This window comes from Haliotis cracherodii, unplaced genomic scaffold (genome assembly GCF_022045235.1).
Source record: "Haliotis cracherodii isolate W230 unplaced genomic scaffold, xgHalCrac1.p SCAF_7, whole genome shotgun sequence".
NCBI lineage: Eukaryota > Metazoa > Mollusca > Gastropoda > Lepetellida > Haliotidae > Haliotis > Haliotis cracherodii.
Window position 1 is genome coordinate 59,505,727 of NW_027266330.1, and position 144,179 is coordinate 59,649,905.

At 40.5% G+C, this 144,179-nt stretch overlaps 6 protein-coding genes across 11 annotated transcripts in view; 2 read left to right on the forward strand and 4 right to left on the reverse strand.

The window, feature by feature from the left end:
* Positions 1–5,015: 5,015 nt before the first annotated feature.
* LOC139448066 (glycogenin-1-like) lies at positions 5,016–58,071 on the reverse strand. Of its 4 annotated transcripts, XM_071229567.1 has the most exons (10): positions 58,001–58,071; positions 38,499–38,640; positions 36,395–36,569; positions 34,303–34,465; positions 32,939–33,065; positions 30,591–30,771; positions 29,750–29,761; positions 23,265–23,786; positions 10,804–11,119; positions 5,016–6,332 (listed from the first exon to the last, which is right to left on the reverse strand). In XM_071229567.1, the coding sequence occupies exons 1-10, from the start codon at positions 58,011–58,013 to the stop codon at positions 6,325–6,327; spliced, it is 1,659 nt and encodes a 552-aa protein (XP_071085668.1). In that variant the 5' UTR covers positions 58,014–58,071; the 3' UTR covers positions 5,016–6,324. The 4 variants fall into 4 exon arrangements, with proteins under 4 accessions (XP_071085668.1, XP_071085669.1, XP_071085670.1 ...); XM_071229568.1 differs by lacking the exon at positions 29,750–29,761; XM_071229569.1 differs by lacking the exon at positions 23,265–23,786.
* Positions 6,329–10,798, reverse strand: LOC139447848 (uncharacterized; the record flags this gene model as incomplete). Its single annotated transcript, XM_071229324.1, has 1 exon — positions 6,329–10,798. A coding segment is annotated over one exon (1,623 nt), but the record flags the coding sequence as incomplete, so codon positions are not given.
* Positions 58,072–58,107: 36 nt separating the features above from the next.
* Positions 58,108–62,663, forward strand: LOC139448067 (tropomyosin-like). Of its 3 annotated transcripts, none has more exons than XM_071229572.1 (3): positions 58,108–58,214; positions 59,608–59,864; positions 61,830–62,663. In XM_071229572.1, the coding sequence occupies exons 1-3, from the start codon at positions 58,192–58,194 to the stop codon at positions 62,585–62,587; spliced, it is 1,038 nt and encodes a 345-aa protein (XP_071085673.1). In that variant the 5' UTR covers positions 58,108–58,191; the 3' UTR covers positions 62,588–62,663. The 3 variants fall into 3 exon arrangements, with proteins under 3 accessions (XP_071085673.1, XP_071085675.1, XP_071085674.1); XM_071229574.1 differs by having other exon boundaries at positions 58,125–58,306; XM_071229573.1 differs by lacking the exon at positions 58,108–58,214 and adding an exon at positions 58,358–58,441.
* Positions 62,664–88,237: 25,574 nt separating this feature from the next.
* On the reverse strand, positions 88,238–104,059 carry LOC139448231 (integral membrane protein 2C-like). The gene is made up of 6 exons (XM_071229749.1): positions 103,905–104,059; positions 98,542–98,706; positions 97,024–97,263; positions 95,419–95,529; positions 92,101–92,254; positions 88,238–88,931 (listed from the first exon to the last, which is right to left on the reverse strand). Exons 1-6 carry the CDS (start codon positions 103,983–103,985, stop codon positions 88,825–88,827), a joined length of 858 nt encoding a protein of 285 aa, XP_071085850.1. The 5' UTR covers positions 103,986–104,059; the 3' UTR covers positions 88,238–88,824.
* Positions 104,060–109,424: 5,365 nt separating this feature from the next.
* On the forward strand, positions 109,425–122,552 carry LOC139447598 (deoxyribodipyrimidine photo-lyase-like). The gene is made up of 9 exons (XM_071229004.1): positions 109,425–109,449; positions 109,539–109,684; positions 111,374–111,556; positions 112,892–113,050; positions 115,385–115,583; positions 115,987–116,139; positions 116,495–116,616; positions 119,649–119,808; positions 121,152–122,552. The coding sequence occupies exons 1-9, from the start codon at positions 109,425–109,427 to the stop codon at positions 121,298–121,300; spliced, it is 1,296 nt and encodes a 431-aa protein (XP_071085105.1). The 3' UTR covers positions 121,301–122,552.
* A 7,245-nt stretch (positions 122,553–129,797) lies between these two features.
* The window catches only part of LOC139447239 (ankyrin repeat and MYND domain-containing protein 1-like), a 56,128-nt gene continuing 41,746 nt past the window's right edge, over positions 129,798–144,179 (reverse strand). The window contains exons 16-18 of the mRNA XM_071228499.1: positions 143,995–144,149; positions 143,148–143,281; positions 129,798–131,160 (exon numbers count right to left, since the gene is read on the reverse strand). Coding sequence (XP_071084600.1) covers positions 131,002–131,160; positions 143,148–143,281; positions 143,995–144,149 — 448 coding nt within the window. The 3' untranslated portion in view covers positions 129,798–131,001. The remainder of the gene's footprint in view (positions 131,161–143,147; positions 143,282–143,994; positions 144,150–144,179) is intronic.

Here is a 144,179-nt window from a genome sequence, read left to right on the forward strand (position 1 = left end):
CCAGTTAGCACCCCTTCCGATTGACACAAGACTTTATTTAATATGCACTCGTGTATTATATGCACCCTTAATTATTGGCAATTAAATTCTGGAATCAGCATAAACCACGAAATTTATCTTTCAACTCTTTTTTTTCCACCAAAATAATATTCTAATGAGAGCCCCCTATTTCTAATTTTGAGAGCGCCCTGGGCGCTTATTACGTCGAATACGGTATTACATATCAAGCTGGTCCATTCCCACATTAAAAATGTTGGTTTTTCCATGTCTCATTGTCACCATCTGATATAGAAAGGTCATGAGGTCACTTCCATTTCAGAAAGGTCGTGAGGTCACTGCAAGGTCATGAGGTCACTACAATTTCAGGAAGGTCATGAAGTCACTGCAAGGTCATGAGGTCACTGCAATTTCAGAAAGGTCATGAGGTCGTTGCCATGGCATCCTGCCCCAACCTGTGCATCTGTTCCGGTGATGGCCATGCGGTTTCAAACCAATGCTGTTTTCATGTTTCATGATTCAGGGGTCAGAAGCAGGACAGAATCATATTCAGAGCTAAAAAAAATATACAAGACCGCCTCCAATACTCTGACATTTGAATACAGAATTTGTAACGGAAACAACGTATGCTACGTTTATTCAATGTAAAAATTCCGAGATCGAACTCGGACAAAAACTCTCAACTCTACACACACTTGCAAGAGGTGATTGCACTAAGGTAACAAGCAAGCTGAGAGACAGGCTCCATTTTGGTTGTTCTTTGGCTTTGTATCAAAGATAAATGGATTTCTGTTCCAGTATTATAGCATTTCCTGCAGATCTGTTTACCGATATGGAAACTATTGGAATCGGGTCATGAACAGCCGAATTATCCTGAGTCAGGGCATGCAAATGTCTACAATGCTCAGTCAGGGCGTGGTATATTTATACACAATATTATCACAAGAGTCTTTAATAATACATGCACAAATCTTAAATGGGAAACTGACTTCCTACATGCACACTGTTCTAAGATGATGGTAAGAATCCTTGGAAGGAAACCTCCGGGATTTTTGGATTGAAGTCTTTCTATTTAGTGGCCATTCTGTAGCTTCACAGTCACATTACATCGACCAACTTTCAGCGTATTATCTATTTGTGGCGCGAACAATGTACAATCAGATATAATCAAAAACAAATGGCATCTGAAGTATGTAAAATACATTAGGTAGAAACCATTATATAAGCTAAATATCGATCTACTCTATAACAGATTTATCCATGATCAGGGACGAACTTTCTCTCTCACCAGCCCTAAATCAGGATAACAATCAACAATAATTGTGAAGAACCTTATCTTTTATAAGCATTTTGTTACTACATCTACCTATTAACAGTTCATTAACAGGGAGACAGGAGTGTGCGGTAGTCCTACCATCACATTACACACATAACATAATTAGCAAGATCAAAAAACAATGGAAGACCTACAGAATTATTGAAATGAACGAGCAGTATCTTCTTGAGTCAGAAGGTGTCAAGTCACATATATATGACTCGTTGACTCGTTTCTAGGAGTGAGTGCGTGAGTATGGTTTTACGCCGCTTTTAGCACTATTCCGGGAATATCACGGCAGGGGACACCAGAAATGGGCTTCACACATTGTACCAATGTCGGGAATCAAACGCCCGTCTTCGGCAAACGCTTTAACCACCAGGCTACCCGACCGCCCCCTCATTTCTAGGAAGGGGCTGACACTTTATAATTGAGTGAGTTGGGTCTAAGTCGCTTTCAGCAATATTCCAGCAATTTCGTTGCGGGGCAAATGTTCTTCACACATTCGAACCGGGAAAATATACACTCAGACTACCAAGCTCCATATACATGCTACAGAATTACTAAGCTGAGAAGCTGGAGGGATTTAGCTGAACATCAATAAACTTTGTTAAACTTTGTTAAAACTTCATGATACTTAATTGAACAAGTCCTCTAGAAACGGCTTAGCAGGAGAGGAACCAGTTAAGTATCACGTGACCAGGCATACATTATGTACTAACATTGCCAAATATTGCACAAATAGATTATGATGCTCAGGTAAAGACAGCTATTAATCCATCAGTCCAAGACTAGTGAAAATACAGGCGGACTATTTTTCTAACCAAATGTACCTATCTTACATAATCCAGACTGACCTGTGAAAATCCAGGTTGAGACTAGGTCTTGAGCAACCCATGCTTGTCGTAAGGATCTACTCACTGACTTGGTTGATGCATATCATCGTACCCCAATTGCGTAGATCGATTCGATGCTCATGATATCATTCAGTGGATTGTCTGGTCCAGACTCGATTATTAACAGACCGTTGTCACATAGCTGGAATATTGCTGAGTGCGGCATTAAACAACAAACAAACAAATACATAAACCACTAGTCCGAAATGACGTGCAAAAAGGTTTTTGACAAACGGTATCTACCTGATTGTCTTGTACACACAATATACTATACCACTCCACTACTATACTACTCGACCCGTGAAGAGTCCGGGGTAGAATCGGTCTTCAGCAACCCATACTTGCCGTAAAAGGTGACTATGCTTGTCGTAAAAGACAACTAACGGGATCGGGTGGTCGGGCTCACTGACTTGGTTGATACATGTCATCAATCCCAATTGCGTAGATCGATGCGCATAATGTTAATCACTGGATTGTCTGGTCCAGACTCGATTATTTTACAGACCGCCATCATATAGCTGGAATATTGCTGAGTGCGGCGTTAAACAACAAACAAACAAACAAAACTATACTACTCTCACCTCTGATTATCTTATCACAAGTAGAGGAGTGTACTTAATGTAACACTGGAGAGACCAAGCAGTCACCTGGGTTGACACCACATGACCAACCTGGGCGGACTGAGAAACTGTACCATCAATGGCTGTGCAGCCAGGACGTCATCACCTGGGTGCCGTAGTACAAAGGGATCTTAGCGCTAAGGTGATCCTAACTCCATACTTTAACATAGGCTTACGGTTATCTTAGCGCTAAGGTGATCCTAACTCCATACTTTAACATAGGCTTACGGTTATCTTAGCGCTAAGGTGATCCTAACTCCATACTTTAACATAGGCTTACGGTTATCTTAGCGCTAAGGTGATCCTAACTCCATACTTTAACATAGGCTTACGGTTATCTTAGCGCTAAGGTGATCCTAACTCCATACTTTAACATAGGCTTACGGTTATCTTAGCGCTAAGGTTGTTTTGTACAACTGCACCCAGATTTCATGGTCCAACTGTCATGTCAGTGAGGAAGACACCTTCCTCCAGAACAAGCGCCCCCTACATATACACACAGAGTGAGTGAGTTGGGTTAATGTGGGAGGAAAGCCCGAAGTGATGCAGGTCTCAGACGTCTACCACTTCGGTGAAACCCACGAGCACGGGTATGGTGCTGACAAACCTAGAAACATAATCGGGGCAAACCGGGATTGGATCCTACAATCATAGGTTTCTGGCGTGCCCAAGGGACGCAACTCTGCACAGCGAATCACGGCACCTTAGACGACTAGGCCACACAGAGATATCGCTTGTCATAAGCAGCCTAATTCAGTGACTGGTGTTAAACTCTGCACTCTGTAGTATCACAGCCATAGCATGGTGATTTGCTAATAATCCAGTCCGGACCAGACAATCCAGTGACTCAGAGCATGAGGTACGATGACATGCACAGCCAGACACAGGACAGTCACAGAAACAAAAAAAAACAAACTAACTATAAGTAATACTAAAAAAAATTGCTTCCCTTGGAAATGAACTCAACATCTTCAATTCTGACAGCCCCAGCTGTGATTAACAAAAGAACATTTGACTGCCTGCAGATTCAGTTCTAAATGTGGTTTACACATACATCGCCAATTGTTTTTATTTTGGTTAATCCGTTAAATTGCATCTTTGCACACTGCCCACACGATCACTGATGACAGGCTCCGATGGAAGATTTACTGAAGTGAGATTATAACGTAGCTGAACTGGTTTCTGAGAAAAGGCAGATTTAACTGGTAAGAGGAAACTGTCAAATCAGATTGAGACAAATCCCTGAATAGTGGAATTTAAGTATTTTTAAATCATACAGGTCAAAGTTCCACAAAGAGCTACAATTGTCGCAAGTTTACGCTGAAACACGGGAGATCATCTTAGCAGTACGATTGTCCGAAGTCTGTGTTAAAGTATGGGATTTACGATAATCTTAGCGCTATGATTGTCACAAGTCTACATTGAAGTATGGGAGCTACGATCATCTTAGCGCTAAGATAGTCGCAAGTCTATGTTATAATATGGATGCTATCATCTTGGAACAGGACCTAGGTCAACATGGATGTTCACTGAAGTGTCAACAATTTGAGGTGTACTAGCCTCTGTGTCTAACACAGATCCTGAACCAAGGGGACATAACTCTTCAACCATCACTGTAAATCCGAGGTAAATGTTGCAAAAAGTTCTCCCTCTTGATTTCCATTGATAGTAACAATTCTGACAAAAAATCTTCTGAACTGATTTAAAAGTTTCTGTCAATCAATTTAAAACAACAAATTATGTTAAAAAGTTATGAACAACAGTTTTTGACCCAAGTAGAATTGCGTGGTCTACAAATCAAGGGAGAGAACTGTGTAGCGAATGTGGATAACAAAATGTTCTAGTCTGAAAAAACATTCAACAAGATATACCATGATAAATCTTCTGATGTAAATTCTCACCGACACAGAAAAACAATCAAATTAATAACAGACTTTCTAGTATTTGCGTATCTCAAAACAATAATGGTATTTCAAGTTTTAACAAACAGTACGTGTCCTGAAAGACACCAACGACAGATACCAATGTTAAAAGTTGACCTCAGTCTTCGTATCAACAACATCGTCCTCATTGTCCGACTCTAAGAACACATCCTTGTGCATCAATGCAAACAGTAGCAGCCATTAAGAGGGACTAGGCTTGGCCGATTGTCAGTTTGACTCACACCGCGTTGAATACTAATCCATCTTTCAAAACAAAAAACTGATTCTCATGTCAAGCTTAAATTTAATAAGAATGACAAATCTAAATTCTCCCTGTCAAAAGTTGAGCAGAATATATCTGAAACCCAGAGTTATGACAATTATCAGTCATTCTTATCTCCTTACACATATTAGATGTCACTTTTTTCAAAACTTGGTAACGATATCCAAAGATTGAAAAAAAATAATAAAAATTAAAAACTGTTTTTTAATTCTGCTGACAAGAAATAAGTAAAATTTTCAAAATGAATAAATTATTTAAATTACTATCATCAAAACCGGCTTAAAATTTAATCTAACAACTACTTAACATTTTGAGGAAATATATATATGTAATTGGAATGTTTTTATTTTTAATTTTTGCAACATCCTGACCTTGAGGCCGAGAGCAAAGTCCCTCTTAACCTGACATCAACTGTTCTTCTATTACAGCGGCCTGGAGGAACCGGTACTCTTGTAGCTTTCTTATCACAATATTGTCTGGCATGTGGAAGTAGGGAGCATTTCCTGATGACCACGCATCTTGCGATGCGATGAGGTAGAGCTTTTAGCATGGAGTGAGACAGCAGATGTATTCACGGCAGGGTTAGTTTCCACGTAGTTTACAAAGACATCTATAAGCGTCCATGTAAATACTGGGTTACAGTCAAGCATGCCTAAAAATAACCCCGAAAGGTTTTATTTCAGTTTACTTCCTTGCAAGCACCATTGATTATCTGCCCCTAGTTTAGTCATTTGTTGTACATTTCGGGGCAAAATGGGAATTGAACCTGGGCCTTCTGTGTAACCGGCAAACACCTTAACCACTAGGCTACCCCACCGCCCCTATCAACATGAGAAGATGACGTGACGTAAATTACCATTAAACTTCATTGGATTCCAGAACTGAGCTTGAAACAAAATTTACAAAAAAATGTCATGCTTACACGTTGCCATGGCAACAGAGATTTGGTGATACATTTTTACATAATTTCCTCTTTTGTCATAACCATTTCAACAAGTAAGGGAGATAATCAAGGCTACAACTGATAATGATACACGTTTCATGCAGCGGGGAGGGACGACCACATTCCAATATTGTGTCGTAGAAAGCTACAAGAGTCGGTCATAACTAAAGAAAGACAGACATTACATTAGCAGCAAGCCAACTGAAGATCTCAGATGTTGCCATGGTTACGTAGGCTTCCCAGCATGCTGTTAGGGCCAGCTCATCAAGGTCAAGGTTACTTCTCCAGTGGATTCAAACATCGTGTGGCAGATGAACAAATGAGCAATCGTACGGAGCGTTGTGTCGATCAGTTGCCTGCAAACACATGCATTGGTGATAAAAACTAAAGTTATTGAGTTAATGCTGCAAAATAGCAAGAGAAATTTACAGTGGAGTGTCAATGGTAATTCCTGAAGTGAAATCAAAAATAAGCTGAATGATATACCTCTAATTACATCATGAAAGTAACTTAGACCATTAGACTATAATCCAAAATGTCCTCACCCAGATTGTCCATGCAGCCCATTCGGGAGATATTCTACATTATTTTTTAAAACTAAACACGGATCATAGCGAAACAAAAAACCTTGAAGCTAACAAATAAAAAAAAAAAATTATTAGAAAATTAATGCTGCGGAAATAGTACATTACATAAATTAATTTTGTAATAGTTGTTATCAGTGCAAAATTAATCATATTAATATGATGTAGGACTTATTAATGTGCCAATTAATGTGTATATTGATACTCCACTGAAGAAAGTAGGCAAACTAAATGTTATATGTTTAGTATGACATCGTTCAATAGCCAAAAACATGGATGAAGGATGAAGTGAGGTTCAAAGGTCACTCGATGCAAGGGGAGATAACTCCAAAACTGAATTACACACTGAAAGCTCAAGCTTAGAGAAGATGCTGTTTTATCCATTTTCACTTTTACTAATGTTTCAATAATTTAGTTTCAAAAGCACAAAGCAAGCATAGAATCTTTGTCTTTGATGATTTGTTCAAAGACTAATAGAAATTAGTCTGCCAAATCATGCTACTTCAACTCAACATGTACTGCTCAACATTTGCTAAGGATAAAGTCATCTGTATCAAAGGTCCTTAGCAAATGTTGAGCAGCATATAATGCAGAAACACATACACCTTAAACTTTTTTCAAATTCATATACAGCTATTTCACAGCAGGGAATCTAATTTAAGCAAAAGCAAGAATGTCTCAGACATGCTACCAAGGTCATGGTCATATGAAGAAAAAAGGTCAACATTAACCAAAACAGGTCGATTTACATGAGAAATACTTAACACCCTTCTCTAACCGATTTAGTAACCAATGAACAGGGACCTGACTATCATTCATAAACTAATTTCAAGAGACGTTTGCCACACTCCATGCATTTTCTAAACTATGAGTCAATCATGCATGCTTTCTAACATTTTCAGGCCAAATGTTGAAAAATCACATCTAAATCATGCTGCCCTAACAGTAATGATATCGTAACATCGATTTCAAAACCTGCACTTCCGGTCTCACTAAGCAGTTGTGTATTACATGCGGTGATGATTCTAGGATCATGAGCTACAGAACTACACATGTATTCAAGGTGAGAAAAGGTGAAATTGGACACAAGATAAAAAATTTAAAATGGCATATGTTGCTATGCCTGGGAAAATAACTGATCGTAATATTTCAGATATGCGGAAATAACATTCAACAGATTCCTATAAAATTACTCATCATTCAGCCTTTTTTTCACTCTCAGAAACAAATGAGTCTTTTTTCAAATACTCATTATACGTGAGTGTAAAAAGTCTAAAAATAATCATTAAAAAAATAAAAAATAAATTGTAGAAAAAAGTATGAAACATCAGAGATTGACATGCAACATGGTAAAACACATGTGACCTAAATAACAGCTCCAGAACTGAAACAAACTAAGAACAAGCACCATGACGATGATGAACTGACATGATGGCAATAAATAAAATCTTTCACATATACAACGGAATAAAATAAACAATATGAGCATAGATACTGAGCATAATATAGGAATTACGGCGTCATTGGTCAAGCTGTTGCCCACTTGCATAGTTCACGAGACATATTGGATCAGATATTGGTGGTCATTACAACCAAAGCAACATTGTAGAATGTATGAAAAAAGACAAAATGTCGGACTCATTTCTACTCAATATGAGTAGGGTTAAAACAATAAAATCTGAAATATTGATGCATCTAGGGCCTTGAAAAATTATGCCTCATGACATATTTTTGGAAATATTTCGTAATTTGGAAGTCATGATTTTCGCCGCCATGCTTGTTTGCAGTCAAATACATCGTGACTGCAGTAAGCGCGAGACAGAAATACTCGCAGCTGATTGGCTGGTGTGTAGTCATGCCAGTTACCGGTTTGCAAGGCAACAAAAATCTATAAATAGAAAGTGGAAATTCCAAGTTTCTATTTTAAAGTTACTTCAGTCTCATTTCATTGTAAAAGATTTGTTTTATTTGAAACGATTAGGGGAGAAGCAGTCAGTAATTTAAAAAGAACATATCGTAGATTGTTGCGTCTAATGTGCAGGAATTATGTGTCAAGTAAAACCCTGGATGCATCATAATTCAGCCATCAAAAGTCTGCTAGCCCGAGAAAAAATATACGTTGTAAATGTTTTTGTTTCTTTCAAGGACTACATACAAACTCTGAGGCTAACTGAAGTAATGATCGCAGCGTCATAGGTTTGTGCACGTGGTTGAATATTCTAGACAGTGAAGACAGAAAACAGCTGATACCACAGGACTAGTTACATCACCCGTCAACAGATGCATTCTGGGATGGGTTAGTTGGAACACTTTCACTTGAGAAATCTTCATCCATAATTACAAAATACTAACATACCAAATATAGATATCCATGAGGCAAGCCATGGCAGTAGAAAAACAGCGCGTAATAAGTCATCCTCAAATATTCAGGGCAATATATACACTGCCCGTCAGGGCATATGGGGGAGTGCATTTATTGCCCTGAAGAATGGAGGATATCAATCTGTTTGTCTCACTCTCAAGTATGAAGCAAGAGCCCTACATATATCAAGCACCACAAAGATAGATAGTCTCAAATTATGCAACCAGTCATATCAACATGCCATGGCAAAAACTCATTTCTTTGGGGGAGGGAAATAAGACCCAAATCTAGAAGATGGTTTGGGAGCCGGAGCAGGTGCCCCTGGTTTAGGAGCGGGGGTTGGTGCGGAAGGTTTGGGAGCTGTCGTTGGGGCACCAGGGGAGGGTTTGGGTGTTGTAGCTGCTGATGATGGTGTTGATGAAGATGCAGCCGCAGCACCATATTTTGGTCCTGCTACGGATCCATACTGCTTAGCACCCACAGAAGACGACCATGGTTTTGGTGCATATACTCCACTGGATGCTGAGCCTGCGCCCTTCAGAAATGGGGACGAGGATAACAAGGAACCAGAACCTGGTTTGGCTGGAACCTTTGGCTCTGCTGCAGCTTTTGGTTCAGCAGCAGGCTTTGATTCTGCTGGTTTTGGTTCCGCTGCAGGCTTTGTTTCTGCTGCCGGTTTAGGCTCTGCTGCAGGTTTTGGTTTTTCCCAGGGCCTAGAACCATAAGGCTTAGCAGCTGGAGCTGTTGGCTTTGATTCTGCCGGTTTAGGCTCTGCTGCAGGTTTTGGTTTTTCCCAGGGCCTAGAACCATAAGGCTTAGCAGCTGGAGCTGTTGGCTTTGATTCTGCTGGTGTGGGCTCTGCTGCCGGTTTTGGTTTTTCCCAGGGCCTAGAACCATAAGGCTTAGCAGCTGGAGCTGTTGGCTTTGATTCTACCGGTTTTGGTTTTTCCCAGGGTTTCGAACCAGTTGGAGCTGTTGGGGCAGGCTTAGGAGTGAACTGGGAGCCATATTGCTTCTGCCATGGTTTGGGAGCAAATGCAGCAGCCGGTTTAGGTGCCGGAGCTGACTCAGTTGGCTCAGGTGTGGTTGGGGATTTGGGGGCGACATCTGGCTTAGGCGCAGGTGAAGGAGGGGCTGGTTTTGTAGAGAGAGGTGATGGTCCTGGCTTGGCAGCAGGAACAGGCTTAGGGGATGGTGTTGGCACACTGGGTTTGGGTGAAAGGACAGGGGCAGGCTGAGCCTCTACAACAGGCTCCGGTTGGGGTTCGGGAACCAGTTCTCCCAGGGTTATCTGAGCCTCTACAACAAGTTCTGGTTCTGTAACAGGCTCCGGTTGGGGTTCGGGAACTGGTTCTCCCAGGGTTATCTGAGCCTCTACAACAGGTTCTGGTTCTGTAACAGGCTCCGGTTGGGGTTCGGAAACCGGTACTCCTAGGGTTATCTGAGCCTCTACAACAGGTTCTGGTTCTGTAACAGGCTCCGGTTGGGGTTCGGAAACCGGTACTCCTAGGGTTATCTGAGCCTCTACAACAGGTTCTGGTTCCGTAACAGGCTCCGGTTGGGGTTCGGGAGGAGCATCAGCTGCTGAGGCAGGCTCTTCATCAACACCAGGAGGGGGAGGGGGAGGGGAAGGAAGCTCGGGTTCAGGAGGGGGCGTGTGAAGGGTGGATAAATCTGCATCTTCAGATGCCTCATCAGGGGCTACAAGGGCTACAGGGACAGGGGCTTCATCTACAGGAGGAGAGAGAACTATGCTCGCTACTTGAGCCTCATCCGAACCTGCAGGAGGTTCTGAGGCTGCTTCAAATGAGTCACTAGCAACAACAACATCTTTATCAGAGGCATAATCTGATGGAGTAGCATCGTCAGGGAGCTCTGTACCTGAAGGTGGTGAGATCTTAGCAGTACTCTCGGCAGGCACCGCCGTTCCTTGAGGCGATACTTCAGCTGCGTCACCAGGCTTATCGTCTTGAGGCAAGGGTGGCGTTCCACTTTTGCTGGGGCTAGGTGAGCGCCGATCCCCTATTTCTTCATCAAGTTTTTTCATGATATTGTCAAACTTGTCAATCCCCAAGTAGTCCATCTGACCGCGCTCCCAGGCCAGCTTGCGTTCCCGGTCATCCAGGAACACCGCGGCACCTGTTCCGCCCATGCCACCCTCAAGGTCAAGGCTGGCCAGCTGTCCTACAAGACCTCCCTGGAACACAAAACAGGAGTTACTTAAACAATCAACACTGTTGCAGAGAAAGTTCACTTTCTTGTATTAGAAACAGGTCAGACAGAGGGTTGACCATGGACTTACACTTCTTGATGCCTTCATTGTCAATTTTTGGTACAGATGCTGCTACCTTTATCAAGCAAGCGCTTGCTGAATGAAAGTGCTTGGCAAAGGTGCGAACATACATTATTATTTATTATTACCGAAACACCAGTTTGAAAAGAAGTTAAAATCAAAATTTTCACTGATACTGCAAATCAAAATAGTAAAGCCTGAGCTGTGTGAGTAAGATTTTAACCCATTTTAGACCATATTCAAGCAAAACACACCCAATTTCCTCCACAGTAAATCTAAAACATGTTCTCAAATACTATAGTGAGGGAGTGAGTGAGTATGGCTTTACGCCGCTTTTGGCAATATTCCAGCAATATCACGGCGGGGGACACCAGAAATGGGCTTCACACATTGTACCCATGTCGGGAATCGAACCCGGGTCTTCGGCGTGACGAGCGAACGCTTTAACCACTAGGCTACCCGACTGCCCTCAAGTACAACAGAGTATACAGAAAGCCACTGGGACTGGTACCTCGCGCACTCGGGTTGGGTGGGTACTAAGCATAGTCGCAATGCATAACCCAAGTGAGTGGGTATGATTTTTTGCAACATCAAGGCAGGGGACACCAGAAATGGGAGCCACACATTGTACCCATATGGGAATTGAACCTGGGCCTTCGGGATAACAAGCAAACACATGTACCAGTAGGCTACCCCAGGGCCTTGAAAAAGGGCTAGAAGGTTGAATATAGGCTGTAAAATCTATATATGAATATATGCATTTATATGTCATATAAGAATCAGTGAATGCTCTCCGATGACGGTCAGAGATATATTCTTGCAATGTCATGCCGACCTATAAATAAATTCGTTTTGACAGGGCAAAAGCAGACATTGAAAGCATGAGCACAATTCACGCTAACAGGTTACAATGACACACAATTGGCTGCACCACAGAGCATGACCATCCAATGCTAACAAGTCAGCTCTTACCAGCCCACCAGCTCTTAGTATTAAGCAATTCAGGGATTTATCTTGGAGTCCAAACCAATAGTCCTCAACACTCAACAATTTGAAATAGGGTCTTTCATATACTCATTATAATATTTCTTTCAATTCAACATAATTTTTTAAATTACAATTTGGGAATTTCTATAGACAAAATATCGGCAAACTATGGTGCCTCTAAGCAGATCTTGATAAATCCCTGGACTATTGTGGTGTGTGATCCCCTTCAGTGATCAGTAACGTTGATCAACGCTGTACTCAGCAATATTCCAGCTACAATGGCAGCCTGTTATTTTGTAAATAATCGAGTCTGACCAGACCATCCAGTGATTGATATTATGAATCATGAGCCATGCCACTGGGGTACAGTTTCAGGTTCAGTTTGTTCGTTGTTTAACGCCGCACTCAGCAATATTCCAGCTATATGACTGCGGTCTGTAAATAAGCCAGTCTAGGCCAGACAATCCAGTGATGGATGTGATGAGCATCGATACACTCAAATGGGATACGATGACATGCATCAACCTAGTTAGCGATCCTGACCATCTGATCCCATTAGTCGCCTCTTACAACAAGCACTGGTTGCTGAAGACCATTTCTACCCCTGATCTTCATGTTGAGGTACAAGAGTTATAAGCATTTACCAAGGACATTGAGGAGACCTTGTGAGAAAAGATAGGCTGTTTGAAAAGAAGCAGGTGTATACACAATAGTAAGCAGCACATGAAAATAGACGTAAATGAGGTTGGTGTTTATCATGTTGGGAATAGAACCCAGGGCTCGGTTCCACAAAGCGATCGTAGTTGTAAATCTATGTGAAAGTATGGGCAGTGATAGAAATTGGCACTTGTCCTACAGTCCTCACCAAACTGCCCATTAAGATGTCATAATACTAGTAAAAGTTTGCTATTTTTAGGGGATTTGCTATGTTTTATCATGATAAGGACTAGTGGACTAAAGATGTCAGTTTCTATCTCTGGCGTTACGATTATCTGTGCGCTAAGAAAAGTCTGTGGAACGGAGCCCAGATCCTGACGTGTGTCACGCAAACACCCAACCACTGTGCCATCCTACCTCTCCCTTAGAGTTGGAGATGAAAGTACAGACCTAGAACCAATACAGAAGCTGAGACAGAACGTTAACATATGAAGCATGGATGTTAAACTGCAGATATATAGAAAGACAGCTCAGAATGTACAGTCCACCTGCAGTATACAGTGTCACTGGCAGATAGGTCAGGTGTTGGTCAACTGACTTGTGTGACTATATGTTAAAGTTGGAGTGAGTTTTGTGAGTGAGTGAGTGAGTATAGTTTTACACGCTTTTAGCAATATTCCAGCAATATCATGGCGGGGGGACACCAGAAATGGGCTTCACACATTGTACCCAGGTCGGGAATCAACGCTTGAACCAGGTAGAGCACCTTCATAGAGGCATCAATGCCTGGTGGAAGACAAAACAAAAAAAAACTAGCAAGCAAGGACAACTACAGACAGAAGGTGCCTGAGTGTCTCCCCATCAGGTCCTTGAGAACCTCACATCAGGTGCCTGAGCATCAACCCCTGCCCAGCATCAACCCCTGACAACAGGTGCTTGAGGACCCCTGACAACAGGTGCTTGAGGACCCCTGACAACAGGTGCTTGAGGACACCAGACACTTGCTTGAGGATCCCAGACAGGTGCTTGAGGACCCCAGACAACAGGTGCTTGAGGACCCCAGACAGCAGGTGCTTGAGGACCCAAGACAGCAGGTGCTTGAGGACCCAAGACAGCAGGTGCTGGAGGACCAAAGACTGCAGGTGCTTGAGGACCCCTGACAACAGGTGCTTGAGGACCCCAGACAGCAGGTGCTCGAGGACCCCAGACAGCAGGTGCTCGAGGACCCCAGACAGCAGATACTTGAGGTCCCAGACAGCAGGTGCCTGAGTATAACTACCCTGGTGATCATGACACCTTTCAGATAAAATACACGTGGACTGATGGGTACCCCTTGGCTCGCCCATAGTAACATACAAGCAATTGTTGAAACCCAACGACATGTGTCCTCACAGCTGTCTTGACTTACAACCCCACAGTCACATCTAGGGCAGGATGTGGACAGGTTTGTAATAAGGCCAAGGCCCAGATAATCTGATCAGGCTGCTCACAAGGCAGTGTTTTAAATCTGGCCAGTTTACTGGCACACTGACATAATGACAGTCAATCAACCAGGTGAAAACAGGAAAGCTTGTGATAAATCATTTGTTTCATTTCAATTTCACTTACTAGCCCACTATACAACTTGACAATCATTCATCTCATCCCAAAGTGAAAATTTGTTTTCTTTCACATGTCTGACCCTTTTTCCAGAAGATTCCCATGTGCCCCCAACACCCCCCACACCATGGAGACAAATGTGTTCGGGATGTTGTAACACTGCCCTATTCCAGCAATATGACAGCAGTCTGTAAACAATAGTCTGGACCAGACAATACAGTGATTGATATGATTAGTTTTTGCTTGTTTGTTGTTGAATGCCGCACTCAGCAATATTCCAGCTATATGACGGCGGTCTGTAAATAATCAAGTCTGGACCAGACAATCCAGTGATTGACATCATGAGCATCGATCAACGTAGTTGGGATACGATGACATGCATCAACCAAGTCCACGAACCTGACCACCCGATCCCGTTAGTCGCCTCTTACGACAAGCATGGGTTGCTAAAGAACAATTCTAACCCGGATCTAGACGGGGATGATTGTGAAATGAGTGAGTGTGATTACACACATTTGTTTGTGTTTGTTTATTCCAGCTAAACATACTAAATGAGGTGAGGTGAAATGGGGTTTAACGTCGCGTCCAAGATTATTGCACTTATATAGCGACGTGCATGTCCGTGTGTGTGTTTGTGTGGCTGCTTGTACTAGTCGCCTTTCACGACAAGCATAGTCGCCTTTTACGGCAAGCATGGGTTGCTGAAGACCTATTCTACCCCGGATCTTCACGGGTCCACCTGATCCTGAGAAACCTCTTACGACTAGCGATGGAGTGTTGGGACACGGCTTCCCACTCACTAACCCTACCTTGTGGTCGCCTATGGTGATGGTTCCTTCCGGCAGGATATCTTGATGAATAGCACCTGTTATGTTTCTACTCAAAACAAGTCGTTGCACGTGTGCAATGTTATCTGTGAAAACAGTGTCTGACCTGTATTGTTCCCCAGAATGGTGACCACTCACACTGTCACTGTAGACAATACACCACAAGCACCTGCAGACGTGCAGGATACACACTAGGTGGTTCCCAATACACAACATATAGAAGGGCGTACACAGATATAACTGTGTTAAAGAGGTGGGGTGAAATGGGGCTAAATGCCCACTTACCGTATTCGACGTAATAACTGCTCAGGGTGCTCTCAAAATTAGAAATAGGGGGCTCTTATTGAAATATTATTTTGTGAAAAAAAAGAGTTGAAAGTTCGTAAATTTCGTGGTTTATGTTGACAGCCTGAAATGTTTATATACGACACATATACTTTTCCAGGATTTAATTGCCCATAATTAAGGGTGAATGTAACACACAAGTGCGTATTATACACGAATAAATAAGTCTTGTGTACATTGATCAATCGGAAGGGCTGCTAATTGAGATTGTACACTAGCCAATATATTAGCAACTATCGCCGTGGGCGCTTATTAGACCGGAGTGCTTATTACGTCGAATACGGTACATTATAGTGTCAGCTAGGAATGGGTATTTGAGGTTTAAAGTGTATTACAATATTATTACGTCAAACACGATAACTCCACATTCAACATGATGTGCATGTGTGTATAATGTGTCTGTGTGGCTGCTGGTAGTAGCGAGACTAATGCCAGTTTTATAGTGCTAGCCCACTGAGATACCATGAATACTCCACTGAGATACCATGCCGCAGTTTAACATGAATACCCCACTCAGGCACAGTATACTAACTCCAAGCAGACCGGTCCTTGTTTAGCCGCTTAATGTCGAGCATCAGGCAGGGTAACAACAAATATCATCGTTAATGTCGTTTTGTATGATACGGCCAGGGAACGAACCCCGGACCTCCTGCTCTCCAGGCAAACACTGTATGTTCAAGAGTGATCAGCTGATATCTGCATGAGTGATGGCAAGACCATATTTCAGTTACATCACAATCAAGTCTCGATCTGACAAACCTTTGACTGAACACAAGAGCGTTAATCCATACCATGTGCATACTGTATAACGACATTTTAGTAGGTTCTTACAACATGCATGAGGATATTTAAAATTATTTTTGGTTGTTTTTTAATGCAACACTACAGCTATATGACGGCAGTCTGGATAAGACAATCCATTGATTGACATCATGAGCATCAATCTACTCTAATGGGATATGGTGACATGCATCAACCAGGTCAGCAAGTCTTGTTAGTTGCTTCTCATGTCAAGCATTGGTTGCTGAAGATTTATTCTAACCTAGATCTTCACAGAGTCCATGAACTATGAAGTTATGCAGCCGCCACTAAATACTGACGGTAAACTAATCCGGTTGTGAAACAAAAAACACTTGTTGAATTTTCAAGTCACGTGACATTTCACAGGGACCATTCAAAAAGTACATTTTAAATTATACTAAAAACAGTTATAATTGACTTTTTCTACAATTTTCATATACCAAGGAAAGAGGAGTACCTCTTGCACCTATCACATCTAATCTAAAACAACATCGTCCAGATGTGAATGTTTCTGTTAACAACTGGAAAAAATGAAATTGAAATTTTGAGATGCCCCCCATATGAATGGCTATTCCCATTACCAAATATATCCTAGAGAAATATAAAGGTGAAGGTCACCCAACTGTCCTTGAGAGTAACCCAAGGTCACACAAGTGGTTGTTGCATGCTATGCATTGTATAGGGTCACAATGACCCGGCTCATCAGACAAGGCCGTGCTGTGGCACGACTGCAGAATCAATCAGCTTTAACCTCCCCATACTGTGGACATGTTGTGCTGTTTTCACTCGCAGTGTTACACTAGTGAGCTCTCAACTCTAGTAGTTACACATCTTGAGACAATCACCTCAGTGTCTCTACTGCCAACTGTGTGAGCATCTCTTACAAAATATTGCTGACTTCACAAAATTCTTATTTCAATTTTAAGTTAGGACACATACAATGAAAACTGTTTTCATTGGAATATGATATAGATATTTTTCATTAACAGCACATAAACAATGTATTTAACATCTCGATATAGATGTATATAATATTTTTAAAATGGGACTTAAATGCAAAGCAGAAAATTATTTTTGGAACTTAGAATTGTTGAAAATGATGATCTAAATAATTATGTGAGAATAAATTTTTAAAATCAGAAAAAGCATGACCAGTTTCACACTATATATAAACCACACTTGCCTTCAACCATTTCAAGACAGTTCTCTGATTTCAAGAGTATTTAGGTATTAAGCCAAAAAAGAAATCTAAAACACAAATGAGTTTTATGTCCCCCCCCCCCCCGACTCAAAACAACCCCCCCCCCCCCCCCCCCCATACACACACACACCCCCACACCCACACACACACACCAATATGCAACCCACTCATGGCCTGTGTTAAATACATTTCTCATCCCATCATGGCACAAAAAATCTCCAGACAGAACCATACTTGCTATCACTGTTACAAATCTTAAATATTAAAATTATTGTTGCTCAATGATTGACATTGATGTTTATGGGGAAATGTCACAGAGCAAGCTAGCCAAGGTGAGTCCGCTCTACAGAAGGAGATAGCAGACAGATGCCTTGCTGAAGGAAACCGGCCGCCATGCGAGACCAAGGGAGATAACTCTGCCTTGAATGTCAGTCCAAAGAGGGTTCTTGTGACACGACATCACTGTGTTCACTGAACCCTTTCACACACTCCAAGTTCCTAAATAGGGGATGTTATAAAAACTCATGGTAGATGGTGGATCTAAAATAATCACTCACTGAATATAGCCACGTTTCAAGTCATAGTGGCACTGAGTGCCATGTCCATTCTATTACCTATCAGTGCTAAGTACCCCCAGCCTCCCGTTTGTCCATTGCCATGTCCATTCTATTACCTATCAGTGCTAATTACCCCCGGCCTCCCGTTTGTCCATTGCCATGTCCATTCTATTACCTATCAGTGCTAATTACCCCCGGCCTCCCGTTTGTCCATTGTCATGTCCATTCTATTACCGATCAGTGCTAATTACCCCCGGCCTCCCGTTTGTCCATTGCCATGTCCATTCTATTACCTATCAGTGCTAATTACCCCCGGCCTCCCGTTTGTCCATTGCCATGTCCATTCTATTACCTATCAGTGCTAATTACCCCCGGCCTCCAGTTTGTCCATTGCCATGTCCATTCTATTACCTATCAGTGCTAATTACCCCCGGCCTCCCGTTTGTCCATTGCCATGTCCATTCTATTACCTATCAGTGCTAATTACCCCCGGCCTCCCGTTTGTCCATTGCCATGTCCATTCTATTACCTATCAGAGCTAATTACCCCCGGCCTCCCGTTTGTCCATTGCCATGTCCATTCTATTACCTATCAGAGCTAGCTACCCCCGGCCTCCCGTTTGTCCATTGCCATGTCCATTCTATTACCTATCAGTGCTAATTACCCCATGCCTCCCGTTTGTCCATTGCCATGTCCATTCTATTACCTATCAGAGCTAACTACCCCCGGCATCCCGTTTGTCCATTGCCATGTCCATTCTATTACCTATCAGAGCTAATTACCCCCGGCCTCCCGTTCGTCCATTGCCATGTCCATTCTATTACCTATCAGAGCTAATTACCCCCAGCCTCCCGTTTGTCCATTGCCATGTCCATTCTATTACCTATCAGAGCTAACTACCCCCGGCCTCCCGTTTGTCCATTGCCATGTCCATTCTATTACCTATCAGAGCTAATTACCCCCGGCCTCCCGTTTGTCCATTGTCATGTCCATTCTATTACCTATCAGTGCTAATTACCCCCGGCCTCCCGTTTGTCCATTGCCATGTCCATTCTATTACCTATCAGAGCTAATTACCCCCGGCCTCCCGTTTGTCCATTGTCATGTCCATTCTATTACCTATCAGTGCTAATTACCCCATGCCTCCCGTTTGTCCATTGCCATGTCCATTCTATTACCTATCAGTGCTAATTACCCCATGCCTCCCGTTTGTCCATTGCCATGTCCATTCTATTACCTATCAGAGCTAATTACCCCCGGCCTCACGTTTGTCCATTGCCATGTCCATTCTATTACCTATCAGAGCTAACTACCCCCGGCCTCCCGTTTGTCCATTGCCATGTCCATTCTATTATCGATCAGTGCTAATTACCCCCGGCCTCCCGTTTGTCCATTGCCATGTCCATTCTATTACCTATCAGAGCTAACTACCCCCGGCCTCCCGTTTGTCCATTGCCATGTCCATTCTATTACCTATCAGAGCTAATTACCCCCGGCCTCCCGTTCGTCCATTGCCATGTCCATTCTATTACCTATCAGAGCTAATTACCCCCGGCCTCCCGTTTGTCCATTGCCATGTCCATTCTATTACCTATCAGAGCTAATTACCACCGGCCATCCATTTATCCATTGCCATGTCCATTCTATTACCTATCAGAGCTAATTACCCCCGGCCTCCCGTTTGTCCATTGCCATGTCCATTCTATTACCTATCAGAGCTAATTACCCCCGGCCTCCCGTTTGTCCATTGCCATGTCCATTCTATTACCTATCAGTGCTAATTACCCCCGGCCTCCCGTTTGTCCATTGCCATGTCCATTCTATTACCTATCAGAGCTAACTACCCCCGGCATCCCGTTTGTCCATTGCCATGTCCATTCTATTACCTATCAGTGCTAATTACCCCCGGCCTCCCGTTTGTCCATTGCCATGTCCATTCTATTACCTATCAGTGCTAATTACCCCCGGCCTCCTGTTTGTCCATTGCCATGTCCATTCTCATTCTCCTATCAGAGCTAATCTACTGTCACCGTATTTGACATAATAAGCGCCCAGGGCGCTCTCAAAATTTGAAATATGGGGCTTTGGTGGAAGAAAAAAAAGGGTTGAAAGTTTTTAAATTTTGTGGTTTATGCTGACAGCCTGAAATGTTTATATATATATATATATATATATATATATATATATATATATATACATGACTGCATATTATAGACGAATAAATAAGTCTTGTGTACATTGATCAATCGGAAGGGGTGCTAATTGGGATTGTTCACTAGCAAATATATTAGCAAATATCGCCGTGGGCGCTTATTAGGTCGAATACGATAAGTGTTGGCTTCCATTTGTCCATTCTAATTACCTATCAGCGCCAATTAACTGTTGGCTTCCCTTGTTAAGTTTTCACCTTCGTTATCTACTTTTGTTGTCCTGTTTTGTACATATATATGTTCTCTGCATCCTAGCACCTGATGAAGGAGTAAGCATATACTCCCAAACGTTGTGTTCTATAATAAAGAAGCTTACATCCAAAATTCTCTTCCTTATAGCCCAGTAGTTGATACAGTATTGACCATCACAAGTACTAGCTGTTATGAACTCATTGTAATATAGTCCAACTCAATGTCAGCCTTGTATGATGTACACAGAAGAAAATACAGACTGTATGTGAACTTTGGCGTAGTATGGGGCGCCTATAAACATTACTTACAAACTGGCCTAGAAATTGGTCATACAAGTGGTGCCGAGTGAGTGAGTGAGTGAGTGAGTGAGTGAGTGAGAGTGATTTGGTTGGTTGGTTTTGGTGTTTAACGCCGCACTCGGCAATATTCCAGCTATATGATGGCGGTCTGTAAATAATCAAGTCTGGACCAGACAATCCAGTGATTAAAATCAGATCTAGTGGATAGAGCATCTCCCCATATGGTTGCTGGTTCGATCCCTGGCTTCATCATACCAAAAAATGTTATAAGATGCTACTTGTTATTTCATTAAGAGGATGAAGCAAGGACTGGTCAGTTTGGAGTCAGTCTACGGTATTAGCCCAGCCTAGAACACAGGTACAAGCAAGCAGACGTTCACTTCGCTGTGTCAGTGCAATAATCTTGAAAGTGACATTAAACCAATTTCCCTTCACGTACTCATTTATACAAAGTGTCACTCTCCATGGAGTGAGTGAGTGAGTGAGTGAGTGAGTGAGTGAGTTTGGTTTTACGCCGCTTTGAGCAATATTCAAGCAATATCATGACGGGGACACCAGAAATGGGCTTCACACATTGTACCCAAGTCAGGATTTGAACCCGGGTCTTCGGCGTGACGAGCGAACGCTTTAACCACTAGGCTACCCGACCGCCCCTACTCTCCATGGACAAGTGTTAATACTGGGGCTGGGATGATACACCAACTGTGCGATCTGATACATATCACGATACGTTGCTCACGATACTTACATGTGCTCTTATCTGTTGTGTGTAAGCCATCTGTTTCAAAGACAGAATAGCCAAAAAACTGGCACACTGACAATTTACTGTTGACAGTGTAAAGTGAGCACCGGATAAAATTATTTATGTTTCACTACTAATTTTCACTACTAATTAGTGTTTGGTGTAACGTTTATTAAAGCAAATATCTAAGGTATGAATCGATATGTCTTACTTTGCGACTGTGATCGACACTTGTATCGAGATAAAAAAAACAAACGTGAGTGAGTGTGAGTGAGTTGGGTTTAACGCCGCTTTTAACAGTATTACAGATATATTGCAGCATGTCAGCTTAATGTGGGAGGAAAGCCCGAAATGATGCAGGTCTCAGACGTTTACCACTTCAGTGAAACCCACAAGCACGGGTATGGTGCTGACACACCTAGAAACATAATCGGCGCGAATCGGGATTCGAACCCACAATCATAGGTTTCTGGCGAAAAACCCACAACCCCCCCCCCAAAAAAACAAACAAAAAACCTTGATACACAAATGCACTGATGTATCTTCCCACTACCAGTTAATACATCACTCTGGGTACATGCAACATGCACAGGAACACAGAACACAGCATGGTTATCAACAATAAGTCAGGAAAGTCTCAATATCATTCAATTCAGATCTTAGTTCTCGCTACCGCATAACAAAGATCTGAGGACATCCCATTAAGGGTCACGTCAGAACCACCTTTCATCCAACCAATCAGAGCGTCGCTTACCAGATCATGAAAGTGTTTTCTAATCATGCAACCACGAAATATTTAACACGGGGTATTCTGAACGACAGTTACGGGTTATATTATTATATTCATGCAATCTATAAGCCATTCCAGAATGTTCTTCTTATCGGTTTTAATTTTTTTAATCGATAATATGTCAAAATATGTTTCGAAGCGCAGCCACCAGTTTGAAACTAGTGTTGTAAAGCTGAAGAAAGCTGCCTCCTGATTGGCTAATGTCAATTTCTTGTCAGTCATTTCATTGGTCGGTCAAAATTTGTGAAAGGTCGTTCTGACGTGACCCGTAATGGGATGTCCTCAGATCTTTGTATAGCGGTAGCGAGAACTAAGATCTGATTTAAATGAGATTGGGAAAGTCTTCAATAATGGAAAAAGGGATCTTCAACAGAAAGAATTGATAAACTGAAATTAACCATATTTATCATCCAAATCTGGCCTCCACTAGAGATATTGCTTGGGTCAGACCAACAAAGGAGATATTGCTACAAAAAATTACATGCTTTGTACGCCATTGTGATGTCATCAGTCATCATGATGTCACAGTCAAATGACATAAATAATCTCTCCGCAGTCGAAAACTGAAAAACTTGGAGGAATGATTTTGGATGATAAATAAAATATTCCAAGTGTCTTTAGATATCAAATATGTCAACTCTTGTCAATAAAAGTTTAAAACGTCTCAGCAAGCATTTGAGTTTAAGACTTCCATGGACTTGTTGATATATTTGACATCAAATAACACTCAGGTGAGATTCTCTATATATATTTGTATTTAGCTTTGACACACTGCCAGAATGCCAAGTTATAATGTATGCGATTACAAACAAGCAGTATGTGTAAGCCATTTTCAAACTTACCAACAAAGTGCTATTAATAATATTGCCATTTTCATCCTCACTATCGACTGGGTGGGACCCATGACCTACGTCAGTCTCAAGGTCATCCAGGTCTTTAGCACCATGGCAACCACCAGAGCCCTCTAGTGACTCATCAGATGAACCAGCCTCATCTTTGACAGGGGTGTCGTCAACAGTGAGGGTTGATTCTAATTCGCTAGCAGAATAGAGATCCTTTGGTGGACCGTCGGGGTCAATTTGGGATAAAGGTGCTTCAGTATAATGTGTTTCTATGTTCATGTATAATCTAACTGGCTCGGATGAAATCTCAACAACACAAGGACCAGGGCCGCCATTGCTATCCCATGATCCCTCAGGATGGTGTGTTGCATCGTGGGAAGGAGGGGCATAGAAGACTTGGTCCAGTGTTGGTGGAACGTAAGGAAAGACAACTTGATAGGTGGGTTGTGAATGGGATTCGGAGTCGGGATGAGATGTTTCGTGTTGTTTTGATGACACGTACTCAAACCGTAAAAACGGCGTCTGTAAACAAACAGAGCGAGCTGCAATGCCATTTCATTTCCCTGGAGGAAATAATCACATTACCAAAGGGGAAAAATTGCATATGAAACATGGCTGGCAGTTGTTGTTTTTTCATTTTGGAGTAAATCATTTCATCTCATTTTGAATGTTTGTTTGTTTGTTTTGCACTCAGCAATATTCCAGCTATATGACGGCAGTCTGTAAAATCATCGAGTCTGGACCAGACAATCCAGTGATTGACATCATGAGCATCGATCCACGCAATTGGGATCGATGACATGCATCAACCAAGTCAGCGAGCCTGACCACCCGATCCTGTTAGTCGCCTTTTACAGCAAGCATGGGCTGCTGAAGACTTCTTCTACCCCGGAATCTTCACGGGTCTCATTTTGAATGGGTTGAGGGAAATTATGAAAGAGGTTGGAAACAATTGGGGTCAGTTGTTAAAAAGGAAGAAACTAACCAGAAGCAGGAGACTAAAAATATAGAAAAACAACATCGAACTACAACACTGTTAACCCTTTCAAACATGCCAGGAAGTGGACTCAAACCAGTCAAGAAATGTCAGGCTTTTTAAAATCGAGCATAATTTGTTCTCAATTTCATTCAAATCAGATCTTAGCTATCAGATCTCGCTATCGCTAAACAAAGATCTGAGGAAATCTCATTACGGGTCACATCAGCTTACAAGATTAGGAAAGTGATAGTCAGAACGTGTTTTCTGAACGACAGATATACAATCATGGACATCAATTAGACAATCCCGAATTTCCGTTTGTTAAGTTTTCAATTTTACAATCAATAGTTTTCAAAGCGTAGTCTGGAATGGGAGTTGCAAGGCTGGTTCCCGGATCCTCTGTTTAGTGTCGCTGCTATCCCTTCCCGCAGGAACGAATGGGAGCCAGTCTAAGAACTCGCCAGTTTGAAACTAGTGCCGAAAAGCTTAAGAAAGCTGTTTCTGATTAGCTAAGGTCAACTGCTTGTTTGTCATTTCACTGGTCGGTCAAAGTGACCTATAATGGAATGTCCTCAGAAATTTGTTATAATAGCAGAGCTCCAGATAAGCTGCGTATCTGCGTGAAATACGCATCAGAAATGCAGAAATACGCAGTAAAATATAATCCAAGCGTATCAAATACGCAACGAACATTACAGATACGCTACAAAAATAATATTTGTGCGTATCATCAAAATATTGTTAAGTAACCCTGCGTATTCGATTAGCAAAACTTATTTTGAAATTATAAACGGGCATTCCGTCAACCTTGCCAAACTCCACGATGACAGTCACATCATGATCATTTGCCATCACACTTTCGTGCGGAAGTATCGTGGTATTTCTAAGTCCTATAAAGCTCTCAAACCCACACGACACCAGTTTGCAGGGACTAGATGAGTAGTGTTTTTAAATATTTAACTTAAATACCCACATGTGTAAAAACTAGTGGGTAACAGAAATTTGAATACACAGATAGAATTACTGATACCCAATGATTTTAAAATGCATGGGTAAAATACCCACAACACCAAAAGCTTATCTGGAGCTCTGTAATAGTTTCCTACTATCACATTCCTGATCTTGTAAGCGACACTCTGATTGGTCGGATGAAAGGTCGATCAGATATGATCCGTAATGAGATGTCCTCAAATCTTTGGTTAGCGATAGCAAGAACTGAGATCTGACTTTAATGGGATTAAATTTGTTCCAGGTAGCAACATTGCACCACTGTATATCATGGTATACAAAATAGATATTGTGAGATTTTGATGTTAACATCCCAAACTTAAATTTGGAACAGATCTTGGCAAGGGAAGGGTTAACATACTTCACTATATATATGTTACAACATCGCACAACATCAACATGAATCAACAACTTTTTCACAACTGAAAAAAAAAGACGTCTAATTTTGCAAGTATTACAATTTCTAAACTATTCCACTAATTGTAGGATTTCCGAATGATGAAATGTAATGAATATGGTACGTCTTTCTTTCTTCAGTAAAATTTGCTTTGATTAGTCTGTTAATTCAACTCTTGTACCCTTGTTTAGAAAAAGAAAGGTTTAGAGTTATCTCCCTTCAAACAAGAAAACAAGAACAAGTTTAATGTTTAACCCCTGGGACGAAAAGTCCTAACAAAATAAAAACGTGGGATGAAAGCCTGTCGTAAACAATGGCAATATGAAAACGACCCTTGAAACATAGTCAGGGCAAACCGAGAGTTAAACCTATGATCATAGGCTCCTGACAAGCCAAAGGGACACAACTCTGCTCAGCGAATTGCGGCGCCTGCAACGACATGGTCACCTGTGCTCTCTACACTTGTCTGTAGACATACATTGAATGTTCCCCAGAACATGCCAACCCCCACCCTATCACTGCCATCCTTTCCCTTAAAGCACACACCAGCCATACCACATCACACGATCTAGCACACACCAGCCATACCACATCACACGATCTAGCACACACCAGCCACACCAATCTAGCACACACCAGCCACACCCCATCACACGATCTCTCCCTTCACAAGGGTATCACTGTCTTCAACAGAGTGAATGATTTGTTTGAGATTAACATAAGCATCGATCTATGTAATTGGGGGTCGATTACGTACATCGCCCAAGTCAGCGGCGTGACCATCTGATCCTGTTTGCCGTCTCTAACAACAAGAATAAACTGCTGAAGACCCGTGTCTTCACAAGTCCTGTGTTACATACATGATGGATGATTAATAGGGCTGGGACGACACCAACTGCGCCATCTGATACGTATCATGATACCTTGTTCATGATCTGATACAATGGATAAAATATAAATATTGACTTTTTCACTACTAATTAGTGTTTGGTGTAACAGCCATTAAAGTAAACATTTAGGGTATGAGTCGATATTTTTAACTTAGTGTGCGAAAATATCGTGATCCATCGATGCATCGGTGTATCATCCCACCACTATTGACTAATACACAATGCCAGTATGTACAGTGAATGAGTGAGTGAGTGAGTGAGTAAGTGGATGAGTGAGTGAATGAGAAAGTGAATGAATGAGTGGATGAATGAGTGAATGAGTGGATGAGTGAATGAGTGAATGAATGAGTAAGTGAGTGAATGAATGAGTGGATGAATGAATGAGTGGATGAGTGAATGAGTGAGTGAGTGAGTGAGTGAGTGAGTGAGTGATTAAGTGAGTGAATGAGTGGATGAATGATTGAATGAGTGGATGAGTGAATGAGTGAATGAATGAGTGAGTGAATGAATGAGTGGATGAATGAATGAGTGGATGAGTGAATGAGTGAGTGAGTGAGTGAGTGAGTGAGTGAGTGAATGTTATCTGATGGCATAGTCAGCAATAGTCAATGAGTCTGGACCAGACAAACTAGTGACTGAATATGAAGAACAAGTCTGACTACTTGATTCTCAGTAACCAGTGTTCATAATGAAGGTGTTGCCGGGGTCCCTGAAGTGGTGGAATCTGGGGCCTCCATAACCAAGAACTCCTCACATGTGAGTTAAGACAAGACCCTCTTGACGCTGATTCTTAATTCTGAACACAGCACAAGTGTGGGTTTAATAAACAGTCTCTCAGTGTAGGAATTTCCCATGATGCAGTGGTGTTGTGTAGGAATCTACCCATGATGCAGTGGTGTTGTGTAGAAATCTACCCATGATGCAGTGGTGTTGTGTAAGAATCTACCCATGATGCAGTGGTGTTCTGTAGAAATCTACCCATGATGCAGTGCTGTTGTGTATAAATCTACCCATGATGCAGTGCTGTCGTGTAGAATCTACCCAAGATGCAGTGCTATTCTGTAGAAATCTACCCATGATGCAGTGCTGTTGGGTATAAATCTACCCATGATGCAGTGCTGTTGTGTAGAAATCTACCCACGATGCAGTGCTGTTGTGTATAAATCTACCCATGATGCAGTGCTGTTGTGTAGAAATCTACCCATGATGCAGTGCTGTTGTGTATAAATCTACCCATGATGCAGTGATGTTGTGTAGAAATCTACCCAAGATGCAGTGCTGTTGTGTATAAATCTACCCACGATGCAGTGCTGTTGTGTAGAAATCTACCCATGATGCAGTGCTGTTGTGTATAAATATACCCAAGATGCAGTGATGTTGTGTATAAATCTACCCAAGATGCAGTGGTGTTGTGTAGAAATCTACCCAAGATGCAGCGATGTTGTGTAGAAATCTACCCAAGATGCAGCGATGTTGTGTAGAAATCTACCCAAGATGCAGTGTTGTTGTGTAGAAATCTACCCAAGATGCAGTGCTGTCGTGTAGAAATCTACCCAAGATGCAGTGCTCTGGTGTAGAAATCTACCCAAGATGCAGTGCTCTGGTGTAGAAATCTACCCAAGATGCAGTGCTGTTGTGGAGATATCTACCCAAGATGCAGTGATGTTGTGTAGAAATCTACCCAAGATGCAGTGTTGTTGTGCATAAATCTACCCATGATGCAGTGCTGTTGTGTAGATATCTACCCAAGATGCAGTGATGTTGTGGAGATATCTACCCAAGATGCAGTGATTTGAAGATATCTACCTCAGATGCAGTGTTGTTGTGTAGAAATCTACCCATGATGCAGTGATGTTGTGTAGAAATCTACCCATGATGCAGTGCTGTTGTGCAGATATCTACCCAAGATGCAGTGATGTTGTGGAGATATCTACCCAAGATGCAGTGATTTGAAGATATCTACCTCAGATGCAGTGTTGTTGTGTAGAAATCTACCCATGATGCAGTGCTGTTGTGTAGATATCTACCCAAGATGCAGTGATGTTGTGGAGATATCTACCCAAGATGCAGTGATGTTGTGTAGAAATCTACCCAAGATGCAGTGGTGTTGTGTAGAAATCTACCCAAGATGCAGTGGTGTTGTGGAGATATCTACCCAAGATGCAGTGATTTGAAGATATCTACCCATGATGCAGTGGTGTTGTGTAGAAATCTACCCAAGATGCAGTGTTGTTGTGTAGAAATCTACCCAAGATGCAGTGCTGTCGTGTAGAAATCTACCCAAGATGCAGTGCTGTCGTGTAGAAATCTACCCAAGATGCAGTGCTGTTGTGTAGAAATCTACCCAAGATGCAGTGCTGTTGTGTAGAATCTACCCATGATGCAGTGATGTTGTGTAGAAATCTACCCAAGATGCAGTGCTGTTGTGTAGAAATCTACCCAAGATGCAGTGTTGTTGTGTAGAAATCTACCCACGATGCAGTGCTGTCGTGTAGAAATCTACCCAAGATGCAGTGCTCTGGTGTAGAAATCTACCCAAGATGCAGTGCTGTTGTGTATAAATCTACCCAAGATGCAGTGCTGTTGTGTATAAATCTACCCAAGATGCAGTGTTGTTGTGTAGAAATCTACCCAAGATGCAGTGCTGTCGTGTAGAAATCTACCCAAGATGCAGTGCTGTCGTGTAGAAATCTACCCAAGATGCAGTGGTGTTGTGTAGAAATCTACCTAAGATGCAGTGCTGTCGTGTATAAATCTACCCAGGATGCAGTGCTGTTGTGTATAAATCTACCCATGATGCAGTGCTGTCGTGTAGAATCTACCTGTGATGCAGTGCTATTCTGTAGAAATCTACCCAAGATGCAGTGCTGTTGTGTATAAATATACCCACGATGCAGTGCTGTCGTGTAGAATCTACCTGTGATGCAGTGCTATTCTGTAGAAATCTACCCAAGATGCAGTGCTGTTGTGTATAAATATATCCACGATGCAGTGGTGTTGTGTAGAAATCTACCCACGATGCACTGTTGTGTAGAAGTTATGTGGAAATGTGCAGTGAGACATGTCAATCTAAGACAAAATATGCCCGGCCAGTGTGTTCTGATAGCTAGAAAAGAGTGGATATCTGGTGTTATTGCAGAGCGAACAGAAGAAGATATATATTTCTGAAGCTAGAAGATATATGTCCCTAATACATGAATAGTCAACTTACCGATGAGACACTCTGCAGCATTAACAAAAAAACAATCATGTGATGATCAGATGATATTGATTGAAAAAAGAAAGAAAAAATTACCAAATATTTTCCCTCGACTTTGCATAAGAATGATTTGACGCCGCTTTTAGCAATATTCCAGCAATAGCATGATGGGGGACACCAGAAATAGGCTTCACACATTGTACCCATGTTGGGAATTGAACCAGTGCCATCGGTGTGTTAAGTTAACACTTTAACCACTAGGTTACATCACTGTCCTCTTTGACTTTAAAAGCCACTCCATGCTCAGGCTAGACTTCATATTTTCTCAGCTAACAGACGTGTGTGAAAAGTCTGGGGCTGATTTCACAAAAGGACATTATTGTTCATGATGTCCGAGCATAGGGCCACATCTGTTTGTTGTTTAATGCCACACTCAGCAATATTCCAGCTATGTGACATACGCAAACCTTTACAATGAGCCTACCAGATCACGTTAGTTGCCTCTTACAACATCCATGGGTTGCTTAGATCAATTCTAACCAGGAATCCCAAAGATCTAGGACAGTCGTATCACTAAGATCACTTCGAATACGTTGTTCTCAACCCAATGATTGCACTAATCTCAACAAACATTACTTAACGTGATGGAAACAACCAAGACCTTTGTTTACATTCCCCGACAATGTGCATCAACATTTCAAACAATTAACATCTACAACATGCACAAATTCTTTCGAAAAAATATTTCAACACCAGAACTCTCATCCCACAGTTATGTGCTTATTCATGAAAACCCCTGCAGGGCCTCTATGGGTGCCTATGACCGTATATAAATGACAAGTCGATGACCTACCGCACTGGGGTCCAGTAAGGGTTGCACTGTCTGCATGAATAAACTCCACCATATTTGGAGAAATTCCTGGCTGTGTCCAGTGCCTGGAAGAGGCATCACTTCACCAGTAGCCGTGTTGAAAGCATGGTGCCATGGTTTCACGGCACCGATAAAATGAACTATCTTCACACGGTCTTTATATCTGAAAAGAAAAAAAGTGATGTGAAACTGCAGCGTAAGAAACTGGCACTAGTCCTTTAGTCCTTGCCAAACTGCCCATCATAAGGACAAGTGGACGAAAACAGGAAGTTTCTATCACTGGAACGTGTTTTTCATGTGAATATTTTACAACATTCTGCCTATGTATGGGTGGCCTGTATTGGGGATGGTTGGTTGGTTGGTTTGTTGTTTAACGCCGCACTCAGCAATATTCCAGCTATATGATGGCGATCTGTAAATAATCAAGTCTGGACCAGACAATCCAGTGATTGATAGCATGAGCATCGATCCACGCAATTGGGATAGATGACATGCATCAACCAAGTCAGCGAGCCTGACCACCCAATCCCGTCAGTCGCCTTTTACGACAAGCATAGTCACCTTTTATGGCAAGCATGAGTGTATTGGGGATGGTGTTGGCAGATCCGCCTTCTCTTAGCGTGAAGACAATCTAATGTGATGCAGATTCTTTATACTTTTGTTTGTTGTTAAATGCCATACTCAGCAAATTTAAGCTCTAGGAAGGCGGTCTGTAAATAATCGAGTCTGGATGAAACAAACAAGAGATTGACATCATGAGCATCGATCTACGCAATTGGGATACGATGACATGCATCAACCAAGTCAGTGAACCTGATCACCCGATCCCGCTAGTAGCCTTCTACCACAAGCATGGGTTGTTAAGAGCAATTCTAACCCGGATCTTGACTGGGATGATTGTGAAATGACTGAGTGTGATGACACACATTTGTTTGTGTTTGTTTATTCCAGCTAAACATACTAAATGAGGTGAGGTGAAATGGGGTTTAATGTCGCGTCCAAGATTATTGCACTTATATAGCGACATGCATTTACGTGTATGTGTGGCTGCTTGTACTAGTCCCGACTGATGCCGATTTATAGTGCTAGCTCACTAAGATACCATGCCGCAGTTAAACATGAATACCCCACTCAGACACAGTATACTGACTCCAAGCCGACCAATGCCCCTTAATGCCGAGCGCCAGACAGGGTAACAACAATTACCATCTTTTAACGTCTTTTGCAACGACGCGGCCGGGTATCGAACCCCAGACCATCCGCTCTACGGGCTGACGCTCTACCACTAGACCATGGAGACAGTCTCATACTAAATGATGGCAGCACACATCAAGTCATCAAGTCTGACAACGGATCCATTCAGTTGCTTCTTACGACAACCACACTTCACTGGGTATCGTTTCTAACCCGCAGTTCCCACTGGGACACATATTCCTGAGGCAAGAGTGTCCACACACCTATATCAAAGTCTATGTTGATTTTGGAAAACATCTGCTGATTGGACTATCGATATTTGAGATAGGCCTTTCCTAAGCGTGTCTGTTTGACCACAGAAGAGTCGTCATGAAAGGGCAAGGGTGAATGCTATACATATAATTACTCACGACCAGGTCAATATGCAAAAACAAGGACTCTCGGACCCGACCCCTTCGGGGAACTCAGTCAGGTCAGGTCAGGTCAGGTCATTTCAGGGGTCATGTCCTCAGGTCCTTGTTTTCGTATATTGACCTTGTCAAGAGTAATCATTCGTTTAGTTATACCGAAGTACAAAGTCTTTAACCATGTTAACCTGTCCTGTGAAACGTTCATACCAGACGAGTCAATGTTCATCATGTGACAAGTCAAGACTGATCATGAGACGAGTCAATATTCGAGGTCAGTGTCAGTCACATGATTTCGGGGTCTACATTGCAATATATTGTTTCGTCACGTGGTACGACTTAACCATTGGAATTGCAAGATTCTTAATAGAGATATAACACTTGACTTTAATGTAAGCTAGTGGACACACTTGCCAGCGGGAAGAGTGAGAGTTGGGTTTAACGCCGCTTTTATCAGTATTCCAGTTATACCACGGCGTGTCAGCTTAATGTGGGAGGAAAGCCCGAAGTGATGCAGGTTTACCACTTCGGTGAAACCCACGAGCACGGGTATGGTACTGACAAACCTTGAAACATAATTGGGGCGAACCAGGATTCAAACCCACAATCATAGGTTCCTGGCGTGACCAAGGGACGCAACTCTGCACAGCGAATCACGGTGCCTTAGACGACTGGGCCACCCGTGCCCCCGCCGCGGGAAGAATATAGGGCTTTGGTTGACAAACTTACTGTTTAAATGCTGGTAGGTAGCTGTAGAATGCCTGAGACACAACGTTGTAGATAAAGGGAAGGTGCTTCGCTATATCCTGTGTCGCCCAGTCATGGAAATACAGATTTAATAGACCCTGGTCACCGCCTGGGAACAAAATGAAAATGATCTCTTATTGCCTCTTATGACAATCATGTTACATCAAGGTGAAGTGAAATGGGGTTTAATGTCGCCTCCAAGATTATTGCACTTATATAGCGACGTGCATGTACGTGTATGTGTTTGTGTGGCTGCTTGTACTAGTCCCGACTGATGCCGATTTATAGCTAGCACACTGAGATACCATGCCGCAGTTTAACATGAATACCCCATTCAGACACAGTATACTGACTTCGAGCCGACTTGTTTTAGCCCCTTAATGCCAAGCACCAAACAGCGTTACAACAAGTACCATCTTTTAACGTCTTTTGGTATGACGCGGTGGGGATCGAACCCCGGACCTTCCGCTCTCCGGGTGGGCGCTCTACCACTAAACCACGGAGGAGGTCCATGTTACACCAAGTTCTACATATTATTCTCACATCGTGGATATATTGCTGTGCTGCCATTGCTGCCAGTACAAGTTTTTTTAATTGTTGTTTAACGCCGCACTCAGCAATATTCCAGCTACATGACGGCCGTCTGTAAATAATCGAATCTGGACCAGACAATCCAGTGATTGACATTATGAGCATCGATCCGAGCAATAATATAGTACTATCGAAGCAATATTTGTGGATTTTCTTTTGTTAAAACCCAAATTTCCAAATCAAGGTGGTAAAGAAATGTAGTCGAGATGTTTCAGAAAACTGACATCTGATTGTCAGAATGAAGGAAGTTATATATTTCATATTATTCTCATATTATTCTCATATTATTGATATAGTATCACTGTGAAGAGATTTGCAACACCCTATTAGTTCATTACCTCTCGTACATCTAGTCGGGGATTACAGTTGTGGTTGAAATAATTATAAAACCCGACAAGACAGTCGGGTCTTCAGAGTTAACTGCCCACAGTCAGACATTATAAATCGATTCAGTTGAAATAATCCTTACAATTACTTGAGAATCTACAAGGAGTTACAATAAAACTGAATACGTAAGTTGGCTTAAAATTATCTGCCTGACAGTCAGGCAGACAGAGGAAAATATCATGCAGCCCGTCTTAAAAGTTACCAGCCATGAGCAGTCGGGCAGTCAGTTATTTTGGACTCTAATTGTGGTGCAGGTTAAAGATGTCTAACATCTTGATGATCATCAAATCCTGGTATTGGTAAGGGAAGCAACTCATTGCTGACTGTAACAAAGGTGACAAGAGAATAAACAAATCAATCCTCCTTACCATCGAAAGTTCCCTGTGTCATCGCAAACTGTACAAGAGCACAATATGTTTCCAAACTGGGTACCAGCACGAAAACACCGGAGTTAAAACAGTCGGGCCAACCGGCATCGGGGGCTGCTGAGAGCTCGTCGCGGTCGAACAATTCATCAACATTTTGTAGTACCTGAAACATCATCACCATTGTCATCATTAAAAACATCTTCATCTGCATCAAAACCATCAACACCTCAACTGTACACGACTTGGTGCAATATCATTGTCGTATAATGACAGCCGGAAGGTGAGAGCTACTGGGGGAGCAAGAAAGTTTAGAGCTATTGAGAGAGCAAGAAAGTGAGAGCTATTGAGAGAGAAAGTGAGAGCTATTGAAAGAGCAAGAAAGTGAGAGCTTTTGAGAGAGAAAGTGAGAGCTATTGAGAGAGCACGAAAGTGAGAGCTATTGAGAGAGCACGAAAGTGAGAGCCATTGAGAGAGCAAGTGAGAGCTATTGAGAGAGAAAGAAAGTGAGAGCTATTGGGAGAGCAAGAAAGTGAGAGCTATTGGGAGAGCAAGAAAGTGAGAGCTATTGAGAGGCAAGAAAGTGAGAGCTATTGAGAGAGCAAGAAAGTGAGAGCTATTGGGAGATCAAGAAAGTGAGAGCTATTGAGAGAGCAAGAAAGTGAGAGCTATTGAGAGAGCAAGAAAGTAAGAGCTATTGGGAGATCAAGAAAGTGAGAGCTATTGAGAGAGCAAGAAAGTGAGAGCTATTGAGAGAGCAAGAAAGTGAGAGCTATTGAGAGAGCAAGAAAGTGAGAGCTATTGAGAGAGCAAGAAAGTGAGAGCTATTGAGAGAGCATAAAAGTGAGAGCTATTGAGAGAGCAAGAAAGTGAGAGCTATTGAGAGAGCAAGAAAGTGAGAGCTATTGAGAGAGCAAGAAAGTAAGAGCTATTGGGAGATCAAGAAAGTGAGAGCTATTGAGAGAGCAAGAAAGTGAGAGCTATTGAGAGAGCAAGAAAGTGAGAGCTATTGAGAGAGCAAGAAAGTGAGAGCTATTGAGAGAGCATAAAAGTGAGAGCTATTGAGAGATCAAGAAAGTGAGAGCTACTGGGAGAGCAAGAAAGTGAGAGCTATTGAGAGCAAGAAAGTGAGAGCTATTGAGAGAGCAAGAAAGTGAGAGCTATTGAGAGCAAGAAAGTGAGAGCTATTGAGAGCAAGAAAGTGAGAGCTATTGAGAGAGCAAGAAAGTGAGAGCTATTGAAAGAGCAAGAAAGTGAGAGCTATTGAGAGAGCAAGAAAGTGAGAGCTATTGAGAGAGCATAAAAGCAACAGCATGAGTGAGAACAAGAAAGCAAGATCGACAGAATCATCCAAGTCAACAGGGTCAACATCAACATTGTCTTGTTAGCCTGTAAATAAATCAAATCTGGACCAGACAATCCAGTGGTAGATATTATGAGCAACGATCCATGTTCAACTCAAAAGAAGTTAAGGAACACCCAATTTTTCATATGGCAATAGATAATATTCCATGTCTTTTGAGTACTACGAGTGAAAAGACCAATAAAGGGGTGTTTAAGCAACTTGAATCTAATTTGAGACTGCAAATTGTCCTGAGGCCTGTCCCCTTAACATTTGTTTGTTTGTTTGTTTGTTTGTTAGTTGTTTAACGCCACACTCAGCAATATATGACGTCCATCTGTAAATCATCAAGTCTGGATCAGGCAATCCAGTGATTGATATCATGAGCATCGATCTTCTCATTTGGGATATGTTGACATGCACCAACCAAGTCAGCGAGCCTAATCTCTTACAACAAGCATAGTCGCCTCTTACAGGAGTAAGGAGTAAGTATGGTTTTACGCTGCTTTTAGCAATATTCCAGCAATATCACGGCGGGGGACACCAGAAATGGTTTCACATGTTATACCCATTTCGGGAATCGAACCCGGGTCTTCAGCGTGACGAGCGAACGCTTTAACCACTGGGCTACCCGACCGCCCCCTCCTCTTACAGGAAGCATGGGTTGCTGAAGACCTATTCTGCCCCAGATCATCACAGGTTTAAACATTTGTAAGTATGGCAGGACATGAGAGAATAAAAACATGTTCCTACCAGAGTATCAGCATCCATAAAAACACACTTGTCGTACTGCGTGAGTCGCCAACAGTGCAGCTTGGTTAGAGTACAGCTGAGATCGGGGCGACCCAGAAGCTGCAGGTTTACAGCATCGTTACTGTCGAAAACGTTCACCTCATTCACCAGGTCAAATACTCGGCCCAACTGGTCTCTGAAACCAACATTACAATAGTTGAAGATATTAGTTTGTGTCCGGGGTGGTACAGATAATTATAGTGTGAGAAAAATACACAATCCCAGGGGTTTATCAAGACCTGCTAAGAGGCCAATGTCTACAACCAATGTCATTCAAATAAATTCCTTTGTAGAGGTAACCATAAGTCCTGCACCATGACTGTGGAATATATTTATTTTATGAAGAAAAAAATATCTATAAAATACAAAAGCAAGTCTTGCAAGCGCTAGCTAGCTCTATTTAATCAACATAGGGAAGTCAAGAAGGATATTGTGTGCTATAAAATTTCGGGGACTAAATGTTAGTCCAATTATCAATATCCCCTACTCAATTATCAATATCCCAAATCAAATTATAAATATATCACCCACCCAGCCATCAATATCCCCTACCCAATTATCAATATCCCCCATCCAATTATCAATATTTGCCCCCCCCCCATCAAAATCCCCTCCCCAACCATCAATATCCCCCACCCAACCATCAATATCCTCCACCCACCCACAAATATCCCCTACCCAACCATCAATATCCCCCACCAACCTTCAATATCCCCCACCCAACCATCAATATCCCCTACCCAACCATCAATATACCCTACCCAACCATCAATATCCCCCCACCCAACCATCAATATCCCCTACCCAACCATCAATATCCCCCACCCAACCATCAATATCCCCCACCCAACCTTCAATATCCCCCCACCCAACCTTCAATATCCCCCCACCCAACCATCAATATCCGCCCACCCAACCATCAATATCCCCTACCCAACTATCAGTATCTCCCACCCAACCATCAATATCCCCCATCAACCTTCAATATCCCCCCACCCAACCATCAATATCCCCCACCCAACCATCAATATCCCCTACCCAACCATCAATATCCCCCACCCAACCATCAATATCTCCCACCCAACCATCAATATCCCCCCACCCAACCATCAATATCCCCCCACCCAACCATCAATATCCCCCCCACCTAACCATGAATATCCCCCCACCTAACCATCAATATCCCCCCACCTAACCATCAATATCCCCCCACCTAACATCAATATCCCCCCCCACCTAACCATCAATATCTCCCCCCACCTAACCATCAATATCTCCCACCCAACCATCAATATCCCCTACCCAACCATCAATATCCCCCACCCAACCATCAATATCCCCCACTCAACCATCAATATCCCCCACCCAACCATCAATATCCCCCACCCAACCATAAATATCCCCCCACCCAACCATCAATATCTCCCACCTAACCATCAATATCCCCCACCCAACCATCAATATCTCCCACCCAACCATCAATATCCTCCCCACCTAACCATCAATATCCCCCACCCAACCATCAATATCTCCCACCTAACCATCAATATCCCCTACCCAACCATCAATATCCCCCACCTAACCATCAATATCCCCCCAGCTAACCATCAATATCTCCCACCTAACCATCAATATCTCCAACCCAACCATCAATATCCCCTACCCAACCATCAATATCCCCCACCCAACCATCAATATCCCCCTACCCAACCATCAATATCTCCCACCTAACCATCAATATCCCCCACCCAACCATCAATATCCCCCACCTAACCATCAATATCCCCACCTAACCATCAATATCTCCCATCTAACCATCAATATCCCCTACCCAACCATCAATATCCCCCACCCAACCATCAATATACCCTACCCAACCATCAATATCCCCCCACCTAACCATCAATATCCCCCACCTAACCATCAATATCCCCTACCTAACCATCAATATCCCCCCCACCTAACCATCAATATCCCCCACCCAACCATCAATATCCCCCATCCAACCATCAATATCCCCTACCTAACCATCAATATCCCCATTCTTTAACCATGTCATACCCACCTCATTGACTGTGTAACTCCATCCGTTACCATGACAACCAGTTTCCGTGTTGTTTCCACGCGACGGAGGGAATTCCCCAAGATGAGACATCCCAAGGCATATGTGTCATTTGTTGCCAAGGTAACAAAAGCTTCTTTTTCCGCTGAAAACAAAACAGATCATATTAGCCAAAAAACATTATGTTTTACTCCCATATGGCACGTGTATGTTCACTCGCTATTCCACCAATATCATGTATGTTTGAATATTGATGTAGGAGGGACTTGTCAGAACCAAACCTCATCAACAATATACTATATATATATATATATATATATATATATATATCACCGATGAAGGTATAAGACTTCAACCAATTCTTTGAAACCCTTGAATCTTAGGTACATAATTGGTGACGGTGAAGGTGAATTTGGGTTTAACGTCGCACCCAAGATTATTGCACTTATATAGCGACGTGCATGCACGTGTGTGCATGGTGTGTGTGGCTGTTTGTACTAGTCCAAACTGATGCTGATTTATAGTGCTAGCACACTGAGATACCATGACGCAGTTTAACATGACGCCCCACTCAGACACAGTATACTGCCTCCGAGCCGACCAGTCCTTGTTTTAGCCCCTTAATGCCGAGCGCCAGACAGGGTAACAACAAGTACCATCTTTTAACGTCTTTTGGTATGACCCAGCCGGGGAGGCACACAATTGAGTCGAACCATGATTAGAATCTCCATCCTAGGTTTCTGGCATGTATAAATTTGATATTTGCAGAAGAAAAGGGCAGCTAAAGTCACCCAATTCATTATGGTAGTTTTAATCAGTTATATAGTTACAACTGATGGAACATCTTCAAAGTAGACAAATTGCAAGGGCAGATCCAGCATTTTTTAAAAGGGAGGGTTCCAAAATATCAAAATCTTCTCTCAGACATTACTGCCTTCAACATACTACATTTGGCTTCCAAGAAAGGAGGAGGGGTGATGGGGAGTCCGGACACCCTGAAACCCCCTCTAGATCTTCCTATGACATGTAATTGACTGATTACAAGACGCTTCTTTCAACACTATTCCAGCTATATCACGGCGTGTCAGCTTAATGTGGGAGGAAAGCCCCAATTGATGCAGGTCTCAGACGTTTACCACTTCCGTAAAACCCACGAGCACGGGTATGGTGCTGACAAACCTAGAAACATTATTGAATCCACAATCATAGGTTTCTGGCGTGCCCAAGGGACACAACTCTGCACAGAGAATGGCGGCGCCTTAGTAGACTGGGCCACCCGTGCCCCCCGTGCCATAAGAGGCAACTAAAAGGGATCAATGGGCCCACTTGCACAAAGTGATCTTAGTGCTAAGATGATCGTAACTCGCATTCTTTAACATAGGCTTACGATAGACATCTTGCTAAGATCGGCTTGTGCAAGTGGGCCCAGATGGTCATCCTCGCTGACTTGTTTGATGCATGTCATCATATCTCAACTGCACGGATCGATGCTCATGATGTCAATCCCTGGACTGTCTGGTCCAGACTCGATTACTTACAGACCGTCGCATATAGCTGGAATATTGCTCAGTGCGGCGTTAAACAACAAGAAAGAAAGAAGTAATATACAAAGCTAAGAATGCTAAAAACTATTAACAGTTAACCATGTACCACGGTTACCCCAGTTACACTTAGTTTGGAATCCTGGAGAAATCCACGATACTTCCACTGTCTTCCAGACACTTGTTTTTTAAATACAGCCTGTTATTTACATACCGCCATGATTTAAGGTAATACTGCCGACTGTGAATAAAAATATACACGGCTTCTGCAAGTGAGACTGCCATGGTAACGAATAGGAATTGGCTGACATTGCAAAATATGTGTCAGGTATTCTGCTACTTATTAACAACTACCTGGATCAGTGTGTTTTATCAACATGCTCTTCATTGCTTTTGGGGGTAGAACATGAAAAAATATTCCATAGCAACTATTTACAACTCAGACAGCTATTCACAACCTGGGACCATGGCCAACTCTTGGTGCAGGTGGTGAAACTATCATCTAAAATATTCCTGCTGTAGGTCCACAGATACAATGTCTATATTGTAGAGGTTGGGTGAGGTGAGGTGAGGAGTGGTGAGGTGAGGAGTGGCGTGGAGTGGGGTGAGGTGAGGTGAGGAGTGGCGTGGAGTGGGGTGAGGTGGGGTGAGGAGTGGTGAGGTGAGGAGGGGCGTGGAGTGGGGTGAGGTGAGGTGCGGTGAGGTGAGGAGTGGCGTGGAGTGGGGTGAGGTGAGGTGCGGTGAGGTGAGGAGTGGCGTGGAGTGGGGTGAGGTGAGGTGAGGTGTGGCGTGGAGTGGGGTGAGGTGAGGAGTGGCGTGGAGTGGGGTGAGGTGAGGTGAGGTGTGGCGTGGAGTGGGGTGAGGTGAGGAGTGGCGTGGAGTGGGGTGAGGTGGGGTGAGGTGGGGTGAGGTGGGGTGAGGTGACGTGAGGTATAGGGCTGGGACAAGTCCTGGGTACCCACCCCTCTATTACTCTACTCTACTCTACTCTACCCCACCCCACCCCACCCTACAAAACTATCTGGTCTACATACACTGAAGTTGACTGACATATGGGTGCATAGTCAGAAAGAAATGTGAACATTAGTGACCGGTAGTGAAACCATTGGGTTCCAGATAATCTTTAAACAGTCTATCATGTGACTAACCACGGGTCTGGGTAGTCCTGTAGGTACCCCGGGTTACCCCTCCCAGCCCTAGTATGGTTAAATGTAAGGTCTTTACTGTCATGTTATCAATTATATAGTGACATGATGCATGTACGAGTGTGTGTGTGTCCCTGTTGGAGCATCTGCTTGTATTACTCTGTACTATACCGACTCTGAGCTGACCAGTACTCGTTTTATCTCCTTAATACCGAGCAGGGTCACAGCAAATACCATCTTTTAACATGTTTAACATCTATTTGTATGATGCGGCCGGGGATCTATCCCCCTAACTTCCACTGTCCATTAGACCATGGAGGCGGTCATAGGGTCAAGGAACAGATTACAAATACTTAGTAATTCACAGCTCGCTACACAAGGATTCAGTGGACGTACCAAGGCTGTATTGAATACACACAAAAGAAATTGTGATACACATCACAAATACGAGCTAACTAATCATGCTAATACAAATAATCAGGATAATTATTCAAGAATACCATGATATTGTCTTCTGTATAATATTTTGTTTGTTTGTTGATTAACGCCGCACTCAGCAATATTCCAGCTATATGATGGCGGTCTGTAAATAATCGAGTCTAGACCAGACAATCCAGTGATTGACATCATGAGCATCGATCCACGCAATTGGGATCGATGACATGCATCAACCAAGTCAGAGAGCCTGACCACCCAATCACGTTAGTCGCCTCTTACGACAAGCATAGTCACCTCCTACGGCAAGCATGGGTTACTGAAGACCAATTCTACCCCGGATCTTCACGGTTTCTGTATAACTGTGGTATAATATACAACATAATGTCAAAATGCTTACTCCATACACTGCTATTGAAAATTCAGAAGAAGAGACACTGAAATCTATCATCTATCCCCGCAACCACAACCACACACATACAGACTGGCCTATTATGCAACATGTTTTTCTTGTATCAATCATGCATGAATTCACTACAAAAAAAAATATTTTTTTTCAAATGTTCGCTTCACACATGTATGATAAATGGGAGTGGAAGGAACATAAATGTCTACCTCTCATTTCGTCAGCAGCAGTCTGTGCAACATCTTCTCTGTGCGCAAGCACTCAACTGTCTCAAGGCATATGTAGATGTTAGTGTTAACATGTGGACTCTCAGCTGAGCGTAACACACCAGCAAAATATGACTGGAGTCAGTCTGGAGCAGGTCGCATGGCACAAGGCCGTGCACATGGATTTATCCCCACCAGCTCAGAGGTCGATATGTAGCCTCAAGTGAGTGAGTGAGTGAGTGAGTGAGTGAGTGAGTGAGAGAGTAAGTTAACGCCACTATCAACCATATTCCAGTTATATCACGGCATGTTAGGTTGATGTTAGCCCACTATCATAGGTTTCTGGTGTGCTCTAGGGACGCACTTCAGGGCAGACAACTTTGCCTAAAGTTTGAGCATATGTCAATAAAAATTCCCATGTTGGAATTAAAAATTTGCCAAATCATGTTAATGCTTTGCAGTCGTCACTTGCAACAGGACCAAAAAACAAGAAACAAAAAGCCATAATGTTTAGTTTTACAATTTGGCATTGACTAAAATGTCGAAATATCCCTGAATATATGGAAATAAGCAAAAAATCCAAGATTACCATTTCCCCCCGAACTTGTCAGCCAAGGGCACTTAGTTTGAAATACCAGATAAATCTCTGGTGCACCACAATTCTTGATGGCCAGATTCCTGATTTCAGGGTTTTCAATTAAAAATGTAAATATAAGCAAGTACCATGCCAACTTGGTCATATATCTATATAGGTATTGAGAAGGAGTGTCAGGGGTCATGAATTATTTTTATTCACTGTACACATTTAAAGAAACTCGTCACTACAAAAACTATCTTTACAAACAACTTTTTTGTTCAGTAAACATGGCATATCTGTCTGTCTGAATATATCATTGATCTATTTCTGAACAGGCAGAATGTTGCCACAGTTGACTAAATCAATTCTAAGCAACGTAGCCCCACATAGAGTCATTCCACGACAAGCGGCAGATTTATGAGGTCACACCACAAGGCAAAAACTGTGACTGGGGAGAGGCCGAAACTGACCCCCCCACTCAGGTCCACGCAAGCAATGGCTAAGTAAACATGGTAAACAGCAGTATGATAATTACCAATGACCCCAAACAATTCAGCTGAATATGTGTACACCTGGATACACCTACACCTGAATGTACTCCCAAATGCAATGTACACCAGAATGCTACCTACACCTGAATGTACTCCCAAATGGTACCTACACCTGAATGTGCTCCCAAATGCAATGTACACCAGAATGCTACCTACACCTGAATGTGCTCCCAAATGCAATCTACACCAGAACACTACCTACACCTGAATGTGCTCCCAAATGCTACCTACACCTGAATGTACTCCCAAATGCAATCTACACCAGAACACTACCTACACCTGAATGTTCTCCCAAATGCAATGTACACCAGAATGCTACCTACACCTGAATGTTCTCCCAAATGCAATCTACACCAGAATGCTACCTACACCTGAATGTTCTCCCAAATGCAATGTACACCAGAATGCTACCTACACCTGAATGTTCTCCCAAATGCAATGTACACCAGAACGCTACCTACACCTGAATGTGCTCCCAAACGCAATCTACACCAGAACACTACCTACACCTGAATGTTCTCCCAAATGCAATGTACACCAGAACACTACCTACACCTGAATGTGCTCCCAAATGCTACCTACACCTGAATGTACTCCCAAATGCAATCTACACCAGAACACTACCTACACCTGAATGTTCTCCCAAATGCAATGTACACCAGAATGCTACCTACACCTGAATGTTCTCCCAAATGCAATCTACACCAGAATGCTACCTACACCTGAATGTTCTCCCAAATGCAATGTACACCAGAATGCTACCTACACCTGAATGTTCTCCCAAATGCAATGTACACCAGAACGCTACCTACACCTGAATGTGCTCCCAAACGCAATCTACACCAGAACACTACCTACACCTGAATGTTCTCCCAAATGCAATGTACACCAGAATGCTACCTACACCTGAATGTTCTCCCAAATGCAATCTACACCAGAATGCTACCTACACCTGAATGTTCTCCCAAATGCAATGTACACCAGAATGCTACCTACACCTGAATGTTCTCCCAAATGCAATGTACACCAGAACGCTACCTACACCTGAATGTGCTCCCAAACGCAATGTACACCAGAACGCTACCTACACCTGAATGTACTCAATAACTCCTTGATTTTTATGCTTATTTCCAACTGCAAAGTATTATTTATCACAACTACAGATGGGTGAGCATGGTAAGTATGCAGTCGTCCCCCCCCAACTCCATTAACTGGCCCTCTCAAGAATGTACATGTACCGTGTTACCTAATATCCATGTGTAACGCTACACTACAGAACGCACTTACTGAATGGGGGCACAGACTGCTGACCTAACAACCATTCATACAAGTATGAATGTAGATTGTGCCACTTAAGCACTGGACTGGCCGGCTTCCAGCTCAGACTACAGCAGCAAGCAACACACACCACTGGCAGGAGTTTCCTGAACTTTCCACAAAGCTTTTTCCCCTTTGAATTAATTAGTAACCTAATAACGTACCATACACATGATACAAGCACAACTGTTTTTAATCTCTTAGCACCGAAACTATCTATCGTAGGGATGTTTAGGCCGGACTATCATATATGTTTGTTTGTTTATTTTGTTTGTTCGTTGTTTAAAGCAGCACTCAGTAATATTTCAGCTATATGACTGTAGTCTGTAAATAATTATTCTGGACCAGACAATACAGTGATTGACATCATGAGCAGTGCTTACATGCACAGTGAGTGAGTATGGTTTTACGCCGATTTTAGCAATATTCCATATCAAGGTGGGGGACATTGTACCCATGTCGGGAATCGAACCTGGGTCTTTGGCATGATGAGCGAACGCTTTAACCACTTGGCTACCCGACCACCCCCTTACATGTACAGGGTTTACGGGATGCACAAATGTAGAGAATGGATGCAGAAAAAATGTATTGTACAGGTACAATAATGCATGTATCAACCAGGTCAGCGAGCTTGACCACCCGGTCCCGTACAAGCATGGATTGCTAAAGACCAATTCTAACCCTGACTTTCATGTGTATATCATACAGAGCTACAGATAAGCAGCGTATTAGCGTAAAATACCCCAAAAAATATTTAAAACCCAATTACTTTCAATTAACTTGTGTACAGAAACACAAGCATTAAATGAAAAAATCAAAAGTTTAATAACAGCAAGCGTAAATTACCCAATGAAGCTTTTTCAGCATGCGTACAAAGGAGCTAATTTCTGAAACACAATCATGAGCTAATTTACTTCTGAGTCAAGCCTATATTTAGAACGGCTATATACATCAAACATTATTTCATTTTTTATAAATCTGAAAATGTTCACTAATTTTGGTAAAAAAAACCCAATAGAGTGATGAATAGGTGAGTGAAAAATATTGGTTACCCAATGAAAAATGTAATAACCCAATTAAAATAGAGTGAGTGAGTGAGTGAGTTGGGCTTAACGCCGCTTTTAACATTATTCGAGTTATATCACGGCGTGTCAGCTTAATGTGGGAGGAAAGCCCAAAGTGATGCAGGTCTCAGACGTTTACCACTTCCGTTAAACCCACGAGCACGGGTATGGTGCTGACAAACCTAGAAACATAATTGGGGAGAACCGGGATTTGAACCCACAATCATAGGTTTCTGGTGTGCCCAAGGGATGCAACTTTGCACAGTGAATTGCGGCGCCTTAGACGACTGGGCCACCCGTGCCCCCCAATGAGTAAAGTAAAAACTCAAAAATCTCTGGTCATATATCATGCACTGGTATATGACCTACATCATAAGTCCATGAAAAAAACAAAAGTTTTTCACTCCCATAAATACAGCATAGCTCCATATTAAACAATTGTGATGAAGTCACACTAATGTTGTCACAGTTGTCTCTGAGCCAGGAATTCACAGGCGATCTTGAACGAGCATAACATGAAGAAGTAGAAGAAATCACTTAATTCAGTTGATTCTGGAATTCTCATGATTTCTCCATTACAAAACCTACCTTGTCGTGGGTCCTGCATGGTCAATACTAACAGTAACATCTCATTCTATGTGGGAAACAGATTTATACCCTCCACAAATACAACACAGTACAACACCTACCTTTTCCTGCGTCCTGCATGGTCAATACTAACAGTAACATCACATATAACTCGGGGAAACAGATTTATACCCTCCACAAATACAACACAGTACAACACCTACCTTTTCCTGCGTCCTGCATGGTCAATACTAACAGTAACATCTCATTTAACGTGGGAAACAGATTTATTCCCTCCACAAATACAACAAAGTACAACACCTACCTTGACGTGGGTCCTGCATGGTCAATACTAACAGTAACATCTCATTCTATGTGGGAAACAGATTTATACCCTCCACAAATACAACACAGTACAACACCTACCTTTTCCTGCGTCCTGCATGGTCAATACTAACAGTAACATCACATATAACTCGGGGAAACAGATTTATACCCTCCACAAATACAACACAGTACAACACCTACCTTTTCCTGCGTCCTGCATGGTCAATACTAACAGTAACATCTCATTTAACGTGGGAAACAGATTTATTCCCTCCACAAATACAACACAGTACAACACCTACCTTGACGTGGGTCCTGCATGGTCAATACTAACAGTAACATCACATATAACTCGGGGAAACAGATTTATACCCTCCACAAATACAACACAGTACAACACCTACCTTTTCCTGCGTCCTGCATGGTCAATACTAACAGTAACATCTCATTTAACGTGGGAAACAGATTTATTCCCTCCACAAATACAACACAGTACAACACCTACCTTGACGTGGGTCCTGCATGGTCAATACTAACAGTAACATCTCATTCTATGTGGGAAACAGATTTATACCCTCCACAAATACAACACAGTACAACACCTACCTTTTCCTGCGTCCTGCATGGTCAATACTAACAGTAACATCACATATAACTCGGGGAAACAGATTTATACCCTCCACAAATACAACACAGTACAACACCTACCTTTTCCTGCGTCCTGCATGGTCAATACTAACAGTAACATCTCATTTAAAGTGGGAAACAGATGTATTCCCTCCACAAATACAACACAGTACAACACCTACCTTGACGTGTGTCCTGCATGGTCAATACTAACAGTAACATCTCATTTAACATGGGGAAACAGATTTATTCCCTCCTCAAATACAACACAGTACAACACCTACCTTGACGTGGGTCCTGCATGGTCAATACTAACAGTACCTCCAGGGTCTCACCCTGTTATAAGCTATTCCCAATTTAGTAAAATCACATACCTCTCCAAACAATGACAATATATGACAAAGAAGTTGTTATCCATAACTTGTGTCTATTATGTCAATGACATATGTTACATAACATGGGTTAACCATTGTATAGTGGGAGTATTATTACCAGATAATACACTACTACAATAGGTGTTATTGTTAACTACAGTGATGACATGCTTGCATTAGTGTTTTCTCAACCATAACATGACATGCATGACAATGGGCTGTGTGTTGTGGTTGCTTTTTGTGGGGCTTTCACGTGCAGGATCTGTCTAATATAAAGTTTATCTTTATACTACAAAATGCACTATGAAAACAGTATGATATTATTGTTATAAGTTTTGGAAGTAATATCTAATTTTAACAAGTATTCAGAATGAGCTAAGATCCTGCAGATTCGTAAACAAAAGTCTATTGTGTGCTAAATGCCCCCGGCAGTTGCCTATCAAAAATGTTCAACATGAAAGTCTTATGGTACTAATCCCTATTGTATTTCAAGATACTTGATCTGTCCCCCATAACAGGTGTCACAAATTCATTAACTGATTACTCATATTTAATTATTAATTTTTCTGTGTATCATTTTTTAAGAGCTATATTCTGTTGCAAATGAAAACTGTTGTAAGATTTGTAACTGGGCAACTGCCTGTATCAGAGTTTTTAGAACCAAAAATTACCAGCCCCCCCCCCCCCCCCCCCCCCCCCCCCCCAATTTGCGTCAGTCTGAACTTTTACCTAGTTTTAATTCTTTCAACATCATCAACAATGCTGTGTACGTTCATGGCTGACAAATTCAGTGATGTCATCTCTGAAGCAACTTAATTAGATTTACATATCTTTCACACAAAGTTCTGTTACAATTTACCCTTTTCCCCCCGGAATATTTCACTTTGGTTCGATACTAATTGACTCATTATCACCGATGGTATGTTCAACAACAAAAAACTCTTAAGGTACTTTATTTGCCGGTCCAGAGGAACTGACAGTCACATGAATTACGGGGCCAAGCTTAATGTTACTGGTACAAAACTGGTAAACAGGAACTCTGCATGTAAACTGGAATACTATTCAAAGAATAAAGTGAGTGAGTGAGTGAGTGAGTGGTTTTTGGGTGAGCGAGTGTTTAAAGCTGCTTTGAACAGTATTCCAGTTATATCACGGTGTGCAAATGTAATGTGGGAGGAAAGCCTGAAGTGATGCAGGTCTCACTCGGATGTTTACCACTTCGGTGAAACCCAAGACCACAGGTATGGTGCTGACAAAGCTAGAAACATTATCAGGGAATTTTAACCCACAGTCATAGGTTTCTTAAGCCTTGTTTCAATACTTGTACACGTCTTACTATCTCCCAGGAATACTAGACTTGCGCATAAGGAAACACGCAGTTCCACGAAGACTCTCAACAAGGACATTTCACAAAAAACAACTCAGATAAATAAACAGGCCTGAGCAAACATGGAAATTGAGAAGTAGCATGCAGCAAGGTTCACAGACGGAAATGATAGAGATATATCTGCTAAGTGCCCTTTGCAGACAAATTGGGAAAAAAAGGTGATTATGTTCAAAATTAGGATTTTTTTAAAGTCCTTTCTTTCACATATTCAGGGATATTTCAACATTTCATTCAACATGTTCAATGCAAAAATGTTAATTAAAACATACCGTATTCAACGTAATAAGCGCCCTGCTCTAATAAGTGCTATTTGATATTTGCTAATACATTGGCAAGTGAACAATCCCAATTAGCACCCCTTCGATTGATTAATGATTAATGTACACAAGACTTATTTATTTATGTATAATCACTGATAATGCGCATTCGTGTGTTAAATGCACCCTTGATTATGGGCAATTAAATTCTTGAAAAATATATCTGTCGTGTATAATACGCACAGACTTTTCTTTTGTATCATTCAGGCTGTCAGCATAAACCACGGAATTTACGATCTTTCAACTTTTTTTTTCCACCAAACTTTTATTCTAATAAGAGCTCCCTATTTCTAATTTTGAGAGCACCCTGGGCGCTTACGTCGAATACGGTAACAGCTTCTTGTGTTTTGGTTGTCATTGAAATGCAAGTCACCTCTACAAAGTGTTAACATGACTTGGCAAATGTTTAATTGCAACATGGGAATTGTTACTGACATTTTCTCAAACTTGCGGCCAAATATATAAATGTGTGTTTACTCTATTCTGACATGAAAAAAGTCTGAGTACTATCCTACTCAATACACCCACAACTGGAAGGCTGTGTTGCAATACTTACTTGAGAGATGACAGATTAACAAATAGTCACAATGATATTATTTAGCCAACAGGATCAGTGACCTTGTGCTTGTCGTAATAATGGACTAAAGATCTGGGCCAGACAATCCAGTGATTGACATCATGAGCATGGACCTATGAAACTGGGGAATGATGACATGCATCAACCAAGTCAGCGAGGCTGACCACCTAATCATGTTAGTCGCCTCTTACGACAAGCATAGTCGCCATTTACGAAGACATTGCTGAAGACCTATTCTAACCCGGACCTTTACAGGACGTATCACCTTGTGACATAAATGTGACATAACATACCGTATTCACCATAAGCTCCCTGACCATGTAGAAACTTGACAAAGGGGATGCTTATTCAAACCATACACAATGAGTTAAATTTGCTTTAAGAGATTGAGTGGTAGTGAACAAAATAAGTTCAAAGTTTGATTAAACTAAAACATTTTCGAAAATAGGCAATTATATAACCCTTTTTAGGGCTCCTGTTGTCTGTTAAAAAATTGTAATATACACACAAAAATACAGTCAAGTTAATCCGACGTGATTGGTTGCATATGATTATGTCAGATTAACGAGTCAGTCGGATAAACGAAATTAAGTTGTATCAGCGTCCATAATTGAAAATCGGACAACTTGATAGATTACGATGCAAACACATTGTAATAAAAAATGAAAATTGAAATAGTCATATTGTTTTGATACATAGTTTGTGGAATGTGTTTTCTACTCATGCAAACTCTAAAGCTTAACACAAAACTACGGTTAGGGCTGTATGACTGATTCAAAATATTTTAAAAAGCATAGTCTGGAATGGAAGTCGTCAGTTTGAAACTTATGCTGCAAAGCTCAAGAGAGTTGCTTTCTTAGTGGCTAATGTCAACATCCTGTTTGTCATTTCATTGGTTGGTGAAAGTTTGCGAAAGGTCGTTCAGGCGTAATCTGTGAAGGATTGTCCCGAGCGGTAGCGAGAACTTGTATCTGAATTTAATGATATTGAGTTAATCTAAGCCGGTGATTAATCCTGTTTTGTATATTTAAAGCATTAATTGTTTATTATTAAGCAAATTTATCTCGTCTTTCATCAAAACACAGGCTGTGTACTCACGGGCAGATGACCCCGGAGTATGCTTATCACTGTGTCGGATCAACGAGACGGATTGATGAGTGATTTCAGTATGACTTGACTGTACGTACTGTCATGAAATCTTAGTAGTGGGCGCTTAAAAAGACTACGCTTTGGATCAGGGAATTTTAAATGGCAAATACAGTACTTGTCGGCGAGTAAGTTTAACGTCCCTTTCAACAGTATTTCAATTATATATCACAGCACTAGTCCTACAGAAAATTTGCTATGTGAGTGAGAGTTTGGGTACCTAATTCTGTGATATGATGACAACCTGATCCCATTAGTTGCCACTTACGACAAACATACGTTGCAGAAGACATATTCTAACATGGATTTTCAAGGGGATACACTATTCCACTCAAGTCTCTGCCAAAACCTTTTGGAACTAGTGGACCAAAAATGTATTTTAGCATATTTTTCAGTACATTTTAGTCGATGGACTAGATTATAAATGATAATGTGATCAATTATAATTCTACCATGAATTTGAAAATTACTTGTTTTTGATTGGTTAATCAGAGGTATCAAATCACAATAACCACCTCTGACTGAAACAGTCAATCAGTTTGGTACGGTTCCAAATTCAATTTAGAGTGGTTGAATCTACAGGAAACCTAAAATTTAGTTCTACGTTGAAAACAGTCTGCAGTCGTATATCACAAGATTGATGTAGTGATAAGTGTTTAAGGTATGGATACTGTATTGACATCATCATCATCATCATCATCATAATAATAATAATAATAGGCAATATAAATAGCTTATCAATATAATGTCAATACTGTTTCAATATAAATTTATGAATGTAAATCAGCGGTAGAAATTAGCACTAGTCCTCCAGTCCTTGCTAAACTACCCAATGGTTAAGGTATCCTGAGGACTAGCAGAAATCTGCCATTTTGAGTATGTTTATCTCTTAAGTAATCTGCATTCTACAAAGAAGAATCACTAGATTCAGGATTAGAAATTATATTTTCACTTCTCTGCTAAAATGATTTGACTCAGAGAAACCATCAACCTAATGGCAAAACTGGTTGACCACAAGGAATTTTCGATTGTCCTGCCTAAATTTCAAACCAATTATTTTGGTGCCATTAAGACAAAAAAGGAGTTAATTGAAAGTTAAAAAGGCATAATGGTCTCTCACATTAACTCTTTCCAAGAGAGATTCAAACTAAGTAAGGAGAGAATATCCCAAATATTCCACATCTAGGAATCTGAGATGTCCGAGGCCTTAGATACTACTAGTCTTGTCTGTCACGTGTGTACCACAATTACAGGCCAGCGTGGCACTGCACCATCAGTGTCAGTCTCCTCTCCGACTCTGTGTTGCTACCCACATTCCAAACTGCAATCTCAACCCAGCATACGTGTTTAGAAACACTTAAATTCCATGCTATTAATAACTTCCGGGGTTTCTTTGTGAGCGTGACTGCCATATCTTTGATTTTAAGCAGACTAGCTTCACCAGAATCCTGTAATCAGCAGTTTACTTCCGTGGCTGGTGACAAAAAGACAAATCTCGCCGAAACAGTGTCTTAATATTAAGGAAGATAAAAGCACTGTAACTTGTAAGTTAAAAAAAGAGTAGAATTGTAGATCACTGACATTTTTGTAATAAATACACATTTTAAGAACTTTTTCTACAAAAATATTAAGCCTTATCACTTATCTCAGCATGTCATTCATAATGGCACTTCTAAAGCACCAGACAACCCATGAATATCCAGGGTAGAAAAGGCCTTCAGCAACCCATGCTTGTTGTACATATTGTAAGAGGTGACTGACGGGATGGGGTGGTCAGGCTGGCTGACTTGCTTCAAGCTTGTCATCATTTCCAATAACGTAGATCGATGCCAGGGTTAGAAATTAACTTTTCTATTTAATACTAGTCTTTAAAGATTATCTGCTACAGAGTGGCCATCTACTTAATGGTTAAACTAGAAGTCCACAAGTAAATGTCCTTGAAGTTTACTACAATACTAGTCTTATGTTACTTTCGATCCCCGGAAGCTCATGATGTAAATCACTGGATTGTCTGATCCAAACTCGATTACCGTACTTACAGACCACCGTCTTATAGCTGGAATATTGCTGAGTGCGGCGTTACCAAACATACAAAACATATGACTCACATTTTCAAGCTCTGTGGTTGATTGGATGCAGGTGTTTATACACTACGGTACTATTAACAGAACACTCTGAATGAATGTGGTTTTACATCTGTCATATACATGATACACATCTGGTAGCCTGACATAAATATGTATAGTCTATGAAATCTCTTATTACAATGATCACATAATATATTTGCCTCTCTTCTATATGTTTTATATCAAAATATATAAATGTTGATCTCATCATGTTGATGTGGAAGACAGTCATCTGAACTTCCATCTGTTAATAAATAATGTAGATTACTTTTGATTAAACCAAATCCGCAGTCATTGTGCAGGAGTAAATATTCCAGATAATTGATTTCCTCCACCATCAGTGGTTTCAGATTCTAAAAGAGGAATCAATAATTAATTTTGGGATGGTTTATTTTAAAATTATTTTAGATTGTTTTGATTCAATTATTTTGAAAGTTTAATTTATACTTTTAATTTTTCACCAAAACATATCATGAAAGATATGATTTGTTTTGCCTCCCTACTGACCAATATTTGTTTGGGGAGGCAACATGAAACTTAATTATTTCTGCCTCCATCATCAATACTTCACATGTCAGTACACACCTGGCTCCTCCATCACCCCTGAATAGATGGGCGAGTCTGTGTTGTGGTGATATGGACCCTTCTCGTGCATGAACACAACGTATGCCTGACATTCAGTCTATACAGCAGATGGGAAGGACATATGTTGCTTGGATCAATCAGCTTACATGGTATTTACGGTAATGCAATGACTTAGGACTGCCAGGTATTGCCAGTATCCTGCAATACGCTTCTCAAATGAAGCGGTTGACATGTGGATTCCTATTCTGCCTCATCCTCTGAATCTCCAGGAGGGGACTTGCCATGCTCCTCAACTGGCGGTGGAAAGTCCTCCTTTTCCCAGTTCCTTTCTAGACATTTGAGTGAGTGAGTGAGTTGGGTTTAACGCCGCTTTTAACAGTATTCCAGTTATATCGCGGCGTGTCAGCTTAATGTGGGAGGAAAGCCCAAAGTGATGCAGGTCTCAGACGTTTATCACTTCTGTGAAACCCAAGAGCACGGGTATGGTGCTGACAAACCTAGAAACATGATCGGGGCGAACCCACAATCATAGGTTTCTGGTGTGCCCAAGGGACGCAACTCTGCACAGCGAATCGTAGTGCCTTAGATGACTGGGCCACCCGTGCTCCTCTAGACATTTGAAGGGCGGTGGGGTAGATAAGGGCCCGGGTTCGATTCCCGACATGGGTACAATGTGAGAAGCCCATTTCTGGTGTCCCCCGTCGTGATATTGCTGGAATGTTGCTAAAAGTGGTGGAAAACCATACTCACTCACTCTAGAAATCTGACCAGCCAGTAAAACGTTAATAAAAATCAAGGTTGGATAATTTAAGGATTGCGAGACCCAAGGGAATGGATCCAGGGATTAGTGTAGATGTGAGCTCTGGAGATATAGAGAATCTCACCCGAGTGTCTTTTGATATCAAATATATCAACACGAGTTGATAAAAGTGAAAAAATGCCGAGGCTTGCCAAGGATTTTTGCCACTTTTATCAACGAGTGTTGACATATTTGATATCAAAAGACACAAGGGTGAGATTTTATTTATCATCCAACATCATTCTTTCAACTTTTCCAATTTGTAGACAGTAGTAAGTTAGTTAGGAGTGTCTTCAGTGTAAAAAGTACTGCAAACAGCTTCAGTAGCAGAGCCATTAGTGATGTCATTTGATTGTGACGTCATGGTAACCAGTGACGTCACAATGGTCTGCAAAGCATTGTGATCCAATTTCATTGCAGCGATATCTACAGTGTAGATATCGCTTGATCTCATCCCAGCGATATCTCCTGTGCTAGCCAGTTTTGGATGATAAAAAAAGGATGATTCTGCCATGGAATCCCCACATTGCAGACACAAGAGCTCATCACACGCGAAGCAGCCTCGCTATTTGCATGTGTGCCTGCCTGTGACACGCTGTACAGTTTCCATGACATTGTGGTGAGCTACAAGGAACGACAGGACTTCCGACAAACTGCGTAATCATGACAGTGGTGCTTAGTGCAAGAATCATTTACGACTTGAAATCATGCACAGCCCAAACATGACATTGGTGAGAAGAAACGTAGCTATTCGTACGCAACTAAAGGCCATGATCATTTGGGTACAAATATATTCCAATAATATCTCCAACAAATACAGTGCCCGCAACTGAGATTTACACATACACCTGGCTTTGAGTTGAACGTGCAGCAAACTGTTCACGAGCTACAAGGTGATTATGCTTGTTGTAAGAGGCGACTAATGGGATCGGGTGGTCAGGCTCGCTGACTTGGTTGATGCATTTCATCGATCCCAATTGTGTGGATCGATGCTCATGATATCAATCAATGGATTGTCTGGTCCAGACTCGATTAATTACAGATCACAGTCATGTAGCCGGAATATTGCCGAGTGCGGCGTAAAACAACAAACCAACTAATTCTAGGCAGAGCTCTAGGACAGATTGATGAAGTACTTTAGGTTAGTAGTACATACGACTGCACCGTCTTACCGCTATATCGTGTATACTGTAATACACTTTTCAAACGATATGTAATGCAATTTCAACACTATGACATGCATCAACCAATCAGCAAGTCTGACCAACCGTTCCCATTAGTCACTTCTTACGATATGCATGGGTTGCTGAAGACCTGGGTCCAACCTGGTTTGTTTGTTGTTTAACGCCACACTTAGCAAAATTCTGGCTAAATGACGTCGGCCCGTAAAAAAAAAATTGAGTCTGGTCCTTTTATGGCAAGCATGGGTTGCTGAAGACCTATTCTACCCGGGATCTTCACGGGTCAGATCTAACCAGGATCTTCATGGGGGCCAAAACCACTCACATACAATCATATCTAATCAGCTGGATGAACATTGACAGTTGGTCATTTTTGATAATGTCACCATGGTATATGTTTTAATAAAGAGAAATTTTCAGTCAACTTCAGTGTATGCATGACCAGATCGTTTTATGTGTGTACCTGAATACTTTTGTCAGGGCTCTGGTTAAACGACTCCCAAGGGGACATTTTGTATCCAACTCTTGAACCATACAGTGGGTATACGGGTAGGGTCGGGTAATAAGGGGTCTGGCACCCGGGTAGTCAATTTGGGCTTGTCCTAGCCTTACTTCACAAAATCAAATTTAAAAAAAATCAACATATTTAAGCTAATGAAAGTTGAAACTGGTTAGTAAGTTTTAACATATTTAAGACTGGCAATATTTTGACACTGTTTCACAGACTGCTCTTACAAAATGCATAGTTTGCTGTAGACAAAAGATTCTAACCCGGAACCTCAAAGTCTTGTGTCTATATCTGGGGACTGTTCTACCCCTAAAACCCCAGGGGAATCAGAGCATGGTATCCCCCGTTTCCCCCCCCCCCCCCCCCCCCCCCCACACACGTGTCTGGTGTGAAATACCCACTGAGGCATAAACAGGAAGTACCAGTAGATGCACTTCCTGTTGTGGTCAGGTTCCTTGAAATCACATATCAATACTTGATAACAACAGCAGTGGGCCCCCAAGCTGTCTTCCGCAAAACTGTTCCGTCTTGTTAAGGCTAGACCAAATAAACTATCTGTCACAAAGATATTTTCATGAAACAATTAGGTTGTGTTGTTCCTTTATGCTGTATTCAGCAATATTCCAAATACTGTCATGTTTATCCAACACTAATGATGGGGACCGAATAAATCAGTGCTATTTACATGATTTAGACCTGTTAATCTGAGTCTTGCACTCCGACTTTTGATGCACCTAATTCGCAACAAATAGCTGAAATCACTTTATTATCTGTCTTGTTAATCAGACACAGTGATCAGCGTATTCCATGGTCATCTGCCCACGAGTACACAGCCCTGTGACGAGTCGGCTAGTGGCTGCAGAAAAACTTGCTGAACAATAAACAATTAATCTTTGAAAACAGCAGATATCTTGAGCTTTGCAGAACTAGTTTTAAACAACCATGCCAGACTACGCTTTCAAAAGTATTTTGATTCAGTCAAACATACAATCTCATTAAAATCAGATCTTAGTTCTCGCTACCGCTAAACAAAGGCCCTTTTTTCTTAAAAATTGTGATGTCCAACCAATGAGAATGGATAGATGAAATCTGTTTAAAGCAGAGTATGACATATGTTAGGTAATATTATTTTCTATCTTTGAATTTAATTTGTAGATTCGTAATTGAATCCCACCATGTATGAGAATATAGAATTTATCATATTTATATAGTTGAATTTTTTCATAATTGCTTTGACACCTCAATGTTGCGAGGTAACAGCTACAACTAATAATGCTGGAATAAAATATATTTGATTTAATATCGGATTTGAAATCCGATACTCAAAAGTGGGCATCTTTAAAATCCATTTTCAAACCGGTTCCTTGACACTCAACTAGCTGTCAAAACTCACAATCTTGGTTAACGTTGGAAATAGATATTTGCTTTCATATGGTATGTATTTAGTCCTTGTAGAACACATTGAGCGACATTCTACAAAAGCATAGACGTTCACAATGCCATCACGCACCCACCACATGTTGCTTCGTTGCTTGTGAGACGTTCCCCATGCAAACCATACACGGCAATAGGCACGAGTGGTGAAGGGTCACGCATGTGACACCCTCTAAATCTCCTTACTCGACATGGCTAGCCGGAGTAATCAACGCATACAATAGATATACATATGAACAAGTAATGCCCTTTGTAAAAATTTCATCAATATCGAACTACTGCTTAAACGGTAAATATGTCTTACGTACCTCTCTCCCCCATCTTCGAGCACTTGACTGTCAGATTTGCCGGAAGTAGAATTCAACCAATCAACGTGTAACTTCCGATCACGTGCCCACTACTTTGGGAATGCCACTTCGACTGTCTGCATGTCTGAACGTAATACAGTGATCCGTTGGATATACAGTGCAGAAACTTAGACATTCTTCGCACGTGGTGCATGTCTTCAGTTAAACGCTATTTGTAAATAGATTTCTGATTTCTGTTTGAACATAACATAAGATCAGGGTTGGGCGACTGCCTAAATCTGACAGTCTCAGCGAGAGGGAATAGGCGTAAGTCGTCGTAGATAGACTTTCTTTGGTCTCTTGAAGTAAATTGTTGAATTGTAATTTTGCTTCCCTTTGAAACAATAAATCAACAAATTGAGACACAGCCTAGCCATCCTTATGGACTAAACAAATAATGGGGTAAGGATTGTTTTACCTATGTGAACATAAAACTATTCTAATGGCTAAAAACAGTTGTGATTTATTAGCCTACCCTACTGACCCTAATTTGAGGTGCCAAACTAGAAGAATATTTGTTATCCCATTTCGAACTTAGTAAATACCATTTACCAACGCTAGAAAAGAAGCAGTTGTAATTTAGAAAGTTTTTTCGGTTCCTTTTTATGAAGATTGATAATAGCTAGGCTTACCCTTTGTGTTTTCGAAATCCACAGTTATGTTTTTAATCACACTGTTAAATGACTGTTCATCATGTTCATGTATTCATAAGCGTTCAGTTGTTGGTCATGTTTATTTGTGAGAAAGTACATTTATCATTGGCTCAATTAATCAATTATTGTCACATGGTATTGTTAAAAAGTGTGCCCTTCATGCACCAGGAAATTATTTTAACCAAACCATTACACTTCAACCTTGTCATCGACACCAAGATGTAATTAATTTCTAACCCTAGTTGGTAATAAGCCTGAACCACCTTGTGTTTGACCTTAAAAACATCATCTTCCCCAGGTGAAGTTCAGAATAATACTTCTGATGTCCACCGCCTTGATATTTCTGGAATATTGCTAAAAGCGGTGTAAAACCATACTCACTTACTCACTCTTTGTAATTGACCTTCCCTTGGTGTGTATTTTTGTGGGGGTCAAAGTAGTTTATTTTGAAGTTCAAAATATTAACAAAATAAATAGTTTACATTGTTCATATTCATGTCTCCATAAATAGTTGCAAAATTGCTGACACTGCGTAAAACAATCACTCATTCATATTTCATGTATTGTGATGGAAAAAAAATACAGGGATTTATCTAGATATGTTCAGAGGCTGATATTTGGCCCCAGGTTTGAAGAAAATTACAGCAAAAATTTTTTATTAAAAATTTGCCAGTTCCTCGTCATTTCTAAAACTATGAACATTAATGAAGCCACCTTTTGGCAATATCATGATTTTCCCCCAAGTTGCCTCCCAAAAGCACTTGGTCTGTTAACCTAGATAAATCCTGGCCTCTGTTAATGTTCGGCTGATACTACTTCTTCTATAATGCCACTTAAATATGCTGTCCCCCGTAAAGTTGCAGGAGTTGGTGCTATTAATAACTACAAAAATTGTATTGTTGTAACATCTTGTAGAGTTGCTGAGGTCACCATGTCAAACGAGGACACAGCAGGCCAGTGGATTGCTGAGCTGTTCCAGCCAGCGTTCTCCTTTGCGGTAGATGATGTTGCTGCGCTGCAAGAGGAGGGGCCGATTAAAAGCAAGATCAAGCGAGCACCTGCTTTTGACCCTGAGGCCATTCAAAAAGTGTATGAGAAAGTCAGAGTAATGAATATTCTGGATGCAGAAATGAAACAACAGACATGGGACAGAGAGATAGCAGAATTAACAGGTGAGATAATAATAAGAAGAAGCAGAAGTAGACATGGTAGAAGAATACATTTGTACTCACCATGTGCTCACTGATTCCACAAAATATGATATTGATATTGTTCTGGTTAATGGATCATATTTATTATTATTCTCAGCTCCCTGAGGAGTATACAAGCCAGCTGTAGGCCTATCTTATTTTTGTCTTGCAATATTCTATGTAATTTCCTTATTCTATAGTCAGGCTTGCTGACTCGGTTGATGCATGTCATTGTATCCCAATTGCTTGGATCATGCTCATAATGTCAATCACTGGATTGTCTGGTCCAGACTTGATTATTTACAGACTGTCGTCATATTGCTGAGTGAGGCGTTAAACAACAAACAGATGTCATTCTTTGGATAAGATGATGAATATTCTATTCATCATATAGGCAGTGGTTAGAATTGGCCTAAAACAGCCCTTGCTTGTACTGAGAAGCGACTAACAGGATTGGGTGGTCAGGCTCGCTGACTTGGTTGATGCATGTCATCTACAGACCGCCGCCATGTAGTTGGAATTTTGCTGAATATGGCTTTGAACAACTAGCAAAAACAAACAGTGGAAAAATGCTCATATCAGCGTTTTGTATCAAAAGTTTCCCATGCAAACTGCTTGTAATATAAACAAGTGTTTAGAATGAACTTGATTAAGGAGGGATGGATGCTTTTAACATTAAGGTTATCACAAGGACCCCATATTTCTTTCATGCTCGGTTTGTAGAATACAGACACCTTTTATTCAGGATGACGGTTCCTCTCGCAAACATTAATCTCAAACAGAATTTCTAGAACATGCATAGTGAAGCTTTTAATGTGTGGATAAATTGGTCAGAATACTTCAGTAGTAACACACGTAAAACGACAATCAGTTGATATTATCTCAGAAATAAGCACAATACTTCATGGTCAAGGGGAGATAATCTTGCTAGGCAACTAAACATGGCATCCGGGAACGTTTTGATGATTTTATGAAGTTTTGACATGAAATTCTTCTTTATCATTACCAGATCTGAAAACAGTCTGCAAGACGTTAAGGGTGACAATAAGTGAATATCGAGAAAACAAACAAATTTGAAATCTTGCAACATCAATGAACAAGGGGAGATAATCTTGAGAAATCAATTCAAATGAAGTCTTTGCTTGTATGTCATGTTAAGTCTGTTGGAGATATATTGGTTACATAAAAACTTTGAAAACTAATTTTAGCCAGCTCTGCAAAGTGATGGCTGACATTTCTACCATTTCCATGAAATCTTACATCACTGAACAATTAAAAAAGATCACTTTACTGATGCTTTACTCTTCAATACAGTGTCAATAAAATCCTTCCACAAACCTCAGGTATTGAAAAGTTTTAGTGCGATACCTATATTACAGTATAAGCATATTCAATTTTAACGCATAATCTTTATCCAGTTGAGGGCACGGGTGGCCCAGTCGTGTAAGGGTCGGCAGATGGCGGTGCAGAATTGATTGGCTTACCAATGTTTGCATAAACCCCCCAAATTAGTCCATGCCCCTTAACAGACTGCTGTTTCCTGATAGGCTGGAAATAGAATGGCCAGGGTTTGTGTTGCATTATTGTCATCACTGATTTCGTATTGTTGTCAACATTCGTTTGTGTGTTAATGATTAAATGAGCAGTGTGTGATGTTATTATTGTAGACAGGGCGATCAGGTAGCCTAGTGGTTGAAACGTTCGCTCGTCACGCTGAAGACCCGGGTTCGATTCCCGACATGGGTACAATGTGTGAAGCCCATTTCTGGTGTCCCCCACCGTGATATTCACTATTCACTCACTATTATTGTAGACATATTTATTTGATATGAGTTGACTTCAATATGTTAGTGTGCGCACTGCTGTTTTAGGTTTATACCTCCAATTATTGACTTCTTAAAATAAACAAAACTCATTTCTAATGTCTGTTGCTTGTGTTGTTTTCAGCACAGAAAACTGATTCACACCCTCAAGAAGAAGTTGACAAGAAAGACAGACGTGATGACACAAAGGAAAGTGACGAGGACTCAGGGTCCGCTGTTGACTTGAAAGAAAGCTGCATTTGGGACACCGACGAACTTGACGTCCTTCGAAAAGTTTATAAATCAGCCAAGGGAAGGATCAAAGAGTTGGAGGTGGAAGTACGTGAAACTCAGAGAAGAAATAAACTTTTAGAGGATGACAATATCATGTTGAAGAGCGCGCTGGAAGTAACTGAAAGTGGCTTTAAAGATGCTAAGAAAGCCAATAAGAGGTTGAAAATTCATTGTGATAACTTAAAGGAACAGCTGGAATTTGCATCAGCTAAAGTGGATGCTGTGACAGAAATGTGGAAAGAAATCAGCGAGGAAAAGTCTTCCATGATGAAAGAAACTCAAGATCTGAGAATCCAAACTGACCGAGAAAGACTGGTCAGAGAGAGGCTGGAAATAAAGGTCGAAGAAGCGGGAAGGGAGATAATTCAGGAGAAGAAACTTGCACAAGAGAATGCTCGTGTGAAGTATGAAACAATGATTTTCGGTCTCCAAAAACATGTGAAGTCTTTGTCGGATGATCTTACCAAGGAGAGACAATCTCATGATATTTCCAAGAAAGCGCTTACGAGTTTGAGGCACCATTTTGCGAGTTTGCCGCTTCACGACATTATAGCACCGCATGTGGTGCAGGAGGATCAAGTGAAGAATATCGACTATCTCAGTTTGTGAGGGGAGGAAGAAATAGCATGTACATATCATATCTGTTCATATCTGTGATCTGTATAAAATTTCTTGATTGTTTTAATTTGTTTTTGGCTTACTCAATGATGGTGAGTTTATTCAGTAATAGTGGGAGGATACACCGATTCATCGGTGGATTGCGATTTATGGCTTCTTGATACAACTATCGATGACAGCCGCACAGTCACTAAGTAAAAAGTATTGCTTCTTATTTTATGTTTTATTATCTTTAATAAATTTTACACCAAACACTAATTACAAGTGAAAATGAGTAGTGAAAATGTAAATATTTTCATCCACTTGAGACTGCCATCTGAAAATCGTTAGTATTTATCCATAAAATGCACCAGAGATAAGACCACAGGCAAGTATCGTGATATGTATCGGATTGTGAGCAAGGTATGGTGATACATATTGGGTCAGACAGTTGTATGGTCCCAACCCTATTATCCAGGGTATTTGTGGTGGTAGGGTAGCCTGGTGGTTAAGGACCTGCCTGCTCACTATGAGGCCCAGGTTTGATTACCAACTTGGTGCAATGTGTGAAACCTGGTTGTGGTGTCCCACACTTGGCTGGAGCACCATGGCTTTGAAAGTTGTCTCATTGTTAGCTCACCTGAATGAAGGGGTAGCCCAGTCGTCTTGGGCACCACAATGCGCAGTGCCGAGTTGTGTCCGTTTGGGCACAAGAGAAACCTATGATTGTGGGTTCGAATCCCGGTTAGCCCCGATTATGTTTCTAGGTTTGTCAGCACCATACCTGTGCTCGTAGGTTTCACCAAAGACGTAAGTGATTGAGAATGAGAGCTGCATTAATCACCATTAAATTCAAATGAGCCAACACCATGAAACAGACTTTCACATTGTGTAGTGAAAAACGATTATTGTCAACCTCGGAATCACCACTTACTCTGCAATCAGTCTCTGGAGTATCCACCCCTCTCATATCACTGGATTGTCTGGTCCAGATTCGATTATTTACAGACCCGCCGTCATATAGCTGGAATATTGCTGAGTGCGGTGTTAAACAACAACCAACCAACCAACAACCCCTCTCATAAATGACGATCACAAGGCGTCTCCTCATGCTGCTGATCAGATGTCTGATTTGTAACCATGGTAACATTGGGATCCTGTGCCATTCTTGGTGCAGTGCCTGGGTCAGTTAATTCAGGGTTCCAGCTCTCTCTTGGCGGACAAGGTAATCCCAAAGGTATTCACTTGGGGTCAGATCAGGGTTTGTCATTATTTTTCGGAATTTTATTTTGAATCAGGTGGTGCTTAGTTAATGCTTATGTGTTTATTTAAGTTACTTAGAGGAACAAAGACCTGCCTGACGGGTTTGAGCACACATGGTCTCTGTTCACAACTGGATTTCTTCCCTCCAGGACAGCCTCCGTGGGTATTTGAAACTGTTTGACCCGAGATCAGAAGGTCCCCTGCCATGGCCTTGTCCAGAGACCATATACCAATATTGGTATATGGTCTCTGCCTTGTCATACCAAAATACTTTAAGATATGCTATTTGCTGTTTCCCTGCCTGGCGCTCGGCGTTAAGGGGATAAATTTAGGCGGTTCAAAGTCAGTATAGTGTCTGCGTAGGTGAGCGCCATAAAACTGGTAGTCTGAACCAGTGCAAGCATCCAGACACATGTATTAAAAGTTAGTATGGTTTTATGCTGCCTTCAGTAATATTCTATCAATACACAGGAACACCTTAAAAAAACTTCAACACATTTTAGCAATTTGGCGTATCGAGCCGGATCTTTGGCATGACGAGCAAACACTTTTACTACAAGGCTACCGAACAGCCCACGTATACGGTAGGTGAAAGGAACATGCTGTTCACACAAACTAAACTGTGTCCTCTATGAATGGAACCATGGAGATTCTGAGGCAGAATAGGTTCCATGAACAATATACTCTCTCTATTTAGACACACTAAAATGAGGATCGGATGATCCCAATGAAATGTATCTTGGGCCACTGACCGGGTTGTCTGGCACAGACTTGCTATTTACAAGCCACTGTGATGTAGCTTGCATATTGCTGACGTTGCGTTTAACACAATTCCCTCACTCACTCTGTGTATTTGACAGACAAGGTTAACACAGCACCAAAAAATGGGGCATACCTCACCAAATTGGTGAAACGGAATAATTATCCTTTACAAATAAAGCAGAACATGTTACGAGAGACTGGTGAAACAGAAACAGCATTAGCCGTAACCCTAGTAGAATTGTATGTGCATGGTGCGTAAGCATTTCTCAGTGCTGATTGGTCCGTTGAAGTTATATGACGTCACACTGATTCATTGTTGAAAACTGTACGATATGAAGTCATTCAATTGTTTAAATGAACAGTTGACCTTTGCAAGGTCTCTCTTCAGGGGTGGCATTTTCACATGTTTCATGTCGTGTCCTTTTTTAGAATGATAAATGGAGGGTCTCACTGAGTGTCTTTTGATATCAATATTTTAACACAAGTCGATAAAAGGAGTTGATATATTTGATGCCAAAAGCCACAAGGGTGAGATTCTGTTTCTCATCCAAAATCATTCTTTCAACGATTTCAGTAATAATTGTCTTGAGTGTAAAACGTACAGGTAATCAGCTTCAGTATCTGGTTCCCTGCTCATCAACTTGTGCATCAACTTGCGTCAATATGATATGAGAGACGGAGCCCAGCTTACAGTTTCTGTTGCTGTGCGAATAGTGATGTCATTTGATTGTGACGTCATGGTAACGATGATGTCACAATGGTCTGCAAAGAATTGTTATTCAATTTGATTGTGGCATCATCAAAGGAGGTATATTTGGAAGACAATTTGGATGATAATTAGGGGATTATACATATTTCAATAATTATATGTACAATTATTGGCTACAAAATGCAAAGTTGCAGTTACAACAATATTCAAATGATCTATATACGACTGTGACGTCACATCTTTTGCGCCTCTGAGCGATATGACGTCATATAGTGACTCTCAGTGTAGAACGAAACCTTTGCAAGGCTTGCTCGGTTTCTTTAGGGGAGCCCGGCTTGTATTAGCTTACGAATTTGCCGTGCTACATGATTTCAGTGCCTGTTAATAAGTTCGAGTGAAGTATTACGGTGTAAACAAGCTGCTTGAGCACAAACAGCGCCATATTCTGTTTAAAGGCTGTTGTCGGTGATTCCACTCTTCAGATCGACAACCCACTCAAAACAATGAACTCAACCCATTCTGCTTCACTCAGTATATATTTTACTAACACCAGAGAGTTCACGTTTTATTTAGTCATGGTAGAATGTGGATAAACATACTGTGTTTTCTGTGTAGAGCTAGGTTACATACAGATATAATCGCGCTAAATAAAACATTCGAAACATCACGCTGCGCGTTCGGTTCACAATTCAATTTAGCAGGGTATCTACAGGTAACCCAGCTCTACACCGAAAACAGTAGGTTTATGTCCCATTTCATGGCAGAATTTGTTATATAGTGTAACATCTATCTCAAAACACGGAATTATGGGTGATCTGTCCCTCATGAAAGGCTTACATAATTCATTCCCTCGGCAACGATGAATGCCTCGTAGTGAGTTGGTTATGGTTTAATCTTTAAACCCCCTAACACTATCAAAAACTATGTCAATTTAACCAAGTTTTTCATAGTGTAACATACCGTCAAAAACTTTGACGGTGTAGCAACGGATCCCATTTCTCATCCAACTTTGATGGACTTTGATGTAAATTAGCCAATCAGGATGCAGTTGAAACCCTCAGTCTCGTGTCCTGTCTTTAACTGTACGTCCCCACCTTTTTCCAGAAGAAATCAGAACCGCTGCTTAGACAGTTGGCATTGGCACCGGAATTCTCTCTATCAAGCTCCTAGAGAAGAGTGTAGGTACAAAGATGGTGCCCCCTCTGTAGCCAATCCTGGAATGCCGCCTTCTCAACATGACAATACACAAATACACATAACAACAGCATAACATTCCACCTCAGCAGCGTCTATCTTGGCAAGATAATTCCCGCCAAAACTTTTAATGGCCCGTCAAAAACTTTGATGAACGTATACAGCACAACTATGACTAAAAAAAGTTGGTCCAAATTACCCTTCTATAAGGACGGAGATAACAGGGATAGATATAACTGTCTATAAGGATGAAGGAAGTGCTGCAGACTACTGCCAATGATGTCAAATATCACTATAAAATACAACAAAACCATGGAAAATGTTCACCGACGACCTCAGCTATCACTACAACTGCCTTTCTACGGTAACTGGGGTATTCGTGGGTTGGAGCATCACCCACAGATCATTCTTACACTTCACCACAGATGCGGAAGGTTATACTTCCCTTGCTACTCGGAACATTCTGATCAGCAAAATAAACCCACTATATCTACTGATCAAATTCTTCACATGGAAGTCCTACATCGTGTGGCTTTCTGGGAATGGAGCCCACGTGACCACGGACAGCTGTAGCTTATAACCCATGCCCGGGCACCTAGGTCGTCGGTTTGACCATTACATGGTTACACAAATACTTTCTGTTGACATCATTGACATGCGTCTCACAGCAGCAATGCCACTCATTGTCATCATGAGGAAGGTAACATCAAAAATGAATCGCGTGCATGGGGAAGATAACAGAAGTTAATATTGCTGTCTATGAAGAGGAAGATTACCACAATGAAGATTGCTGTCTATGAAGAGGAAGATTACCACAATGAAGATTGATGTCTGTGAAGAGGAAGATTACCACAATGAAGATTGCTGTCTATGAAGAGGAAGATTACCACAATGAAGATTGCTGTCTATGAAGAGGAAGATTACCACAATGAAGATTGATGTCTGTGAAGAGGAAGATTACCACAATGAAGATTGCTGTCTATGAAGAGGAAGATTACCACAATGAAGATTGCTGTCTATGAAGAGGAAGATTACCACAATGAAGATTGCTGTCTATGAAGAGGAAGATTACCACAATGAAGATTACTGTCTGTGAAGAGGAAGATTACCACAATGAAGATTGCTGTGTATGAAGAGGAAGATTACCACAATGAAGGTTGCCGACTGTGAAGAGGTAGATTACGACAATGGAGATTGCTGTGTATGAAGAGGAAGATTACCACAATGAAGATTGCCGACTGTGAAGAGGAAGATTACCACAATGAAGGTTGCCGACTGTGAAGAGGTAGATTACGACAATGGAGATTGCTGTCTGTGAAGAGGAAGATTACGACAATGGAGATTGCTTTGTATGAAGAGGAAGATTACCACAATGAAGATTGCCGACTGTGAAGAGGAAGATTACCACAATGAAGGTTGCTGACTGTGAAGAGGTAGATTACGACAATGGAGATTGCTGTCTGTGAAGAGGAAGATTACCACAATGAAGATTGCCGACTGTGAAGAGGAAGATTACCACAATGAAGGTTGCTGACTGTGAAGAGGTAGATTACGACAATGGAGATTGCTGTCTGTGAAGAGGAAGATTACGACAATGGAGATTGCTGTCTGTGAAGAGGAAGATTACGACAATGAAGATTGCTGTGTATGAAGAGGGAGATCGCGACAATAAATATAGCCAATCAGGATGCAGTTGAAACCCTCAGTCTCGTGTCCTGTCTTTGAATGTACGTCCCCACTTTTTCAAGAAGAAATCAGAACCTCTCCTTAGACAGTTGACATTGGCACCGGAATTCTCTCCTTCAAGCTCCTGGAGAAGAGTGTAGGTACAAAGATGGTGCCTCCTCTGCAGCCAATCCTGGAATGCCGCCTTCTCAACATGACAAAACACTAAATACACATAGCAACAGCAAAACATTCCACCTCAGCAGCGTCTATCTTGGCAAGATAATTCCCGCCAAAACTTTTAATGGCCCGTCAAAAACTTTGATGAGCGTATACAGCACAACTATGACTAAGAAAAGTTGGTCCAAGTTACCCTTCTATAAGGACGGAGATAACAGGGATAGATATAACTGTCTATAAGGATGAAGGAAGTGCTGCAGACTACTGCCAATGATGTCAAATATCACAATGAAATACAACAAAACCATGGGAAATGTTCACCGACGACCCCAGCTATCACTACAACTGCCTTTCTACGGTAACTGGGGTATTCGTGGGTTGGAGCATCACCCACAGATCATTCTTACACTTCACCACAGATGCGGAAGGTTATACTTCCCTTGCTACTCGGAACATTCTGATCAGCAAAATAAACCCACTATATCTACTGATCAAATTCTTCACATGGAAGTCCTACATCGTGTGGCTTTCTGGGAATGGAGCCCACGTGACCACGGACAGCTGTAGCTTATAACCCATGCCCGGGCACCTAGGTCGTCGGTTTGACCATTACATGGTTACACAAATACTTTCTGTTGACATCATTGACTTGTGTCTCACAGCAGCAATGTCACTCATTGTCATCATGAGGAAGGTAACATCAAAAATGAATCGCGTGCATGGGGAAGATAACAGAAGTTAATATTGCTGTCTATGAAGAGGAACATTACCACAATGAAGATTGATGTCTGTGAAAAGGAAGATTACCACAATGAATATTGTCGTCTATGAAGAGGAAGATTACCACAATGAAGATTGCTGTCTGTGAAAAGGAAGATTACCACAATGAAGATTGCTGTCCATGAAGAGGAAGATTACCACAATGAAGATTGCCGTCTATGAAGAGGAAGATTACCACAATGAAGATTGATGTCTGTGAAGAGGAAGATTACCACAATGAAGATTACTGTCTGTGAAGAGGAAGATTACCACAATGAAGATTGCTGTCTGTGAAGAGGAAGATTACCACAATGAAGATTGCTGTCTGTGAAGAGGAAGATTACCACAATGAAGATTGCTGTCTGTGAAGAGGAAGATTACCACAATAAAGATTGCTGTCTGTGAAGAGGAAGATTACCACAATGAAGATTGCTGTCTATGAAAAGGAAGATTACGACAATGAAGATTGCTGTCTGTGAAGAGGAAGATTACCACAATGAAGATTGCTGTTTGTGATGAGGAAGATTACGACAAGGAAGATTGCTGTCTGTGAAGAGGAAGATTACCACTATGAAGATTGCTGTCTGTTAAAAGGAAGATTACGACGATAAAGATTGCTGTCTGTGAAGAGGAAAAATTATCACAATGAAGATTGCTGTCTGTGAAGAGGAAGATTACGACAATCAAGATTACTGTCTTTGATGAGGAAGATTACCACAATGAAGATTGATGTCTGTGAAGAGGAGGATTACCACAATGAAGATTGCTGTCTGTGAAAAGGAAGATTACGACAATGAAGATTGCTGTCTGTGAAGAGGAAGATTACGACAATGAAGATTGCTGTCTGTTAAGAGGAAGATTACCACAATGAAGATTGATGTCTGTGAAGAGGAAGATTACCACAATGAAGATTGCTATCTGTTAAGAGGAAGATTACGACGATAAAGATTGCTGTCTGTGAAGAGGAAGATTACCACAATGAAGATTACTGTCTGTTAAGAGGAAGATTACGACGATAAAGATTGCTGTCTGTGATGAGGAAGATTACCACTATGAAGATTGCTGTCTGTTAAGAGGAAGATTACGACAATGAAGATTGCTGTCTGTGAAGAGGAAACATTACCACAATGAAGATTGCTGTCTTTGAAGAGGAAGATTACCACAATGAAGATTGCTGTCTGTGAAGAGGACGATTACCACAATGAAGATTGCTGTCTGTGAAGAGGAAAAATTACTACAATGAAGATTGCTGTCTGTGAAGAGGACGATTACCACAATGAAGATTACTGTCTGTGAAGAGGAGGATTACGACAATGGAGATAACTGTCTTTGGTGAGGAAGATTATGACAATGAAGATTGCTATCTGTGAAGAGAGAGATTGCAGCAATAAAGATTGCTGTGTATGATGAGGAGGATTATGACAATGAAGATAGCCAATCAGGATGCAGTTGAAACCCTCAGTCTCGTGTCCTGTCTTTGAATGTACGTCCCCACTTTTTCAAGAAGAAATCAGAACCTCTCCTTAGACAGTTGACATTGGCACCGGAATTCTCTCCTTCAAGCTCCTGGAGAAGAGTGTAGGTACAAAGATGGTGCCTCCTCTGCAGCCAATCCTGGAATGCCGCCTTCTCAACATGACAAAACACTAAATACACATAGCAACAGCAAAACATTCCACCTCAGCAGCGTCTATCTTGGCAAGATAATTCCCGCCAAAACTTTTAATGGCCCGTCAAAAACTTTGATGAGCGTATACAGCACAACTATGACTAAGAAAAGTTGCTCCAAGTTACCCTTCTATAAGGACGGAGATAACAGGGATAGATATAACTGTCTATAAGGATGAAGGAAGTGCTGCAGACTACTGCCAATGATGTCAAATATCACAATGAAATACAACAAAACCATGGGAAATGTTCACCGACGACCCCAGCTATCACTACAACTGCCTTTCTACGGTAACTGGGGTATTCGTGGGTTGGAGCATCACCCACAGATCATTCTTACACTTCACCACAGATGCGGAAGGTTATACTTCCCTTGCTACTCGGAACATTCTGATCAGCAAAATAAACCCACTATATCTACTGATCAAATTCTTCACATGGAAGTCCTACATCGTGTGGCTTTCTGGGAATGGAGCCCACGTGACCACGGACAGCTGTAGCTTATAACCCATGCCCGGGCACCTAGGTCGTCGGTTTGACCATTACATGGTTACACAAATACTTTCTGTTGACATCATTGACTTGTGTCTCACAGCAGCAATGCCACTCATTGTCATCATGAGGAAGGTAACATCAAAAATGAATCGCGTGCATGGGGAAGATAAGAGAAGTTAATATTGCTGTCTATGAAGAGGAACATTACCACAATGAAGATTGATGTCTGTGAAAAGGAAGATTACCACAATGAATATTGTCGTCTATGAAGAGGAAGATTACCACAATGAAGATTGCTGTCTGTGAAAAGGAAGATTACCACAATGAAGATTGCTGTCCATGAAGAGGAAGATTACCACAATGAAGATTGCCGTCTATGAAGAGGAAGATTACCACAATGAAGATTGATGTCTGTGAAGAGGAAGATTACCACAATGAAGATTACTGTCTGTGAAGAGGAAGATTACCACAATGAAGATTGCTGTCTTTGAAGAGGAAGATTACCACAATGAAGATTGCTGTCTGTGAAGAGGAAGATTACCACAATGAAGATTGCTGTCTGTGAAGAGGAAGATTACCACAATAAAGATTGCTGTCTGTGAAGAGGAAGATTACCACAATGAAGATTGCTGTCTATGAAAAGGAAGATTACGACAATGAAGATTGCTGTCTGTGAAGAGGAAGATTACCACAATGAAGATTGCTGTTTGTGATGAGGAAGATTACGACAAGGAAGATTGCTGTCTGTGAAGAGGAAGATTACCACTATGAAGATTGCTGTCTGTTAAGAGGAAGATTACGACGATAAAGATTGCTGTCTGTGAAGAGGAAGATTACCACAATGAAGATTGCTGTCAGTGAAGAGGAAGAGTACCACAATGAAGATTGCTGTATGTTAAGAGGAAGATTACCACAATGAAGATTGCTGTCTGTGAAGAGGAAGATTACCACAATGAAGATTGCTGTCTGTTAAGAGGAAGAGTACCACAAAGAAGATTGCTGTCTGTGAAGAGGAAGATTACGACAATGAAGATTGCTGTCTGTGAAGAGGAAGAGTACCACAATGAAGATTGCTGTCTGTTAAGAGGAAGATTACCACAATGAAGATTGCTGTCTGTGAAGAGGAAGATTACCACAATGAAGATTGCTGTCTATGATGAGGAAGAGTACGACAATAAAGATTACTGTCTGTTAAGAGGAAGATTACCACTATGAAGATTGCTGTCTATGAAGGGGCATATTACCACAATGAAGATTGCTGTCTGTGAAGAGGAAGATTACGACAATGAAGATTGCCGTCTATGAAGAGGAAGATTACCACAATGAAGATTGCTGTCTGTGAAGAGGAAGATTACGACAATGAAGATTGCTGTCTGTGGAGAGGAATATTACCACAATGAAGCTTGCTTTCTGTGAAGAGGAATATTACCACAATGAAGATTGCTGTCTGTGGAGAGGAAGATTACCACAATGACGATTGCTGTCTGTGAAGAGGAATATTACCACAATGAAGATTGCTGTCTGTGGAGAGGAATATTACCACAATGAAGATTGATGTCTGTGAAGAGGAAGATTACCACAATAAAGATTGCTGTCTGTGGAGAGGAAGATTACCACAATGAAGATTACTGTCTTTGAAGAGGAAAAATTACGACAATGAAGATTACTGTCTGTGAAGAGGAAAAATTACGACAATGAAGATTACTGTCTTTGATGAGGAAGATTACCACAATGAAGATTGCTGTCTGTGAAGAGGAAGATTACCACAATGAAGATTGCTGTCTGTGAAGAGGAAGATTACCACAATGAAGATTGCTGTCTATAAAGAGGAAGATTACCACAATGAAGATTGCTGACTGTGAAGAGGAAGATTACCACAATGGAGATTGCTGTCTGTGAAGAGGAAGATTACGAAGAGGCGTGTTAACTTAATTAAGGCAGTAAGGCAGGTCTTACCACTTTGGTGAAGAAAATTTTACCCCGGATCTTCGCAGGTCCTGTGCTGCGTACAGAATTGCTGATTAGTATCCATTGCCAGTATGTAAACTATAGGCTTCGATTGCAGCTATGTATCTGTCTCACTTTACTTCTGAAAGTCCCACGCCATTCATTTTGACCGCCCCCGTGGTGTAGTGGATAGAGCGTCTGCCCAGGTGCGAGGAAAGTCGGCGGTTCGACACCCTGGCCGCGTCACACCAAAAGAAACGTTTGCTCCTGTCTGGCGCTAAGGAGCTTAAACAAAGACTGATCGGCTTGGTGTCCGTATAATGTGTCGGGTATCCAGGTTTAACTGCAGCAAGGTAACACTACACAATCACACTAGTACGAGAAGCCACACACACACTTGCTAGACTAACATCTAGTCTCTGAAATGAACATCTTTTACAGAAAAATAACCAGTTGTTAAATTATTGTTTTAAGTATAATGAAAAGGAGCCCAGAGATTTTTCTTCATTTTCAGATATTGCAGTAATCTAGACTTGCCAAACATTATAGACTTGCATGGGCTGTATTTAGGGATGGGACGGGTAACTCGGGTACTCGGGTCGGGTGGGTCCTGACTAGGACCCGGGTACCCACAGGACCACCCGGACCTGTGCTTAGTCACGTGATGTATTGTTTAATGACAAAAACTCACTATAGCTCAATGGTTACACTACAAGTCACTAATGTTCGCATTTCTTTCTGACGATGCACACATTCCTTTTAAATTGAATATGTTTGAGTAAAGATATTTAAACTTCAGTCAACTTCAGTGAACACATGATCTGATTGTTTGATATGTGTATCCAAATAGTTTCAGCCAGGGCTGCGGTAAAACAATTACCAATGAGACATTTTGTTCCCAACTCTTGAGACTTGCAGTGGGTACCCACGTAGTAAATTTTTACTCGTCCCAGCCATAGCTGTATTGGATATATTTGTATAACACACTAACACACTTGCATACACGTCGCTATGTAAGTACAATCTTTAACACGCCTATGATGTCATTTATGTCAACAGTTACTTCACTTTATATCAGACCCGTGAAGATTCCGGGGTAGAATAGGTCTTCAGCAACCCATACTTGGCGTAAAAGGTGACTATGCTTGTCGTAAAAGGCGACTAACGGGATCGGGTGGTCAGGCTCGCTGACTTGGTTGATGCATGTCATCAATCCCACATGCGTGGATCGATGCTCATGATATTAATCACTGGATTGTCTGGTCCAGACTCGATTATTTACGGACCGCCGTCATATAGCTGGATTATTGCTGAGTGCGGCGTAAAACAACAAACCAACCAACCAACCAATCATGTTATATCAGTGGAACATACATACCAACCATTATGCGAATAACGGTGTCCCAATAGATACATGCCAAACACGTAGCTAGTTTGCTTTAATACATATGTGTCTAGAGTAGACAATAAACAAAATAAACCTCCTTTACCATCTGGTATCAGCTATTGACAATCTTAAGTTAATTTTGTTAATGAGTAAGTTATACGTTCGAACAGCAAGTTGCTCACATAATGCGTTGAGTGATCCAGCAGACAATTAGGTACCTTGAAGCTCAAACAAGACACACTTTAAGGTTTGTCATATTGCGATGTAATATATATCAGTCACCTAAAGTCTTTCTCGTGCAGAGTTGCGTCCCTTGGACACGCCAGAAACCTTTTATTGTAGGTTCGAATCACGGTTCGCCCTGATTATATTTCTAGGTTTGTCAGCCCCATGTCCGTGCTCGTGGGTTTCACCAAAGTGGTAAACGTCTAAGACCTGAATCACTTCGGGCTTTCCACCCACGCCAAGCTGACACGCCGTGATATAACAGGGATGCAGTTCAAAGCGGCGTAAACCCAACTGACACACTCCCTCACTCCCTTAAACAATATTCTACTCCCTACTGTAGGGCCTCCAGAATACAAATACATGCAGATAATGGGCGTTAGTTACGTAAACTGTCGGGCAAAAAGTATACACTTGAAAATTGGATTTGAACAGCATATTACAAACGTTTACAAAACGTTAACGCTGAAACAATCATGGGCGGATACAGAGGGAGGGTGAGGAGCCCATTAGTGTGCGTACTAACCTTTCCGTGCGTCGAAAATAACGTCCTGAGTGAAGCAATATTCATTTGACGTCTAAAGTCAAAATTCCGTGTGGGAGGTTCCCGGAAAATACACAGTTCACATCCCCGAATGTTTAACTGAAATTCTTCCACATTTTTCTACAAAGTTTCAGCCTAAAAGTTCTTTGTTCGGAACGTTTTTGACTATTCCTTGACTTAACAATAACCTCTCATTAATTGTCGTCTGAAATTAGCGCTGAGTAAATCTCGTGCAACGGAAATGAGTTCTGATTGGCTCATACCGTATAGACTGAATCACGTGATATCGCATCGAACACCTGCAGTGAAATATACTGGAAGAGTGTTTTGACAAGAGTTTGTATAAATACTTGGTTGTCATGACAATCAGTCCCTATGCGTTTATCCATGGGCTGACTGGTCTTCTTCAAAAAGATTACTGGCGTGTGTTTTCGTATCGTAAATATCATTATATATATCAGGAATAAAAGTTCTTTTAGGCGATTCCTAACATATAATAATATACGATACGGAAAACACACGAGATTACTAATCTCTACTAATCTCGTATAATGTCATTTCTAAAATGATGAAGTTTGAGACGTATTGCTTTTAACTTCAGTAACTTTAGAAACCGCGAATATAGAATATGCTAGTTGATCTCATTTGCATATTTATCGGATCCAGGTATCGGATTGATGTATTTCATCGATAACGCTAACCATTCTATGATTAAAAGCTTTTAATACTGGTATCTCGTGGACAGCCACTGTACATCGAACCTCTAAAGTTTTGTGAAGACATTTCTTTTTCAGTGATATTGTTGTCTATTGTTAAAGATATTAAGTTACAAAACTTTCAGTGTCATGAATTTCACATAAACACGGGCTTTATTAACCGTAAATTATAAAGCTAAATTTCAACTTAGTGTAGCCGAGTGATTATTTATTCTTTGGATTTTTCTCAAACGAAAGAACACGCATTAATTGTTTATGTGTATAAAAGCAATTATTGTTTTGAAAAATATTTTCTATTGGCAGATCGTTAAAGTGTGAATGACGAGTTGACTGATTTTCGATTTTAGGTTTGTTTTAATCTTATTTGTTTGTTTTGGCTTTATTGGCCATCCACTTCAGAGATGTGGGTTCGAATCCAGGTTCGCCCTGATTATGTTTCTAGGTTTGTCAGCACCATACAGTGCTTGCTGGTTTCACCAACGTGGTAAACGTCTAAGACCTGCATCACTTCGGGCTTTCCTCCCACATGAAGCTGACACGCCGCGATATAACTGTAATACTTTTCAAAGCGGTGTTTGGGCAGTGGGGTGGCCTAGTGGTTAAAGCGTTCGCTCGTCACGCTGAAGATCCGGTTTCGATTCCACATGCGTACATTTTGTGAATCTCATTTCTGTTGTCCTCCTCCGTGATATTGCTGGAATAGTGCTAAAAGCGCGTAAAACCATACTCACTCAAAGCGGCGTTAAACTCAATTTACCTGAAAAAGTCAAGTGAGCCTACTTCATGTCCTATTTGTCCGGCACCCGGCGTCATAAACATCTTATCCCCAGAAACTACAGAACCAACAAAGCTGAAACTTCACATGCATTGTTCCCACCAATGATGACATTCAAATTTGTTCAAGAAGCGATAATATTTTTGGACCCCAGTGAAATATTTTATAAGTCCTCCCACCCTTGATAACATTACGTTTTTATGCAACCTAATTGATTAACTTCTTATACCAGCATAACGTGACTGCGACTGCTGCTGAAGTGATGCCGGTGTGGCTGTCCCAGACGGGATTATCTACAGGCTGATGTGATGTTGCTGAAGTGATGGTGGTATGGCTGTCCCAGGTGTGATTATCTACAGGTTGTTGTGATGTTGCTGAAGTGATGCCGGTGTGGCTGTCCCAGGTGTGATTATCTACAGGCTGCTGTGATGTTGCTGAAGTGATGCTGGTGTGGCTGTCCCAGACGTGATTATCTACAGGCTGCTGTGATGTTGCTGAAGTGATGCCGGTGTGGCTGTCCCAGGTGTGATTATCTACAGGTTGCTATGGTGTTGCTGAAGTGATGCCGGTGTGGCTGTCCCAGGTGTGATTATCTACAGGCTGCTGTGATGTTGCTGAAGTGATGCTGGTGTGGCTGCCCCAGACGGGATTATCTACAGGCTGATGTGATGTTGCTGAAGTGATGCCGGTGTGGCTGTCCCAGGTGTGATTATCTACAGGTTAAAGTGATGTTGCTGAAGTGATGCCGGTGTGGCTGTCCCAGGTGTGATTATCTACAGGCTGCTGTGATGTTGCTGAAGTGATGCCGGTGTGGCTGTCCCAGGTGTGATTATCTACAGGTTGATGTGATGTTGCTGAAGTGATGCCGGTGTGGCTGTCCCAGATGAGATTATCTACAGGTTGATGTGATGTTGCTGAAGTGATGCCGGTGTGGCTGTCCCAGGTGTGATTATCTACAGGTTGATGTGATGTTGCTGAAGTGATGCCGGTGTGGCTGTCCCAGGTGTGATTATCTACAGGTTGATGTGATGTTGCTGAAGTGATGCCGGTGTGGCTGTCCCAGGTGTGATTATCTACAGGTTGATGTGATGTTGCTGAAGTGATGCCGGTATGGCTGTCCCAGGTGTGATTATATACAAGTTCCTGTGATGTTGCTGAAGTGATGCTGGTGTGGCTGTCCCAGGTGTGATTATCTACAGGTTGATGTGATGTTGCTGAAGTGATGCTGGTGTGGCTGTCCCAGATGTGATTATCTACAGGTTGATGTGATGTTGCTGAAGTGATGCCGGTGTGGCTGTCCCAGGTGTGATTATCTACAGGTTGATGTGATGTTGCTGAAGTGATGCTGGTGTGGCTGTCCCAGACGTGATTATCTACAGGTTGATGTGATGTTGCTGAAGTGATGCCGGTGTGGCTGTCCCAGATGTGATTATCTACAGGCTGCTGTGATGTTGCTGAAGTGATGCCGGTGTGGCTGTCCCAGGTGTGATTATCTACTTGCTGATGTGATGTTGCTGAAGTTATGCCGGTGTGGCTGTCCCAGACATGATTATCTAAAGGCTGCTGTGGTGTTGCTGAAGTGATACCAGTATGGCTGTCCCAGGTGTGATTATCTACAGGTTGCTGTGATGTTGCTGAAGTGATGCTGGTATGGCTCCCAGACGTGATTGTCTACATCCCTCTGCAATGTTGCTGAAGTGATGCCTTTGTCAATAGCGTGTTACACCTGAACCTTTTTTCCTTTTAGTTTTAGTTTTAGTGGTGATGTGTGTAGACTGCACACACTGCTATATATAACCAGATAATAACCACATGATCAACTCAATGATGTTAATGCTAGCAAAATGGATATTACTTTATAGATGCAAACTTCTTAATTATGGGGAAAACAACGTTTAAGCACACTCCTCATAATAAAAAAGTTGACAACAATGAATTCTCCCCCGTATGTGCATCACTTCTCAATGCCTTTCAAAACTTGAAAAAGTTCATTTTGCAATTTTTGTCATCACTACATTACTGTATAAGTAATATTCCTTATCGCTGTAATGGCTTGTTTTCATGTTATAAGTTAAAGTGCATATGCAGCTAGCTTCGATAAGTAATCATCACAATAATTTCTCATCCCATTTCAAGTGGCGAGGACTATAGTTTCCTTGGATCGATGCTCATGATTTCAATCATTGGGTTGTCTGGTCCAGACTCGATTATTTACAGACCACCGTCATAAAGCTGGAATATTGCTGAGTTCGGCGTTAAACAAATAACAACAACTATAGTTCCGGCAGTACATAAGCATGCGCTTTGGTCTTAAACACTTTGTAATATCAGCTTGTTATTAAACAGTGGTATCTTGAACAGGTAAGTAATATAATCAGATGTCATTCTATTTAAATATACACTTGACATAGCAATGAGTTTTGTGTATCATGCAAAGATAAAATAATCCATCAAAAGTGGAGAAGTATATATATACTGAAGTTTAAATCAAATCATTACTCAGGAACCACTTCCAGTCTTGTCGTTACAGTGGGCAAGCACTATAAAATCTGGTCTGGATTATTAATAGCATTGGAATACACGCACTCACACTTTTCACGATATAAAGGCAATAATCTTGTATGTATATACTGATGTTTGAAAAAATAAAATGGTTTACCTGGAATGGCTTTGTAAAGACCTTCATATTCATTGTTGTTTCACAATAATTGCTGACATAGCTATGGTGAAGATCCGGGGTAGAATAGGTCTTCAGCAAACCATGCTTGCCGTAAAAGGCGACTATGCTTGTCATAAGAGGCAACTTACAGGATCGGATGGTCGGGGTCGCTGACTTGGTTGATGCATATCATCGATCCCAATTGCGTGGATCGATGCTTCATGTTGTCAATCACTGGATTGTCTGGTCCAGACTTGATTATTTACAGACCGTCGTCATATATTGCTGGTGTTAAACAACAAACAAGCAAACAAGCCGACATGGCAATAACCACTCAAATTGGTGAATTAATCACAAACATGTCCTCGTTATCTCATAGACTTTATTATACAACTTCAAAATGACAAAATGGAGACACACATATGAGCTGAACATGTGGTCAAAGCTAGGCTTGTGATCAGCAATGAGTGTTGACATGCAGCCACTTCGCGCAGCCACTTCGTGCAGTCCTCCCTCACGCCATGGCAGAATCAAACTTTGTCCCACACTAAAAATGTATCCATACATCACAGAGGTCTAAACTTGCTACCTCAACATTGACCATTTCATTCAAAACGATTGCACCTCTGTCTGATCAAACAGTTCATCCTTTCCTCTACTACTATCCCTTCAGAATTTTGGTTTCAAATTGGCAAAATTATCTATCAATCATGAAAGCTAGCTATCCTGTCATGTTATTCGTCCTGTGAAGAACCAACTAAATCATGTTGAAGATTGAAAAAGGTACAAAGGAAACCAGTCTTTGTTCTCAGGTACCCAAAGACAGCATTCTATTTCAAAATACAAAATTCCAACCTCCAGGATCACCATTTTTTACACTGACAATGAAAAGCTGCCCATCCACATCAATTTTTCGAAAGTGGCTGCTTGAGAACTATGATTAACTATCCTAAACCATGGCGCAATCAGACTGCTGTCATGCATCGCAGTTGAATTTGCACACAACAAAATAATTCATAAACCTGTGACCAGAGAGGTTTGCACTTGCACTGCAGTTGTGATTGGAGGGTACTTCAGCTAGGAACAGTCCATTTGGCCTCCCATTTTTGGCTTCATTTAAGGATCAGTCGACCTTCAGAATTGAAAATTCATAAAAAAAATATTAAAAATAAGAATAAGGTGTAAAGATCGCTTTGACTATATAAATAACAAGGCATTTTTAAAGGACTGAAACAAAAAAATTAAACAATAAATTGTCATGACAAGTCGGATTTTAGAATCGTAATTTTTAGAAGGACCCAAAACCAGGCCACAATTGTTTCAAAACCTACCAATCCAAATCAAACTTTAAGACAAAAAACAACACATGTACCATGCGTTTTATAAATAAAATATTTTTTCAACATACTGACCAAATTTTTCACTTTTAAAAAATCTGTTAATAAACATTTAAACAAAATATCTGGCAGCTAAACCATTTATACATCACGATTCCCAAAACTTTCAGTTTAGGAAACATGATAAAGAATATTACTGATAGTTAAAAACACCTTTTGAGTAAAACACATCTTTTTCTTCTTCCAAAACAGCATTATTTGGTATAATAACCACTTATGCTTATAATGTAAATTATCAAATAAACACAGTTGCCAAACAGTTCTACCCGGTATATACATTTCTTCAACATAAAAAAATGTTCTCAGAAATTGTTTCTAAAAAAAAGAATCAGATTTTTCCGAGTCAACAAATGCCAGTACTGTTTCTAGCTATATTTGGCACTAAATGCTGACAAGAAGCATAGGTATAATACAGAAAAAAAGCCATAGCAATCAGTTTTCAGAATTTTAGAATATCACAGACACTAAGGCTCTGTCAGCCGAACCTTACCATATCCTAACACGTCGATGAGCAAATGCCTGCCCCAGGTCCAGCCACTACTGCGGACCTCTCCTCAAGGGCAGTCAACGTAAAATGATCGCATTACTCAACAACCACTGGTTTTTAATCCTACATGAACTCTTATGATGCTGTATTCTGTGTAAAGGTCATAAAATATAAAATTGCACTATGGAATGCTTCTTGTTTCTATGCATTGTTGTATGAGTTTTTTAAAAAGTTACATGACAAAGCTAAGTTTTTTAGCTTGATGAACAACAAGCATCACAAGTTAGCAAGCAAAATAAGCATCATAATAACATAAAAGTTAATAATGATTAAGAAATCACATTATGTAAGATCACGTGCATCAGTGAATGTAATACAATTCAAGGGAGACCACTCTAGCACAGACAGCACAATAAAGAAAATCATCACAAAATGAATATATATACATTGTACTTGTCTGTTTATAAATGAAAAGCTTCCTTCCTTGTTCAGACCGTCCACGTTCATTGTTAATCGCATTTTAACTCACTCAAAGTATGTTGTTCCATAAAAGTTCAGATCTCCCAAAAGCTAAAATGGCTGGTGTAAATATTCCATTGTACACATCTTACATTTCCATAATTCCTTGAACATGGCAAATATACTGGGGTTATATATTACGGAAAATACTTCTCAATGAACTTTAGATGATCACAATAATCATCAGGCAAATTAATATGCAGATATTACAACACAAAAAACATAAAAGAATATGTAAAAATGCAAAAACCAGAAGCAATTTGAAAAAAATCAATGTCACCTTCGTGACTTGTAAAATAGGAATAAAAGATAACGAAATCTTTTTCAACATGTTCAAACGACCAATATTTTGCTACCAACATTCATCTTTAAAACTATCCCTCTAATTTTGCTGTAGCCAAATCAGTGTTAAAATTACATTCATGTTATATTAAATAATCTTGTCATCCAATGCTGAGGCAACTTAACTGTAAAAAACTGCACATTGAAATCAACACCTAATAATAACTAACTTGTCTCTTGACATTCAGTTGCAGACATTTGGAAATGTCATTAAATGAAATCTTTCACTCTGACACATTATCCTCCAATGGCAAAACAAACGTGGACCTCCAATCAAAATGATGGATGTGTGGGTAAGCGAACCAATCAGAAACATTGTATCTGCTTTCGGAAACAATTTGGTTTCATTTGTTTACACCTCAATTCAGAGATTTTGATCTCTTGGCACAAATAGTTCCTCGAGAGCACACCTCGACAGTACACCTAGATGCCACAGACTCAGAAACAAGCCATCCTTAGAATTTGGCACTAGTCCTGAAGTGTTAATACTACAATACTTTCCATCGCTGTGTATTAAATATTCACAACAATACAAAAGTGTTGCCTTTTATTCTCATTTTATTATAATCTTGCCTGTTTATGATTCTGAGACAGAAATCGAACACCAGATGATGTCTGTCTGATTAGAAAGTCCACCTGATTCGACCAGTGGAGGACTTGACACGTATGGAGGGATCGTATCAAGAGTGAAAGATCTCATTTAATGAGACTGACAATTTGGCAACTACCACATTCAGTGCCAATAATCTTTGAGTCTACTAGTACTAGATCAAACTTGTCCTTTAACACTTCAGGATATCGTAGTGTTATGTACAGACTTGTCAGCAAAAATTACCTGGCCAAAAGACATCTCACCATACTCAGGCTACAGGCTAGTTGCTAAAGTCTCAGACTTCCCCTAATTGAGGAGATTGAAGATGTCGAAAACAAAACCACATACATCAGAATAAGAATGACAGCCACAAATTATTACACATCACAATAGTCATCAAACAAGTAGCAGGCTGTGTTGAACCAGCTTGGGATTATGGCCTATCTTTCGTTGTGTGAACACTACGTGAACACTGGGATGAGCGGTATAAAACACTCTCGGCGTACTGTGCAATGTTACGCATGACACACAGAACACTGACAAAATCTACAGGGTTTCTTATCCCTCTTATATTCCCATGTACTGGTAAACACGAGATGACTAGACCTATGAGTGACCCCAATCAGGGGTCAGTGGCACAGTCCAAATGTAGGCAGGGGTGAGAGGTGCACTGGTATGAACATGGTAGAAACTGTGCACAAATGCTGTCTGCAAAAGCAAAGTACCTGCTAAAATTATTGGGATCTGCCCAAATCCGTCCTCAGTTTGACACATCTGTGTTTACCAGTTGTGGTACTTCACAATGACTACCAATCGGTTCTCCACATCCTAGGATGAATGTGAACTGTTAGTTGTACTTTCTTAAAAAACATCTTTATAAAATAATATACCATCAAATACAGGCCATCAAGAAAATCAGCTGCTTAACCTTTAGCCTGCTGAATTATTTTCACACTTCTTACCCCTGCCTGCTGGATTAATTTTAGCATAAGGCGCTCTAAAGAGGGTGGGTGATTTCAAACAGTCAGTGCCTCATTAAACAAGGGCCAATTGAAGAAATATTTTGCACATTTATTCCTGATAGAAAACTACACAATTCTATATAAAAATATCCTGGTGTTTTCAATCATACCAAGGTTAAGACCAAAGCGAACACAAAATTTGTTAATTTTCTTGAACTTACCTGAATTGCGTTATTGAAGGTGGTTTGCATTTCATGCTAGGAACCCTCTAATATCGTAACATTTTTGCAAATTGATTTCAATAATCATATCTCCGATATCATAATTTTAATTGAGTAAAAATTCGGGATTTATAATCGGCATATATCAGCGCGATGGTAAATTATGAACCATTTCAGTGAATTTATTATCTAAACGTTAAACAGAAAAATAACTTAATTTTCGAGGTCATCATGTCGGTTGCAGAAATACGAATATTCGGGTTAATCTGACGTGTCATGTTATAAAATTTGCAGGAAACATTAAATGACTTATAAATATTCACTAATCCTAATTTCAAGCGTTTTGGTTGAATATTTACGATATACAAAAATAAACAACCCGTGTCATGATGCTAGTAGACGTCCTAAAATCAAACATGGCGCGCTTCGCCCGACCTCCGCATAACTTATTGCTATTTTAATATCAACAAAGTTTACATTGCCTTTATAAATATAACTTGGCGAAAGTTGACGATCTTCTCAATCGAAGAATGTTTTATTCGTCATATTCCAATAAATATGACGAGAGAAAAATGAAAATAAAGATCGTGAATTCTGACAGCACTATTTCAATTAGTGCAAAGGTCACCGGATGTGATGTCACAGACAGGGGTAGTCTGCTGATAAGCTTTCGAAACAAAACAATTACAGTAAATTTTGAAATAGTTCGCCTATCACATACAGCAAAAATATAAGTCGATACACAGTATCAGTAATCACCACTAACATGAAATATAAATGTGACTTTGACGATATAATTCGCGTATTAGTTAATCCGTTTTACCTTGCATGCTCCCGTGACCCGGAAACGGTAGACGATAAATCAACATGCCACATGCAAGTTTCTCGGTATCTTTTATTTGAACTTCTGTTGATATCTAAGAATCACCATTCAATGTTGTGAATATAAATGGGACATGATTCATATTTCTGCGATGTACATGCTGATAAGTTTCACTACAACAAGTGTATCCCACGTAATACGTCTATGGATATCGTCGATCAGCAAGATCACCCTCAACAACAGGTGCGCGAAAATGGGCTTGACAAAACGTGTTTCAAAATAACATCCCCGCGTTGCTGAAAATGATAGGGTATATATAAGCAATAAAATTCTACGTACATATTTTCGGTGTTAGTTCCACATTACATTTAGGATAGTTTTCCTTTCGGGAATACATTCATAGATTCTAGCATGATTTTAGAACAGTTTCACGAAGGATTTCTAAATTTATTCCCAAAAAATGAAGACCACCATGATTGCGCATTGATGATAGATTTGTAATTGTTTAATTATTTACAGCTTTTTACAGGTTTTAAAATTTTAAGTTATATTTAATAGTTATTTTTCCCACAATGATGGTGTGTGGGGACAGTAAATATTAGTCTTTGCATCAACACAGTGTAACTGATCAAACTTCAATTATTATCTTTAGTTTAAACATATTTATTCAACAATTATTATCTTGCACTCTGAAAATCAACTATGTGAATAAGTAACTCTCTGATGTCATCATTTTAATTTTAGTATTCCATGAATAATGATTAAATCAGATCCTTAACATATACATACTAAACTCATATGGACATTAATTTTGTGCATTATGTGGTTTGTTTCCAAATAAAACAATTCTGAAATATAATTTAATAGGAATTAATTTAATTTAAATACAGTAACAGTACATGACATTTTTGTTTGTTTAATCACAAGAACCATGGTGGCACATAAGCTGGTAAGTTTGCCATAGGTTTCTTAGAAAATGCTATCTCAGTCTTCTGGTTGGAATGAAAAGAAACATGCCTGTGTACATGTTTACCCTTGCCAGGTGTATTTTTTCCAGTCAGCCAATCCATTACTTTTGTTCACCTTATATGGTCTATTTTATACATACAGGTACTGCTTCCAAACTGTTTTTTCTTTGTATGCAATCACAGTATCACAACTTCCTCAGCTGGTGTGTATAAAAGTTCCCCTGTCATCATGAAAAAAGAATTATAAAGGAAAGTCATATTTTCATTCAAAAACATATCTGTCTTTCCTTGAATACTCTTTGTCTAAGTGCCAGAAATGTAAGTGTCATAAAAAAAATTAAAATTTTTTTTTCATAAGGACTTTTCTTAGATAGACCTAGATCTAAGTCAAACCATGTGACTAGTTAGGTAGAATTATAACCTTATAAGCCCTCATTTCTGAGGTGTCCATATTTTTCACATTTTTAGGACTAAACGTGATCCGTGTAGATCTGCCTGTTTTGTTATGTAAAACAATTTCTTGTCTTAAAAAATGAGAAAAGGAATCATTCAGACGAATTTTTTTTATCCCATTGATTCACGAAAATCAGTTGAAATGTACAGTGGTGACTTTTGTACCCAAAATTTCTAGTAATTTGTTACCCAAATGGGTATGTGATTTTGTAGATCTACCTAGAATTATTTCAAAGATATACATTAATTTGGTGTCTTAAACTTAACATAATATCACTTTCCTATCAAAACAATTCATTCTAACTTAGGTTTAACCAACTTAACTGGCCTCTCCTTCAGTGACAATACGTCAGTTTTCTCTCAAAACTAAACAATCAATTTCAAGGATCACAGTCATAATCATATTTGGAACTTGATGAAATATTTTATTATGTGTTCTGTTCATCTACATTAAAACATAAATATAATTATAGATCTATTGTCTTATTTTCTTAGGTACAAATTCACAAAGTATTTTGGGTACAATTTAATTTGTTTTGGGTACAAAATCACACACATATATAAATAGGAGCCTAGAATCTATATATATTTACACTACCTCGTTGTGTACCAAAATGTTATCGGTTCAGAGGACGGGAGGTTCTCAGAAAGTTTTCAACAACATCTTTAATATTTAAATTGTTCTTTTTGTAATGTTAGACCAATAACAATATTATGTTATTATGGCATATCAATACGTTGGATCGCTCTCCGTTGCGCTCGTTTATAGAAAATATTTTAAAATTAAAATCATCGAGCGTGAAATCCATTACGGTTTCGGATTTAGACTTACACATTTTATGGCGACAATCACGAAGAAATATGAAACAAATAAGAGTGAAGACTGCTCTCCAGATCAATAAATAGTAAATAGTTGACGAAAAATAGTAAATTATGTATTTTCTTTTGAATTGGAATCTATTTCGGAATTTCTTTATGATAGCTTACCAACTTTTGCATATTTTGCTTCCATGTGTCACATGCGGTACGTGCTTCCGGTTTCAGAAATGATAGCTAAAATTGCAAGTATTTTGATTATTTCTCGTAAAATGCATTATTTTGCTATTGAATGGTTCACCTAGAATGTATATCAGTTCAGATTTTGCGTATCATCCAATATTTGTCATTTTTCGCAGTGTTTGTTGACTTTGTTCGACTCAACAAATCGCGAGTTAGGCCACGCCCAAACGTATCGCTGACGTTTGTCGGCTTGGCAATGTGTCGGAAAGTTTATCAAACGAAATCATTTGCAAACTCTTTAAAAATGAAATTCTTTTTACAAAGATTTATACATGCGTGTCAATAATTCTAGAAAATTAAGTTAGATGTAACAAAATGATTGTAATAGTCTAACGGGATAACTATGCATGTGGAGTTGTTTGTTTACCGCCGTTGCCATGATCGTACAAGTTCCATCCAATCGATGATGTTACGATTCAGATTGTTTTTGTTTACAATTAATTACACCGAAAGTTGCTAATTTTTAGAAATAATGGAACATGAGTGTTTTCCTTTCGTCAGCAAACAAAAAATTATGATCGAATAGGAAAAATGATGAAATTATAAAGAAAATATCGGACTGCATGCCGCTCAACGTGAAGTGCCAAAAGTCAACAATGGCCGTTCCTGGTAGATGTGTGCCGAGAAGTTTGGCCGAAACTTTTTTAACTCGCGATATTTTCTTTTTGAGGTAAATAAATGACTGAACGTTTTGATATTGAGCAAGCTGAGCATTTATGCATGTCATACGTAATTTAAATGTTACGCAAAGCCTTCTTGGTAAAGAGATATGGCGAGTTTTATTTTGGGGTGTTGTTATGCTATTCGCCTGTCGAATGGGTTCGACATCAGATGCACGGGGATGGACACCTCTGTCGAATGGGTTCGACGTTAGCGTGCAGAGCTTTAAGCTGGTCATTTACCATTAAACTGGAACATTGATGGAATTATAACTTTAAAGTGTAGGAGATTTGCTAGCGCCATAATATATCCCTTACGAGTGCATAATAACAATAACAATATATACATAATTAGACAGGTAGCACTTCTCACAAGATCCACAGTTCAAACATGTCAAATGATCAATTAATATGACAAAAAAATCCATCTTTGCACAATAATAAGGCATCAGCAACTTAGAGGCGAATCCAGAACTTTCAATAAAGAGGGGTGCATGTCATACCCAAGTCACAAACTAACTTGGCCCAGGGCAGTCAACATGGAAAGTGTCAGAAAAAAAGAAGGGGTGTGCCCCGCCTGCACCCTGCCTGCACCCCACCTCTGGATCCGCCAGTGAGCAACTCAATGACCCTAAGGAACGTGCCTGCCCGTGTGCTGTTTCCTTTTCCTTTAAAATAAGCACAGCGAAGCTGCTTGTTTCAAGTTGTTTGCTTCTAAGATGCAGCAATGGCAAACATGATGTAAGATGGCCGTGGATCATTCTCTAGACTACATCACCCTTTCTCAAATCACACTCGTCTACCCAGTCAGCATCGCCACTACAGTCTGATGGACACCTTCAGGAGGAGCTTGTTCGGGACGGCGCTGAAGCCGTGATGAACCTCCTCCCGTGGCGCTGTGCGTCGACGGGTACTTCGCTTCACCACTGAAAAAAACAATGACAAATAATTTCATAATAAAGTTAAAGTGGGCGAGTGAGTTGATTTTAACGCCGCTTTGAACTGTATTCCAGTTATATCCGGGCGTGTCAGCTTCCAGCTTCCAGCTTCCAGATATATACCGGTGAGAGGAGTGAGTGAGTGAGTGAGTATGGTTTTACGCCGCTTTTAGCAATATTCCAGCAATATCACGGCGGGGGACACCAGAAATGGGCTTCACACATTGTACCCATGTCGGGAATCGAACCCGGGTCTTTGGCGTGATGAGCGAACGCTTTAACCACTAGGCTACCCGATCGCCCCTTCCGGTGAGAGGAAAGTCAGAAGTGATGCAGGTCTGAGATGACTACCACTCTGTGGAAACCCCACTCTGCACAGCGAATTACGGTGGCTAAGACGACCGGGCCACCACAAAATAAGGCTAAAACAGTTGTATTGCTGTAGTTTTGGGTTTATTATGCTTCAAAGTGAGATTGACCAACCAGAAAGCAGAACTACTGTCCCCACAAGAGCTTGTATACCGTCAGTAAAAATCCAAGATGGTTGTTACTGACATAATATGAGACCGTAAACCGTCAGACACAGCCATTTTGGATTTTCCAACACCCATCTCACATATTTTACATGGAAATTCTGGTACAGAAATTTGATATTCAACTCTGTTTTGTGTTTGAATAAAATTAATTGTGATGATCAAAGACAGTATCTAATAAAGAAACCTCGTTCGTGACTTTATTTATAAAAATTATATAAAAAGAGGTAGGTCACTGAGTTATTACATATAGCAACGTCATAGAACATAATATAGGATGACGTCACAAACAAGAAACGTGATGCAACTGTCACATAGCAATAGAATAGATAGCAGCCCAACGTTAGGGGAAAGTGGACTGCTATCAAGTTACAGTGGCCCACAGATTTCTGTTAACATACAGGCATTTTTATGATAATTCTATCCATTTTAGCTATAATACTTTAAACGTTCACATTTAGTGCATTATATATTCCACTGTTAACACTTATGTTTACGTTAAAGCGTTGTAATCAGACACATATATACTGGTCCTATCGTTTATACCGGTTGTAAGTGTCAAGTTTTCAATGATACCAAATAGTGTAAACTTTTCGGCATCATAAATTTGTTATGGTGTCTTTAATTGCCGTATAAGGTGTCATATTAGGTTAGCAGAAAAATATTGGCCTCGGTGGCAAGTAAAGACACCATCACTGATAATATTAGACCAATCATGCATAATAAATAAGTCAGAGCAAAATTTACACATTCATTGGGGTAAAGTGGGTGACTGAATGAATGTTGTTTTGCGCCGCAGCCAGCAATATGCCAGCTTTATCTCTGCAGCCAGAAATAACTGTCCTAAAATTCATTTACTCATCCTGGTCCAAATACAGTAATGAACACGCTTATAATGAACTTATTTTTTTGTCCCAATCATTTGTTGTATATATGCTGTATGTATGCTTATAATGAACTACGGTTATTACAAACTAAAATAAGGTCCCCTCGAGTTTTTTTAACCGTAGTTTACTGTAGTGAGTGAAAGTTATTGTTTACATTCTGGCAACATTCCGGCAACATTTTAACTGTCTGAAAATTTGCCATATTCATTATTCATCTTTGTCATGTTAGTAAGTGAATGTTGTTTTGTACTTCAGTCAACAATATTCTAGCTATAAAACAGCAAAGTAGACAAAAAGTTTACGAATAACAACTTCTTTATAATACTGTAATAGCGACATTTTGATATAGATGCTTATACAATGGTCAAGCACGTTGTTATCCATAAACTTCTGAGAAATGCCTATGGAACAATACACTTACAGACAACAATTAGCAAGTCTCAACGGTGAATAGCATTAGCCGAATTCCATAATTTTAGGGTCATTTTTTTTAGATATTGTTACCATCAGATCCTCATGTGACAAACATGAGATAATATTTTGTTGCTAAATCATCATAGGCATTTCTATCTAGCAGTGAATTAGTACCCAGGATGTGATTGTAGTGTGACTATTAACCTTCTAGCACCTCGCAGGCAGCTTCCTTTGTATACTCCCCAGGGAGCTGAGAATAACAATCGTGTGCACACTGATCTATTGACGGAGTAATAATAAAGTAGGGCTTTGAGCATGCCCCTGGGGCAGGGAAATATATCGCAATATAAACAGCCTTATTGTTATTATCACCATCCGATCAGATCACCTGGTTGTAAGATCTGACCAAATTTGGGATGTGGTGGTACGGCTCTGAATACTGTACAAAACAACATTCACTTGCTCACCATTGTTTAAAAGTAACCGTGGAAGTCCTGGGGTCCTTGTCAAAACAATAATGTTACATCCTTAAGATTTAGGGGTCCCTAATTTCGAATACCAGCCTTAGAAATTTGTTTTTTTAAATGACTAGTCCAGAGGACAAGCGCAAAGCTGATAATTAGTCCTCAGAGTTTGTAACTGGTCCTGCCTGAACGAGACAAACATGTTGACTATGTTTTTATTTTTTGTTAGTTTCATTCAGTTCCATTTATAGCAAAGTTAAAGTTTTGAGAATTGATCCCTAATTACAGCCCTCAATTGCTACTAGTAAATGAGGACTTCCATCATTGGATTGTTACTTGTCCACAGCACAATTTTGTGGAGTGAATTTCTATTAGAGCTAAGTATGTCTGGTGGTATCTTGCAATACAATTCGTATCACGATACGGATTAACAATACTACTGGTATCACGATACACCACATAAAATAGAAAGAAATGATATCACGGAAATACAGGTCTAAAACCTCTTTCTCATTTTTTTTATTGTTACCTCAAATACTTTAACAAAGAAAACAACAAGAATAAAAATGTTCTAAATGAAGGGATGGTTATTTAGTCAGCTACCACGTCCTTGAGTTCTGCCATGCAGGTGGCACTAGGCTACGTCTGCTATTATGGGAGGTAACTCTATTAGTCCTGTTCTATTTATAGCGTATCACAATCTCCCAAACTGATAATTCAAGTATCGTGTTTACCTAAGAGTCATTGATATCGTAGGTATCGGTGAATGATTACAGCCCTAATTTCCAAATCTGAATACTATAGCAGTATACGCCAAGCGGCCGGGACCACATGTGACGATGTTGGAAAGATCGCTTACCTCCATCCACAATCTTCTCAAGCCTGAACGTGTTGTACCAGAAGCACTCCCTCATGATGTAGGGCCCCAGGACTTTGAGATCTCCCATGGGGGGTGTTACCACAGTATATTTCTCACGCACAACGTCAGCACGTGGTAGGTAATAGCCTTCTCGCTGTTTAAAAGGAAAGACATTTTTTTAAACCCAAACAATGTCAACTTTGAAGGTCACGAGATAAGATAAACATGTTATTTGACCAAAAAAGACAAATGTTTGATTAATGATGTATTTTCTTTGACATGATCTTACTCTGAAAGTCACAGAGTCACTATGATAGACTGGAAGTAGTTCTGGCATAGTGTTATTTTACTTCTTAAATATGGAGATAAATATATAAAGTATTTCAGCTCAAAATACATAATATTAATAAATGACAATAATATTGTACCTGTTAACTTTTTAAGTAATAACTGAGTCTTTGGCCATTGCAATCCTCTCATTAAGAGAACACTGCCTTCCACATGTTACTGTAAAATTTAGGAGTGTATCAAAACAGATCGAACTATCAATGTTTGTTTGTTGTTTAATGCCGCACTCAGCAATATTCCAGCTATATATGACGTCCGTCTCTAAATAATCAAGGGTCCAGACAATCTAGTGATTGACCTCATGAGCATCGATCCACGCAATTGGGATACAATGACATGCATCAACAAAGTCAGCAAGCCTGACCACCCGATCCGTTAGTCGCCTCTTACGACAAGCATAGTTGCCTTTTACAGCAAGCATGGGTTTCTGAAGATCTATTCTACCACGGATCTTCATGGGTCAACTATCAATGTATTGCAATTGCACAACAGCACAGTATCTATCTTAATTTTAAAATACCAATAGTACTGTTGATAGTATGCACAACAATCGATAGTTTCAACAGTTGCAATCAGTTACCGCATAAATTAAAAAAATATTAGGCCAGCTTCAAACAAGCCTGTGTATTGCAGTGGTAGAAACTAACATTTTTGGTCCACTAGTCCTTATAATGATAACATATAGCAAAACCCTTGAAAATGGCAAATATCTACTAGTCCTTATGATACCTTAACTATTGGGCAGATTGGCAAGGACCATAAGACTACTGCCAATTTCAAACCCTGTATTGGTTAGTAAGGGTTATGACAACTTCAGATTAGAGTTACTTCCCTTTGGTTTAATGGCTAACTTTGAGATTGTCAGCAAGACTGTATTCATTTCTTTGACTTTGATTAATATAATTATCAAGCCTTAATGCAGTCTCAATACTACTGCAATAGCTATAATAGCCCTGATTGTCATCCCCTGTCAAAATACTAAACATCCTGCTCTTTAAACTATATCTGAATTTTTGTTTTCCCATCAAGCCTTTGGTTCTGGTGAGATAAAAACCAAACTGGTTCTTAAGCAAAAGTTAAAACACCAATACAAATGCTTATCATACATCTGTCTCGAACAAATGAGGGAGTGAGTGAGTGAGTGAGTGAGTGAGTGAGCGAGCGACATTCCAACAATATCATGTCGGGGAACACCAGAAATTGGCTTCACACGTTTTACCATAGTGGGGAATCGAACCCGCGTCTTCGGTGTGACAAGCAAAAGTTTTAACCACTAGACTATCCTACTGCCCTGAACAAACTTGAAACTACATAACAGTAACTGTATTTGAATGAGTCCATGGAAGTCACAGGGTCCTTCTCAAAGCCCTTATGCTAAAATGTAAAGGTTTAAGGATTCCCCTAGATCCAATTACTAAACAAGGCCTAAACGACTCCTGGACCCACTTGCACAAGCGATCTTAGCGCTAAGATGATCGTAACTCCGATACTTTAACATAGGCTTACAATAGTCTTAGCGCTAAGATCACTTTTTATGCAAGTGGGCAATGGATCTTAAATGCTGTTTAAGGTTATCATCTTTCACACAAATTAATGTGACGTCCCATCTTCCCGAGGCAAGGGAGTTAACTGACTATAAAAGTCCAGTTTCCACCCTTGCCGAACTAGGCTGGTATAATGGAGTTACAATTCGGCTGGACTAACGAGTGTATGCATAGTCCAATCAAAATCGCGCACCAAATCGAAATCCGATTCGTAAACTGTCTTGCAGATTTTGGTCGATTGCAGGATTTGCAAAGCATGGCACCGCCAACTCGTTGTCAACAGATATTTTCAAAGTCTTTTCATGTTTTTAATCAAGGTGCTCACTGGATTTGATGCATTTTCGCGATGTAAGACCCGTTTTATCACAATATAGATCTTGATTATCGAACAGATCGTCCTGACTTAGCGTCGCCATTTTGTTTGAAGCAAATGCAAGATATACGAGAGGTGGAATCTGATTGGTCCATAGAAGAGGCTTAGAAGGAACATAACTGGTAATAGCCACTGGTGGCGCTACGATCGAGCCCAAGAATTCCAGCCAAGTTTGGTAAGGGTGGAAACTGGACTTTTAAAGTCAGTTAACTCTCTTGCCTCGGGAAGATGTGTGACGTCTGATGAATGAAAACTTTCCAAAAATTAATCTCATTTCTCAAATGCATTACATCACTGCAAAAGACTAATTTTACATTGCATATTAAGTGACCAGACTCTTCACCCGTTTGTAAACAAACGCACTTATTCTGAAATCAGAGCTGACTGGCCCACTGGAAGCCTTTCGGTGCACTTTAATGTTTTGCATATTTGTATAGTTATGCTACTACATCGGCAAGAATATATCTTTAAAAATCTTTATACATCAAGTGACCATATCGCTAGCTCTCCATAGGGCACGTAAAACCAAGGTAAACAAGGGATAAATATGCAAATGGAAACAGTTTTTCACATTTCAGGATGTTTTCTCAATGAAACTTAACCATTGTATGACATATGCTTATCTAAAAGTGTAGATTTTGCAAAATTGAAATGGATGCAAAACATGTAATTTGTTGAATAGACTGGGTAAGATGTGATGAATCATAGGCGGATCCTCTGGTTGGGTGGGTGGGTGGCATCCCCCACTTGAAAACCAAATGGAGCATGTCGTAGACAAACACCCTCTCCAATGAGAAAGGATTTTGTTCTTGGACCCTTCCCTTTTAAACATGCCGGAGCCACCCCTGATAATCATCACTTCTTGCTGACGTGTGGCAGAGTTGCCAGGCTTGCTGCAAGGAGAGTGGCAAGTACAAGCTAAGAAACTGAGAGCAGGAAATGGCTTATGACAGCCACACCTCTCTCACCATAAGATACATAACTTGAGATGTGTGAGCAACAAATATCAATTAGTGACAGTTAATTTCATACACTGAATGTCACTAGACTTACCCCGAGTTTGTTGATGAGGTCAATAACGTCTCTTGGCGGGGCAATCAACGAGCGATTCAGTTTCATCACATAGCAGCTTGCACGCACGTGGTCCACAATCGCAGTGTAATTCTAAAACATGAATATAGTCACATGTTGGCAAGTCATGACAGAACAGTGTGTAATTCTAAAACATGAATATAGTCACATGTTGGTAAGTCATGACTGAACAGTGTGTAATTCTAAAACATGAATATAGTCACATGTTGGTAAGTCATGACAGAACAGTGTGTAATTCTAAAACATGAATATAGTCACATGTTGGTAAGTCATGACAGAACAGTGTGTAATTCTAAAACATGAATATAGTCACATGTTGGGAAGTCATGACAGAACAGTGTGTAATTCTAAAACATGAATATAGTCACATGTTGGGAAGTCATGACAGAACAGTGTGTAATTCTAAAACATGAATATAGTCACATGTTGGGAAGTCATGACAGAACAGTGTGTAATTCTAAAACATGAATATAGTCACATGTTGGTAAGTCATGACTGAACAGTGTGTAATTCTAAAACATGAATATAGTCACATGTTGGTAAGTCATGACTGAACAGTGTGTAATTCTAAAACATGAATAGAGTCACATGTTGGTAAGTTATGACAGAACAGTGTGTAATTCTAAAACATGAATATAGTCACATGTTGGCAAGTCATGACAGAACAGTGTGTAATTCTAAAACATTAATATAGTCACATGTTGGCAAGTCATGACAGAACAGTTACTGAGTGAGTTGCTGTTAACGCCTCTTTGAACAATATTCCAGTTCTTTCATGATCATTTCTGGAGATTCGAACATGCGCTCGCAACTTGATGACGTTACTTTTAAGAGGTAGGTGTCTTGCAAGTTGTTCCCCATAGTTTTAGGGAACAACGCAGATAAATGCACTTTCATATTGTACAACAAACAACTTCTACTCGACTTTTATTTCTAAATTTCCAAATAAAGAACACAAAATGGATCTAAGTCTTTAGCTGTGCCCTAAATATATTCAAAGCACTGTAGCTCACCTGGATAGGCAGTCAAAGACAGAAAGACAGAAGAAAGTTGCTGTTGGCATAGATATTCAAAACTAAGAGATGAAATGAAGGCCATGTGGTTCATGTTAGCTTACCAAGTTGCTGTGCTTATATGCTTTCAATGGCTGTCATATGTTTGAGTGAAGTATTACGGTGTAAACAATCTGCTTGAGCATATACAGTATCAAATTTTGTTTAAAGGCCCTTGTTGGTGATTCCGTAATTCAGATTGATAACCCACTCAAAACACAGGACTCAACCCTGTTCGTTTGGTTCTATATTCTATTTAGCATGGTTAAATCTACAGGTAACCTTGCTCTACATTGAAAACACAGTATGTTTATCTCCTAACTGAAACAGCACGTAAATATATTCCAGACTTCTTAATAAATGCAAGCTGACCACTCAGTCTGATGCCAAGGTCATTGACATTTATTTCAGTCTTAATAATTGCTGGCACAAAACAACAACATATGTTCACATGATAATTTCGTAGAATATATCAGGGCTCGTAGATGCATTAGCTTTTGCTACCATTGATTACCTGTTGGAAATCATGCCATACGTCGGTCTCATCGCACTCGTCGAACTTGGGCACCTGCAGTCTTTCATAGCTGTCAGCCTCTGATACCTCAACATTCTCTTCAAAGAAATCAAACTTGAAACCCACGTCATAATCATCCCGTGTGAGGTCAATTGAAACAGGGTCACGACCTCTAAGGAAGTCTGCTTGCTGGTGATAGATCTCATCGTAGTAGGTGACTCCACACCTGGCTGTGATTACCTGTGTGGAATAGAGAAAGAGTGAGTGAGTGAGTGATGTTCAAGACAAGGTAATTTCTAGGATTCCAAACTAAGTGGCCTTCAACCCTTGATTTTCTTAAGTTCTTATTTTCATAAAAGGTATTTTAACATTCATTCATTCATTCAACTTTTCTTGTCCTTTCATTAGTAAAATACAGTGACCTCAACAAAACCATAACATAAGTTATAACCATATTGGCATGAATTTGGAAATTTGTATTCCAAATTGGGGAATTTTAGAGACATTTGCTGCAGACTTGGGGGCAAATATTGGCCTGTGAGCAGGTCTAGGTAGATTCCTGTTTTCAGCTTGTAAGTCCATCACAAGCAGACAAAAGTAAGTCAAGAACAAACATCTGGATCTGATGTCATCAGTTAGGTCACACACTATTACCACCTAATACCCAATTAAGTTGTCTTAAACAACATGGAGTACAGGGAAGGTCAAATCCTTCAGGGGTAGTGACCACAGTGATGCTGGGATGTGTTCGGGGAATTTGTTTTTAGAAGCTGGAAACTTTGTTCAAGCACGTGTCCATATAGGTTCGAAAGAAGAAAGAGTGAGTGAGTTGGGCTTAACGCCGCTTTTAACAGAATTCCAGTTATATCATGGCGTGTCAGCTTAGTTTTGGAGGAAAGCTCAAAGTAATGCAGATCTCAGACGTTTACCACTTTGGTGAAACCCACGAGCACGGGTATAGTGCTGACAAACCTAGAAACATAATCAGGGCGAACCTGGATTCGAACCCACAATCATAGGTTTCTGGCATGCCCAAGGGACGCAACTCTCAGTAATCAGCTGGTAATGTGATTACATTGGGGAAAAACATCGTTTCAGTGTTTATTAAAAATGTACATAAATGTACGTCATATAATTGCTGAGGTTGAAAAATTTGATATTTTTTGTTAAGCAAACAAGCAATACATCGCAACAATACCGCTTATAGCCAGCCTAATGTTTTGATTGACAATACCATAAGTAGCATTGGCAAACTACGCTACCATATGGCTTGTATTTATTCCCTTTTGTATATTTCATTTTGATATATAACAGACGAGTTCAAGTAAAAAGATCTCTTTAAAAAAATAATCTTAATTCAATTCATTAAAGGCTACGGTTGGATTCACCGAATACGCGAGTGAATCTTAATACCCCTACTCAGGTAACTCATCGTACTTTAAACAGCTTGTGACAAACTAAGAAATTTGGAACCCAAAAAGTGAATTTCTATCCAAAGCCAATTAATGACTAACTTACTCTGTGAGACAGGTGCCTGTAAAGAAATATGGCGCCAATGATGCCAGCTCCTAACACAATCAGGGCTGCAATTATCAAGCACAAGTTGACGTAGGTCCTTGTCTGATGTGGTCCATATGTCACTCGAACAACTTTGGGAGTCACAACATCTTCCCTCTCCCCTGTCTGAAAGAAAACAAAATAGATTCATTGTAATAATGAAGTTGGAAAACACATTCGAAGTAGAAAGGTGATGCTATCAGAGAGGTCTGTAAATAACTGAGTATGGATGACACAAAACAGTGATTGATATCATGAGCAACATCCTACACCATTGGGGTATGATGTCACAAGGTCAAAATTGACCAACCAATCCACTTAATCACCTTGTGTGACAAGCAAAGATTGCTGGAGACCTATTCTGAATCCTGACATGATTTAAAGTGCTGCTGAATTGTTGATTTGGTACAATTATATATCAATTATGCACTAGAAATGAGACCTGTGAAGATCCAGGTAGAGATAGGTCTTCAGCTACCCTTGCTTGCCATAAGTGGAGACTATGCTTGCTGTAAGTGACGACTAACAGGAGCATGTGGTTAGGCTCGCCGACTTGGTTGATGCATGTCATCATATCCCAATTCTGTAGATCGATGCACATGTAAATCATGGGATTATCTGGTCCAGACTCGAATGTATGCTAGTCTTATCAATTATTGGGAATATTAAAATATCCTAACATATTTGAAAGATTTGAAAGAATTGAGAGACCTAATATTTACAGGGATTTTACCTGGAACGGACTATTCTTGAATGCTATTTGAAAAACCTAATATTTGCACAGACTTTACCTGCGGTGGACTATTCTTGAGTGCTATTTGAAAGACCTAATATTTGCAAGGACTTTACCTGGGATGGACTATATTTGAGTCCTAGACTCAGTGGCATGCTTTACTTGATTTTCAATAATTTTACAGATATCATGACAAGAGATGCATGGTGTCACCAGTATAACAATTTGAAATACAAATGAATACGTATGAAAATGTGTATGTAAAATACAGGTATATTGTGTTTTTCAAAATCATGCATATTTTCTTGTCGGCCAACTTTACCAAGACAGAAGTCAAATTAAAATTATGAAAAACAGAAATTAGCAACTGTTTCCTGTTGAAAGTGAAACTATTACGACCAGCTTCCTGTGTATATGTGATCATGCATGCGCTGTGACCACAGCAACATCCAACAAACTTGTCGACGACTTTGATGTTGTCAAAAATATGCTGGGGAAGTGTGATGTATTGGCCTATTTCGAACTTCCAAAAACTTCAAGCCATTTGGGTAATTTGAGTGAGTGAGTATCGTAATGCGCCACTTTTAGCAAGATTCCAGCAATATCACGGCGGGGACACCAGAAATGGGCTTCACACATTGTACCCCTGATGGGAATTGAACTCGGGTCTTCGGCATGACGAGTGAACACTTTAACCACTAGGCTACCCGACGGCCCCCAAATTACAGACGAAAGAATGTATGGAACATGTTGTGGTACGCATCGCAATACATAAATCATTATTGCAATAAGTTGAAAAGTCAGGCCAATACCCATCACTCGTCATGACTACAAATGCTCAATAACCAGCCTGTTAAACATGTTAAAGATGGGGATTTCAATGTTAGAGTGAAGAAAGTCAACCACTGAATTCCAGAACACTGAGTTTATTTCTTACCAGAATAGAAATCTACCTTCTTCCATCCCACAGACACACAATGCAAATCATAGGCATCCATTATCAATTTGCATATTTTTTTACGTAATATTCTTTCCATTGTCAGATTCCTGATACTTTATTGCAAATGTTCAGTCTTTCATTGTCTTATAACTATGACAACCAACATAACAATCTTGTGGGTAACGTCTGTGATGTTATATATACCGTATTCGACCCAAACAGCACCCAGGGCACTCTCAAAATTAGAAATAGGGGGCTCTTATTAGAATACAATTTTGGCGAGAAAAAAAAAAGAAGAGTTGAAAGTTTGTAAATTTTGTGGCTTATGCTGACAGCCTGAAATGATACAAAAGAAAAGTCTGTGCGTATTATACACGACAGATATATTTTCCAGAATTTAATCGCCCATAATTAAGGTTGCATATAACACATGAGGGCGTATTATACACGAATAAATAAGTCTTGTATACATTGATCAATCGGCAGGGGTGCTAATAAGGATTGTTCACTAGCTAATATATTAGCAAATATTGCTTTGGGCACTTATTGGAGCAGGGCGCTTATTACATCGAATAAGGTACGTGTGATCTTAATGATGTATTGTGTAGAATTCTATTGATATGAAATGTATATATGTCTGTATGATGTACAAAAGGTTATCTAATATAAGATTCAAATTTCTATATGACAATTGATGTAAAAATGATATGTCCGAATGTACAATGGAAATAAATGTTTTGAGATGACCAATGCCTGCAGCCACCTTCTATTGTCTATCCAATCCGTACGCCTGACTGCACACCCTATTACAAACAATAGGTCATGTCAAATTGAGGAGGTCCCTTTCTCCTATTGCCTAAAGTCTTATCAAATAACTTCATGGTTCCAGGAACACAATAGCATCAGCAAAACCTTCACACCTAAACTACAAAGGTTTCTGTTTTAATTGGGTTATTACATTTTTCATTGGGTTACCAATATTTTTTCACTCATCTATTCATCACTCTATTGGGTTTTTCCCAAAATGAGTCAGCATTTTGAGATTGAAAAAAAATGAAAGAATGTTTGTTTCAGATGTATAACAGTTCTAAATATAGGCTTGACTCATAAACTAAATTAGCTCGTAATTGTGTTTTGGAAATTGGCTCCGTTGTACGCATGCTGAAAAAGCTTCATTAGGCATTTACACAGGCTGTTTTCAAACAATTGAGTTTTTCATTTAATGCATGTGTTTCTGTATGCAAGTTAATTGAAAGTAATTGGGTTGTAAATAGATTTGAGGGGTATTTTACACAAATACGCAGCTTATCTGTAGCTCTGAATTTTATACTTGCAGTTTATTGTATATGTAGTAACATGATAAAATACTGATAATAAATGATCTGGGTCTGATCTTGGGAAATATTCTTCGATATTATTTCTCACAATTGTATTTTACTGTGCCTACTGTTGAAAGACGAAACTGAAATAATTTATATCGAATTTCATAATTAAGATATTCTTTGCATCACAGAAACCTGGTTGCATTCTGATACATTAGATAATGAAATTACACTGCAGGATTTCCCTACTCCTTTAAGAAAAGACAGAGCAACAATGGGAGACGGAAATGAAAAATAAAACCAATGAAATTATACGAAATACACTTTTAACACTGAAAACTACTTAACATTGAAAAACCCTTACAATACTTAATTAGCACTGATACATATAAGACACTGCTTGCAGACATTAATCACAATCTTAGATCGACAGTTCTCATTTAGTCCTGCTGTGGCATTATATTCTGTTACAGGTGTTGAGTAGTTAATCTAGTTAATAGTTAAGTCAGTTAATCTTATCGTCTTTCATTTGAAAATTTGATGTTTGTTTTAGTCTTTTACATAATTGGTTTGCTCATTGGGCGCTAATGGGGTTCAGCATGACTATGAAGTATGAACACAACTATTTTTTCATTCTACAAAGGATTAATTACTTAAGAAAATGCATAGAGCTCCCCTTTCATATACTAGGTGTTGAGAGTTAATATATAAAGAACTACACATTTCAAAGCCTCTCGGTTTACAAACCGAGAGTAAGTTAAAATAACATACAAAATACTTTGGACTGGTCCACAATTAATGTAAGGGATGCAGTTTTCAAAGTGTAGGCAAAGTGCACTAAAAATCAGCTTTACTGTAGGCAATCGTCACAGTAGGCGAATAGACATGGGCCCAACCATCGTATGGGCTTGTGTCAATTTGCATCCTTCATTCCCTGACTGATATAAATGGAAGTTCATATATACTGGCAAAATTTGCAATAAGAAGTCCAAGATGAAATGATTAATCTAATGCCATGTACCATTTTTTCACAAAGCTCTGCTAAAGAGGGTTAGAAATTAATATATATTTCCAATTGTCCAAAAGAAAATGCTACAGAAATGCTGTGTATCTAATGGAAGGTGGTAGTCCACAAGGAAATGTTACTAGTCATGAACAAGTGGACTTTTGTTATTGTTAAATTAGAACATTGCTTGGCATGACTTTCATCAGAGACTCTATCATTTACAATTATCACTGAATAAGTCTGGTCATGCTAGTATGCTTAAAAAGTGCATATCTGCAATATTCACTAACAATTAATAAACACACCTGGCATGATATAAAACTGACCTGTTCTAGCACCACAGGGACAAATAATTCTATGCTTCATGGTGTGGAGCCAGTCCAAGGCGGTGTCTAGACAATGTAATTAGTGCCATGTGTGAAACGGAGACATCGTCTTTTGTGTACCAGGGTAATTACCATGAGATATCATTAACTGCCTGATGGATCTACGCTGTACATAAACTTGATGGATCGATACAGTATATGACAATAACAGATTCAGAATAGTGAGGTTTAAAAGACTTATATCATGTATATTCTAAGTTGCTGGGATAAAATGACAGTATGGTTGAAAGTGGGAACACAGCTTTTCTCAGAAAGGGTGGGAGTTGGTGCTACACTGTAAACACTAGATATTCAATAAGAAAACAATTTGTGTAACATGTAAGCCAAAATGAGTGAAACAATTATGATTTTTAAATGCTACAAAATGATTAAGGAAGTTTTTAAAAAATATGTTCATATGTTAACAAGATTAGGCTAATTCAAAAGCACCCCACATCCCTTAGCCCTCCTTTATCACTAGGTTGGTAGCAAACTATTTTCGAGAAAATATATTTTGTAATTTGTATATGGAAAATATAGGCCTACCATATAATTGAGGTCTGGAAGGCATTTGTGCCACTCTTGTGATGACATTGTCACGAAAATAGAAAGACGAAATATCAAAACGGGACTCGGTCTGTTAATCAGGATGATAATTAAAATGTTAGTTTTAAGCTTCGCTGTTTACCAACAGGACTGAATATAAAAATTGTTGTTGCAGAACTTAGCATAAATAATATTTTTCACTTCGTTTGCATAATATAATTCAATATTGTATGTAATGATAGACCTAGTTCCTCAGTGTTATCGCACTGTAACTGACAGCACAACCATTACTCAAAGTATCAAATTATTTAGATCTAGGTCAAATTAGATCTTGCCTATTCCGTATTCGCCATTTGTAATTTGCCTACAATAATAATTCGGAGTAGGTTTGTTTTCAAGAGTGTCTATTTACCAGGGGTTCCATGACAACGGCAGCCTCCTCGGGAGACTTTTCATCCTTCTTGTCTGATTGTAGAGTCTTGTAGATAGTCATTGTCTTTGTTTTCCGAAAATCCTGTACTAGACAGATCGAACACAAACACTAGATCTACGCTGTCAGTCTCGCAAAACCGGAAACCACATTCATTATCACGAGAAGTCAATCAACCAATCATAATGTAGAGACCAAGCAAACGCGGGACTTCGACCGTGTTGCATAACGTGTTTACAAAGTGTTTGTTTACGAATGTGATTGTGTATAGGTTTTGTGAAGGATTTTGTCTGGTATGTATAAATCGGCAAAGAAAACAATGGTTCACATCGCATGGGTATCGTAAAGCCCCCGATCGCTCATAAGATTTTTGGTACTGAAGGGGTACATATTATCACCGTGTCAATGCATGGCATCTATCTCAGCCTGCTGATGCAAGTCTTGCAATGCAGCGAAAATACATTAGTCACATGGGCAGCGTTGCATATTTTGTTTACGATACGAATCAATATGAGATCTGACCCTTCCAGTTCCCAAGAATGTCATGCCGCATGGAAACAAGAATTAATCCCTCTTTCCGTACTGAGGTGAGGTGAGGTGAGCTGGGGTTTAACGTCGCGTCCAAGATTATTGCACTTATATAGCGACGTGCATTCACGAGTGTGTGTGGCTGCTTGTACTAGACCGGACTGATGCCGATTTATAGTGCTAGCTCACTGAGATACCATGCCGCAGTTTAACATGAATACCCCACTCAGACACAGTATACTGACTCCGAACTGACCAGTCCTTGTTCTAGCCCCTTAATGCAGAGCGCCAGACAGGGTAACAACAAGTACCATCTTTTAACGTCTTTTGGTATGACGCGGCCGGGGATCGAACTCCGAACCTTTCGCTCTCCGGGCGGACGCTCTACCACTAGACCATGGAGGCGGTTTCCGTAGTGAGAGCTCAATACAATGTCAATATTACATTATTAGTAATGCCTATCAAACAATATTACATTCTTTTGAAAAAAACAATTGTAATAAAAATAATAAAATAATTTTTTTTTTAACTTCATTTTTCACAATTATTAATAGGGCAATATTATAATTATGTGATATTATTATGTTATAATAATGAAATGATTCATCTGATGCCGTGTACCATATTTACAGTAAGCATAGCCAAGCGACAAACGAGATCGGGCGGTCAGGCTCGCTGACGTGGTTGATGCATGTCATGGTATCACATCATATCCCAGTTGCATAGATTGATGCTCCTGATGACAATCACTAGACTGTCTGATCCAGACAAGATAAATTACACATCGCCGTCATATAGCTGGAATATCAATGCTGAGTGTGGCGTTAAACTTAAACAACAATCAAAACAAAGAAAGTAAACATTTAGACTCGGAGGTAATAGTGAATAGGTGCATATTATTATGGAGCTTGAGGGATCATTTGAGGTCTTTGAATGGCATCTTCTGTATGATGAGGAACACAATGTTTTGGGGTATATTTTGTATCATATGTTGACACTTTGTTGCCCTGATCTTTCTAGCTTGAGTCTTGATATAATAAATGACATGTTGGCCACTGTTTGTTTGTTGGTTGACGGAAGTCTGTAAATAATCGAGTCTGGACCAGACAATCCATTGACTGACATCATGAACATCGATCCACGCAATTGGGATACCAATACATGCATCCACCAACTCAGCGAGCCTGACCACCCGATCCTGTTAGTCGCCAATTATGACAAGCATAGTCGCCTTTTAGCAAACATTGGGTTGCTGAAGACCTATTCTACCCCTGATCTTCACTCTGAGGACCGTTAGGTGTTGATTGTCATTGTGTAATTAGGGTAGATTAAAATTTGAATCAACAGGAAAATATAGTTTTATAAGATTCTTGAGGATAGGATCATTAACAGTGTGTCACATTATGAAGTCAGATAAAATGATGTTTCTTTTGCAGACAATCTTGTATGTGGAGCTGTGCCAAACTGATTCATTGTGGGACAGGTCAGCTTAGATCAAGACAGGGTTTACATTTGACACATCAACTCGGCTCAATTTCTATCTTGTACCTTGTAAGAATTTCTTCCACAATGAGTGGGAATGGAAAGTCCAATAAGTTGAAGAGAAAAGCCGAGGAGGATTCTGGGAGTCCTGAAAAAAAGTTGAAAGCTGAAACAAGCAAAAGATCTGGTGATTTTCTAAATGATATCACAGAAAATCGTCAGTCTGTTTGTGAATCTGTTCGTAAGTTCAAATTCAACAAGAAAAGAGTGAGAGTGTTGTCAGCAGCCGAAGAGTTCCCGGATGACTGCGATGGTGTTGTGTATTGGATGTCCAGGGATCAGAGAGTACAAGGTGTGTATTGGTGTTGTGTATTGGATGTCCAGGGATCAGAGAGTACAAGGTGAGTATTGGTGTTGTGTATTGGATGTCCAGGGATCAGAGAGTACAAGGTGAGTATTGGTGTTGTGTATTGGATGTCCAGGGATCAGAGAGTACAAGGTGAGTATTGGTGTTGTGTATTGGATGTCCAGGGATCAGAGAGTACAAGGTGAGTATTGGTGTTGTGTATTGGATGTCCAGGGATCAGAGAGTACAAGGTGTGGATTGGTGTTGTGTATTGGATGTCCAGGGATCAGAGAGTACAAGGTGTGTATTGGTGTTGTGTATTGGATGTCCAGGGATCAGAGAGTACAAGGTGTGTATTGGTGTTGTGTATTGGATGTCCAGGGATCAGAGAGTACAAGATGTGTAATAGATGTCAAAGGATCAGAGAGTACAAGGTGTGTATTGGTGTTGTGTATTGGATGTCAAGGGACCAGAGAGTACAAGGTGTGTATTGGATGCCAAGAGATCTGAGAGTACAAGGTGTGTATTGGTGTTGTGTATTGGATGTCAAGGGATCAATGAGTACAAGGTGTGTATTGGATGTCAAAGGATCAGAGAGTACAAGGTGTATTAGTGTTGTGTATTGGATGTCAAGGGATCAATGAGTACAAGGTGTGTATTGGATGTCAAAGGATCAGAGAGTGCAAGGTGTTTATTGGATGTCAAGGGATCAGAGAGTATGAGGTGTGTATTGGTGTTGAGTATTGGATGTCAAGGGATCAGAGAGTACAAGGTGTGTTTTGGATGTCAAGGGATCAGAGAGTACAAGGTGTGTATTATATGTCAAGGGATCAGAGAGTACAAGGTGTGTATTGGATGTCAAGGGATCAGAGAGTACACGGTGTGTATTGATGTTGAGTATTGGTTGTCCAGGGATCAGAGAGTACACGGTGTGTATTGGTGTTGAGTATTGGATGTCCAGGGATCAGAGAGTACAAGATGTGTATTGGATGTCAAGGGATCAGAGAGTACAAGGTGTGTATTGGATGTCAAGGGATCAGAGAGTACAAGGTGTGTATTGGTGTTGAGTATTGGATGTCAAGGGATCAGAGACTACACGGTGTGTATTGGTGTTGAGTATTGGATGTCTAGGGGATCAGAGAGTACACGGTGTGTATTGGTGTTGAGTATTGGATGTCCAGGGATCAGAGAGTACAAGATGTGTATTGGATGTCCAGGGATCAGAGAGTACAAGGTGTGTATTGGATGTCAAGGGTTCAGAGAGTACAAGGTGTGTTTTGGATGTCAAGGGTTCAGGGAGTACAAGGTGTGTTTTGGATGTCAAGGGACCAGAGAGTACAAGGTGTGTATTGGATGTCAAGAGATCTGAGAGTACAAGGTGTGTATTGGTGTTGTGTATTGGATGTCAAGGGATTAATGAGTACAAGGTGTGTATTGGATGTCAAGGGATCAGAGAGTACAAGGTGTTTATTGGATGTCAAGGGATCAGAGAGAGTGAGGTGTGTATTGGTGTTGAGTATTGGATGTCAAGGGATCAGAGAGTACAAGGTGTGTTTTGGATGTCAAGGGTTCAGAGAGTACAAGGTGTGTTTTGGATGTCAAGGGTTCAGGGAGTACAAGGTGTGTTTTGGATGTCAAGGGATCAGAGAGTACAAGATGTGTAATAGATGTCAAAGGATCAGAGAGTACAAGGTGTGTATTGGTGTTGTGTATTGGATGTCAAGGGACCAGAGAGTACAAGGTGTGTATTGGATGTCAAGAGATCTGAGAGTACAAGGTGTGTATTGGTGTTGTGTTTTGGATGTCAAGGGATCAATGAGTACAAGGTGTGTATTGGATGTCAAAGGATCAGAGAGTACAAGGTGTTTATTGGATGTCAAGGGATCAGAGAGAGTGAGGTGTGTATTGGTGTTGAGTATTGGATGTCAAGGGATCAGAGAGTACAAGGTGTGTTTTGGATGTCAAAGGATCAGAGAGTACAAGGTGTGTATTGAATGTCCAGGGATCAGAGAGTACAAGGTGTGTATTGGATGTCAAGGGATCAGAGAGTACAATGTGTGTATTGGTGTTGAGTATTGGATGTCAAGGGATCAGAGAGTACACGGTGTGTATTGGTGTTGAGTATTGGATGTCCAGGGATCAGAGAGTACACGGTGTGTATTGGTGTTGAGTATTGGATGTCCAGGGATCAGAGAGTACAAGGTGTGTACTGGATGTCCAGGGATCAGAGAGTACAAGGTGTGTATTGGATGTCAAGGGATCAGAGAGTACAAGGTGTGTATTGGATGTCCAGGGATCAGAGAGTACATGGTGTGTATTGGTGTTGAGTATTGGATGTCTAGGGGATCAGAGAGTACAAGGAGTGTATTGGTGTTGAGTATTGGATGTCCAGGGATTGGAGAGTACAAGGTGTGTATTGGTGTTGAGTATTGGTTGTCAAGGGATCAGAGAGTACAAGGTGTGTATTGGTGTTGTGTATTGGATGTCCAGAGATCTGAGAGTACAAGGTGTGTATTGGTGTTGTGTATTGGATGTCCAGGGATCAGAGAGTACAAGGTGTGTATTGGATGTCCAGGGATCAGAGAGCACAAGGTGTGTATTGGATGTACAGGGATCAGAGAGTACAAGGTGTGTATTGGATGTCCAGGGATCAGAGAGTACAAGGTGTGTATTGGTGTTGTGTATTGGATGTCCAGGGATCAATGAGTACAAGGTGTGTATTGGTGTTGTGTATTGGATGTCCAGGGATCAGAGAGTACAAGGTGTGTATTGGATGTCCAGGGATCAGAGAGTACAAGGTGTGTATTGGATGTACAGGGATCAGAGAGTTTAAGGTGTGTATTGGATGTCCAGGGATCAGAGAGTACAAGGTGCGTATTGGATGTCAAGGGATCAGAGAGTACAAGGTGTGTATTAGATGTCAAGGGATCAGAGATTACAAGGTGTGTATTGGATGTCAAGGGATCAGAGAGTACAAGGTGTGTATTAGATGTCAAGGGATCAGAGAGTACAATGTGTGTATTGGATGTCAAGGGTTCAGAGAGTACAAGGTGTGTATTGGTGTTGTGTATTGGATGTCCAGGGATCAGAGAGTACAAGGTGTGTATTGGATGTCAAGGGATCAGAGAGTACAAGGTGTGTATTGGATGTCCAGGGATCAGAGAGTACAAGGTGTGTTTTGGAAATCAACTTTTCTCAACTTCGGATAACTCGGTCTTTCTCACTGAAGTATATAATGAATAGCTCTTCTCTATTACCAGACAACTGGGCCTTCCTGTATGCTCAGCGTCTGGCCCTAAAGATGGAGGTGCCACTTCACGTCTGCTTCTGTCTGGTGCCACGGTTCCTGGAGGCTACGATTCGGCAGTTCGGCTTCATGCTCACGGGACTCCAGGAAGTGGAACAGGTAGGGGACCTCCACTCTGATATTCATCTCTGTCTTGGTGACACAATCTCTGTCTTGGTGTCACAATCTCTGTCTTGGTGACACAATCTCTGTCTTGGTGACACAATCTCTGTCTTGGTGACACAGTCTCTGTCCTTGTGACACAATCTCTGTCTTGGTGACACAGTCTCTGTCCTTGTGTCACAATCTCTGTCTCGGTGTCACAGTCTCTGTCTTGGTGACACAGTCTCTGTCCTTGTGTCACAATCTCTGTCTTGGTGTCACAGTCTCTGTCTTGGTGTCACAATTTCTGTCTTGGTGTCACCACCTGTCTTGGTGTCACAATCTCTGTCTTGGTGTCAGTCTCTGTCTTGGTGTCACAGTCTCTGTATTGGTGTCACAATCTCTGTCTTGGTGTCAGTCTCTGTCTTAGTGTCACAGTCTATGTCCTTGTGTCACAATCTCTGTCTCGGTGTCACAGTCTCTGTCTTGGTGTCACAATCTCTGTCTTGGTGTCAGTCTCTGTCTTAGTGTCACAATCTCTGTCTTGGTGTCACAATCTCTGTCTTGGTGTCACAATCTCTGTCTTGGTGACACAGTCTCTGTCTTGGTGACACAGTCTCTGTCTTGGTGACACAGTCTCTGTCTTGGTGTCACAATCTCTGTCTTGGTGACACAGTCTCTGTCTTGGTGTCAGTCTCTGTCTTGGTGTCACAATCTCTGTCTTGGTGTCACAGTCTCTGTCTTGGTAACACAGTCTCTGTCTTGGTGTCAGTCTCTGTCTTGGTGTCACAGTCTCTGTCTTGGTGTCACAGTCTCTGTCTTGGTGTCACAGTCTCTGTCTTGGTGTCACAGTCTCTGTCTTGGTGTCACAATCTCTGTCTTGGTGTCACAATCTCTGTCTTGGTGTCACAGTCTCTGTCTTGGTGTCAGTCTCTGTCTTGGTGTCACAATCTCTGTCTTGGTGACACAGTCTCTGTCTTGGTGTCAGTCTCTGTCTTGGTGTCACAATCTCTGTCTTGGTGTCACAGTCTCTGTCTTGGTGTCACAGCCCTGTCTTGGTAACACAATCTCTGTCTTGGTGTCACAGTCTCTGTCTTGGTGACACAGTCTCTGTCTTGGTGTCAGTCTCTGTCTTGGTGTCACAATCTCTGTCTTGGTGTCAGTCTCTGTCTTGGTGTCACAGTCTCTGTCTTGGTGTCACAGTCTCTGTCTTGGTGTCACAGTCTCTGTCTTGGTGTCACAATCTCTGTCTTGGTGTCACAGTCTCTGTCTTGGTGTCAGTCTCTGTCTTTGTGACACAGTCTCTGTCTTGGTGTCACAATCTCTGTCTAGGTGTCACAATCTCTGTCTGGGTGTCACAATCTCTGTCTAGGTGACACAGTCTCTGTCTAGGTGTTACAACCTGTCTTGGTGTCACAATCTCTGTCTTGATGTCACAGTCTCTGTCTTGGTGCCACAGTCTCTGTCTTGGTGTCACAGTCTCTGTCTTGGTGTCACAATCTCTGTCTAGGTGTCACAATCTCTGTCTGGGTGTCACAATCTCTGTCTAGGTGACACAGTCTCTGTCTAGGTGTTACAACCTGTCTTGGTGTCACAATCTCTGTCTTGGTGTCACAGTCTCTGTCTTTGTGCCACCACCTGTCTGGGTGTCCCAACCTGTCTAGGTGTCTGGAAGGAATGCTTTATTTCTGTGTATTTCTGTTCCAGGAGTGTAAGACACTGAACATATCATTTCACCTGCTGATCGGCTATGCGAAGGACGTCCTGCCGGACTTCGTTAAGGACAACAACATAGGTGGTGTGGTCACTGACTTTTCCCCGCTGCATACCCCCATGGCCTGGGTCACTGATGTGAAAGAGAGGCTGCCGAAAGATATCCCGATGTGTCAGGTAGGTGCGGTCTCCACAGAGGCACCCAAATAAGAACAATAGGGCTGTGTATTGGAAAAGTATTTGTATTGCAATATATTTAAGAAATAAATGACTCATGGTCGTTGTTTATCATACACTAAAACACTGCATGGATATATGAGCGCAGTTGTTTATTCTCTCTGCTGTGTTTTATTGCACGATAAACGACAACCACAAGTTGTCGCTTTCTATTTCAGATATTAACATTACGCGCAGCCTCTTTAAGGATGTTAGTGACAAAGTACACTCTTAAAATTTTTTACCCGTATTTAAATAATAATGACTGCCTGAATAGAATCCAACCTGTCGGGCAAGTCCATTTTATGAACAGGGGTGTTAATTTCGGTATTTCCTGCATATTCTCACAATTTTGACGTCGTTTATCTGTACTTTTTCACCAAATTACTTTTGGAAGCGATCATTCAGCATTTGCATTTATCTGCATAGCCCAGTTACATCTATGGGGACAACTCACTAGACACTTCCCAATAAAAACTAACGTATATCTCACATCACCATGGTCGCCTCCTAACATCTGGGTCACTCACGCTTGCATGCTGGTTATAATAATCTTTAATGTACGGGCGAATTAATTTACGAAGCTGGAAACAAATGAAAGTCTGATAACTGTTTGTCTAGATTACGTACTTTGTGTACCCCTCTGACAAAGTGGTGCTGGCGATTCGATGTCTCACTCTGGCAGTGTGGGTTCGAATCCCAGACGGAACTCATCCCCAAAATATACAAGAATACTTTATTAAGAAAGTGTTATCCCAAATATACCATTTGTTACATTTGACCACTTTCTAAATAGTAAAAGGGTGAAATATCAAAGGTGTGATTGTGTTCTGGGGCAGTTTTCCATTGCTAAGATTTAGATTCTTATGGCCACGCCCAAATACCTTGATCAGATGAGAGCCCATGGCATCCATGTTTCGTTTGGTGGTTTGTTGTTTAACGCGCACTCAGCAATATTCCAGCTATATGACGGCAGACTGTAAGTAATCAAGTCTGGACCAGACAATCCAGTGATTGACAACATGATCATCGATCCATGCAATTGGGATACGATGACATGCATCAAACAAGTCAGCGAGCCTGACCTCCTGATCCCGTTAGTCGCCTCTTATGACAAGCATAGTCGCCTTATACAGTAAGCATGGGTTGCTGAAGATCTATTCTACCCTGGATCTTCACGGGCCGGCATCCAGAATAAGCATAAATTAGGGATATTGGGTATTTTTGAGTGACGTGAAATAAAAAATTGTTTAATGAATATAAGCTCATAACCAGAGAATATTGATATTTTTTCAGATCGATGCTCATAACATTGTGCCTTGTTGGGAGGCGTCACCCAAGTTGGAATATGGAGCCCGCACAATACGCAAGAAAATAACAGACAAACTCCCAGAATTCCTCACTGCGTTTCCACCAGTGTGTAAACATCCTCATAAGGCCACAGTTAAATCTGAAGTAAGATTTGCGTATGTTTTTGCTGACTTGAGTGGCCTCATTGACCAAATATGTTTAAATAAATACAGGTACGGAGGCTGAATAGTCTACACTGGGTAATTATGCACGCATGTTAATGCTGTTTGATTTTAAGAATTGCCGGGTATCAGTACGCCAGCAGCGCAACAAATGATAAATGGTGTTTTACCCATCTTCAACATCTCCAAGTCTCATATTTCTGTAAACCTACGTTATAAACCTCTAACGATGTCACTCTGTTATAAATATAGGTTCGACTATTCTCGGTAAACCTGTAAAGGAGTTATTCCCTCAGATTGCCCGGGTAAGCAGGCATTCCGGGAAATTTAACGTTTTATAAACTTGCGTCTTGATGTGAACACAATTGTGTTTGATGATTGGTTAAAAGTCAGAAATTTGTTTTGAACATTAAAATTCCATGATGTGAATCAAACCTGCAACCTCACATAGCGTGTTAAGTTTTGTAATCCACTGTTTTCCCACTGAGCTACTGGGGCAGAATTTGTTCAGATTATCCCGTCATGACTCCATCTAGTCCAGGCTGCACGTTTTTCTCTCGCACGCTTTGAGCGAATTCCTTTTATATCGCGATACACTGTATTTCACTATAAGGTATGTCAATGTTTTCTTGTCTTTCCATGTACTTCGAACGTTTAGACGGTTCATAAGTAGGATATAAACTCCCCCCTTCGTCTTGACGGAGAATGTAAGCCCGCCGAAGGCCCTCCCCTAATTCCCTTCTCCCCAGGCTTACCTTCTCCGTCAAGACCAAGGGGGGAATTTATATCCATATACTGATCCCTGGATCCATTTCAGTTGTTCTAACAATCTGAAATTACCCGCCCTTGATTTCCATTTGCCAATTTGATTGGCTGAGCTACTTAGTCTTAAAAATCACCAAATACCTTGAAAAACCTTGACTTTGTACATAATGACATATACTTGTTGATTAAAGTACGGTATTAAAATTCATGACAGACTTATGTATTTATTTGTTGGTCGTGAAAATAAGTCCTATTGGAATTTTTTTATGTCAATACTGGTTTTTAGGTCTTATGACTAATATGTGAATTTATAAAATATTGACATTGAATGTTAACCCAACTAAATAAGCCGTGAAACTAACAGTTGAAAGCCTTGAAAAGCCTTGAAAAGCCTTGAATTTCAGTGTTCATCATCTGTATGAACCTTGGAGGTGCTAGCTGTGGAGATGTAGAGGATGGTGCACTGAACATTTGATATTCGGGATATCAAAAAAAGTAAAGTGTCTCCCAAATTGCTTTAAAAAAATAATTGTGACTGTTGAAAACAAAAAGAAATTGTCAGCAACAAAAAATCTTTGCTGCAAGCTGTTTTTTGTGAACAAATATTTAGGCTCGTAGTTTTAATTATAAAAAAGTATTTTGTTTCGAAGATCTAGCTGAAAAAGTCACTCTTGTCCATACAAAATCCTAGACATCCCCCTCAAATATCAAAATGGTCGGTTCCTAATGTTTTGCAATTTTTCTGTTCAATTATTGGAAATTCAGTTTCTTTAGAAAGATATTCTTTAAAATCATTTGGGACTGAAAGTTTATCTGTGTGATGACTAATTTGTTTTATTCTTAACAGCTTAAGACATATTTGAAAAACATGTCTGGCCGCTGGTATCCCTCTTGGCAAAATATACAACACATATTGGAATAATTCAGAAATATCTCCAAAAACGGGCTTCACACATTGTTCCCATGTTGGGAATAGAACCAAGGTCTTTTTTGTGAAAAAAACTCTTTAACCACCACACAATCTCATAAAAATCAGACCTCAGTTCTCGCAACCGCTAAACAAAGATCTGAGGACATCCCATTACGGGTCACGTCAGAATGACCTTTCATTGACCAATCAGAGCATGGCTTACCAGATTATGAAAGTGACAGTCGAAATGTGATTTCTGATCATGCTGCCTCGAAAACTTTAACTCCGAATGATAGTTAGGGGTTAAAGGACTGTCTCAATACAATCAAGACCATCTATTAGCCATTCCAGAATGTTCTTTTGTTCAGGTTTCAAATTTGTAATCGAGAATTTGTCAAAAGATGTTTCGAAGCGTAGTCATCAATTTGAAATTAGTGCCGTAAAGCACGTGAAAGCTGCCTTCTGATTGGTCATTCCTTTGGTCGGTCAAAGTTCGCGCAAGGTCAGTCTGTCGTGACCCGTAATGGGCTGTCCTCAGACCTTTGTTTAGCAAGACGAGAACTAAGATCTGATTTTAATGAGATTGACCACTATACTGCCCACAAAACAAAAACACAGATGGTTTGTGCAATCTATTGTCAGCCTGTCAAGTGGGAGGCGGCCTACGCCAGCCTAGAGGTGGACCGTTCTGTGAAGGAGGTGGACTGGGCCATCCCAGGAACCAAGGGGGGTCTTCAGATGCTGGAGTCATTCTGTACAGACCGACTGAAATATTTCAACGCTGATCGCAACAATCCTAATAAGAATGCTGTCAGTAACCTGTCACCATGGATACATTTTGGTAAGCTCAAGGAAATAAAGGCAGGGTGTTGACACTGTGTTAATATTGGTACAATCTTCTTATCAAATACATTAAAAGCCTCTTTAATTAATTCATAACGTCTTATTAAAGACTTAACTGGAAAGAGAGCTTTACTAACTTGCTCAGATAAAGCTTTACGAGCTCTTGTCCATACCAATTTGGGCGTAACCATAAGCCCTAGATATTCATATGCGTTTATATTCATAGTTTGACCATTATAAAAACATTTTTCATATTTGGATAATGGACCTCCCATTTTGAAAAAATAATTTTTCTTTTATCAATATTAATGTCCATGCCCCTGCGAAGAGAATATAAATACAAAGCATCTATGTGTCATGCCTCAATTGAAGTTATAAGAATGTGTCATATGTAATTTCAGGGCAAATCTCAGTTCAGAGATGTATACTGACTGTGAAACAGTTTCGCAGTAAGGGAACTGAGAGCGTGAACGCATTCATCGAAGAGGCAGTGGTGAGACGCGAGTTGGCTGACAATTTCTGCTTCTACAACAAACATTATGATTCCATTGAAGGTACTGCGGGAGAAAATTAATTAAAGCAATATTAAAAAGGAATTTTGAATAGAATTAATAAAATAAGTTACAAACATAAGTCCAGATATACGAGGAACACCTTTTATAGCCAGACAGTATAATTACATGATTAATTTGCGTACGCTTATTGCGTTGAATAGGGTAATTTGTAATCTGACCAATGAGACAATGTGAAAAATAGTTTTAAGAAACTGCATTTGTGACAAGTCTTGGATCATTGAAGCATATTTATCTGTTACAATAATTGCAGAATCTAAAGAATTTTGCTAAGGAGTCATTGGACGGCAGAATAAACTTGACAACAGCACCTGACTTACGTATTTCGTTTTGTCAGGAGCGTACGACTGGGCCAAGACATCACTGAAGTTACATGCTGAGGACAAACGGCCATATTTGTACTCTCGCCAGCAGCTGGAGGACGGCAAGACTCACGACAAGCTCTGGAATGCTGCCCAGGTATCCAATGGCTGTTTGTGTTGCTCCACACTAACGGGACCCGTGAAGATTCCGGGGTAGAATAGGTCTTCAGCAACCCGTGAAGATCCAGGGTAGAATAGGTCTTCAGCAACCCATGCTTGCCTCCCCATGAAGATCCGGGGTAGAATAGGTCTTCAGCAACCCATGCTTGTCTCCCCCCGTGAAGATCCGGGGTAGAATAGGTCTTCAGCAACCCATGCTTGCCTCCCCATGAAGATCCGGGGTAGAATAGGTCTTCAGCAACCCATGCTTGCCTCCCCATGAAGATCCGGGGTAGAATAGGTCTTCAGCAACCCATGCTTGTCTCCCCCGTGAAGATTCCGGGGTAGAATAGGTCTTCAGCAACCCATGCTTGTCTCCCCCCGTGAAGATTCCGGGGTAGAATAGGTCTTCAGCAACCCATGCTTGTCTCCCCCCGTGAAGATTCCGGGGTAGAATAGGTCTTCAGCAACCCACGCTTGTCTCCCCCCGTGAAGATTCCGGGGTAGAATAGGTCTTCAGCAACCCATGCTTGTCTCCCCCCGTGAAGATTCCGGGGTAGAATTGGTCTTCAGCAACCCATGCTTGTCTCCCCCCGTGAAGATTCCGGGGTAGAATAGGTCTTCAGCAACCCATGCTTGTCTCCCCCCGTGAAGATTCCGGGGTAGAATAGGTCTTCAGCAACCCACGCTTGTCTCCCCCCGTGAAGATTCCGGGGTAGAATAGGTCTTCAGCAACCCGTGAAGATCCAGGGTAGAATAGGTCTTCAGCAACCCATGCTTGCCTCCCCATGAAGATCCGGGGTAGAATAGGTCTTCAGCAACCCATGCTTGTCTCCCCCCGTGAAGATCCGGGGTAGAATAGGTCTTCAGCAACCCATGCTTGCCTCCCCATGAAGATCCGGGGTAGAATAGGTCTTCAGCAACCCATGCTTGTCTCCCCCGTGAAGATTCCGGGGTAGAATAGGTCTTCAGCAACCCATGCTTGTCTCCCCCCGTGAAGATTCCGGGGTAGAATAGGTCTTCAGCAACCCATGCTTGTCTCCCCCCGTGAAGATTCCGGGGTAGAATAGGTCTTCAGCAACCCACGCTTGTCTCCCCCCGTGAAGATTCCGGGGTAGAATAGGTCTTCAGCAACCCATGCTTGTCTCCCCCCGTGAAGATTCCGGGGTAGAATTGGTCTTCAGCAACCCATGCTTGTCTCCCCCCGTGAAGATTCCGGGGTAGAATAGGTCTTCAGCAACCCATGCTTGTCTCCCCCCGTGAAGATTCCGGGGTAGAATAGGTCTTCAGCAACCCACGCTTGTCTCCCCCCGTGAAGATTCCGGGGTAGAATAGGTCTTCAGCAACCCATGCTTGTCTCCCCCCGTGAAGATTCCGGGGTAGAATAGGTCTTCAGCAACCCATGCTTGTCTCCCCCCGTGAAGATTCCGGGGTAGAATTGGTCTTCAGCAACCCATGCTTGTCTCCCCCCGTGAAGATTCCGGGGTAGAATAGGTCTTCAGCAACCCATGCTTGTCTCCCCCCGTGAAGATTCCGGGGTAGAATAGGTCTTCAGCAACCCACGCTTGACTCCCCCCGTGAAGATTCCGGGGTAGAATAGGTCTTCAGCAACCCATGCTTGTCTCCCCCCGTGAAGATTCCGGGGTAGAATAGGTCTTCAGCAACCCATGCTTGTCTCCCCCCGTGAAGATTCCGGGGTAGAATAGGTCTTCAGCAACCCACGCTTGTCTCCCCCCATGAAGATTCCGGGGTAGAATAGGTCTTCAGCAACCCATGCTTGTCTCCCCCCGTGAAGATTCCGGGGTAGAATAGGTCTTCAGCAACCCACACTTGTCTCCTCCCGTGAAGATTCCGGGGTAGAATAGGTCTTCAGCAACCCATGCTTGTCTCCCCCCGTGAAGATTCCGGGGTAGAATAGGTCTTCAGCAACTAACGGGATCGGGGGGTCAAGTTCGCTGACTTGGTTGATACATGTCATCGATCCCAATTGCGTGGGTCGATGCTCATGATATCAATCACTGGATTGTCTGGTCCAGACTCGATTATTTACAGACTGCCGTCATATAGCTGGGATATTGCTGAGTGTGGCGTTAAACAACAAACGAACCAACCAACCACACTAATGGGATCGGATGGTCAGGAACGCTGACTTGGATGATGCATGTCATCGTATCCGAATTGCGTGGATCGATGCTCATGATGTCAATCACTTGATTGTCTGGTCCAGACTCGATTATTTACAGACTGCCGTCATATAGCTGGAATATTGCTGAGTGTGGCATTAAACAACAAACAAACAAACGAAACAAACATACCCTTGGTGAACTCTGATCTAACCCACCTGACCACAGACCTTGAATAACCTCGGGGCCTGATTCACAAAGTGATTGTAGCTAATCCGTAAGTCCATAAGGAATGGGAGGTACAATGGTCGTAGAGCTACGAAAGCGTACCACAGACCTTGAAAAACAGCAGGGAATGTTTCATAAAGTGATCGTAGCTAATCCGTAAGTCCATAAGGTATGGGAGGTACGATGGTCGTAGAGCTACGAAAACATACCACAGACCTTGAAAAACAGCAGGGAATGTTTCACAAAGTGATCGTAGCTAATCTGTAAGTCCATAAGGAATGGGAGGTACGATGGTCGTAGAGCTACGAAAGCGTACCACAAACCTTGAAAAACAGCAGGGAATGTTTCACAAAGTGATCGTAGCTAATCCGTAAGTCCATAAGGTATGGGAGGTACGATGGTCGAAGAGCTATGAAAACATACCACAGACCTTGAAAAACAGCAGGGAATGTTTCACAAAATGATCGTAGCTAATCTGTAAGTCCATAAGGAATGGGAGGTACGATGGTCAAAGAGCTACGAAAACGTACCACAGACCTTGAAAAACAGCAGGGAATGTTTCACAAAATGATCGTAGCTAATCTGTAAGTTCATGTTATGGCTGTTATGTGTTATGTTTGAGCCTTTTCTGGTGTGAGAAATCTTCTACATCTCCTGTATGGTGTGTGTTTGTCTCCAGTTGCAGATGGTGAATGAAGGCAAGATGCACGGCTTCCTGAGGATGTACTGGGCCAAGAAAATCCTCGAGTGGACCCGTTCTCCAGAGGATGCTCTCAAGGACTCCATCTTCCTCAACGACAAGTACAACTTGGATGGTCGAGATCCTAACGGTTACGTTGGTAAGTCCGCCATGTGATTGGTGATGATGTTTGTTGACAACAAGAGTCATTATTTATGACAAATATTTTGGTTGTTGAAAATGATCACTGCTCAGTGATAGCAATAGTACAGTAATATACTCACCACCAAAAGAAACGCAAATACCATACATGTTCGTTAATACGTGAAGAATTATTCTAAGAGATATTGGATTGGTTCGTTGCACAAACGAACATACTGGTATGTTGTGTGAACCGACGCTTATGAACGCATCGCATGTGACGTCATAGGTAGACTCGAGATGCACCATTTGTCTCGTGCAGGATTAGCGTGTAAAGTTTGGAAATCACGTGCAGCATATCGTGATAAGAATTAAGACACTGTGGTACCACTTAACTGATTGTTAGTTTTGTCATTAGGTCATTCTCCATATGTTTCTGTGGTTCACGTTTCTTTGGCAGTGAGTATATTTACATGAGAATGATACACACGTGTTCATGTCCGATTATACTTATATCAATATATAAGAAAGTTATGTGATAAATTGCAAAGAACAATGAAGAACAAAGAGTGTTTTTTTCACGATAAAACATTGCTCTATCATGACGTCATTTCTGGTGATTCGAACATGCGCTTGCAACTTGATGACGTCATATATTGGACGACGATATTTTTGAGAGGGAAACGTCTTGCAAGTTGTTCCCCATAGATGCAGCTCTAGATAAATGCAATGGCCATACGATCGCATCCAAAAATCGGTATTGAGAGAAAAGGTACAGGTAGTCGACGTGAGGATTGTGAGATTATGCGGGAAATACCAAACTTAACCCACCTGTTCATAAAATAGATTTGTCCGACATTGCCGAGGTCGGATTCTGTTCATGGAGTCATCATTATTAAAATATGTGTAAATATTTTTTAAGCTTGTACATTTTATCAACATCCTTAAAAGGGCTGTACAAAATGTTGATGTCTCATTAAAGAAATAAGACCCGTGAAGATTCCGGGGTAGAATAGGTCTTCAGCAACCCATACTTGCCGTAAAAGGTGACTCTGCTGGTAAAAGGCGACTAACGGGATCGGATGGTCAACTTGGTTGATGCATGTCATCGATCCCAATTGCGTGGATCGATGCTCATGATATTAATCACTGGATTGTCTGGTCCAGACTCGATTATTTGCAGACCGCTGTCATATAGCTGGAATATTGCTGAGTGCGCGTTAAACAACAAAACAACCAACCAACCATATAAGAAATATATGACTCGTGGTCGTGTTTATCTTACAATAAAATAACTCCCACTTATCGTTTATTTCTTAAACAATGAACATAGTTGTGATATTGTGACTGGTGTGTGTGCAGGCTGCATGTGGTCTATCTGCGGCATCCACGACCAGGGCTGGAAGGAGCGCGAGGTGTTCGGCAAGATCCGCTACATGAATTACAAGGGCTGCACCAGGAAGTTTGATGTGCCAGCGTTTGAAAGGAAGTACAAAGTTAAGAAGATATGAACGACATATCTTTAACTATACTCATTGACAAGATTCTTGTCATGCAATTTTTGTTCTGGATGCTGGCATATAACTGCTGTTTCAAAAATAACTACAAGGCCTGTTGGGTGGTTACCATGGTTACTGTGTGATCCTGCTGGTGTGGCATTGTACTGAGACGATGGAGGTCATTCCTTGAAGCTAATACTCAGATAAGGGTGCAGTACTAACAGTCAGAAGCAGGGTTTCTGATGCAGTTTTTGGTATCAAACCAGTCATTAAATAAAATGGTTGCTAGGCAACAAAACCACTTTGTTTCAAAATAGAATTGTATTAATTGTGTTAAAGTCTTTAGCCTCAGTAAGTTAAATGATAAAAAAATATTCAAATTTGGTTGTCTCAAAATTGTGCAACACTCTCATCAGTTACCTTGCCTTTGTTACTACCGTATTCGACGTAATAAGCGCCCCGCTCTAAAAAGCGCCCACGGCAATATTTGCTAATATATTGGCTGGTGAACAATCCCAATTAGCACCGCTTCCGATTGATCAATGTACACAAGACTTATTTATTCGTGTATAATAGGCACTCGTGTGTTTATGCATCCTTAATTATGAGCAATTAAATTCTGGAAAAATATATCTGTCGTGTATAATACACACAGACTTTTCTTTTGTATCATTCAGGCTGTCAGCATAAACCACGGAATTTACGATCTTTCAAATCTGTGGGTTTTTTTCACCAAAATAATATTCTAATAAGAGCCCCCTATTTCTAATTTTGAGAGCGCCCTGGGCACTTATTACATCGTATATAGTATGTACTGTTAGAACTGAGATAGTGTGGTTAGAATATATAGAATAGAATAGATAGTTAGAATATTATATCTTAAAGTAGAGATATTTGGATAAGGTGGTCAGGCTGTCTGAATTGGTTGATATCATGTCAATATGCCTAGATGACTTGGAATTGTGATGTCAACCACTGTTTTGGGAAGATGGCTGGGTCATAAAACAACATTCATTCACTCATCCAGTGTGCAATGCAGTATTTTGTAAACCAGAGGCACAGATTTTAGACTTTTATACAAGATGAAAAATATAAGGTTTTGTATTTTCAAATTGTACACAATCATTGTTATGACTTGTTTTGTCAACATGTTCACTGCCATCGCCGGTGATCTTTGGTCTGGACGGGTTGTCTTTTGTGGACCTCATTTTTACAAATGTCACTTTTCTTTTAAGGATCCAGCAAGACAACTCGGCGGCATGTCTACCTCATTTGATATTAAACATAGGTCTTTCTATCACACGCTGTCTTGGATTCGTTATTCTTGTTAATGACTTGTTTGTCACTGGGAGAGTGATTAGTTTCCAGTACTTGAGATATTTCCTACGAGGCGTTACTGACAGGTCAGTGTTCCTCCAATTGATCTTAGGCCTAGCTGTGTTTGTCTGTTTGTTTGTTTGTTTGTTTGTTTATTTGTTTGTTTGTCGTACGCTGCACTCAGCAATATTCCAGCTATACGATGGCGGTCTGAAAATAATTGAGCCTGGACCAGAAAATTCAGTGACTGACATCATGAACACTGATCTACGCAATTGGGATATGATGACATGTATCAACCAAGTCAGCGAGCCTGACCACCCGATCCTGTTAGTCGCCTCTTACGACAGGCACAGTCGCCTTTTATGGCAAGCATGGGTTGCTGAAGACCTATTCAAGCATGGGTTGTAATGCTAACCCTGATCTTCACAGGTCGCCTAGCTGTGATAACTGTATGATGGTGCTGCTCCCTGTAAACAATATTTATATTGACTTACCACTCCACACAGCTAATGGCTGTCCTATAGTGTTTTCCTGAAAGATTCCAGATTCAAAACATACCGCACTAACAACCCTGTAACACCTGAAACACTTGCCTTACATTTTCAATCATGCAACTTTCTATGTACTTATCGCGATTCGCTGTGCAGAGTTGCGTCCCTTGGGCACGCCAGAAACCTATGATTGTGGGTTCGAATCCCAGTTCGCCCCGATTATGTTTCTAGGTTTGTCAGCACCATACCATATCGTTGGTTTCACCGAAGTGGTAAACGTCTTAGACCTGTATCACTTCGGGCTTTCCTCCCACATTAAGCTGACATGCTGCAATATATATGGAATGTTGTTAAAAGGGGCGTAAAACCCAACTCACTCCCTCAATTAGATGAGCGTCTGACTGTTGGAGAAAAGACTGAAGTGATGTAGGGCATAGACTACTTCGGTAAAACAGATCAGCACAGGGATGATGATGGCAGTGAGTTGTAATCAGGTTTTATGTGGGATTCAAACCCACAATACAGCCTCCATCAGTTCTAGGCAGTCTCCTCGTCACCTGTTTGTTATCACACAACAGACAAAGTATTTATGTTTTCACATTTATTCCCTTGGGTGACAGCTCTTATATTACAAGTCGTCAACATGTTATGACAATGTGAAAAGGCAACACCAATTTATTTTCACTTTACAAACAAGGTTAGCTTAATATTTTTAAAAATACAAAATTGGAAAATGCTGTTCGATTTAATATGTTATTTAAACCTGTTTGTTGCAATTACTTTTAACAATGCATTTATTTCTGAGCAAATTTAACTCAAAATCAACATTTATCTTTATGTTGTTTCTAGTTCATGACATTGACAGAAATTCCGTGAAACAAAAAACTAATTTTGTTAGATTCAAGTTTAGATTAGATTGTTGGGAAAAATTGAGCAGGAACTTGCAGTTTCAGTGAGGAGCAAGGGGCAACAGAAACTGCCTGCAGCACATACAGGTGTACTACTTCCTGTAGTCTCATATCTCTCCCACATATATGTCACAGTTTCACTTTCTGATAGGCTTCAACTAATATCTCCGTTTTTTACCCTCATTACTTACCAACACAAACATCAAGTAATTTGTACTTGAACAACTACGCATCACAGAAAATATAATTATTGTATTCGCCATTAGTGAGAAATATAACAAACTGAGCGCTGATTAAACCATAAACAAGTACAATTTATTTTCATAGATTGAGTTGTCGTGAACAAACATATTTCAAACATCTATGAAACTAAAATGTTGTAGATATTAAAATAGTTGCTAGGTAATGTATACACATTGAAATATATTTGTAATGGTACACAAGGAAATACTGACTGTCACGTTTATAGTCCGGATGCTTAGAAACATTACTCACAGCTTGGAATCCATTGCACAAAGTGGTCTTAGAGCTACGACTATCGAAAATTATGTTAAAGTATGGGAGTTACGATCACCTTAGTGCTAAGATCACTTAGTGCAAGTGGGCCCTGGTCTAGGTAAGGTGAGGTGAGGTGAAATTTGGTTTAACGTCGCGTCCAAGATTATTGCACTTATATAGCAACGTTCCCTAGTCTAGGAGTACGTCAGGGTGCACTTATTGGACCAGGGTGAATACAGTTTAACATTTCCTGCTATAGTTCAGGATGTGTTTATGAAATAAACAATACCCATTCTAACAGTACTATTGAACTCCGAGACTACAGTGCATCACTGATGCTGACTCATGAAGATATTCCTGATGGGGGAAATGTGGTAGGCTTTGTCGGAATCAAAAACTGCCATCATTTGTGAAACTTGGAAAGGTAAATACTTGTGAGAAGTGTGACTGCCTACTGACTCAGGAGCAATAGGTACAATATTACACTAGTAATGTAACACATATATATACCATACAGTAGAAACAGACAAGCTACAATACACTGGCAATAGAGTGAGTGTGGTTTTTACGCCTTTTTGCAATATTCCAGCAATATCACAGCAGGGGACACCAGAAATGGGCTTCACACATTGTACCCATGTGGGAAATCGAACCCAGGTCTTCGGCGTGACGAGCGAACGCTTTAGCCACAAGGTTACCCACCCCACAACCCTCACTGGCAATATGACACAGTAGAAATAGACTGTACAATACACTGGCAATATAACAGATGTCATGATATTCCAAGAAAGGCAGGGAATAACTATCAATATCATGGACTTGGCGTGAACAAGCTGGCACAGAAGGCAATGACCAGAGTGTCGGTTCAATCAATACAATCTGGACAATATGGACAATATGGACAATCTGGACACTTGGGAAGATGAGGATGAGGATGAGGAGGAACCTACTGGGCCATGGGAATACTGGATTAGTGGCATCTACAAAACAAAGACTTAAGAACATCGAGAAAAAACATTTTATTAATAAATGTTGATATCTCAAAAAAATCTTTGGGCGATCTCACACTTCTTGAACTCTCTGTCGGAGGTTTCTAGGTGTCAGTATTAAGCATACAATAGAAGGGTCTGTGGTCAAAGGTGTCTGAGCACGTTCATATAATTTCTACTGATATAACATATTTCACATCATAAAATTGTCTCACTATGATAACATCAAGTGGCTTTATCATGGGTGTATAACAATCAACATACTCTAAGGAAGGTTATATGGTCAAGACTCAAATGATGACTATAAAATATATAGACTGTCTTTAGGCTCTTCGAAGAGTCAGCCTTGCCGCGATGTAATACTGGATTTTCCGGTCTATTCAGTGATCATGTGAGAAAGGATGTGCTAAAGGACAAAATGGCTACTTTCAAACTCGCTGTCAAATATGTCATGGGTCATCATGATTATACAAAGTTTACATCCTCGAACCAGTAGGTTACTGACAAAATGGGAGTCAAGCGATGTGCAGATGGTTTGCAACGTCTCGAGGAGATCTTCCCAGATCTGCTCCAGAATTGAGCCCATTTTGTAAGGATACGCGCCCTATTCACATGGTACGGAAGATGTCACAGAGAGGCAGTTGATGAGATTGATTCGCATCTGCTTGTGGTACTCCCACAGAGAAACAGTGGATTTACTGTATATCGCCATCTATGAAGCAACCCCGCCTATAATGCGACCCCCCTGTAAATAAAATTACATCGTATCCCTTCAGCAAATTGAGTTAAACGAATGGCGATAACCAGTGAACTTGGTCAATACAAATTTAAAATTTGAGATAAAAGAGATTTATTGACATGGTATTTCTGTTGAAATTGGAGGACTATATCTCTACCATTGATATACTGATGGCTTCTGAATTGCGTGAGTTTGGTTTTACGCCGGTTTTAGCAATATTCCAGCAATATCACAGCGGGGGACACCAGAAATGGGCTTTACACATTGTACCCATGTCGGGAATCGAACCCGGGTCTTCGGCGTGACGAGCAGCCCTTTAACCACTAGGCTACCCGACTGCCCTAATGGCTCCTGAAACTAGTTTAGACAGCAAACCTCTGGTTGACACATCAGTTGGTGATCCCTCCTAGATCTTTGCTGATAATACTATAAAATATGTAGTATGTCACTAATAAAACTTGAAAGGCCTCCGGGACAACATAAGGCACACACCTATAAACTGGATCTAGATAGGATGGTGGTGAGGCACAGATGTCAGCAGTGTAGAAGGATTTGGAGTGAGTGAGTATGGTTTTATGCCGCTTTTAGCAATATTCCAGCAATATCACGGCGGGGGACACCAGAAATAGGCTTCACACATTGTACCCATGTCGGGAATCAAACCCGGGTCTTCGGCGTGACGAGCAGCCCTTTAACCACTAGGCTACCCGACTGCCCTAATGGCTCCTGAAACTAGTTTAGACAGCTAACGTCTGGTTGACGCATCAGTTGGTGATCCCTCCTAGATCTTTGCTTATAATATTATAAAATATGTGCTATGTCACTAATAAAACTTGAAAGGCCTCCAGGACAACATAAGGCACACACCTATAAACTGGATCTGGATAGGATGGTGGTGATCAAGGCACAGATGTCAGCAGTGTAGGAGGATCTGGAAGGATGGGATGAGGCTGTAGTGCTGTGTCTAGTGTAAGTCTGTGAGAAGCAAAGTAGGACTGGCAAAAACGATCGATAATCGGAATTATCATTGATGGGAAGAACTATAAACGATTATCGATATGAAATTGTTGTCGTCGATAATAACTTACATAAACCACTGCAATGAAATAAAGTTTACATTTACCAAAACAGACTTGATTTTTGTCATGTCAATTGACGAAGACAGAGAGCAACTGTTTTTGTTACATCTCAAATGTCCACAAAGTAATCTATGCATAAATGTGTCACTGCTCACCGGTGGCATGAAATATGTTGATTTCTTTCAGGACTTTATTGCATATTTGGTTAAAGTTGCTTCTCTTATTATTTATCGATATTTAACCGATATTTAGTTAGCGATTATCGATCTCTATGATCTGTGTTGCTAGCCAGCCCCAAAGGAAAGGAGTCACACCAGTGCTGATACGATATATTTGTTCAATCTGGCCCTTGGTCTCATGAAACGAGTGATGTTTGTGCTGATGTTTCTGTGACCATTAGACATGACCATTAGACATGACCATTAGACATGTCCATTAGACATGACCATTAGACATGACCATTAGACATGTCCATTAGACATGACCACTAGACATGACCATTAGACATGACCACTAGACATGACCATTAGACATAACCACTAGACATGACCACTAGACATGACCATTAGACATGACCACTAGACATGACCATTAGACATGACAGATCAATCATCTGACAATCCACGTAAAAGGATTTACAAATTACTCCATCAATCGTTTCAGCACTAGCTTCCAACATCCATAGCTCCATACCTCTCCATACCTTAACACACTTACATCACGTGCAGCACTGACATCAGTATAAGTGTTAGATTCAGCAGAATGGGTACAAAAATATAAAAATATAATACTTTCTTGGCATAATGATTAGAACCTACCGAGTAAGGCAAACTAGGCACACAAGTAGGTAACTGTAAAAAGGTTGGGGACAAGTCGTAAAAAGGTTTGGGACAAGTTGTAAAAAAGGTTTGGGACAAGTTGTAAGAAAATAGCATGACCAAGGCACGATTAGGGGCATAAAATGATCAATAAGTACATAAGATTCTATACGATGGGTAATAAAGGGTCAATGGTACAACTTATAAATATCACAACACGTGACAACAAGGTTTGGGACAAGTTGTAAGAAAATAGCATGATCAAGGCACGATTAGGGGCATAAAATGATCAATAAGTACATAAGATTCTATACAATGGGTAATAAAGGGTCAATGGTACAACTTATAAATATCACAACACGTGACAACATATGCAAGTAAGTTCAAATACAGCTAAATGACTCAATTATTACATTTGTAACAAAGTACTTTTCATTTTCATAATTGAAAGATTTTTTGTTACAATATTCACCATATATTACAAACATCGGTGATAAAATCTCGTGAATTTCCTCATTTCATCTAATTGTATAACAGAGTTGTCCAAAAAATATTTGTCAAAAGTCATACTATTTTTGTTCTAATTTCAGGTTGTTTTTGTTGGTTGGTCCCATAAACCAACTAAAAAAAATTAAGGCCTAAAAACTGGTGAATTTAAATTTAAAAAATGCAAATGACTCGATAATGAAATTGGTCACACAGTCCTTTTCATGTTAATTACAAGTTCTTATACTGAATATTATTTATTAATTTCATACATTACTTCATTAGTCCTGGACAGTCCCTGGAAATCTAGTGGTGTATATAAAAAAGCAGCATTTCAACAATAATTATTGTCTACACATGTAAAAATATAAATTGTCCACAATTATTTCATATACAAAAAAACATGATAAAATCATATATAAGTTCCAGCAAAATCGAAATAATATGAATATATGAGTAAATATTAATATATTATAAAATAACATAAAATGCATGGTTTTGCAACTAATTTACAATGTAAAAATAATACACAATTTGTATCGGTATATACATAAATATAAGACATAGAATGTTCGACGAACAATATATATAGTGTATTATAAATATTAACACTAATTACACAGTAGGTTGTAAACATATAGTTTGCCACCTCGGGGGGCAAAGGTTTGGCTTCGCTTGTTCCTGTGTTGGGAAGCAAACCCAGTCCTTCAGAGTGACAAGCTAACACTTGCACCACTCGACCACCACACCACCTGCCCCACTTCAGTAGTTTCTGGTTTCTGGAACTGGACTGAAGTTTGGCTGAGATGGAAACTGAAATACCTCAGTGTGGATCAATATCTGTTTTTGTTCATTTATCATGAGTGAGTGAGTGAGTGTGGTTTTTCGCCGCTTTTAGCAAGATTCCAGCAATATCACGGCGGGGGACACCAGAAATGGGCTTCACACATTGTACCCATGTCGGGAATCGACCCGAGTCTTCGGCCTGACGAGTGAATGCTTTAACCACTAGGCTACCCGACCACCCCTCATTTATCATGAAGTGTTTGGAATGGTTGGTTTAGTGGAACACAGGGCCGAAACTACCATTATCTCAGAAAAGCAATTGCATATCCCTAAAAAAAGCATAATATTTATTGTCTAACTTGAAAATCGGAATCTTTACGCAAACGGATGTGGTTGGGGTGTGGGTGTGGGTGTGGGTGTGTGAGTACACCTTTATATAATGGGGTAAAGAACTTTAAATTAAAAAGGAGATGAATGCTATTAATTAAATCGGGAAAAAATTTACGTTTGGAAATGATTACTATCAGCACCCTGCTTGTGGGCCTGCACATGGCCGAGGAAGATAACATGATCTTTTTATTGACAGCTTCACTCATTTAGTCACAATTCTATCTAATCTACAGTTAGACTACGTCAAATTTCAAAACGAAGTATGACAAAATTAAATGCTAACTCTTTGGTGCAAGCAGACATATTTAGTGAAGTGGCCGGGATCGAGTTTAATCTTTTCAAGAAAACACTGATTAAACATATTATGGTGCTGTCTGTGCTCAACTATTGTATTGTATTGTAACATCATAATATGTGTACTTTGCTCGCATACATGACAGACAGTGTGTAGCACGGCTACTTTGTAAGCCAACGTACGAGAGCACCCAACATAACATAGAGCAAGCCTTGCAAGGTTTAGTTCTACACCCTACGCCAATATCATGATGTCACACTGTATAATGTAACGAAAAGATACGACGTCTCAGTCGGTAGGGCTGAAATGATACATCGGTGCATGGTACATCGTGAGTTTTCATGTGACGATACGATACACGATACGTTTTTTTCTGTATCGATACAAGACGATACACTTGCTGAAATAAATTACAAACTACTCGTTTAAAGATATAGTAAAGTGTGTTGTAATTAGCGTTTCAAATTCACTACTAAAAATATCCCCTACAAACATGTGTCTACATTTGGATTTTCCGTTTCAAACTGCTCTGAAATATTTATTGTCAAGACGTTTCCATGTGATTTGACGTAAATATGCATGATACGTATTGTATCGTGACATATGTATCGGGACCTTTGTATTGTGATATGTCTCATATCGTGACCTTGCTGTATCGTTTCACCTCCGGCAGTCGGCTACAAAAAAGCATCCTGACCAATCATACCGGTACAAACTGGCATGGGTTTATACAAGACTGCAACTGGCCAATAGGAAAACCATATTTCATGACAAGTATTGATTATTATTTTAGTGAGGTTGTTCATCCTTGTTTCAATAAGGTTGTTTATCCGTGTTTCAATAAGTTTGTTTATCTGTTTAGCTGAAGTTACAAACGATTGTAGAAATATAACCCCGGTCGTTTGTAGCCTCAGCTACACAAAGCTGTAGTTGTCGATGAAGGCGCCGGACTGATCCCTCCCGGGGCTGGTGTCGCGCTTGTTACCGGACTTGACAACTCGCTTGTTGTACATACTACCCCCGGGGTACAGGCGGGGCCCCTTGGCGCTGTGACTCTGCCCGTGAATGGGGACCTGGAAATAACCCACAGAGACAGAGATGAAAAAAACAGGATATAACAGCAAGATAGAAAATTGCAAACAAACAGAACTATTTTCAGGGAAAATCCAATTGAAACTGAAATGTTTAGAAACATTTTGAATGACAGCAAATTAAGGAATGAAATCTAAGTGAGCGAGTATTGTTTTACGCCGCTTTTAGCAATATTCAAGCAAAATCACAGTGATGGACACCAGAAATGGGCTTCACGCATTTTACCCATGTGGGGAGTCTTCAGGGTCATCTATCTAAAGCAATGGTAGTCTTGTTTTGTGCAGATACATGTATATAAATAAACTGCAAGTGATTCCATGGCATTTGATTGGTTAACCATGCAATTCATTTTTTCATTTATGTTTTTTATGTCTTTCCTGACTGGCTGATAATAGAATGGCCGGGGCTAATAGAATTGGGTACATGTATATAAATAAACTGCAAGTTATTATATATATTATAAATATACTGCAAGATAGGCTAACCATGCAAACAATTTTTCATTTATGTTTCTATCAATCCCAAAATATCAGGCCACACCCACTCATGGACTAGTCTTTCCTGATTGGCTGATGATAGAATGGGTGGGGCTTGTGTTGCATTATTGCGCAGGATGTCACCAATTTTGTACTATCTACATTTTTGTGTGTTAATGATAAAATAAGCAGTCTGTGAAGTTATTATTGTTGACATATTTATGAATAAATATTTACTTCAATATCTTTTTATATTTATTTTCATTTCCAAAAACTGTGAAGTTATCATTGTTGACATATTTATGAATAAATATTTACTTCAATATATGTTTTTATATATATTTTCATTTCCAAAAATGATTTCAAAAGGAAAAACGCAAACCAAAAGTATGTGTGTAAAGAATCATAATTCAGTTTCAAACAATATTTGTTTTGTATCATATTTATTTTTCACCAGACCATAAAAAAAAAATCTATCCTAACAATACCGTTTTTCTTAATTCTGATATATTTACAGTTGCAACAAAGCCCAATTTACCTAGTTTATTTTAGTATTGGCCTCAACAATATTCGGATTTTATGGTCAAAGGGTATCTGCTGACCAATTTGGTTGGGCTGGTCCGAAATAAAAAATAAACTGCATACATGTAGCTCAATATTTTTTTTAGAGATGGATAGATTAAGATGACATTTATGGAAAAAGTGGGAAAAATTCAAAATGAACATGACTTGAATCTTGAAAATAACTTGGGTTTATTCTAGTTTCATATCATAAAATGTCATTTTCGTACAACACTAATTCTGTGTATTGTGTAGTGTATGTATCACCACTCCCTCATCCTTTCTGCATCCCCCATCACTCCTCCCCCTCCCCCTACCCTCCATCGTGCTGTTGTGTGAGGTAGCATGTCAGGATAGCACAGTGCCCCTCACACAGTTCTCACTCCATCATCTGACTGCTGTGGGTTACGAGGTCGTCATAACATCCTGTTTATCTCACACATATAATCACAGTACAATCTGGGCCACACAAGTCAAATGTTACATGCTAATGACAACAGAATAAGGATATATCCTCGCCCTACACTGTGCGATTGTCAGTAGTTTCAACGTTAAAGTGTAATAGCAGCCAATCCACTGTTTAGGGCTGGGACGAGTCCAAATTTACTACCCAGCAAACCACCCCACTGTTACCCGACCCTACCCGGGTACTTGCTGTTGGTCTCAAGAGATGGGTACAAATGTCCGATTGGGAATAATTTGACCATAGCCCTGGCTAAATAGAGAATCTCACCCTCGTGTCTTTTGATATCAAATATATCAACACGAGTTGATAAAAGTGGAAAAAATCCGAGGCTTGCCAAGGATCTTTGCCACTTTTATCAACGAGTGTTGATATATTTGATATCAAAAGACACGAGGGTGAGATTTTATTTATCATCCAACATCATTCTTTCAACTTTTTCAATTTGTAGACAGTAGTTAGGAGTGTCTTCAGTGTAAAAAGTACTGCAAACAGCTTCAGTAGCAGAGCCATTAGTGATGTCATTTGATTGTGACGTCATGGTAACCAGTGATGTCACAATGGTCTGCAAAGCATTGTGATGTTATTTCATTGCAGCGATATCTACACTGTAGATATCACTTGATCTCATCCAAGGATATCTCCTGTGGGAGCCAGTTTTGGATGATAAATGTATTTAGAGACTCATGCATACACTGAAGTTGACTGAAGTTTTACCTCTATTCAAACATATAAAGTCAGAAGGAATGCGAACATTAGTCACTTATAGTGTACCCGGTAACCATGGAAGTTCTAGATAATTTTTGCCAATAAACATTTTGTCCGAGTACCGTAGTTCCCCGTCCCAGCCCTAACGCTGTTCCACAACACATAATGTTCAATATGCATGTCAACGGTTTAGGGGAAATTTGGAAAACTGGAGTATTGCAGACTATGGCGTAAAACAACATTCACTCAAGCACCAACGGGAGAAGATTTCAAGCTCTGTTCAAGTACATATCAGGTCTAGTTTTGAAAAGCTCTTAAGGACAATAACCCTATAGTGGCTCCTGATACAGCTAAGGGATGCAACTCTGCACAGCAGTTACACCTTACAGTGCTGGATCAGCCAAGCCCAGTAATAATATGGATGTGCCCTTCAACAATTAACAAACTGTAAATAAATTTAAAGCACTTATCATCACAGTTTATAAAGTACTTTTCCAATTTATGGAAACAGAGAAAAGATAGTTTTCACACTGGTGTGTTGTCTTATCAAATATGTCATCTCTCCGCTGCAGACGGAGAATATTAGGCAGGTTTGTTTGTTTGTTGTTTAACACTGCACTCAGCAATATTCCATCTATATGACGTCAGTCTGTTAATAATCGAGTCTGGACCAGACAGTCCAGTGATTGACATCATGAGCATTGATCCAATCAATTAGGGATACGATAACATGCATCAACCAATTCAGCGAACCTGACCACAAGCATAGTCGCCTTTTTACGGCAAGCATGGCTTGCTGAAGACCTATTCTACCCAAGATCTTCACAAGTCTGTTAGGCAAATATTCTGTGTGAAGACATTAATTACCTTCATGTTAAAGTGTTCTGACAGGGAGAAAAAATTGATTTATCGTCCAAAACTGGCTCCCACAGGAGATATGCTTGGATTAGATCAAGGGGAGGTAACTCTTAGACTCCTTGAAAATAACTCTTCCTTTTCAGTTTTTTGTCTCATTCCTTAACAACATCACTTTTTTTTATGTCCATGCTCATGCAGTATGCTCACACTTCAAGAAAGGGGGATTTGAATTAGGGAGGGAATAAATTGGCAAAATTGGGTGAGAAGCAAATTCAAAAATTAATATTTGTGCTTGATAAAAGGTTTGAAAAGCTTTCGTTTGTGTGACATAAAATCTTTCATAATCAACATCTCGTTAAACAATAAAAAACATGTGCTAATACAGGATATGAGTTTAGATTCTTTTGCAAAATATATGGTGGTAATATATTTTAACAAGAAAAATATTTAGGACGGTTATCTAATATTGGACGTTACATAAGTACATTACAAAATATGAAGTTTTAGTAACTTAATAATTAGACAATGGTATTAATGATTATATTATCAATGACAAACGTTAAGAGTCAAATGAACACAACCTTGAACATAAAGTGACAAACACTCTGTCACTGTTTGGTTTGTTTGTTTGTTGTTTAATGCCGCACTCAGCAATATTCCAGCTATATGACGGCAGTCTGTAAATTGTCTGAGCCAGACAATCTAGTGATTGATATCATGAGCATCGATCTACACATTTGGGATACGATGACATGCATCAACCAAGTCAGCGAGCCTGACCACCCGATCTCATTAGTTGCCACTTACGACAAGCATGGGTTGCTGAAGACCTAATCTAGCCCAGATCTTCACGGGTCTCTCTGACACATTTGGTCTACTCATAGAGATATGCATTATGACAAGCATTTCACAGGCAGACAGTACAACTTCAACAAGCTACACCCCCTGTCTGACCTCCCCTGTCTGACCCCACCCGTCTGACCCCGAGCGTGTCCCAGGCGAGGGGGTGACCTGGACAGGCTGACATTCCATTTCCTGTGTCCCAGTAGCATTATTGTGATGAACGATGTCATTACTCTCATATTGTTGTCTACGGCTTTTTGTGTTGATGATTGAATAACCAGTTTGTGAAGTTATTTAATATTGTTGTCTTCAGTTTTATGTGTTCATTAAATAAGCAGTCTGTGAAGCTATTTAATATTGTTACTTATCTATTCACAAGAACCACGGACCTCCCACAGGCCCATGCAAGAACTGACTTCACTGTTATGTTTGTGGAAGTACAAATGGGAAAATAAAAACGTGCACAATTATCATAAACATATAATGATGGCGTGTGTGATTGTATTAAAAATTATATTGGGTTAACAGGGACCATCATAAAAAGATGACAAACTATAAAGATGACAAACATCAAAGATGACAAACTTTAAAGATGACAAACATCAAAGATGACAAACATTAGAGATGACAAACTTTAAAGATGACAAACACTAAAGATGACACACATTTAAGATGACAAACATTTACGATGCCAAACATTAAAGATGCCAAACATTTAAGATGCCAAACATTAAAGATGCCAAACTTTGAAGATGACAAACATTAATGATGCCAAACTTTGCAGATGACAAACATTAAAGATGACAAACTTTAGCGATGACAAACTTTGCAGATGACAAACATTAATGATGCCAAACTTTGCAGATGACAAACATTAAAGATGACAAACTTTAGAGATGACAAACTTAGAAGATGACAAACATTAAAGATGACAAACATTAAAGATGACAAACATTAAAGATGACAAACTTTGAAGATGACAAACATTAAAGATGACAAACATTAAAGGTGACAATCTTTAGAGATGACAAATTTTAAAGATTTGGGGAGCATCATATTTCTGTAGATAATATGTCGGAAGTGTCATGTGATTAATCCCACTGTAGTTGTGGTCCAATGTATTTGAAGGGTACACTACCTAGTTTATGTCTTCATCTGTATGAATGAATATACCATATTCGACGTAATAAGCGTCCCGACGTAATAAGCAACCCTTCCTATCGATCAATGTACACAAGACTTAGATTTAATCGCATATAATACGCACTCATGTGCTATATGCACCCTTAATTATGGGCAATTAAATTGGAAAAATATATCTGTCGTATATAAACAGTTCAGGCTGTCAGCTTAAACCACAAAATTAACAATCTTTCACCAAAATAATATTCTAATAAGAGCCCCCTATTTCTAATTTTGAGAGCGCCCTGGGTGCTTATTATGTAGAATACGGTATTGCAAAATGATTTCTAAGTGTTATTATACAATACTGATACAGTGTATTATCAAGTTCTTAGCACTGAATACCTAGAAGGAAAACTGAACTATGTACACCTGTTAATTAAAATAATTAAGTCAGGGTTATGCTGTTTTCAACACATTGTTGGTAATCTCTACAGAATGTGTAGTATCGAAACAATGTTAACAGATTTGGAACTTCTATAAAACTGTCTACACACAAACTGGAGAGATAAGAAGAAGGTTTGTCTGGGCCTGACATCCCGTTGAACCATGTGACTGATTGGCTGACATCTGACTCTGTGTGGAATCTGGGGTAGAACAGGGGCCAAGTACCCCATGCTTGTCTATCTGTGGGGATTCAAGGTCACAATAGGTCCCAGTACCCCATGCTTGTCTATCAGTGGGGATTCAAGGTCACAATGGGTCCCAGTACATGCTTGTCTATCTGTGGGGATTCCAGGTCACAACGGGTCCCAGTACCCAAGCTTGTCTATCAGTGGGGATTCAAGGTCACAATGGGTCCCAGTACATGCTTGTCTATCTGTGGGGATTCCAGGTCACAATGGGTCCCAGTACCCCATGCTTGTCTATCTGTGGGGATTCAAGGTCACAACGAGTCCCAGTACCCCATGCTTGTCTACCTGTGGGGATTCAAGGTCACAACGGGTCCCAGTACCCCATGCTTGTCTATCTGCGGGGATTCAAGGTCACAATGGGTCCCAGTACCCCATGCTTGTCTATCAGTGGGGATTCAAGGTCACAATGGGTCCCAGTACATGCTTGTCTATCTGTAGGGATTCCAGGTCACAATGGGTCCCAGTATCCCATGCTTGTCTATCAGTGGGGATTCAAGGTCACAATGGGTCCCAGTACCCCATGCTTGTCTATCTGTGGGGATTCAAGGTCACAATGGGTCCCAGTACCCCATGCTTGTCTATCTGTGGGGATTCAAGGTCACAATGAGTCCCAGTACCCCATGCTTGTCTATCTGTGGGGATTCAAGGTCACAATAGGTCCCAGTACCCCATGCTTGTCTATCTGTGGGGATTCAAGGTCACAATAGGTCCCAGTACCCCATGCTTGTCTATCTGTGGGGATTCCAGGTCACAATAGGTCCCAGTACCCTAGCTTGTCTACCTGTGGGGATTCAAGGTCACAATGAGCCCCAGTACCCCATGCTTCCATGGAATACTCCCAACATTCAAAGGACAACTTCCACCAAATTTAGCACAGTGATTTACTTGCAAGTCCAAAATGTCCTATTACAACATCTAAAATTCTTATAAATTACGAAAACTATTTGAACTTTGTAACACAAAGTCAATTCAAAACTTCGTTCTTGTTTTCGTTTAAGTTGTCATGATCTTGAAATTGAGCATGGGCGTCACTTCAATATACCAAGAAACTTAAACTGAACTGAAAATGAATTCTACTTTCTTTCAGTGTGTCCAGCATACATAAAGATAAGGCAACTATACATTAACACCACGTCTTATCTTCATCCTAACAGGCATAAATTTAACACTTTGATGCCATCGCCAAACTCTAACATCATTACAAAGTCAGCAAAATAAACGTATGGTTAACTGCAATTCCGCCTGTACCATAACGCTTGTACACAAAGGCCTGAGGCCCTGAGATAGTGAAATAAATTGACTGAATCTCCCAGCGCAAGGTGTTAGTACTGGTGTTAGTACGAGTGCAGCACACGGAGGGTTACAGTGGAGTCTTCCTACCAGACCTGACCTGTATTAGCTGGTTATACATTAGCCTGAAATACAAATGTCAGGATTAATGGCGGTGAGCTAGGTCGGGTCTCACCCACAGAATACAATCCAATGTCGACATTAAGGAACACCTGCTTTGAAGCTTTGAAACTATCACTTACCATCATGCAGTATTTGATAAGTATTGTGGTGAACCACTGTTATGGCCCTGTCACACATTTGTCACGAACTTGTCGTTCATTCATGTCACACGTGTGTCATAGACTTGTCTTACGCTTGTCACAAATGTCACACACTAAAGCCATACATTTATTACTCACTTGTCACACATTTATCACACACTTGTCACACATTTATTACTCACTTTTCACATTTATTACTCACTTGTCACACATTTATCACACACATGTCACACATTTATTACTCACTTGTCACACATCTATTACTGACATGTCACACATTTATTACACACTTGTCACACATTTATTACTCACTTGTCACACATCTATTACTCACTTGTCACACATTTATTACTCACTTGTCACACACTTGTCACACATTTATTACTCACTTGTCACACATTAATCACTCCCTTATCACACATTTATTACTCACTTGTCACACATCTATTACTCACATGTCACACATTTATCACTCACTTGTCACACATTTATCACACATTTGTCACACATTTATTACTCACTTGTCACACATTTATTACTCACTTGTCACACATTTATCACACACCTGTCACAAATTTATCACACATTTTTCATACATTTATCACACACCTGTCATACATTTATCACACATTTGTCATACATTTATCACACATTTGTCACACATTTGTCATACATTTATCACACACTTGTATTTAAGATTGCATCGGTTACCAACAGAGACTACGACATGTATTATTGCATGAGTCACAAACACACTCAGACAGTGTTACAGCAAACGTCACGAGGGGTTAAGCTAGGACCAGGATATCAAACTAGTTTCTAGTTTCACCAGATAAACAACTTCCTGGTGTGCAGCTGTGTCCGGAGACTGATTACTCTACAGTGTATCTAGAGCCTGTATACTCACACCACATTCGCTGTCCGCCGCACAGACATCTTGCTATATCATTGCCAAGTTTAGGACAAAAAGTTATATTTATTGCCAAGTTTAAGACAAAAAGTTGAACAATCTTTCCTCATTATTTCCTTGGGTATTCTGGCATGGAGGGAGATATTACTCTCTAGTTTTAGTTTACTGTTTCACGATGGATGTATTTAGAAGCCAACTTTACAATCTACACCATTGTTGAGTCAGGCAAATTAGAGAGTGAGTTGGGTTTAACGCCGCTTTTAACAGTATTCCAGTTATATCACGGCGTGTCAGCTCAATGTGGGAGGAAAGTCTGAAGTGATGCAGGCCTAAGATGTTTTCCACTTTGGTGAAACCCACGAGGACGGGTATGGTGCTGACAAACCTAGAAACAAGGTGATCGGGATTCAAACCCACAATCATAGGTTTCTGGTGTGCCCAAGGGACGCAACTCTGCACAGCGAATCGCGGCGCCTTAGATGATGGGGCCACCCATGCCCCCGTCAAATTAGGACTGGTCATTTATGGACTGCATCTATTTTGCTGACCCCCATATCCCCATTTATGTATTTTTTCATGTCCCCAAATATGTACAAAAAATTCCTTTATCCTCCCCCATTCCCAAATAAAAATAAATGACCAGTCCCTAAGTGCATGAGTACCAGCATGTCGCCGAGCCCTAACTCGAAGCTCTGCTGGAATTAGGCCAGAGGATATTTTCCAGCTATCCTGCTCAAATAGCGGAGGTGAAATCAGATATACAAACTTTTTCATTTCCATCTCAAGCAGGCAAAACAGCATATTTTCAACAACAACAAAAATGTTTTGCTCCAATTAACATCCTTAAATCTATTGACGAAGAGTAACCTCACTGCCAGACGGTTCTTGTAGTGATGCTTCATAGAGTAATCTCCCTTGGAAAATACACCATGAACAGACTTAAACCAAACCAGCAATAACAATGTTTTTAATCCTTTGGCAACTCAAGCGCCTATGTGACCTTGAACAACTTGGACTAACTCTTTTAATAAATCTTTACCAATTCCATTTTACTAAATTTAAAAAAGAAGACTTCACCCAAATTACTGATATGTTCCAGTTCATAAAAATATTTAAATATATTTATACAATATGTCAGTGGTCCTATTCTAGTTGACACCCTCTTATTTAGAATTACGAATATGATACATGAGTTATGATACAAGCAGTTAATATTGCTGATATACAACAAGTCTATATTAGCCAATTAGCTTCTCACAAAGAAGAAACATTCACCAGAAGATATATTTGAAGACTCTGAAATTGATAATATTGAAGATCGAAGGCAATACAATATATGGAAAGAGTTGATATGTGCTACTCAACGTTTGATAGGGATACTGGGATTTATCAAGACCAGCTCAGAGGCAGCAAATGTCAGTAAAAATTCCCAAATGGGAATTACAAATTTCCCGTTTCATGTTAACATTGTCATAGCTAATGTTCTGGCCTGCTTGGGGCAACTTGCATTTCACTAATAACAGACCATACTTGTCGTAAGAGGCGACTAACAGGATCGGGTGGTCAGCCTTGCTGTCTTGGTTGATGCATGTCATCAATCCGAATTGCGTAGATCGATGCTCATAGTATCAATCACTGGATTGTCTGGACCAGACCCGATTATTTACAGACCGCCGTCATAGAGCTGAAATATTGCTGAGTGTGGCGTTAAACAACAAATAAAAAAAAACAAAAAAAACTAATAACAGGACCCATAAACAGGGAGAAGCCTAATGCCGAATTCATGATTCATTGAATGCAGTGTGGCAATTCAATGTTAAAATACCTCTGAAATAAAGTAAATAAAGACTTTTGAACAAATAAAAATATATTCTCAATTTGCCTGTAAGGGACTTTGGAATCCTTGATAAATCCCAGGGATATTCCTTACGATTCCATAATATCCTGGTGAATATGCTGTCGTATCAATGAAGACTCATCTTCGCGAGGCAAAGCCATTAACTGACTGCAAAAGTCCAGTTCCCCCCTTGCCAAACTAGGCTGAAATTTCTGGGCTTGATGAGTTATGTCCCTTCTATGTCCCTCCTATTGACCAATCAGCTTCCACCTCTCGTATCACAAGCATTTGCTTCAAACAAAATGGCCGTGCCCAGTCAAGACGATCTGAACGATAATCAAATCTATATTGTAATAAAACAGGTCTTACTTCGCAAAGTGCATCAAATCACGTGAGCACCTTGATTAAAAACATGAAAAGATATGAAAAATATCTGTTGACGCCAAGTTGGTGGTGCACATGCTTTGCAAATCCAAGCGGCTGAAATATGCATGACAGTTTGCAAACCGGATGTCGATTTCATTACGCGATTTGGATGTGACTGTACATAGACTCGTTAGCCCTGCCAAAATATAACTCTAGACTTCAAGCCTAGTTCAACAAGGGTGGAAACTGGACTTTTATAGTCAATTAACTCCCTTGCCTCAGGACTTATAAATTAAAACACCTTGTATTCTTTTCAGTGTACCATTTCAGTGTACCATTTCAGTGTACCATTTCAGTGTACCATTATACTAGATTTGGTTGGTTGGTTTGTTGTTAAACGCCGCACTCAGCAATATTCCAGCTATATGACGGCGGTCTGTAAATAATCGAGTCTGGACCAGATGATCCAGTGATTGATATCATGAGCATCGATCCACGCAATTGGGATCGATGACATGCATCAACCAAGTCAGCGAGCCTAACCACCCGATCCCGTTAGTCGCCTTTTAAACAAGCATAGTCGCCTTGTACGGCAAGCATGGGTTGCTGAAGACCTATTCTACCCCGGATCTTTACGGGTCTCATTACACTAGAGGTATCCATACCTTTATCAGGACAAGTTCCTTGTACCACAGAAAGAAAAATATACACGTTTAAGTCCAGACTTGACTTCATTCCTATCCAACCTGATTACTTATAAATAACCCTATCAAAGTTGAGCAGCACATATGTGTATATACGTATACTTATTCATATTAAGCACATATTAAGCACATAATCTATTCAGTGGCTGGATATGTCTTTCATTGATATCTTAATTATTTCATTTTTATGTGCTCTATATCGCCGTCTATCAGTCTATAGTACGAACCCACCTATAATGCAACGCATCTGTAGAAACCTGCTGATTTATATACCCGGTCTATGATGCGATCAGGGTGGCGTTGTACAAAGCGATCTTAGCGCTAAGGTGATCAGAACTCCCCTACCTTAACATAGACTTACGACAGTCGTAGCGCTGAGGTTGTTTTGTACAACAGGACCCTGGTCTGAGACCAGACCATAGACAGTCTCTACATTTGCAATAAAGATGTGTTTTTCTTCCATTGTTTTTTTCTATGATGTTTTGTCGCATGATTAACTCAAGCACACACCATCATTTTGTGTTGGCACCAGATAGGTGCCCATAAAATAAAGTTTGTTTAAAACTGGGAGATCTTCTATCCCATGCATAAAAACGACCACCTCAATCTTGGTACCAAAAACTATTGTAGACAGCGATATCTGGTATATCGTTTATCTTAGATAATTATTTGAATAACATCATGTAACTAGTTCAAGGTGTTTCATGCTTAAAGGTCAAGAAACAAACAAATTCAACCACACAATGTGTGCAGGGGATTATGATTAAGAACTTGTGATAATTGACATGAAGGAATTGTCATCCATCTTCAGAGAATTTTTTTATTTTGGGCGTTAAACGAGGGAACAAGTTGACAGTTTACAAACCACTCACCACCACTTTCTGTGCATGCTTGTCCTTGGTCAACTCATTGACCGTCGTCCTGCGCCCCCGCTCTGCCGTGGTTGTGGGGGTGGGGCTGTCAACTCGGTTCCGCTTCTGGGAGGGGCTTGGACTGCGGGACCGACCTGGAAAAAGAATAACTTACATTATAAACCTCCAGTGAGATCATCCTATTGTTCGCCAGTCAGGTTAAATCTCGTAAACAGGGATGTTCTAATATCACCACGATTTTATTCATACAATTTTAGTTTAGATTGTAACATATGAATGTTCCTCGCTAGAAATTTATTTTGCTTTTTAACACAATGTAATGGAATGTAAAATCAAATGACAAATGTATTCTTTATATTCCCGAGGATCGAATGCGTAACCTTCGTATCTGTAGCCCAGTGAGTGTTCCACTAGGCCTTGCACCTGGTACAGGTAGACACTCACCTCCCACTCTAATACACTCGTCCCTGTGACGGGCGTTCCATGCCTTGAGTTTGCAGGCCTTGCTGCAGTAGTACACCTTGTACGTTACAGGTAGACACTCACCTCCCACTCTAATACACTCGTCCCTGTGACGGGCGTTCCATGCCTTGAGTTTGCAGGCCTTGCTGCATTAGTACACCTTGTACGTTACAGGTAGACACTCACCTCCCACTCTAATACACTCGTCCCTGTGACGGGCGTTCCATGCCTTGAGTTTGCAGGCCTTGCTGCAGTAGTACACCTTGTACGTTACAGGTAGACACTCACCTCCCACTCTAATACACTCGTCCCTGTGACGGGCGTTCCATGCCTTGAGTTTGCAGGCCTTGCTGCAGTAGTACACCTGGTACAGGTAGACACTCACCTCCCACTCTAATACACTCGTCCCTGTGACGGGCGTTCCATGCCTTGAGTTTGCAGGCCTTGCTGCAGTAGTACACCTCCTTGCACCTGGTACAGGCCGAGAGACGGACACCGACAGACCGACCACACTCATAGCAATACTTCAGCAAAGGTTTTCTGTAAATCACATCAACAACAGAAGATGAA

Bases quoted from the DNA above. Each gene is read 5' to 3' on its own strand.
- LOC139448067 (XM_071229572.1), top strand. From the start codon at position 58,192: ATGTCTTCAGTTAAACGCTATTT. The intron at 58,215-59,607 runs GTAAATAGATTT...AACATCTTGTAG, and splicing joins TCTTCAGTTAAACGCTATTT to AGTTGCTGAGGTCACCATGT. The intron at 59,865-61,829 runs GTGAGATAATAA...TGTTGTTTTCAG, and splicing joins AGAGATAGCAGAATTAACAG to CACAGAAAACTGATTCACAC.
- LOC139448231 (XM_071229749.1), bottom strand. From the start codon at position 103,985: ATGACTATCTACAAGACTCTACAATCAGACAAGAAGGATGAAAAGTCT. The intron at 98,707-103,904 runs GTAAATAGACAC...GTTTTCTTTCAG, and splicing joins CCGTTGTCATGGAACCCCTG to ACAGGGGAGAGGGAAGATGT. The intron at 92,255-95,418 runs GTAAGTCTAGTG...CCTTTTAAACAG, and splicing joins ACCTCATCAACAAACTCGGG to CGAGAAGGCTATTACCTACC.
- LOC139447598 (XM_071229004.1), top strand. From the start codon at position 109,425: ATGTCCAGGGATCAGAGAGTACAAG. The intron at 116,140-116,494 runs GTACTGCGGGAG...TCGTTTTGTCAG, and splicing joins ACATTATGATTCCATTGAAG to GAGCGTACGACTGGGCCAAG. The intron at 116,617-119,648 runs GTATCCAATGGC...GTTTGTCTCCAG, and splicing joins AGCTCTGGAATGCTGCCCAG to TTGCAGATGGTGAATGAAGG.
- LOC139448066 (XM_071229567.1), bottom strand. The intron at 36,570-38,498 runs GTGGGTATGACA...TGTTGGTTTCAG, and splicing joins GGAGTTACACAGTCAATGAG to AGACCAGTTGGGCCGAGTAT. The intron at 11,120-23,264 runs GTAAGTTTGAAA...TTTGTGTTCCAG, and splicing joins TTATTAATAGCACTTTGTTG to GGAGGTCTTGTAGGACAGCT.